The sequence below is a fragment of the Dermacentor silvarum genome, chromosome 9 (assembly GCF_013339745.2).
Source record: "Dermacentor silvarum isolate Dsil-2018 chromosome 9, BIME_Dsil_1.4, whole genome shotgun sequence".
NCBI classification, from domain to species: domain Eukaryota; kingdom Metazoa; phylum Arthropoda; class Arachnida; order Ixodida; family Ixodidae; genus Dermacentor; species Dermacentor silvarum.
In genome coordinates this window covers 124,906,452-125,050,630 of record NC_051162.1, presented here as the reverse complement: position 1 = coordinate 125,050,630, position 144,179 = coordinate 124,906,452, and the positions used below count along the sequence as shown (strand labels likewise).

General features: G+C 45.0%; 1 protein-coding gene across 3 annotated transcripts; it reads left to right on the top strand.

The window, feature by feature from the left end:
* The first annotated feature begins 31,627 nt into the window (after positions 1–31,627).
* On the top strand, positions 31,628–143,526 carry LOC119464247 (U8-agatoxin-Ao1a). 3 transcript variants are annotated; one of them, XM_037725154.2, is made up of 5 exons: positions 31,628–31,908; positions 89,158–89,208; positions 137,950–138,086; positions 138,767–138,827; positions 141,289–143,526. In XM_037725154.2, the coding sequence occupies exons 3-5, from the start codon at positions 138,005–138,007 to the stop codon at positions 141,428–141,430; spliced, it is 285 nt and encodes a 94-aa protein (XP_037581082.1). In that variant the 5' UTR covers positions 31,628–31,908; positions 89,158–89,208; positions 137,950–138,004; the 3' UTR covers positions 141,431–143,526. The 3 variants fall into 3 exon arrangements, with proteins under 3 accessions (XP_037581082.1, XP_037581083.1, XP_049511593.1); XM_037725155.2 differs by lacking the exon at positions 89,158–89,208; XM_049655636.1 differs by lacking the exons at positions 31,628–31,908; positions 89,158–89,208 and adding an exon at positions 121,889–121,907.
* The last annotated feature ends 653 nt before the right edge of the window (positions 143,527–144,179 follow it).

Below are 144,179 nucleotides of genomic sequence, written 5' to 3'. Positions count from 1 at the left end.
CTCTGTTTTGCAGACAACCTGCAAAACAGAGTGACAAGCATGCTAAGCTGCGGTACAAGGCAGCTGGATTTGAAAACGTTAATAGCGACTGTGTTTCTAAGGTCTTCCTTGCGTGTCCTGCTCTTACTCAAACAAGAATCGATAATCTGACAGCCTAGATACACTCATCTACTCTCCTACTCTTTGCGGGGCAATTCTTGCGAACTGCAGCTTATGTGGTAACGAACGCTTGGTATTTGCACCAAAGCTCCTGCCAGACACCGGCAAACTGACCTTGAGGCGTGCCTTTCGTGACCCTTACTTTCGGTTTCTACCTCAAAGTGGTTGCTAGGGGTTTGGTTTCCAATGTGCCCTGGTTGAAAATAGCTTGAAGAGTTGGTACAGGGCATTGGTATGATCACGCGCGTTCGTTTGACACAAAGACGTCGAAAGAATAACGATGACTGGGTGATGACGAAGACGTGAAGAGGATCAGAAGACGATGAGATGACGACAACGCAATGAAGATGACCGGATGACCACGATGGCTAAACGATCATTCAATGGATGATGGATGATCTCACGCCCTCGGCTGAGTCATCTGTTCCCCCTTCTATTCGTGATGCAGTCTTGCAAACTGCAGCCGAATTGCTGCTTATGTTTGGTATTAGCAGCAAATCGACGGTAAGACATCAGCAGAAAGATCTTGGGGAGTATATTTGCTCTTTCGCTTTGATGCATATTTGGTATGAATTGGGTTCGCTTTGTGTTCCGGTTAAGAACATTTTGAGGAGCTGGTAGAGGCCACAGATTACGCATGTTCTTTCGGCAAGGAATATAACACGCACATGTGGCAGCATCATCATCAGCCTATATTTATATACACTGCAGGACGACGGCCTCTCCCTGCGATCTCCAATTACCTCTGTCTTGCGCTAGCTGTTTCCAACCTTGCACCTGCAAATTTCCTAACTTCATCACCCCACCTAGTTGTCTGCCATCCACGACTGCACTTCCCTTCTTTTGGTATCCATTCTGTAACCCTAATGGTCCACCGGTTATCTAATCTACGCATTACATGGCCTGCCTAGCTCCATTGTTTCCTCTTAATGTCAATTAGAATATTGGCTATCCCCGTTTGCTCTCTGATCCACACCGCTGTCTTCCTGTCCTTTAACGTTAGCCCTAACATTTTTTCGTTCCATCGCTCTTTGTGCGGTCCTTAACTTGTTCTCAAGGTTCTTTGTGACAGCATACTGAGACATAAATGACATTAAGAAGTTATCATTATCGCACCTTATGTGCACCGCACAACTTAGGCCTCTCTCATCATTTTTCACTTTCCCTTATCTTGCGTCAGCAGTGTGTATCCTATATCTGGAAGAAAGATAGAAAGAGAGTAAAGACTGGGAGGTTAACGAGATGATCCTTTGAGGTCTGCTACTCTGCACTGAGGTGGGGGAAAATAGATTGCAATGAGGGCAAAAATTCATAAATCATTCAATCAACCAATCTTAATGAACATCATTTTACAAAGACAATTAAATACAGAACTTCAAAATAGAGAGATGGAAAGAAAGAGAGGGACAACAAGAAGGGCGTATTATTTGTAAACTTTATAACGGGCCGTTGGATCGCAAGAAGTGCAGTAATGCTTGCACGGCCTTCTGATGTGTTGCTAAGTTCCATCGATGCTGTAAATTTATTTCTTCTGATGGAGGCCAGTCGTGCGACTGCTTGAGTCGCACGAGTGATTGGCTCTGCACTCTGCACGGCGGGCAATGACGCACAATATTACATATTGCTTTTTTCTCCCCGAGGTGGGCGCACGCTGCTGTGTAGGGCATCCATATGCGGAAGACGCAGGCATTGGTAAACGCCACGCACAACCATAGCCGTTATGCCTGCAAATCTAATCGCATCTTACTGTCTTATCCTCTGCGCTCCTGGACTTCGTTTTTTTTTCTTGACAGCCATTCTGTCAATCCAACAAACTACCAGTTGTGTTTTCTATGTATTGCAAGCCCTGCCCATCTCCATTTTATTCTCATAACCTGCAATAGTATAAATCTACATTACCTTGCTCTCTGATCGAGAGCGTTGTTATCGTTAGCAAGGATAAGTGACAGGGAGTTGTTTTAGAGTACCGTTGCTTAATGCGAAATGAATTGGAGAAAGGCCTATAACATTGCAGGGTCTATGTGCACCGCGTCAAAATTTTGGAATTGAGGCTGGCATTTTACTTTTTATGCTGCTTTTGGGAGAAAGGTTGTTGCATTTTCGTACACCTTCATCTCTATTTTTCCTAATACCATATTTTCTTATAGTCTGCAGCACATGTATAGTCCACAGGGGCAAACAAGGTCTTACGAAGTTTTTCTTACATAATCCACCCCGCGGTATAGTCTACAGCCATGCACACCGACAGAAAATAAGTGTTTTAGCTTGTCTGCATCCGCTGTACAGTTGTACATTATACAAGCAAAAATGTATCTTCTTTGAACGCATACATAAGTTAATTATATAGCTTTCAAGATCACGCTTCTCGGGGCTGTCAAAACAAAAGAAGTCAAACATATTGGATTTTACGAACGGTTCTCTAATGTTTTCATTGCCTTCGGAATCATTAGTGCCATTGTATATTCGACGACAATAAGCTTGAACAATGCCCTGAAGGCTCTTCGTGTTTTCGGTGTCCTCACCCTCACAATTATTCTTGTTTTGTGTGCATAGAATGAATGATACGTCGCACATTTTGCAACGATGACTGCAAATTCTCCGACGATGTTTAGCGCATATACGTTGGTTCGCGCAAATTAGCAGGTCCAGCCTGGTGTCATTTTCTTCAAGCTTGCTTTCAATTTTCAGAAATAAAATCACATTTAGTCCCCATCCATAGATAGTCCACCCCCGACTAAATTTCAACTGTTTAAGTTTTGTAGTTCGCGTACTGTAGTCCGGAAAGTACGGTACCTCTTTACTTAAATCAAAGGCGCATGTTACTTTATCTATGCTTTCTAGGCTTCGTTGTTTCTTTTCTTCATATAATTATAACTAACAGAAAATATAACCTATCCGATTCTTCAATACATGTCGCCAAAAAATTGCTTGATCGTAAGAAGAAAAGGGATGTTCTATTAAAAAAAAATCTAATTTAGAGCAATGACAGCCGTAAATGTTAAAACAACTGCCTCACTATACATGTTCCGATGCATCGTCTCCAAGCAGCTAGCTCTGAGTTTGGTATCACTTAAAGCACAACTGACAAAATTTTTGCTATGATAAATACCATTAATTACAATTTATTTTGCACTCATAAATGTGGACACTGCGCTGAAATTCTCTGATATAATTCAGATACGAAAACAGAAACTGATTGCTTCACAACTGCGGTTCCTAGAAAAGGGCCCAGCGATTTGAGAGGTTTCCTGTTCTTGAACGTGGCTGATGATACACCACGGATCAGATTTGAAGTATTGGGTGGAGGCAATCACAACTTCGTTCTGGTTCACTTTTTCTTTCTGCCGATTCAAGCATGATTCTACGAACGGAATGGGACGCCAGAGATGTTGGAATAAGTACTCAACCATTTTTGCGGTATAAATCATAAACACGCTGCGCTGGTTTGTTCGACATGATCACGTGCGTTATACAGCTGCTACACACAAGTGATCAAAGACGTGTTCTTCTGGCTCTTAAGGTGGATTGGTTGAAAAAGCAGACAATACTTACCGTAAATCTCGATGTCCCTAGTAGCCAATATCAATGATTCGCTGAGTAACTTTAATTAATAATCAATTCTAGGTATGGTACTGCAATTAAGTCGTATCCGAGCAGCATAACTGTGCTTAGAGGAATTCACTGACTAGCAACAATTTCGAAACACCCACACCTAAAAGCTGCAAACAAATGACTTGACATTAAAAAAATAATATTATTTGGAACTCACAAAGGGACGTTTTGGAAAACGACTAACTGGGATGGCAATAGCTAGTAGAATATTTGAAGAAACAATATCTCGGAAATGATGACAGTCTTACAAAAAATTGTAGTTGGGTTTTGCGTGCCCAAACCAATATCTGATTATGAGGCACACCGTATAGTGGGGTGGGCTATACTCGTTTTTATCAACTGTGGGTCTTAAACGTGCTCCTAAATCTCAGTACATGAGCGTTTTTGCATTTAACCCAACTAGAGATGCGGCAGCTGCGGCCAGAATTCAAACAGTGATCGCATGCTTCGCAGTGCAACGCCATAATTACTAAGCTATCGCAACGGGTAGTGAGAATCTTAGCATTTCTGCTTAGCAGATATGACCTCAATACACCTATGCTTCTCCTTTGCAGTTTAAACATTGGCGTTAAAGTGAATTATAAACGTTAATTAGTCAGACATTTGAACTTTCTAACCGCACATTGCGATTTCTCATGCCGATAACTTCCGGTTCTTACAAAAGTCCTCGTGAAATGGCGGAGCAGCGCTGGCCGTCGGAGTTCAATTCTTAAAAATATGTTCACACCAAAGAATGAACACACAGAAACAAATGCTATAACGCGGGCGATCTTATCGTTGTAAAATCTTCATTTGGTAGAACATTTTTTGTCTGTGTTTTAAAGCGAACCCCCAGTTTCTCGCCGAACAGCTCAACTCAGGACCGCCCAAGTTTAATGCAATTCAGGTGCGGGCCATGGTCATTGCATGGGTGAAAAACTTGGGTGATGTTGTGAGAAGGCGTTGCGAAGATTTGGGTGAGAGAAATACAGGCCCACAATTGTCGTTTTCGTAGCAACACGGTGGCGAGACGGGCTAGTTGGTTAAACTTCATGCTGAACAGATCTTGAAGAACAGTGGAACACGGACAAAGGGTTCCAGAAACGTTGACAAAACAGCAGTTCCCTCACAACTGCATTTTTTTTATTAAACACGAAGACTATATAGGTGGTTATAAAATCGTTTTGGCAGGCTGTAACGCGGAAGGGGTGGTCGAGCGAAGTATAATAATAGAGATTCATAGCCCGTGTTTGTGCGACACGCAGTACGCCTTATAGTTCTACCCCTACAAAACCTTGTGTCTAAAGTTGCTTCAATAAATGGCCAACACAGATCGACCCTAACCTGAAACTCCCAGATAAATATTTGAAAACGTGCAAATAAAAATTACATTGAGCAGTAACAAGAGAGTCGGTTTGATTCACAAGATAATGCATTCTATTCTCGAAAGACCTGCATATCACCTGCGGTCAGACCTAGGGCTAACCTTGATATCAGACACAGATATAACTTTTGTTTCCACACTCATTATCGCACCCCCTCCCCCTCCATACACACACACACACAATCAGATTCGCATAACACGAATTAAATAAAAAGTGTCTGGATCTGTATCACATTTTGCCACTTTTCCTTCGTCTTCACCAGGTCACGCTGGTCAAGTTGATTTTATAATGCACGTTATTACCCGTATAACTTCCGTGTTATTGCGAAATCGGCAAACTGTAAAGAGTCTCGACTTAGCCAAGGCTAGAGAACCTGTACTGCCGCCGGCGCCGACGGATAAGCTAGAAGCAAACAGGCGATGAGGGCTGCCGGATCTCCCGTATACCATATAGCGACCGCTCTGCCAATCCCTCTCATAAAAAGAGAACGAGACAGAGAAAGAGGGTGGGAGCTTCGGGACCCGTGGTCAACGTGATCTCTACATTGTGACCTTGCATAGCTTCCGTTCGCAGCTTGCGCCCGCAGCTTCCGCCCGCAGCTTCCGTAGGCCCGTGAGAGAGAGAGAAAAGTTTAAAGTCGAAACTGCGGGCCGACGCTGTAGCTTCCCTGCGGAAGTGCTTTAAGCTGGCAATCCACCTTGAACTGCAAATTAAAGGCAAAATAAATATTTTCAATGGTTTATGTTTTTGTTTTTCAGAAGCTTGCTCACAAAATAAAGGATTATTTAAGGGAAGAATCAGCAAGCAAGCTTCACCTGAGTGTGGCTTTTAATTCGTATCTATTGCTTCGAGAGAATAACCCGGCTATATGCGGGATTATTTGCTAGTGCAGAAAATAAGGTAAGAGGTGCCCGTCGTTTCGATGAACTTCCATTTTTTATAGGGATTCGCACAATGTAGTTTCAAAAAGCGTGTATTTGGGCAATGTAACTTTATTATGCTTTTAGAGCATCGTCATCTTTTAAGACTATGCAATTATCTAGTTATTTTGTTTAATGTATTGCGCGCATCTGGCGAAAAAAACTTAAAAATGAAATTGAAAAAAAAAGTTGCGAGGCCCGGTAACAACGGCACGCAGACTGATAGCGAACGGTGAACGAACTATTAAACCGCCGTATTTATAGCCATGGTATGTGCCCCACCACGCTGAATGTTTTCAGGTGAATGTGCCATTGTAGCCGTCTGAGCTTAGATGGGCTCGATGCATCTTCCCTTCATTCGAACATAAAAGAGGATCGACTTGTTTGACGTGCTCTTCGTAAGCTAGCCTGTTAGGCGGTCTTTATTGCGTGGTCCATCTTTTTGGGACTGCCTGAGGTGGCGAGAGCGCTGCCAGTGCGGACGCTGCAGTCATGCCAGTGTCTCGAGGGCTTGCTTGTAGCTGTTTTGTAGGCGCCGGTTGGCGCCTATGGCATCCCGCTTTCAAATTCGTCGATGCTGTCGCTTGGGCCTGTCGCGTTGTTCCAAGCTTCACTGGTGGGTAACAGGCGCCTCTTCTGCTTGAGGAGACGGTGCCTGGTATTGGTTATAACGTAGCCAGAAGGCGTTGACTACTGCTCTAGCCCTCTTTCTTTTGGCTCCCAGCGGGTGTCGCCTTTAAGCTTGGCAGTGTAACCTTCTTTCGAAAAGTCGCGCTAGATGATAACCAGAGTTTCTTCACTCAATAACCTCTATAGCAGTGAAATCAGACACTCTCGTTATCGTCCTTCTTCCCACGAGTAATTCATCAGTCTACCAGGGAGGTAGCACGATAACTGAGTATGGCTAGTAAATGATTTTCCGCGGCTGTAGCAGTGTTCGGTTGTACGCGCTTCGTAATTTGTGCCCCCTTTCCGGCAAGGACATTCGACTGAGCGTAACGCAGACTCTACAGTGTAAGAGTGAAGTCGTGGACAGTAGCAAATGGCTTAAATTCTCGAGAAGTAAACTGCGACGTATTATCCGAGAGGACTTCGATAGGAATGCCATGGCGCGAACCTTGACTAAACATAGTAGGTAGGTTTTGATCGGACATTTTGTAAAGTTTAGGCTGTTGTGAAAATGTACGGCTAGAATGATCACTAGTATTTTCCCCGAGGCATTAAAGTGCTCTCTACCTGCTATGCAGACGACTCGCTCCATATTGCTTGGCGTTTTTGCATATACTTGGTACATTACTGTGGAAAGAACCCCGAGCTGATTTGCTATATTTAACCATTGCTTGGCGTTGGCACATCCTGTTCGCAAATTTATAATTTATGCATGCCTAAGTGCCTGCTGTGTGCTCTCGAGGACCTCTACGGCAGACATTACTAAATCCTGACTGGAAGCCTAGCACTGTCGTTGAAAAAAAAGTGTACAATCATTCCATTCTACAGGAGTTAACACATGGGACAGAAACTTGGAGGTTAACAAAGAAGCTCGAGAACAAGTTAAGGACCTCGCAAAGAGCGATGGGACGAAAAATGTTCGGCGTAACATTAAGAGACAGGAAGAGAGCGGTGTGGATCTGAGAGCAGACGAGGATATCCGATATTCAAGTTGTCTTTAAGAGCACAAAATGCAGCCCAGCAGGCCATCTAATGCATGGGGTAGATATTCGGTGGGCCATTAGAGTTACAGAATGGGTGCCAAGGGGAGGGAAGCGCAGTCGAGGATGGCAGAAAACTAGGTGGGGTGATGAAGTTAGGAAACTTGTGGGCGCAAGTTCGAATCAGCCAGCGCGACAAAAGTAATTGGAGATCGCAGAGGGAGGCCATCGTCTTGCCAGTGGACACAAAATAAGCTGATGATAATGAATATGATGAGGATGATGATGATGATGATGATGATGAATTTCTTGACAGCTCAGACTGACAACTTGAGACTGACCAATGCACTGCGATGTTTGCAAATTCATACAAAGTGTAATCTACAGTTTTCAGCCTCAGGTTACATTCGAAGACATTGATGAAATAAGTTTATATTTTCCTTTGCAAACCTCTGGTCCACATGCTTTGGATCACTGGGGTACGCTATGAGCATAAAGAAGGTTAGTTGTCAAGTTACCATAGCAGGTAAATTAGTCGAATTCTTGCAAAATGATGAAAATCTTCGCTGCTACGTAACCCGTATATTATTTATACAGAGTTTATTCTAACGGCTTGATGATCCCCTCAATCACCTCAAACGCCTAGCTGATCGAATCATCAACATACGCTAATGATATGTGTTTTTCCAGCATCCCCGACTTCAATGCCTGGCCTCTACGTTAAGCCTTCTGTTACCACCAAGACTTCCCCGTAGAGACGTGATAATTTCATGCAGGCAACACGGTAGCAAGTGGCGTTCACATTCTTTTACCACGTGGGGATGGACGACACCGTAGTCTATAAGCACTGCAGTGAAAAGGAAGCAATCAGTCGTAATTTGCGCTAGTGCCCTAGGCACGGCCCTGAAGACAATTATTCTGCACTGTTCTTAACGAGTTGGACTACGGCTGTCTATCAGTAGGGATAATCCCACAGCACATATGTAACTCACCATGACATTAAAACACCTTAAAAGCACTATTCTGCTTCTTGCTGTTCCCCGGACTCAGTGGTCGCTTATAGTGACACAAGAGTAATAGGATGTACTTTCTTTCTTTGCAGATGACATTGTCCTATTCAGCAACAAAGGGGACGAATTGTAGCGAATGATTGAGGACCTTAACCGAGAAAGTGTAAAAGTGGGGTTGAAGATTAATATGCAGAAGAAGAAACAATGTTCAATAGCCTGGCAAGGCAACAAGAATTCAGGATCGCCAGTCAACATCTAGAGTCTGTGAAGGAGTACGTTTATCTAGCTCAATTACTCACGGGGGACCCTGATCATGAGAAAGAAATTTATAGACGAATAAAATTGGGCTGGAGTGCATACGGCAGGCATTACCAAATCCTGACTGGGAGATTACTACTGTCGCTGAAAAGAAAAGTGTACAATCATTGCCTTCTACCGGTGCTAACATAATATGGGGCAGAAACTTGGAGGTTCACAAAGAAGCTCGAGAACAAATTAAGGACCGTACAAAAAGCCATGGAACGAAAAAATGTTAGACCTAACGTTAAGAGACAGGAAGAGAGCGGTGTGGATCAGAGAACAAACGGGGATAGCCGATATTCTAGTTGACATTAAGCGGAAGAAATGGAGCTGGGCAGGCCATGTAATGCGTAGGATGGATAATCCGGTGGACCATTAGAGTTATAGAATGGATACCAAGAGAAGGGAAGTGCAGTCGAGGATGGCGGAAAACTAGGTGGGGTGATGAAGTTAGGAAATTTGCAGGCGCAAGTTGGAATCAGCTAGCGCATGACAGGGGTAATTGGAGATTACAGGGAGAGGCCTTCTTCTGCAGTGGACTATAAATATAGGCTGATGGTGATGTATGTATATGTATGTATGTATGTATGTATGTATGTATGTATGTATGTATGTATGTATGTATGTATGTATGTATGTATGTATGTATGTATGTATGTATGTATGTATGTATGTATGTATGTATGTATGTATGTATGTATGTATGTATGTATGTATGTATGTATGTATGTATGTATGTATGTATGTATGTATGTATGTATGTATGTATGTATGTATGTATGTATGTATGTATGTATGTATGTATGTATGTATGTATGTATGTATGTATGTATGTATGTATGTATTATGTATGTATGTATGTATGTATGTATGTATGTATGTATGTAATAATCCGAGAGATCCGAGACCATAATCCGCGAGAAGTTGTTCCGTTATATCATTAGCTATGACCTCTAAGGAACACCGGGACCTTTGCCACTCCTGCTGCATCTTCTTACACGATGGAGTGCATGATGTGCGGAACAAGTCTTGTTTAGTTGTATGGTTTGCGATGGCACGTCTGTGATGTGTGTGCGTACGATAAGCGCACTGTGACGCCGCCGTAGTACCTGCGCATTTCAGGCACCCCGAAGGCATAAGCTGGCATGTAGAAAGCTTGCGCTAGGTGCCTTCTTCGGCGCGCAGAAATTACGGCGTGATTAACGTGGAGACGTCCTGGCCAAATATTCAGGAGTTTCCACTTCCGCGTCCTCCGCACTCCTGTATACGGATTTCTTCCGCGGACTTTCCTTCGCGCTGGCTCTAATCACGCAGGGATGCCACAGCGTGCCACTGGACACTTTGAGGCATATATGCATGAAGGAATGTTTAGACCAGACGCTGTGGTAACGCATTTAACGTAGACGCAGAACACTTATGCGTTATTCCCGTTTGAACACGTCCTTGATTGCAAGCTCTGATTTTGGTAAAGTCGTTAGCGTTGGCACACTCTCGCGCTGGAAATTGCGCACGCATGAACCAGGAGTTAGGTTACGTCCTGTCGGATGTTGTGCTTTCTGTTGTTTAATTCGCTACTAAGACGAACCTGTTGTTGGGCTAGTCGGATGAGGCTTCTGAAAGCCATTGTAGTCAAAATAGGGCACACAAATACGCGAGTAATTGAAACGCGTCATCCATGAGGCGTGCGCTGTAACCGGGCTCGACTCACGCGCTTCGAGATGCACGCGTTGCACCGTCTAGCGTCGCCGTCGCGTTGTCCTTTACGTGGCCTCAGGGATCGCCAGGCCTTCGAGGTTGCACCGGTAACGCCCCGTTGCGTGCGAGCCGTGTACTGCAGCCGAGCTTCTTTCTCCCGCTTCATAGAGTTTCACACTACAAAACCTAGAGGAAAATGTGGCGCTGCTGCGCCGTGGTACGCAAGGGAATGCCGGTATATTGTGGATTCGGATTGGCATCGTTCTTGGAGAGCCAGAACGCCTTGAAGACGCGCCTGGCTAGCACCGTTCCGTCTGTCAAAATGATTCTTTTCCTGATAAAACAGGACGTAAAACACTACTTTAGCTTTATTATTACACAGAAAACATGTTTTGTTTAATTTTGAGGACATGCTATTGGATGCACAATTCTATGAAACGTAAAAAGTATTAGCTGGCCGCTAAAGTTGGAGGGCAGACGACAAGATTATCGCTCGCTTTGGAACAACTTGTCATCTGTTCTTGCTTTTCTTCGCTTGATGCTGCATTGTATGCGAGTAAACTTTATTGAGAGATGTAATATGGGTGAATGAAAGCCTTTTATGTAGATTTTATTTTAAGAACGCGTTATTTGTGTAGCCACATCCACGTTTTAGACGAAGCCTCGTACAACACCAGCCAACACAAGCCTCGCAGACATATCCCGTCATTCCCATGAGGGCACGGCAGCCCTTTAAGAAACTCGCATAGACGGTGGCGCCAGTTTACCCTCTAGGTGTTATAGTGAGAAACTCTATGTCCCGCTTGGATCGATGGATAGATGGATGCTATGAGCGTCCCCTTTGAAACGGAGCAATGGGTTGCGCCAACAAGCTCTTTTCCTGTTTTGCCTAATGTCTTACGTACCCCGCTTTTTTTTTTTGCGACAGGCAAAAAACTAGCAGCATCAAACTTTCTGAACCGACCGTTATTCCTAACTTTTTGAGCTTTCATTTTCATATGCTGCGTCATCTAGCGACGAAGCCCGGTTGTGGCCTCCAAGATGCGTGGTGCGGCGGTGCATGTGAACACTGAGAATTCCTCCCACCTTCCCCATGGGTATTCGTAGCGCAGCATGCTGAAGTGTCGGGCTGTTGTGCTCGAGGAAGCCACGTGGCGCAGATTGGATTCCGCCAAGAACGAGAGAAATTTTCAAAGACTTTATGCTGGCGATATACCTTCGAAATTGACGCAGATTTTTAGGCAGCACTATCTTCGGGATCGGCCCACGAAAACCGCCAGACAGGTTACATAGCCGGGAAGAATGCCAACAATGCTATTCGAATAAGAACAACAGATGGTGCAGCCCTATATTCTTGGTCGTTTTCTGCCACCGTTGTTTCTTGGCTTGTGTGTTATTCCGTCTGCGTTATTTGCACTACAACCGCTTTCTCATATTCGCTGTGCTTTAGCCCTGCAGCTGAGATGAAACGACAAGCGATCAACGAAAGTCCATTAGGATACCAGCAGTCAATGCCGCTGTAGGCGCCAAAACAAAATTTATTTTTAGGCGCTTCAATTCGACTGTTTGTAAGGTCTGCGTCTCTGTTTGAAAAGTAACTCAACACCCTTGGAATTATTGTTATTCCAAGTGTGTTATAGTTTTGGGAACTACGGTAATGCTGAGAGCGTGTAAACGAACGTAGTAAAGGGATGCGTTGCTTGTCATATGTACTGCTCTGATTGTGTTAGCGTTAAACGTGCGAGTCACTCCATTTAAAAAGCGCAGTTTACGCGCTTGCACTGAGCGAACCCCGAAGCGTTAGCGCGCGGATGGGTGTGTCAGCGTAGCTGCACGGTTCAACCTCTATTCAGTGTAAAGCTGGTTGGGTAAGGTTGAACATGGCTGTAGGCGCAAATTGTGCCAGTGACAGAGACGACTGTCCGTATGGCTGTCAAGTGATAAGCTGTTTGAGGCAATGACGTAACTTAGCAGTGATTGTTGGCTTCTACGCGGCACCGTGAACGTCACCGAGTGGGTTGCGAGAAATCCGCCTGTTCTTTCAGCGACATAGGTACCTGATTAATACAAATGGCAGGAGAAAAATTCAAAAGTAATAGCTCTCGAGATGCTCGTACTGCGCCATTCATACAGCCTTCGACAAAAGATTGGGGCTGACTTTGTCAGACAAAATATCAGTCTAACATCTTTTAGCACTGATGAAATAAAACTATAAGGGCGCGCAAAACTCCAGGAATATTTTTAGCAAGTAGTTCATTATGAATGCGTGATAGTTTTTAGAGTGCGATGACGTGCTATGGCCAGCCGCTCTTTTTCTCTACAACGAGAATTAATTCGTTGAAGAATAAAAAATAAAGTTGGCGTCGTGATGCTCATATAACATGCTGAATATGGCAAAGAAAGCTTCACATTAAAATTATGAACATCCAGTGCACGTTTAGGAGATCATTTGAAACGCAGCGTAAGTAAACCGTTTTTTTTTTATGTGCTGTGCAACAAAATGGGGTCGTTACGATGTAACGGTCTCGCAAACCTTTCTGTTGTCTGAGCACACGTTGCAATGATTATTAAAGAGCTGGGCCTATACTCACGAAAAGCTCTTACCCTATATTTGTTCGTTAGAGAAAATTCCAGCTAATCCTGACGTCGGACATATTAGCGAAGACGGCGAGCCTCTGGCAAAGATCACTTATTAACGAAAAGCTTTGCGAATATTGGCGGCCATCTTGAGAAAGAACGTTGCATAGATTAAGGCTGCTTCTGTCCAGTACTGCGATAATGTAAACGTTCGCTAAAAGCTCGAAACACTTCTACACGCTTTAAAGTTTAATTCTACATATAAGAACCGTTGCAAGTTGCAGTGCGAAGCTTTAAATAATAGCCGTTGGGAAGCAAGTACGAAAAGCAATGTTCATGCTCCTGAAATGGTCCCCCTGGGAATTTCGTGCCACCATAAAGAGCTATTTAATTTTTGCACTCACTCCTACCTTCAGTTACGAGCGGAATGCGACTGCAAATGTATTTTTCTTGATTACTGTGCTTGGCTTGCAACGCTTTTTCTTCTCCTCGCTATGACCAGAAAGCCTCAAGCAACTAACTATAAGTAACGAGTTCACGAACAATTCCTTTATAACGCAAAGCTTGCGTGTATCACCGTACCGCAAGTTCCGCGTAGGCTTTAGAAACTTGCGACATAAAAGCTTCTGCATTAGTTTGTATTTGTTTTCTTGGTTCTATTTTATTTTCTCTGTCTGGAATGAAACTAAAATGAAAGTTTTCAAGCCCCCTACTGCTGATGAAAGCAACTCTGTCATGCCACTGCTGCATAAGAAAAAAAGTTGCACGCGCGAGAACAAATGAACGAAACAGACGTTCCCAGCCTTCAATATTCAAGGAAGATAAAAAGATGCAATTGTCCTGAAAATTTCCATTGTGTTTGCGTAGTCCAAATGTCCGCATTGCTGAGCACAGAAAAAGGAACAAACACAGTGAAGCCACTGGTCATGTGACCACCGAGTGTTATTACGATGCCGGTGATTCATACGCTTCTTCCGTGCAGGGTATGACGTAGCTTTGGAATCAAAAAGAAAGAAACAAAAAGAAGACACAAAGGAAGTGAAAGAAATAAAAAAGTAAGAAGGAAACATGGCACGATGGTAGAAGCAACGAGGCAATGATCTTGCGACATATAAATTCGTACTGGCGAGCATACTCTGCCAGAACAGTGTTTATGCCACGTACCACGTGACGCGAACCGTTGTTTTGTTCCAAACACCACAAAGAGTACGAAGAATAATGCGGCGACAGAAACGCAAGGACCAACCAACACTGGCGCCTTTCGAGGAAAAAGGAACCCTTTGAAGGCGTCTTTTCAAAGGATACCGCAGGCCTTGGAAGTAAAATAATACTAAAAAGAAGGAGAAGATCAAGAAATGCGATGTGTGAAAGTGAGGCCGCATAATGCTGGTTGCGCATCTAGTTTCCCAAGATGAGGCGTAGCCGCATACATGTTTTGAGGTGATGGAAGGTCCTAGTGGGAGGCATATGCCGCAAGTGCTTGCAAGGGCCAAAGATGGGTTCTATCTGAGGATTTCACAGTGGAGGCCTACATAAACTGACAGGAGCGCGTTCATCCCAGGGTTGTGTGATGTAATGCACAGTCAAGGGAGTGCTGAGAACCCGACAGGGTCGGCGATAGCTGCGCCTTACGCGTCTTGTATACTGCGGCTACTTGAGAAGCATGAGCAGCGAGACGCACTTTCTGCATTTTCAACTAATGCACCGTGGCATAAATGTAGAATTCCTGAGATTGCTTGGTGCGCAATTGCGACATGCACGTCACGTATATCAGGTTGCTGACACGTGGAAGTCGAAACGGAAATCTATTTTGTAGTTTTCGATGACGTAACTCCTCGCTATGCAATCTGCAAATGGTGTCGGCTAAATTTAGATCCGTCTACTTCTCAGATTTTCGACGGATGTGCGCAAAAAAATACTTGCACTAGAAACGTTCTTAAATGCAAATGCCATGCAATCCTGATTTTTTCCTGAAGCACATATTTTTAGCGATGATGACCAGCCAATGGCGAACAGCCTTTACGAACGAAATACGTTGTGAATTTGGGCCCACTTTCTTCTTTTTAAATATGCGCATGGTTTAGGAGTCACAAATGTACTGAAGACCTAGTTCTATTGCATTTTTTCTATAAAGAACTGCCGCCTGAAATTGAAAGACCACATCATGCATATTTTTTATTGGATTCGAAGTAGAGAAGTGTACCAGCTACGCCCAAGATCATCCGAAATGGCTTCGTCTTCATTGATTTAGACACTCCAAACTAGGCAGCTCACGAAGACAGCTTGGCACTGCTGTCTTCCACCGATGACATTATTTTTGTTAAAGAGATGCGAAGGAAAGTTGCTGGCAAAGGTATCGGGAAAAGCCTTCTCTGTCATAACTACAGTTGATGAACGAGAACTATCGAGATCTTGCAGCCTGTCGTATTCTGATCGTGGTTACTTATTTCATGCTGGCATGCAGGAGTTTACCAGAGAATACATTCATGCTGGCATGCCGGAGTTTACCAGAGAATACCTTCGACGTGTCCGGCTTGTACCAGCAAGGTTACCTTAGTCTCTAGTAATATTACCTTTTGCTATGTATAACAGCGTCAGAGGAACGAGGAAATATAATTTTCGATTGCTTATAGAGATTAAGACTTTGTGATTACCACGTTTGGACCAATTTGAACCACATTTGTGCCACAGTTGGGCCTGTATGAAACGAAAAAATGTTTTGAATGACGGCATTCTGACGACTGGCAAGGACTCGGAATTAACAACAGATACTCACGACAGAAGAAAGGTAGTGTGGCTTACAACGTGACTATTTACAGGATTCAGTGATTGATATGGCGGCAGTGTTGAAGAGGAAGAGTTACCTCGGGTTGAACTATGATTTTACCATTAAAATACATGTAAAACAACGAAATGCTGTAATTGAAGTACTGATGACCTGATTTGAAAGAAATTTGTCTCACTTAAAGAAGAAAGAAGGCCAACTTCTACACACCATATCAGGCAGAATTTTGATTAAGAGTCTGAATGTAGTTTATAAATTGCTGAAAATCAGTAAAGTAACAAAAAAAACTGATTCACGAAGTTTACAAATCGGTAACTGAGCACAAAAAGAGATATCGCATTTCTGTAAAGTGAACCAATTACACGTAGATTATCTCAGATAGTTCCAGTTGCAAATTACATCAGATATTTACAATGTTTATGATAGTTTTGAAAATGTTCTATGCACAAATCAGTGATATAGTAGACACTGATTATTATCAGTAGTATATTATAACAGTGCAAATACTGCCAGCCAAACTTCTACGTCTGAACTTACACATTAGGAGCAGTATTTTTGAAGTGCGAATATATGTTCATTGTTACCTTAGAACACAGCACAATTGTGCTGCTTCTCTTGGTATAATCGAAAGGTTCAACGTCACTTGCGTAATAAGCCATGCTATGTTTATGTCGCCGAAATGAACTCTGTGACAGTTTTTAACCAGCCTGCCTGTGGCGACCCCTTTCACGAAGCATTGTCGCCCACAAATTCAAGCGTTGCTAGAGTTACAAACTCTGCTTCAGCTTCATCATAGCGCCTTGGGAGGGGACGTGATGGATTGTCATTACCCCAAAGTGCATCGGTTTTACTAATGAGCATTATTAATAGGCTTGGCTCATTACACTGCCTTGCAGAAACTGCTGGTTCTGACACGCTAGCTGTAACAAAAAACGTTACTTAACCCTGCCTTACGTGACGATGAGGTATTTCATGACTCCTCTCGTTTCGCAAGCTTCCATCGTGATTGCATTAAAAGTCAAGGGGGACGCGTTCCACTCTCCATATCTTAACACATTAAAATTTCCAGTTACCGCCGAGGCTGACTTAGAAGCTGTCTGGGCATGCGTTGTATTTGGGCACCAGACAATCATACTTGGCGTCTGTTATCTTGCTTCGAATAACCCTTTTAACTTTGTTTATGAATTACACGATGTACCCAGTTCTAGTGTTTCTGATCTCGAATGCGCCGATGTACTAACTGACGCTTTCTATAGCAGCTCTATCGGATCCTACTACGTGATACCTACTTATACGCCAGACTGCGATTACCCACCTATGGATCCTATCCTCACTGTACCTTCTGGTATTTCTAAGCAACCACTGGAATCACTAGAAACCTATTGAAGCCCGGTTCCTGACTTATCTATTCCTAGTAACGGTATTTCTTCGTTGTTCCTTCGCAAAATTTTTCAGCAGTCCATTGATGGTGGTGCACTCCCTCATGACTGGCAAGTGCGCAAATGAGGTTGCTAAAGTTCACAAGGAGGAGGAAGGAGGAAATAAGAGAAAGGCAGAAGGCAGGGAGGTTAACCAGGATAACGTCCGGTTGGCTACCCTACACCGGGGGAATGGGAAGAGGGAACACAAAGATGACAGGGAGAGAGAGGAGGGAAGGAAAGAAGAGAAATGAGCGGTTAGTTCGCTGACGCGTGTGTTAGTGCACTCATAGTAACAGACGTTGACACAAGCCCGTCGTCCTCAAGAAGCACAAAAGTGCCTTCACCGCTTTATGGGCCGACGAGCGATGGGGGCGGTGTTCCAGCAGCACCTGCACGGAAAGCGTCCGATCGTCCAGTTTTTTTAGCGCGTTAGCAAGATCTTGTCTTTCTTGAGCATATCGTGGACAGTGGCACAGCAGGTGGTCAATAGTTTCGTCGGTGCCGCAGACCTCGCATGCTGCAAAAAATCAGCTCTAAACTATCGCCCTATATCCTTGACCAGTATTCCTTGTAAAAGCATCGAGTACATTATGTACCCTAGCATTGCCAAAATTTTAGAAACACATTCCTTATTTTCTGATGCACAACATGGATTCCGCAAGAACCTCTCTTGTGAGACATAGCTAGCACGCTTTCTTCACCAGCATCATATTAATTTAGGCTATCAATCGCTAGCTCACTGTGCTTTTCTTGACTTTGCCAAAGCCTCCGAGAAAGTAAGTTCAAAGATCAAAGGTCAAAGAACTTAACCTTGTTTATAGCCTCATTAGATGGATCGAATGTTTTCTGTTTAACCGCACACATTTTGTAACCGCTAGTGGATGTAACCCTTCACCACAAGCTGTTCACCCTTGTGTACCGCGAGGGTGCCGTTTTGGGTTCACTTTTGTTTCTAATGTACGTTAATGACTGACCTCTCTAAGTTTCTTTTAATGTAAAGCTGTACACGGAAGACTGTTGAATTCCGCGAAATTAACAACCTAAATGACATTACCACTTTTTAGAATGACATCTACTCTACCTAAACTAGGGAATAACTTGGCAAATGATATTAAATACTACCAAGTGTAAGGTTTTACGTGTTTCCCGAATATCATCTTGCCCTACTATTTACTTACTTAACAACATTCACATCGAGTTCGTAACCTCTTACTCTTACCTATGAGTAAACATTACGGCTTCTCTAACTTGGTCTCTCCACATCACTTCCGTAATTATAATAACGCCACTCGCATGCTTGGGTATAGATCCACCGTAACCTTTCCTCCGTACCTGTCTGGCTAAAACTATTCAAGCACCAGACGTTGATTCGTAACAAGCTAGAATAAGCTGATGCGGCATGGGATCCCAGCTCCCAGAATGTATTTCATGCCGTTGAATTATACCAAAATAATTCTGTTCGTTTCATTCTACATAACTTCAGCCGCCAAGCAAGCATAAGCGACGTGGAAGACTCACTCAAATGGCCGCCTCTTGCTTCTCGATGTAACCTATTCCGCCTGTGTTTATTCCATTAAGTCTCCTGTCATATTGCTACAGTTCGTGACACGCTTATTACTCCCCCTTCACACGTATTGGCGAGGACAAACCATCCTTAAAAAGTTGTTGTTCTGCCATGTTTAAGCAAACCCCACGCGGCGATTCTTCATTCCCAGAATACCACTTGACTGGAACCACCTGGCCGGATATGTAGTGGTGATCACCGATCATCAGCGCTTTCGTTCCGCACTAGCTAACGTTGTACAATGTAGTTATAGAACATACTGCTAAATAAATAAATAAATAAGAAAGTTCTTATATTTATTACAAAATTTTTCACGGCCTGATTTTTCAGTGGCATGTTCCCTGCCGAAGCTGCAAATGACCCATTAAAGGGCCCCTAAGCCACATCCGATCTTTTTAAAGATTTCAAGTGAACACGCCCAACGAGTTCTGAATGCCATCACGATCAGCGATGCCAAACGCTGTAGCGCTAGGTGCCGCGGGCGCGCCACAAAATCAAAAAAAAAAAGGCACAGGCCTGCGTGGCCTACGCAGCACACTCACAGCGTAAGCTGGTGGAGCGGCTCAAGAGTAGCTCCAATTTGGACACCACGCACAGCAGGGTCTTCGCAGCAGTCTGTTCGCCTCGTTTTCACGAGAACGATCTGAACTGTCCGCCCGGCGTCGACGACGAGCTGCGGCTTGTAATGCTCTCTGCACAGCAGTCTGCTGAGCGTGATCAAGCCTTACAACTGCAACTTACATGTCGGGAACGCTGCGTTTGCAGGCACCTTAACTAGATGGCACCACCATACTGGCGGAGGCTCGGCACCTCGGGCAGCTCGGGATCGCTTTGATTGCGCACCTCGCGTGAATCGCATCTCGTCATCTGCGCCTGCGTGCGCTGCGTTTGCAGGCGCCTTACCTAGATGGCGCCACCATACTGGTGGAGGTTCTGGTCGTCTGCCCCAGCGCGCATGGGTGCGTTTTAGGGCATTTTTCCGCTACCCGACATCAAGCGCTTGTCTGGCTCAGTGGTAGCTCAGTGGATCCCGGTGGGAAATGGGTGCTTTTTTCGCATTTCCGGCGATAGCAGTTACGGTGGCGTGCACCACCGGCGGCGGCACCATCGCGAACCGAAACCGCTATTGGAATGAGCCCATAACAGCTTACGCTGTAAATACAATGCCACGCTCCTCTCCGAGCCTTTCCGGTATACCCAGTGGTCGTCGTGATGTCACCAGGGTGCATCTGGTGATGTCGACAGCGGCGACGATGTCGATTGGTCGAGAACCTACGAATTCCGGTTAGTCAGCTAGCAGGTACGCGCGCTCCCTCAGCTCTTCCTCGTCGGATTGCTCTCTTGTGCGCACTTGCGCCTCGGTAATTACAGCCCGCAACGCAACTGCCAAATCGGTCACGTTCCAACACAGTCGTGCTTAGAGGTCTGATTAGCTGCGCGAACAGAGTCCGACAGTGTTGGCCTTTCTAGACGTGTGCGCAACACAGGGTCCATAGCGGCACGCTTGGCATGAGCACGGGCCGGCACGGCAGCAACAGCGGGTAGCCGAGAAGCGCTGAGTCAAGGCTCAGACTCGTCTACGTTAACGGCACGGTAACCCGCCGCATGCCGTTTGCCATTCGCGGGCCGCCGTTCGATGGCGGTTTTGCTCACGAACGGCGAGATTTCCTTGTCGTAGAAAGGATGAGACCGGGACCCATGTGTACGGCGGCCTCACCACCGCTGATCGCTCGACGGCGCCGATATCATCGCTAGGCCTTCTCCGGTTCACTTGAAAGCTAAGGCGGATGGCGCTTCGGAATGAATCGCCGACGCTCACAAGCCCACAATATTTTCTTACCGTTGTTGTCGCTCCTTGCAATAACTGTGCACAAAGAAGAAAATACGCTGATATTAGCGGTGCCGTCGGCGGCGATGCGAGCACAACCGAGCCGCTCGTCTGCCGTCGGTAGCCGTGCACTGCTGCTGAGCTCGCCAAGTATCGGAGCTTTCGTTCATATTTACCGTTTGACCGTGGATACCGTTTTTCATAAAATGTACAATTTACGCGTGACTTTATCTAGCGCAAATTATTTTGCTTGGAACACAAGCTGCAGCCGATGTTTGCGTCGCCGGTGGCGGATTCGCACAGCTTCGTGGTCGTCGATTGGCCCGTCCGTCGTACGGCGGGTGGTGCGCCAGCCGAACTTCGTCTACTTTGGACACATCTCGCGCGGCAGACGTTCTACGGATTCTACAGCATTGGAGGCCGGTTCGCGGTCGGTTTGTTTGCCGCTAGCTGGAACGTGCCTTAACAGGAAGTGGGCAGTGTTTTGAGAAGCACGTTGGTGATGACATATGTCACGTGGAGGCGCACTCGGCGAGGAGGGGAGACCAGCCGACGAGGAGAGTAGCGAAGGAAAGAGCGAAACGAGCGAGGGCCGTGTTTCGATCATCAAAAGCCTGTAAGTTCGCTATTACAGCACCATTTCGAAAAATTCTCGTGGCTACGTGTTCGTTGTAGACTCGTGCACAGCTGCAACACCAAAACTAAATTTCGACCTCTGGGTGGTTTAGGAGCCCTTGAAAGCTGGGTGGTATATTGAAGTCGTAGTAATTGGTCATAACAGTAGGGAGGTTACGGTTGCGTGATGACTGTCGTAAACACGCAGTCCTGGCACTATTGCAATAGATATCGCCCTGCTGAAATATGTGTACATTCATTCCTTGTTTCCAATTCAGTGAGAGAGGCATTTTGGGAAAGCGTGCTGTTCAACGTTATACGTTTATTGTCAATTTTCTGTACTTTTTGAACTGATATTTATAAGATATGCTTTCTCTCAATATATTTGCTTAGTTTACTAGAATTCAGATTGTGCGCTCCCAGTTCAGCAATAGCTGAATGCGGCCTCAGACGAATAATAAATGTATACTTTGTGAGACGTTCCAAATGAACTATTTGACCGTGCATGTAATACCCCTATCTTGAAGCACCACTTGAAATATCAAAGTTTGGGCTTTATCCCATGGGCTGTACTTGTAAGAATACACACAAAATAAATTTAAAGGCGAAACTGTAACAATAACAAAACTTCGTCTATGAGACATTTCTTTGACATGGATAACTTAACAAGCCGCCTTTGTCGGATCCTGTAGTGCCCTCCCCGATACCATACAATCAAGGGTTTTCTTCAGCAATTTTTAATACTCTGTCATGAAATTCTAACTACGCTCGAGGTCAAACGCCAAATAGTTACGGTGAGTGCCTGGAAAGTCTAGGCTTGGCTTTTTTAAATTATTTCATTGGCTTTCTTAGAGAACGCGTTCTTCGGATCTTTCTGTTTCGCACGAACACTTTGTCTAATCATGGTGGACCTAATTCTCAAGAAATCCTCGTGCCCGGGCTGCGCGAGAGCCGGAGAAGCGTGCCGTAATAACCCAGCAACGTGAAACTGTTTCGTTCTTATTGATGATAGCACACGTTGTACGAGGCTGATGACTGCCAGCGAGCACTTCATTAAAGGACACTCCCTGCGAATTTTTACTGCCTAATCCCCCAAACTTTTCAGATATACACCAATTTGAAATGAATGATTTAGGACCGTAAAGCCTATGGATACTTGGAAAAAAAAAGAGAACGTACATGAAGGGCGCTCACTTTCGACTGATTATTCTCCCAACAATAACCGCCAATATATAGAAACATTCACTGCGCAACATGCTTAAAAACTTCAAGCGCTAATCACTGCACTCGGATCCGGCTCCCAATAAACCGCCTCTCCGAAGGAAAAACGGCAACTGACGAGTCACTGATACACGACGTACCTCGCCTCTTAATGCAGCTGCATCCCTATTTCTACTCAGAATCCTACGTGCGTAAGATGTGTCTATAATTTTGGCCGTCCTTGTAAGCAGAAGAAAGAGTTGAAAATTAGCATTCCCTTTGTCCAATTTTCTTTCGTTTCCATTTTGTGTTTAGCGGTCTTATATCTTATGGTCTGAACTTTCGCAGTATGAACCGAACAGCCCAGCCTCAAGTACTACTAATTTGTAAGGGCTCTCAACAAGCCAGGAGCCTCCCGGGATTTTCTTCTTGCGGCGGAAATTCCTCCCATGTCTCAGTTTATTTTTACTAGCCGATGCAAGAATTACCGTGCCTATAGAAATTACGAGACAGTGAGCATGCGAGTGTTTGAACTACGGCACACAAGTATGGTGGCGGATGGGAGTGCTTCGCAATCAGGCATCGCGCGAAGCGCGTATCCGGAGTTTGTAGATTCGTGCACAAGCGCTTTGTCGTAACAAAATTAGTCCAGGCCGGATGAGGACTGGGGTTTGCCCCAGCGTTGCGTCAAACGACGCACTAATCTTATCTGCCCACGCGCTTTTCATCGACCACTTGCACATCTCCAGCGCAGGCAACGCCGTTGCAGGGTGAGCTGCTACACCGTAAAGTGGCAACGCTCTTTCAATTAGGACCCCTTGTGGCGAGGAACGTTATTAATAGGAGCACACACTAACCCGCCGGCTTGTGCAGGTGACATGCATTGGAACCCACGCAATTCAGGCAAGTGGGTAGGGCACCTGGCCGAATTACACGCGGGTGACGTGAAACTTAATTTCGCGTCGTACATGTTAAATAATTTTGTGCTTGCCTGGTTCGTGTTTGGTCTGCCTGGTGCTTGGCCCTTGCACGCCACTGCCGAAGAAAGCAAGTACAGACTTACTGCAGTGCCTAAAGTCGACCGGTCTCTGCACCGTTTTATAAGCCGCATTTACTTCAACGCGACAGTGGCGCATCGCATTTGTAGTGCATCGCGTCCATGTAAACGGCCGGTGATGCTCAAGGAAGACGAATCGAATCATTGCGCCATGGAGGAGAGGGCAGATTGAAACGGGTAGGCCGACTCACATGGCGTATGTAAGCGCTGGCGTACCGCATCGAGGGAGAGAGGAAACACGAGTCGGCTGCCGGCGTGTGGCTCTCGCCCATTCACCGACGATACTCAATCTCTGGAAACAGGTTACGGCTTGTTTCGGACGGAGGAAAAACGGCACCACTCATAAACGCTGGCGCATACTATTACCGCGACGTGCTAACAAAGGTGATTCGCTGCTATCGCATTAATGTAAACGCGGCCATGAATGTGCACATTCACGTGTGCGCGCAACAATTGCTCTTTCTCTCGCATTCTTTCCGCTCTTTTCGCCCATGTGTACCCTTCCCCTAATGCAGGGTAGATAACTGTGCGTACGCCCGGTTAACCTCCCTGCCCCCCCCCCCCCCCCCCTTTACTTTTTTCTCTCTTTTTCTTCGCAAGCCCACATTTATTTCATTTATGTGAGTAATTCATGGCACGGAAGCGTTGGGTAATAAATTACGTCAATTGCTTGAATCAAAATGCTAAGCAGTAAGCAATTGACGTAATTTATTATCCAAACGCTTCCGTGCCATGAATTACTCACATAAATGAAATAAATTACGTCAATTGCTTGAACCAAAATGCTAAGCAGTAAAAACCCCGCCGGGGTGGCTCAGTAAGCTAAGGCGTTGCGCTGCTGAGCACGAGGTCGCGGGATCGAATCCCGGCCCCGGCGGCCGCATTTCGATGGAGGCGAAATGCAAAAACGCCCGTGTGCTTGCGTTGTAGTGCACGTTAAAGAACCCCAGGTGGTCAAAATTAATCCGGAGCCCTCCACTACGGCGTTCCTCATAATCAGAACTGGTTTTGGCACGTAAAACCCCAGAAAGAAGAACTAAGCAGTAAAAGTGAAAGCAGCAAAGTATAATATCAGGGTGTTCTATTATTCGTCTTGGATGTCAGTTGCACTGAAAAGTTTCAGGTCTGTTCGCTCTATTGTGTTCTTCGGAATGCAATTAGCCTTGACTTTTTATTCTGTAAGGATTCTTTATATCCGATTCTACTTCTTTGTTACCATTCGTCCCATCGAGTGGCCGATCTGCCAATGACGACGGGTGAGAAATAATGGAAGATGAAATTAATTGTTACGAAACATAGCCTCTGCCATGGAAAGGGAATCTATGACAATGCGAGTAGTGTCCCACGCCGTTACGTAATGCTAGCATGAACCTGCTATGGTGCCTACAGATATGAAAGAGGCAGCGACCTCTTAGTAATGACGTCAGGGACGGAGGTAGAGATCTCACGCAATTTAATGAGGGAATTGGGGAGACGCTTGGCGCAACATTTTTCAAAGCCTTGTTTGCTTAGTGATGTTTGATTTGAGATTGAACTCATAGTTCAGTCCACCCAGGCATCGCGTGGCATGACATAGAAAGAAAGGAAATGGGGGGGGGGGGGGGGGGGTTGCCACGTAAGAATGAAATTGTAGAGTTGAATGTCCCGATTCTGTTCACTTGGCAACATGCGGGAGGGTTGGCAAATTGGAAGGGTATATGTAATAATGTTTGTCCGCATGGGGTTGTTTAATATGCACCCGAAGCACTCTGAACGACCATTCTTGCATTTAAATAGCACTGTAATGTGGCTGCTACAACAAAACTAGAACCGGTGACCTAGTGCTAAACACTATCATTCAATAGCTCGTGAGTCACCGTGCCGGGTGAGGGTGTCGCCAATAGTGGACGGAGGCGTCAATCCCTAGTGGTGGTTGACTTCTTACGTGCCGAATGTGACGTGATTGAATTTTCACAATGCTGCACCTGAATTCTGTGGGAGCAATGTGAAATATACCTGGAGCAAAGGCGAAACACCACCTTGTTCCGCGTATGCTATCTGGCCATTTATTTATGCCAACACAATTACTCCAAAACATCGAGAACTGTACAGGACTATACCGGTGGACGTTCTGAAATGCGGGACCACCTACAGTTATGCGGGCAATGCTCACGCATTGCTGTAATTGTAGCCAACAGTATTAGACACTGTGGTGTCGCATTTCATTTTCATTCGATTTATGACTATATTCGAATGGCTATACCTCCTTTCTGTCTTTCTTTTGTATTCTTTGCCTAGTTATCCCATGGAAGCGCAGGGAATTCCACAGTGACTAAGTTGATTGTGCGGCAGGGTTTGTAAATGCGCACACAGCTGAGACCTTTTATCAGGCGAAAATGATCGATTATTGTCTAAAACAAGTGAAAAAATGTCTAACGGATTTGGTGAGGGTCGAGTCGGTGCATTCTCGGCCTCGCAAACGACCTCAAACACACGCACAAAGAACAAACAAAACGGACAAGGGACAAGGGCTTGTCTACCGTCCATTTCTTTTCTTTTGTGGAGGGTGGGTGTTTGTGCTTAGGTTCTGCAGCAGATAAGACAACCATCCGAGCGCACTTTTATCCACACGAAGCCCTAACTGCGCGAATCGGGTACTCGGCAGATAAGAAGTCTGCCCCCTGTTTTGGTTTGAGATAAAGCAGGTTTATAAATGCTGCTGCAGGCTGATCTTTATAATTATATTAATTCTTGTTTCCACTTCATTAGGTTCACATAAATTTTGTTCGTCTGGTGCTCTTTCAGTGTACTATAATGGCCAGGCAAAAAGATTATTATTATTATTATTATTATTATTATTATTATTATTATTATTATTATTATTATTATTATTGCATGCGCGACATATTGTTCTCAATCATCGCCTCACAACAATCAAATTTTCAATTACGTTTCACAAGTTCCGGTGCTTATAGATGCGCCTGAAGCTATTCTAATGAATATATTATTGATGAGCTAGCTACTAATCAGATTAGTAACAGTATTGATAGTGGACCAGCTCCAGAAACAAAAAAAAAAGCTGGTACACTGCTCCCAAGCCCAAAATAAAGATCTGCACTGCTAACGTAAGCAATGCAATCAAATTAAAGAAAGGCCAGAATAAAATTTAGGGGTGATTGGTGCCGAAAAAAAAAGAAACAGATACTAAGATTAGATCATATGTGTCAGGATCGACCAACACAGGAATGCAACTGCACCTAGTAAGCAAGAAAAAGATACACTAAAAAGACGTGCTCTGATTCGAAATTGCGACACCAAGCTCTCGGGGCTCGGAAATGAAAGACATCAGGACAGCCCCTTTACTCGATCGCTTATTGCTGTCACCACGACGACCATCTGTAACGGCGATTGTCGTCTTGATTGATAAATGCCTGTTCCGATCTATTCTTTTAACTACAGCGATAACCTAACCTCGACGAAAGGCTTACCATCGATGACGGTTATTAGCGCCACGTTCTTTTTTTATATATATATTTCTGTTAGCGGTATACTTTGCGCACTCGCAATATCTCATCCGCAGTAAGTAATCGAGAAAACGTGGTGAACTGATCTAGTTACCAAGTACTAGAAAAAGCACGGGATAGCGAGAGAAAGGAACTCGCAAGCATAAGGTTTAGTGAAGTACTAAGCGTGAATAAATTACAGAAAAACACATGGAACAGACGAAAACAAGCGCTACTATCAACTGTTTATTCCTATCTACATATTAAAGATTTACAACAGCGTACGCATGCGTTCGAAAGAGCGTAAAAGTAAGCAAGTGCTACACGTTTGTAAAGCATGAAGGCGAATTCCTGCCCGCTGTGAAAGAGGACGACGATTAACGTGCGGGCAGTGGCACGAGCGCGTCTCTGTGACCACGTGACGTGTGCAATCAGGCAGGCACTAGGCACACCTTTAGTAAGCCACAAGCGTGGAGCAACCGTGGCTTCAGCCATGCAATAAAGAAAAAAAAAAAAAAGCAGCCGTGGCTTCAGGGAAGCGCGCTCGCTCGCACCGCGCAGACCCGGGTTCGATTCCCACCCATACCGAAATTTGCCATATTTTCTTTTGACAACCACTAATTTACTTTGTTTACAGGAACCTCCCTTAGAAAGGTGACGTCAATCCGACCATATTTAGACGTGTTTTTACTCTTTGCGGCGTCGACCATTTGGCCACACAGTTTGGCCAAAGTCAGGGAAAGGTCACCGCCAACATAGACACCTAAGGGTTTCGCCTAAAAAATGAAAATGTTACATAGTTTTCCACTTAACAGGTCAGTCCAACTAGCCCTATAGTATGTTCTCCTGAAACTTAAGGTTGAGCTGTGCTGTTGCTTTCCCTCCTGATTCAACAAAATAGCTAGCTAGGCAAGTTCGGGATACATGACTATGAGCCTTGTACTCCGATACATCTTCTTGAAAAGTATATTTCTCAGTGTATTATCTGTAACACGTTTTGTACTAGGGTTTATAAGACGTGAAAGAATGCAGCCTTCTTTATTACTTTCACTTAGTGCCCTCCGTATCATCCACATGTTCATTTTGGGGGCACATTGAAGGTTGAAGTTGATTAAGAGAGCATAGTAGTGGTGTTCATTGAATAAGTGCTACATTGTATAATCTTCCATTTGCATGTTTTTGTCACCTCCGCCGTTATGAAGAGTTAGCAGGCACTTTTTCCTTGCCGGTGGCAGTTGCCAGCCTGTTTCACGCTTTCCTTTTGCTCTCCGGTGTAGACATATCTTAAAACACATCAATCAATCAATCAATCAATCAATCAATCAACCAATCAATATATCAATCAATCAGTTATTTACCGCGCTCAACAACAGCCATAAGATCGGAGTGCTGGCGTACTCATACACTAAAAAACAAACAAAGAAAAAAATACTGCAGAGCAATATAAAAAAAAGTTGCAGTGGCTTAGCTCGGCTATGCCAGGATATACGTAGCGTTAGCAAAGGTTCAGCTGATTATTCTTAGCTTTCCTGGTTGTCTCCTACGCTCAACCGCTAATTGCCAGGCAACTACTTCGGGATCCGATGAGTCAAGCTTCTCCGTCCTTCTGCGCTGTTGAGCAGCATTTGCGCTCTCCTTCTCCATGGCTATGCCACACTGGCAAACGCCAGTCAGAAGCGCAGCGGCTCCAGCGCAGTGTCAGACGGCGACTGCACAGCGAGCGCGCGCCGGCGCCAGTGCGTCTACCACGGCTACGACGTCACTCCTCTAGAATGCGCAGACCGGCGGCGGTGAGTCGCGCGCGGCGGCGGCGGAGTGCGCGAGAGGTGCCGGCTCCGGTGGCTCCGGTGCGCAAGCCGTGTGACATCACTGATCCTTGCGCATGCGCAGCACGGCTCTTGATGTGCCGCGCGAAACGGGCTTGGCTAGGCCAGTGTAGCTAACGCTACAAAAGTCACTTAATAAAAACAACAATTTTGAAAAGAACAGTGCACATACAACAAAGCGAAAGGTGAATACCAAAAAAATAATTGGAGGAGAAAGGTAGTTGAACGACGTGCGAAACTATGACACAACAATACAAGGCTCGGAAAAGAAACATGACAACGAGTTACGAAAAATATCGAGATCATGAAAATAAGCGTTAAAGAGATTCAGTATTTTGTGCATGGTTGAGTGTTTGTGATCACACGCAGGAACATAAAAAGGCATGTGTTCTCTATTCTCTGTTGAGCGGAATACGAAGCATGATACAACTGAGGAGTTCGGGGCAGGTGAGGATACCGTGAAGGAGTTTGAAAAGAAACAGGTCAGAGCGATTATGTCGGCTGCGAAGTAAGGGCAATGACAATAATCCAACAGTGTTAGAACAAGTTCCAGTGTCCGTGTTAGCAAAGCGGTGATGATATATGCTTGGAAACGTTTTGTGGACCCGATGTTTAATGTCACTGTTGGATTTAGAATTGCCATTGCAGACGTCCGGCGCGTATTCGAATTGAGGAAGACACAGTTTTGTGTACAATTTGCGGAACGGTGTAAGAGAATTGAATTCTCTTGATAGTCTACAAACAGCGCCAAGAGAGCGCATACCCCGCATGGCAACGCGTTTAGTGTGAGCTTAAAGCTGTACCATTGTATCAAAAAGCACACCGAGATCATTGATCTCATGGATCTTGCACAATCGTACAGAATCTACCAAATAAGAAAATAAATTATTGCTGTTTTGCGTGTTGTGCAAGCCATGACATTGGTCTTAGCAGCATTCAAGGTGAGTTGATTATCTTTGATCCTTTTGGAAAAAAGAAAACAGTTAAGACTGCAGGATGCAACAGTCATCAACAGTATCATTTCCTTAAATATCTTGATGTCATCCGTATATAGAAGGAATGGAGAATAGCGGGAATAATAATAAATAATACGTCAATAATAAAGATTATTATATATCGCTCTTATATTGACCTTTGAGGGAATACTAATAATAATAATAATGTAAGAAAGTTGAGTCTGAATTAGTAAATACGTGTTCGAAGGTTTAAGAAGAAATAACGGAAAACAAGCAACATAAACAAATGTAATTCAAATACCCACACCGATGTCATATATAGAGAGATAATTTATTAGAAAGGCAGAGAGGTCGACCTGAGCGAGCATGCACTGGCCTGCACTTCTGTACTATATTATATTACAAAGACTTCCAGAAGCTGTGATCACCTTCTTCGTAATATTGTCTTTCACAATACAAGCGCCTGTTATGCGAACTAATTTCACCGTTATCAGGTACGATTGTGCAATGTCACTTGCTCGGCCTTTTCTCATCATCGCAAATAATGTTCTGCAACTTTCTACGTATCTTATTTTTTTTTCACAACTTCACGCTGTTTGCAATTTCTTTAAATTCATCATTCCCACCTGTCCTTCGTTAGATTCATCGTGCCATTCACTCTAAAATGTCATTGTACTGGCACGTGGCATGATTACTTGAATATTCAAGCCGCCATTGCCTACCTGAAGTTTTGGCAAAGGAATTGATTATTTTGAAAATTGTCGAATAATTGCTTGACAATTGATTTCGAGTTTTGTGGACCTTTAAGCAGCCTGGTTAACGATTTGCTTCTTGGAGACGCTACCTTACGAATGACATAATCGCAAGATAAAAGATTAAGACAAAGCTCAAGTTACGCGGTCTCCGGACCTTGAGACTAAGACTCCATGCTAACTGAACAGGACCTTGTTATTTTCCTTACAGATGCGAGTGTAATATGACGACTAACGTCTGGCTTCCCTGCGTCAGCAGTGTCCTTGCTATACCTAGTGACATCTCTTGGTATTTGCGACGGCGAACAAACAAGAAGCTATTTCCCCATCCGCCCATCGCATACAGATATTGAAGTGGGAGTTCTGCTCGCCATCCGAGCCATATGTCATTTCTGCCCAATGCGTTGGGAGCGGATTCCTCGGTCTTAGGAATCTTCTCCAAGCATCCCACTGACGAGCAAAGGGGGGGGGACGACCGGTACTTCAAACCACCGTCAGACTGACAGCAAAATCCGGCAAAACAGTAGCAAAAACGAGAAACCGGAAGACGGCGTCCCGCCCGTTCCTAAAGGGCACACGGCGACCAACGACAGACAGGAACACTCCGTACGGGCGAGAGCGCGGACAACCGGCGACTGTTAAAAGAGGCCAACGCTTGTTGCATCGATCGCGCCAATCGGCGCTTCGCGTTCCCGTTCCGCTCCAGCGCATGCGCAGTTCCTTTTCCCCCCGCGTCCCACCGGAAAACGCCTGGGAGGGCGTCTGGGGAGCGAAGGGAGAGGGAGAGAGATGAGAGGAAAGAGGGGCAGTTGAGAGAAAGGGATAGGGCCGCTCGGTATAAATAGCTCGTCTGGGCGACTCCGAGGTCCGCCCCACGCGAAAACTAGAGCGCTTCGAAGGACGAGAGGCATCAGAAGCCAGCGGCCAAGACAGTTGCAGCCAACTTTGCTCATCCTGACCTCCCCTTCGGGAAAGGACGTCCCGTAGTTGTCAACGCCTGACGTGTTGAGCCCCCTCGTCGGAGCCTGCAGCTGTATCAACGTCGAGAAAAGAAAGGTCCACGGGACTCTATTCAACGTCGAGCGTTCCCAAACCGGCCGGCCCGCCCTTCTCGGCATCCAAGCTTCAAAACTTTGGTGAGTACCGCGGCGCACTTTTCGGATACGTCTAGCTTTATCGTTTGCTTCCTGGTTGTTACTGTAAAGCGTTTGGTGTGAGGTGAATAGTTTTCCGACTCACTAAGGCAATGAAAGTGACTCACCATATGTTCGAGTAACAAATGCTCTCCGTGTATGTAACCACGTTTAGGACCGCATTCATTTCGGGAATGCACTTGAAGCTTTTAGGATGCATCTATAGCGAAATTGTTTCCTTGTACCTATACTGGACGTACCTATACTGTACTATACAAGATGAAGTTATTCGCGCAAAAGTAGGGAATCGGCTCAAACAGGGTAAATCATAGGGCTGAAAACCTCCAGTAGTGCCTTCGAATTTTCCAATTATACATTTTCGCTTGTGGCAGAAGGCGCTGTTGATTGTTCAGTAACGCTGCATGCAAATACTCTATATTTAAGTTAAAGTTGCACTATTGTTTTGTGCACTGTTGCAGACCCGATAATTCAGCGTTGCACGATGTAAGTGTGATGCAGTTTACTCTTACAACCGCGGTCGTATTCCGAAAGGCAAGTAGAGAAAGCGTTAGTTTGGTTGTATAAAGTGGTTATTTGTGTTTGTGTATATGCCTTATTTGAACTCGAAAAAACATGTTTCGTGGCTTTCAAGCTACGTTCATTTTGCTCAATGACGCATGGCGCTTTGTTGTTGCGAGCGATGATCCATAAGTGAGAACAAACGCATATTTCTACACAAGTACGCCAGAACATGACAGTTGAAAACAAATTGCCACGGCGGAAGACAGCTATATTTCTAATTTACTTTTAAACTTTTCATCTACAGTAGTCCAAATAGATATTGTAAGACTTCCACCGTGTTCTTCTATACAAACGACTTCGTCGAAGAACCGTTCAGACAGCAGCGTTTAGCCATTTTGTCATTTTATTCAAATATCAAAATGGGGGCAATAATAATTTGATCATTTCTTACCTTTTGTGTGATGTCAATCAACGTGTTCCTTTGATAAGTAGTGCTATTTGTCTTTTATAAATGCACGTTGATGGAACAGCAATGCTTATATACAATTTTAGCTGTTTCAGCCTTCTTAAAACTCATTTTGTAGACACATAATTAACTGCGTTGAGGGCGAAATTACTTGCCGCGGTGGGGTGTAACGCATTTCCTAAAGAATTAGGGTGATAAGTGAAGTGCTTAGAAATGTTCAAAAGAAGGGTCTTGTAAATTGTAAGATGTTTATATTTCTATTTTATAAATGTAGCATCTTTTCAAAATAATATCAGAATATGAAATACATAACTTAATACTGAATCATGACGCTTTTATTAATTGCTCCTTGCGACTTCGTTCAACTCACGAATCAGTATAGGCAAGGTTCTACGTAAGTTACTTCAAGTTATCTATCAATCTGGAGTACATAAAAATCACACACGTATTCACTTATCTGATTACCTGGAGCCTCCAGGGAGTCAATCTTTAGCTTCGTATTTTTCAAAACGCAAAAAAGGTTCCCGAAACAATATCCTTCTTTATCTTGGATATTAAGGTGCATATCGACTGTAATTGACACAGCACCACTTTTAGTAAATATTTTATATTTTAGTTTCAGAGAGAGCAATTTCTCTATGCAGACACTTCCCCTGTGTTAAACTTCGTATTTTCGAAAGATATCACCCAATCTATGCAACTTGTAGAGTTAAGTATCAGTTAACAAATTCAACTTCCGTAGTTTATTAACCTGTACTAAAGCAAAATTGCTTTGTTCAATAAAACAAAGACCGACAGCCTCCTCTCTCATTGCCTTTACGCCGATTAATTTGTATGACGTGTTCTTAACAAACGTCATGGCTTCAAATGGGGTTTGACAAAATAACAGTACAGAGCTTAGTATAGACGCCGTTGAAAATACCACAGCGGTGATGGCTACAGTCAGAATGTACACCCATGAGCAAAAGTATACGGACCAGGGATTGCGCGAGAAGGCTTATTTTCTCCTCTGCCTGGGAATGTAACTTCAAATTAAAGACTGCAGTTCAAACTTAGCATTGCGAACTTTCCAGTGCTCTCGTCCATTTCAGTTTATGCATGTTAATGACCAAGAAATTCAGTTTTTACAGTGACCCTATGGTCCGTATAGTTTTTCTCACGGGTGTACCTGTTAATACCAGTGCATTGAAAGGAAAATTGACAAGAATAGACGAACAGCACTGGCCGATCACTGGACTCCCAACGGTTCAGGCCCAAACCACCAATGAACCACCTCTACCTTAACGCTTGCGCTTGCAAGGGAACTGAAGGGCTAAAGTGCTAAACTGAAGAAAACTGAAGGGCTAAAATGCGGTTCAGAATTTTCTCCGGGTACCTTTGAAACACTCGAGAGGTACTCAGCGGAAATATTCTGCTCCTTGAATTGGAACTTCAGCTTGCCATTTCGAAAGTCTTGTTTATGCAAATTTTACTCGTATGGTTCTTTAGAGCGATGGTAGAGACAGTGCAATTGTTTTGAAGTTAAAACTGAAAATAAATAGTACTGCGTAACGAGACACTTGGGGGCAGTTCAACCGCCGTGAGTGAATCGTAGCCGTCAAAGCGCGCAGAACCGAGGCGAATCTTTTAAATACGAACCACCGGGAGTCACATCTTACAGACAGAAATAAGATACCGTGTTTTAAAGCTGCGATTTGTGTTTTACTATTTAACTGCGCATGTTTTACGGAGGTTGACAATGCTGATACTTCAGAGCCCACGTCGCGAAGCATAAGCACTAAGCAGCAGTACAAAAGCGATCAATGCATATTGTTAAGATAAAGCTGAAGGGCTAAAATGCGGTTCAGGATTTTCTAAGGACACCTTTGAAACACCCGAGATTGACTCAGTGAAAATATTCTGTTAGTTAAGAAAAGAAAAAGAACACATTACCAGTACTGCGCGATTACGCAATCATCACTTAGCTAACTAGTATATATTTGTAAAGTGTGACTCTACAGAGATGTGTGCGCAATGTAACTCTAGTTAAGAAGGAGGAGGTTGTTACTGATGAGCACTGTGTGGGTTTAAGTGAGTTGGCATTACACGATTTCGCGGTGCAGTGCTTTGTGCGTCCAATATATTTCATTGTCCCAGTCGGGTGCAATGCTTTACTGTGAAATCCTATTTCTGTTATATGCATTGTCAAATGGAGGACAGAGTACTGTGACACTGTTTAAATTGGTAAGATGATTCAGGCAATCCACGATTGACGGCTGTCTCTCGTTTAGCAGCCCTCCTAATCTAAAAACCATGTTTAATTTGCAATGACCAAAAAAAAAAAAAGACTAGACAGCCTGGGTTTAAGAACAATATACTTAGCTATTTCTGAGAAGAATTCGGTAAGTTCCAGTACGAATGCGAAGTTATTGAGCATACCATGTTCACATATGGACGGAATAATAGCCGATATCACAGATCTTTTCGTTCGTAACCACTTACTGCTATTGGCCGGCCGCATTCACTAGTAATATATCATCCATCACATTAGAGTTGCATGATTTATACGAACAGATTTACCTTAATAACTTTATTAGTGAATACGGACCCAGTGTTATTTTATTCCCGAAGAGAATACACGTCAGTCCCCCCGAATTACACGTTTCAGCAGCTTTATCGCTAAGCTAGCAATAAAATGAGCCGGAGTCCAGATTCAAGAAACATCTGAATAATATTTATTTTTTCTTAGCCTAGTGTGTCTACAATACGTCGCTGACTTTCCCGAATGAGTTTTCGCGAATACCAACTGTTCTCGTACCTATATAAATAATTTCAAACATCCATGTAGAGACCCGTAAGCGTACAGAAACGCTCTAGATTTTAAACATGCTCGCAATCATCGGTGTAACGAACCAATGCAGTGGACAAGAGAACAATAACTATATAACTTGTTCCGCTTTTCAGGGAAAAACACAAGAGAGGTTATTCGCTACGGCTGTCGAAAGTCTCTCACAGAAGCAACAGTATGTATTCGACAAAGATCATCTCGTAGCTGATTGGATTCCATATGAACAGTACCGCGCCAAATGTGACAGCGAAATTAATATAGCCGAAGGTCGCCTTCCAATCAGACAGAGGCCTTTAAGAACGGAAAACGTAATGACTTCTACCACAGGGTCTAAGTTCCACAGGCAAGGCGTTTGTACGAACTCGGCAAAAGCGGTGTCGAGTCGGCTTGTCGGCCTCAGATTCGCCTGTCGTGCTGAATGCTACTCGGTCTGTCTCAGCGAGCGCATAGCCGAGCATTGTCAACTCGACGGCGTAGCGTAGGTTGACTCGCTCCCACACACTTGCAGTGCGGATTTAAATGCAGATGCGTCGTGCCGAGACATCGCTTACGCACCAGTGACGACAAACCGTGTTCCCACGCTGTTATCTCGTCTTGACACGTACTTCAGCACCCACGAACGAACCCACCCCGGTATGGGTTCGTGCAAATAATATTGAGTCGGGATGTCTCAACTCGTGTTCTGATTCGACCCACTCATGTCGGGCTCGTGTGAGCAAAGGGTGTGACACTTCGCTAGTAAGAACTGTTGGTCTGTGGCCCAATCGACTTCCACTATCTTTTCACTATATCTCAGTGAGTTAACACCGCGAAGGTGGTTAAGTCGATTAAAAGGACAAAAGCGAGTGCTATTTACTTCCAACAGAGTAATAGGAGATGCTCCGAATATTCACAATTCTGGGAATCGTTTGCTGACGATTGCGCTTTGTTGCCGAGCGATAAAGCTTGTCTAATCAGATGCCCAATAATGCTCGCCTTACTTGGGTAGCGGTTGTTTCAGGACCGCTTTAGTAATTAGAATATTTATGACGACGGGTCTTATTCATTTGGTATACGTGTTCACAGCGTAAACCTCAAGAGGAGTACATTTCTTGTGCATATTAGTCATGAGTCCAGTTAAAATGACCGCAAATTCGCAAAGTGGTGATGTATGGGTGTTAAATGCAGAAACGCCTGTCTGCAGGGCATAGGGTGCACGTTAAAGAACCCTAGGTGGCAAAAACTAACCCGGGGTCTCCCACTATACGGCGTGCTTCATAATAAAATACGAGTTTCGGCACGTAAAACCCCAGAATGAAATTATTAGACGCTTATGAAGTCGAGAAGGAATGATGTCGCAACACAGGTGGGGTGATGACGTTAGGAAATTTGCAGGCGCAAGTTGGAATCAGCTAGCGCAAGACAGGGGTAATTGGAGATCACAGGGAGAGGCCTTCGTCCTGTAGTGGACATAAATAGGCTGATGATGATGATGATGATGATGATGATTTCGCTCTTTCTCTTTGATTATTCGCTCCTGGCAGGCTTGCTGTTTTTCATTCTCAACTTATGTAAAAGTCACTGCCAACGTCACAGCGAGCTTTTCTGTTTATGTAAGGACTCGTTTATGTCAAAACACGTGCTGGTAGCTTGAAGGGTTGTCCTGCCATCCATCGCAGAAATTGGCTTATCTAACGCGTGATAAAGCGTTCGCTGAACAAACACTGCTTTGCTTCATTATCGCCTTCAGATGGGAATAGTTTTTAAATCTCTTTTCTTACGCTTTAATCACCTATACATTTATGGAATCGCGTGGCGTAATCAGATTTTGACAACGGTGTCCCGAAGGCCTTCAGGGAAACGAGAAGTGAAATTGACAGAACCGGGTGTTTGCTTTCTTTTCTTTTGCTTGCACTGTTTTAATTCTTCCTTCCTCTTCTTTTATAATAATAAACGTGCTCCGTATAACCTCGCACCCTGATATAAGCTCGTTAAGGCAAAGTTTCGTAGCGATGCGAGAAGGGATGCAAGAACACCCGAGTGTCTCCAAGACCGTCAGTCGCCAGCCGGCTTGTCTTGGCTTCGTAATTGGCTGCTCCCGATAACCCAATCATGCAGCTCGTACTCGATGTCGTCGTCTGCTGCTCGAGGCGTTGTCGTCTGTTTCGTTCCACGTCTCTCTCTCCCCCCCCCCCTTCCCCTCTAATGTCGTTGCCCCCGAGGAATGCAGGCTAATGCGAGAAAGCGAGCTTGCGTTGCCAACGAGAGTGCTATAATCTCGCTCCCGGGGGAGCCAGCCGCTTTCATTGGCTGCCTCTCTGTCACAATGTTTTTCCATAAAGTCACGCGTATCGCCCTTTCCTGGTGTGATCGCGTTCTTTCCTGCTTGTTGTCCAAGCCGTAATCGACTTTGGCTTCGGCATAACCTGAGTTGTTTTCAGCTCCACAGATAAGGGGGGGGGGGGGGGGGGGGGGGGGGGCTACCGTGCGGCATGTAGGGGAGCTTATTTTTTCGGCACGTGTCGACGGCTATTTGCCTCCGTCGTGGCAGGTAACGAAGCTTGGCTACGAGAATTCCAGCGAACTATGCGAAAGTGAACATAATGAAGGCGACTGTGTAAACACATTGAAGATGGCGTTGACGTGCACCACGCAATAGAGTCGGGCACTGTTTTTCGTAGTGATGAAACGCCAACGTATGAGAAAGTATTCGTTCTTTCGCCGAAAATGAGAGTAACGTGCCGGTTGGCATCCGTTTGTTCATCACTTTTTGTGGAGGTGCCTTATCATGAGTGCTAGCTAATGGGCTACTTGACGCCAATGATCTGTAGTTAATATTAAATTTTGCCAAAAATGAGTCTCCGAGAACTTATTCTCATGGAAGAGATTACAGCTTAGTGGTGTAACATTACCGCCGTTAGCAAAGTAACACGCCATATTTTTGTAGATAATGTTGTGGGTACTTGCTTGTGTTTATAAAGGAAGGGTTATAGATAGAGAAGCCGTACTATAAAAAAATCGATGTCAAACGTAAGTAAGGATTCTTGCTAACTCTACAGTACGATTCAATCTTGATATTCAAGGCAGCATGCTTGAATTTTTCATCTACCCCACAATGTATAACTGGACGACATCTCACGTAGTCTCGAAGTAAACCACCGTCGGCGTTCTGTCTTTGCTTTCCTTAACATGAAATGAGAGCTTGACGTGACTATTACCGCAGCCATTAAAATGCTAACCAAACCCAACGCACGTGCTGGAATCTATGTCAAGCGAACCTTTCGCGAACTTGTTAATTAATTGTTACGCAACCATTTACATTGAGCACCATGCCCTGTAGCAAAGCGATTGCGTGCCTCCCAGGCGAGACATCAAGGCTCTCAAACCCCAACCGCGTGACTCACGTGACCCAAGAAACCGCGATTTACACTGTTTCCGGATTCAGCCCAGGTTACTTTTGCATTGACACGGAAGCCGACGAGGAACCAACCGAGCTGACGCACCAAACACCGTGAAAGAAGGCACAAAAGGCATTGTCTTAATAAAGGAATTGTCTTAATAAAGGAATTTAGACATCGTTTGCAACTTCATTACGCAATTCCGCAGAGAGCAAGATCCGTCGCAGTAGCCCAGTGGCTATTATGTTACGCTGCTGAGCTCGAGGACACGGGTTCGATACTGACCGCGGCGGCCTCATTTTGATGAGAACGAAATGTCAAAACGCTCGTGTGCTTACAGTTATCTGCACGTAAATGAACCCCTGGTGGGCCAAAGTTGTTCGGGAGTCCCCCACTAAGGCAGGTTTCTTAACCTCAATTTCTTAATAGGTTATGGGAAGTAAAATCCAAAAATGTAACAACGTGTTCATGGAGGACCGAGCCGGCCACCGGTACCTCTGTATGGGGTCGCACCGAGGTCACAATATATATATATATATATATTATATATATATATATATATATATATATATAATATATAGTGAGACGAGTGACTAAGCTTTGTAGTTATTATGTTCAGGCGCATATAATCCATATTAAACTTGGCATCGCGCTCAGCAAGGCGGGCCTGGGATATACGAACTAGGCAGAGAATGAACATCCGTCGCAAAACACCCGGTAGGAACCACATACGAAGGCAACAACAACAACGGGCGCTGTCTCTGTCTCCTCTACAATGGCGCAGTTTACAATGAACCTGCCTTAAGGAGTTCCAGCCTTGAGTGTTTCCCCGCACGGTTCTTCGGCGTGCCAGATCCCTCTTACCCAGGAACGCCATACAGGCTTCCTCAGGTATGGAGCTCGCCACCCTACCACCATCGTAAGTACCCACTGCACTGTCAGGGGACGGCGTCGAAGCCTCCTCGGCGGCTCTAGGATAGCACTGTACCGATAACCTCGTCGACGCCATCGCCAAGCTGACACAACAGCTCCAGGGTATGACGAGCGCCTTCGCATGCGTCAGCCGTTGCGTCCTGCCTGGGAACGCCGTCCCCGCTTCCCTGCAGCCGGCGTTCGTGTAAATACCGACGTTTCGCGGCGTTCAAGACGACGTCATCCTTTGCGTTCGCAGCATCAATGCCTTGGGCATTCGTCATGTTTGGCCAGACCAGATAAGATGGCTGGTTGCAGCGAAACGACTTTGCGGTGCCGTCAAGGCATGGGACAACTACGCAGGCATCAAACAGGGCACATGGCCTGAATGGAGTGCAGCTCTGATGGCTGTTTTCGGCCCGCTTTCTTATGCTTTGCGGTGAGTCCAATCAGCGTAGTTCTTCGCACGACGATCCGGAGAGCTACGGCTTTGATCCTACGGCAGGTGTGCCCTGAAACGCCTTGACGGCGGGGGCCGCAGGCTGCCCCGCCGTAGACGCCGGCTCAGCGGGTGTCGCCGTCAACCCAGACGGTGGGTAGCGACCACCGCTCTCGCGTTGCCCCGCCACCGGGCGGCTAATCCCCAACCAAACCTATCACCACAACCTCTAAACACGCAGCAGGTCACCGCTGCTACTTTCACACGGCAGACCACGTCAACAGCGCTGCTGCGACAACCGGGAGACGCTCAGAAGCAGCACCATCTCGCCGCTGCTGGTTCATCCGGCAAAGTTTCAGTAGATGGGCTCGCAGCCTGCTCCGTGGTAGACCGCGGATGCGAACCAATTTTTCAACCGCGAGTTTCGGTTTCTGCGTCAGCGTCCGACGCTACACCATCACATTTAGAGACCGTGACCGCTTTTCGTTCACAGCAGTCGGTGAAGCGGCTCCCGAATTCATCAATGCCGGAGCACATGGAGGCACCGGCTCCTGTTGTACTTAAGCAGGTAGCCCTCCAGGAACCCGATATGTCCACGGATGGCAGCAGGCAGAACCGTCTGGAACCGCCAGATGCTCGAATTTCAACGCAATCATTGGCCGAATGCGTGGCTGTTGGCCCCGCGCTGAGTGAGGCCTCGTTGAAGGGACCGAAGGCGCGTAACACGGCTGTCGTCCACCTCATCGAAGACCTGCCCGTACGCGAAAGACACGAAAGACGCACACGACGCGCAAGACGCCTTAAGACGCTCAAGATACCATTGCAAGGTACCATTGCAAGAGACCGCAAGGGACACGCGAGGAAGCAGATGCGCAAGCAACCATCGGCTTCACAGCGGACTACCCTTATACCACCTTCGAACAAGGGCGAATCAGCAGCAGTTGGTATTTCGTCGAGCTCATCGTATTCGAGCAGATCGGTGAGACGATCAGCTCGCGGCAACAGTGCAAAGACGCACGCAACAGCTGAGCAGAGCAGCTGTGCATTGTACAGAATATCCTGCGATACGTGCCCATCTGCGACGGGATAATCGTTGGTGCGGCAGTGAATAGAATAGCCCGCCCAAGAACGGGTGCTGTCTCTGCCTCCTTTCACATATATATAGCTCTCGTTCTTGTATGAGTGATGTCTAGGACGTGAGCCATTCCGCCCAGCAGCAACTGCAGCCGTGGTCAACAAATTTTGAAAGGGATCGCAGAAAAAATACTGAGCGAAGCAAAAAGGTGGTTGCTGAAGGCCAACAATCAGCTTTACACACCTCGTAATTTCCATCACAGCACTGTTTTCTGCAAAATTGTACAAAATAAGGAAGCATTACTTCGTCAACGTTAAACACCCTACTGCTCTAATGGAATGCAATGTCAGCTAGCACGGTGCAATAAGGGACGCTGTAGTTTGCTTTCTTAACGGAGTCATGCCAAACGGTAGACTTTACTTACAACCCATGATTCATATTGTGGCTGAGCAATATTCGTGGCTTACTCTATAGATTCAAGTGATTGTAGACATGCGAAGGCTGCCCTGTAATACTGTGCACAATGTCAGCAGTGGAGTAAGGTTTCTAAGGTGTTCAAGAAAGAGGATCCAAAAACTTCGAACTGGAATAAACAGCGGAGGCTAAAAATACTGACAGAATTGTCTGCCTCGTGGGGTTAATTGAATATGTAGTTAGGGAGAGCTCCTACGCGGACAAGTTCAATTCGTTAAACCGCACGTTGTGAGACAAACTTCGTTCCTTGATCACGACCGCCGTCCTTCGGTAACCTTAATGAAGGAGGTGATGTAGATATGACTTCACTACTGAAAGGAAGAAATGGCTATCCACTCCAATGTAGCGTGAAGCCACCCAAATCGCGAAGCCTGAAGCTCTGCGGAATCCTTTACGGGATTTCGCAGCACTGATTTACCATATATTGGGACTTCATTGCTCATCATCTAATATTATACATTACAGACATTTTCCATAACGTAAATTACTACGAAGCTAATTAATGAAAGTTTGTTCTCTCCAACGTTACACCTGTGACTTCCTTAGTTATGTTCAACTCTCCTAGCAATCCAGGCTACGTGACCCAGCTGTGCTATCTGCCGCGGAAGATTTTTAGTAAGAATGTTCCCATTAAAGAAGAGACTACATGGTATATTCAAGATGATTCTTAAGGGCTGTTAATCGGAATACTGCTCCACAAAAAAGCGCGACGTTCGAACACACTCATATTTAGCGTGGTTTGCCATGTCGCGATTCGCGCTAATAAGGTTCACTCGGCCGACGCGCCTGTCATGACTCATACGCACATGGTTCCTCAAAATCGCACAATGCGATGTACTACAAAGTTCTAATCAGAACGCTAGAACTGACCCGAGCTTGTGTTACGCAGACAGAACATTACCGGCACGGATCGCCACGGTAAATGTATCGCAATGTGGTGCACGAAAATTTCGTAGTGAAACCGTTTTGCGAAAGAAATGTCGGACGCAAAGCAACGCATGCTTTTCTAAAATTTCTGAAACCGACTGGCCTCAGGGACGGGTTATGAACTTGATGGGCAGGGATGCTTGTGTGTATTGCTCTGGCAGTACCCTGCCTCTACCACTCACTTTTCTATGCCTAATTCTCTTGCCCCTGTGTAGGGTAGTAAACCGACAAGCCATCAGGTTGCTCTCCCCACATTTCATTTCTCTCTAGCATGTACTCCATGATGTCACTAATAGACAGCACTGCTGCGTTTTATAAAAGTACCACCATTACAAGTCCGAAACATTGGCACCTGGCTTAAGAAGCAAATGCAATCTTTATCTGATGCTCACGGACACAAGTACTCCATTATACGGCCACACAGGGGTCAAAGTCCCTCTCACACAACATTTCTATTAACTGCTATATAAGCTTATGGTGGGTCCTTTCAAAGAGTGTTGCTTCTGCGTACGTCAACGATATTACAGTTTGCAGCCCTTATCAGCGAAAATTGCCATTGAATACCTAGGCTCATAAGTACTCAACTGTACGGAGTCACATATGAGAGAAAGACCCTCTAACTCAAATGCTCTCCTGCGAAACATAGTAGCTACGTGCGCGAAGCCTTAGGGAGTGTTGCGGCCACTTTCGTCGAGCGATCTTACCGTAGTCGTCCGTCTGCCACGCTGAACTTGAAAGAGATCGTGTTGAGTGGAAACGACAGTTGATAAACAGGGCACGTTTCTTCGTCTCGTAAACGGATAAAGACACGGATGAGGTAGGCGGCGGAGGGTTGTTCGAAATCATTCGGGCAACCGTCAGTCAACCGCCATCTTATATTAGAATCACCGATTTCTTGCACGTACCGTCGCCTAACCCGATTTTGTGAGTTCTGTTGAGGACAACCACAATGCATTCCTTCCCGACGCTGTGTATACCAGCCGCAGCTGGCGGTCAGCAAAAAACGGAGAGGAACGGACGGCACAGAGCGAAAAGGAGGGAAAGGCAGCCTTCCTGCAATATTCACACGCGTTACTGGCAGCGTCAACCAAATAAAACAGACACGCAGGAAGCGAAGCGCTCGAATGGCAGGATCTCCTCGTGTCTCTGTGTTCCCTTCATCATATCGTCGTGAACAGCACGGTGGACGGGAGTGGGTAGGGAAGAAAAAGGTGGGAGGGGGTTGCACGTTTCTTTTTTGTTCGGTCTCCCGGGCAACGGTGAATTGCGTGCCTCGCGACCCTTACCGTCGCTACAGCGTTGAATGAGCATCGGCGGACCTGTGGGCGGTACGGCCGTCTTGTCAGTGGATGCAGGAGGAGGTGGTGAGGATTGGGGGGGGGCGGGGGGGGGGGGGCACAACGAGAGAATGGGTCGACTGCTCTTGTATGGCACAGAGAGCATGATGAAATCGTCTTTGCACGTCATACGGCGCCGTGGCGATGCTCACAAAGACAGGAAACCGCTTCAGAGTTGGATTGCCCGAGGCCAGATAAAAAAGGGAAACGAGAGGCTAGATAAGAGGAAACGGTTCTGACGAGTGTTCGGGAAGGAGCGGTTGCCAAGTCGACGGCTATAGGAGAAAGGAGTGAGTAAGAAAAGGGACAGACATTCCCGGAGTGTCCGGACGCGCCCGCAGCACAGCCAGCAAAGATCAGAAGGTCCGTAATTCCTTGTTTCTTCCCCTTCCTCGCTTTCTCCATCTTCTGGTTTCGCGTCCTTTGAGAGTAGTCGTGTCCTGCGGAACCAGCGGCAAAATCTCGCCCAAGATTAGAGCACGAAGGCATCTAGTATTCTTCACTGTTTCGTCCCCCCCCCCCCCCCCCCCCGCTTTTTTTCGTTATTCCTTTGTTTCCTTAGGTCTTCCGGTCCTCCCAGGGTCCCAGAGATGAACGCAACGCGCCACCAACAGTGTGCTCTTGCATTTCACGTGCTGTGTTTTTCTTTCGGCTCTCTTCATTTCGGAACGCGAGCACACTCAGAAAAAGAGTTTTTTTTCTCCTGGAGCCCACCGGACCACGGCTCGCAAGAGTAGGGGGGGTCTTCGTTCGAGTCGCGTATACTTCTACCAGCAAGCGCTTGTGTCAACAGGATTCCATTTTCTCTTGGAAGTATAGCCACGAGGAGCTGTTGGCAAGTCGGGAGGAGTCTGGAAGGGAGGGGACGGGCTGGGTGGATGGTCTTGTGGGAGGAGGAAGCGAGGGAGAATGGGAGTAAAATAAGGAGCGATGACAAAAGAAAAAGAACAAAAAAGGCAACCCCTCAGATGATGCCAGAGAGACGCGAAGTACGCGCAATGCGAGTCCCATGTAGACGGACAGGGCCAGAGCTTCGAAGGGTCCAAAAGATAAACAAGCCCTAACCCGGGCCAGCAGGCATCGGATTTCGAAGCGGGCCGTAACTGTAGACCTCCTCGTTAACGAGTCTTGGGACATGACATGGCCTGGGCAACGAAGGGCTCCTTTCACCCTCTCCTCTATTACTTTGGATATCCTCCATTCCTATTTGCTTTGTGTTTGGTTTTAGCTCATTTTGCACAAAAGCCGTCGGCGGAAGCTAGATAATTTCTTCTGGGAGAAAACGAGCGGTCCAGTCCAGTGCCTTGTTTCGTAACGCCCGTCTCCCTCTCCCTCTCTCCAAAGGTTTAAGAGCTTGAGAGTTGTTGATTTTGCAGAGTTGATTACTTCCAGTCCCGGGTCACCGAGGCTGCCGATAGTCGAGATCTGATGTAATTGTTGCTGTCGACTGGGATTGATAGAAACTGTTCAAATACGGGATTGCCCACCTGCGACCGCTACGGCTCGTGTTTCAAGTGTCATTCTCCAGCCTTGAAGGCCGTTGACAGATTGGTTTAGGAACGTGCAATAATGACGTCCATGTCACACAAACGCGGAGCTAAAAAAATGTTTATCGAAGTAGCTTCACCGCGCTTAGACAGTGCGCATGTCTGCGTCTTCCGACCTAAAGAATCATGTTACACCGATTACTCATTTCGTAACATCCTTATGAAGATCTTAGCTGCATATGTCTGTAGCGCTGAGGCTGATTGGGCTGTGGGGCTGTGTGGCGGGCAGGAACAGACTACTATAGGGAAGCACACGCGGGAACTCGAAGTTTAAATAAAGAGAGCTTTTGAACGGTAACCTGTACCTGTAACTGATTCTGCAGAAGTTATTTACCCCGCAACATCAATTAATTCAGCCCATTTGCTGCTTTCTTGTAAGTTGGTGTTGCTGTTGCTTATCACATCAGCACTAGTCAACTAACAACCCAGCATTCAAGTGAACATAATCTTATGAATTATTTGTCTTCAAATTATGGTGCACACATGAAACTCATCATTGTGTTTTTGGGGGCATCATTGGTCTCTGCCCATGACTACATTTCAGTTTCCTGTGGTTGTTGTAATTAATTTGGCTTTCTTCAAAATTTTCTCAGCTCACCTAAATTATCGAATCCATTCGAGGTGATAAGTTTTTCTTCATGCAGGACGTCCTGGAGACATTCCTCAGATCAAGGAAGACGAACCTAACCCTGGATTCTTTCTGCTTAAATAGCATGGCATTCTGCGGAATTCGGTGTAATGGAAGTCTGATGGGGGGCCAATGGAGACGCCGAAAATAGGTTCGTTGCGAGCATGAAATAAAATGAATTGTTAATTTCTCTCAGAATTACGTAGTAGCCTAGGGGAAAGGGGACGTAAGGCGAAACGCTGCCAAATGCAGCTTGCAGAATGCCCCGTGCCGGCTGATCACACGACTGGAGCTGGTGAACAGACGGTCCCGACGCATTTGTGAGATTGCTATTCCCTCGAACATGATACATTTTCACGTATTTCACTGTAACCCAAACACAATGGCACTGATAAAAAAAACTAGGAAGGAGAATTTACCGCTTCATACGTAATGTTTCAATTATCTGAAATAGCTGCCCTAACACGTCCTTTCCCGAATTTCTCAGCGGTATTACAAATGTCGTGGAGAACAAGAAATTATATAAATTAATAACAGCGATTCTATACCGAGATACTGATGAACATATATATTATTGTTTTATCTATACCTTGGCATTAACGTGAGCATTACTCTAATGTGCCGATGCGACATGCTCTTACGCAAGCGCATAAATTTTATAGCATTTAATAGGTCTTTTTAATAGCTGGTAATTGCCTTTGCCAGCTGTTTTCGAGCCACTACATGGTTTGGAGACACCGCAGTGAATATGTGCAGTATAATCACACAATCTCCATTTTTCAGGTGACATCCGTGCCGCCGTACAGTTGTTCTAATCACATATTCTACAATCTTCAAGCGACTTCCGTGTAACCCGCGTTGATAAGTCCCATGACGAAGACCACTTTGGCCTGAATTGAGTCTTATATAGATTGGTCACAAGCTCTCGGAATACGTGACGGCCTATGTTCCGAGACTCATTTCCACGAATTATGAATATTTGTCCGTTAACGGGCACAGCGCTTTCTCGGTTTTCTAAGCAAATATCTTGCATGAAGACATCTCCCGTATTGCCTTCATCTGAAGAGGCAGAAAAAAAACACAAAGAGCTCAATTGCAGGCGATGACCAGCGCAAGAAACCAGTGCCTTTCTGTCTGAAATCATCGATCCCAGAGGCAAAGGTTAAACATGGAACTTATTTGTTGAACTGACAGCGTTTCTCCTTCGTTGGCGGCAAAGCGTTCCCGCAGCAAACACTCAAGCATTCTAACAGAGTAAGTACGTCGAGTACAGTGTATATGACTCCTTGATGCGCCTCGTCACCCAGCAAAATCCAATCTCACCCCTGTCTTCACGCGTTATATCCAAAGGTCACGATCTGGTACTCGATAATACGTGGAAGGCTGCGTGTGGATTCTCGACTGAGTGTATAGCGATGCTTCGCCGAACTGATTGCCACAGAGTTTCCGCGAATTATAATTGCGCCGACAGATCCGATGAAGGGAGACGTCTCGCTGGTATAAGACGCGTGAAATGGGCTTCTTTTATGATGCCATTGTAGTTTCTTTATGACTGGCGTCTCTTTCGTGGCATATGGAGGAGGTCACCAGCTTCTGTGCTAAGAACACTCTGAAGCCTGCTGACACGTAAATGGGACCAAAACAAAGAAATTTCTTCGAGTAAGTGTCTGCTCATTGGAGTAGTTTTTTTTTCCAAGAATGTGAAAGGGAGCAGGCACTTGCCAGCCTCCCTCTAGGATATTCCAGCTTCTGCATTTAAAGTTCTTTTGATTTTCGTTAGCGCACGTCGAAGCAAACTGGTAAAATGAAGGTGCTTGTAGTGGAGAGGGCAAATGTATGGTGCCTTAGCATGCTGCGAGTAACATGAGGCTCCAGTTCACAGTTAGATCCAAGGCAACGTGTTTCGCTTGCCGGTGCCAGCTAGTTTAGGTGCGTGCAAGTCTTTATTATTGAGCTCACAAAACTCAAGAACATCTTCGTACGTGCACTAAGTCTAGGATATACGTAGATTGAAAGAGAATGAACGAATACCAATTTCTTTCTCAAAGAAATTACGTCTAGAAGTGCAAAATAGGTCTGTGGTAACCTCCAAAGCGCAGAACTTTTCCGCCGAGAAAAATGGCGGTGATACATATTTGAGCCATACACAATTATCAATGCCCGTAGTGCGTGCTTTTGTGCAGAGCACCGAGACGGTTTGGGGTTACGGCGAGGTGGCACTGCACTTTATTATACAACGGCACAGAAATCAGAAAAAGGCTTGCTAATTGTTTTTTATGTCATTGTTGTCATTTGTCTTGTTCTCAGAATTTAATTCTGAGATCTGTATTGGTCTGAACATAGTTGCACATAAAGGAAAACTAGGGTACAAATTGTTCACATTTTTTATGGCCATAGAGATTACATTTCTAGAAAAAAAATAGTTTTCTTTTTTTCAGTTACAACCTGATCACTACGCTAAAAATATAGGTATATACTGGTAGGTTAAACAATGCGCAACTAAAACTTCCCCTCAACACATTCATAACGCAACTATCGACTTTGCTTTAAGTTTCCCGCGCTTAAGTCGGAATTTTGAGGAATCAAACTCAGCGTAGCGTATATAATACTTTGGGCATTACACGGTTATCTGGGTAAACTGTGCGCAGACATGAAATGAAAAATAACTTGAAAGTACATGTCTTGTTGCTGTCCTTTTATGTTTGCTCAGATGGCACATAATCACAATCCGTGCAAAAATCGTTATTTCACCCTCCATAAGAATTTACTTCATCTGACAGGTACAACAAACCACAGAGGTATCTGTGCAAGAAAATGCTCAAGGTGCCTCGCTACTATACAACATTTCCCAGCTGACCTTAGCCAAGCTGTTCAACAAAAAAGAAATATGAAAAGTAGAAAAAACATGGGGAAAGATACATATAAGACCTATGGTTTTCGGTAGCCAGAGTTCTGACAACTGAACAGCGTAGGTCTTAAAATCGTATGTGGCACCATGTTTTTTATCTCTTTTTTTTTCATTGAACAGCTTGTCTAACGTAGCTGGGACGCCCCTATGTATGCAAAATTTCCGTTACTTTAGCACGCGCAGGCGGGCATCCAGTTGTCAGCCTGGTGATGTCGCGTCTGGCGATCGTCGGCGATGCTGTGCCTGGCACGCGGGCCCACTTGCATGATTGCTCTCATTTTATCGTTAACTTTTTTTTCCGTCGGCGAATATCTGTGCAGACAGCGAGGAGGCAGAGAATCCTGTCTGCTTTCTGCATAAGTGCGCCGAATGCCTGCATAATGTCACACCAGGAATCACATCATACCATCGTTACCACGGCGTCTGGACTGCTAATCGTCCTCAGTTCCTCCTTCCTCGCGAACCTCTTTCGGCAGTGAAGAGGAGAAAAGGATGATGGCACTCGAAAGCATAGTGCAAGAGGCCGACTGCGCAACGTCAAAAAAAATGCTAATTTTGGCGGAACGGTAGGAGCATTCGGCTGCTTATCAAAACCGTTGGAGACTGATGGGAAAGTGCTCGGCGAGGCATGTTTATATGTCATCACAGTGGGCTGAACGAAGTAGTACGAAGTTTTGCAGCTGAATGGTGTGGCGCGCTAGTTACTTCGATGCGCACGCAATTTTTGAAAACACTCTTTAGAGCATTTCAGTGTTGCACAAAAAAAAAAAACGCGAACCGTCTCAACACCGCTGAAGAGTGCAGCTCATTTGCACATTGTTTGTACAGATCGTCAGGGAGAATGCGATATTCCCTTCTGCATTCACACCTACACTCATGCACTGGAAAGTACGACAGAATTCTTGATGTTGGCCCAAATGTACTGCATTCACTCGCCCGATGAAATACAGATTCATTTGGACGGCCTAGAAAGGAAGAAGACTCGATGTTTGGCACTGAAGTGAGCGTCAACTTACACTTAGGCGGTTTTTCGGGGATACCAGTCGGTTGTGCGGAAGTCCGCTTTTTTTTTTATTCACAACACCGGCTTTAGTTTCGTTATTCATATGCATTTGTTCGGACAAACTGGGAATTGCGTAATTGTGCAAAGCAAGAAATGAAATGCTAGGGGTATTGGGCCGTGCTACGCAAAGGTGCGTTTCATTGTTCATTTTTATCGCATTTAATCATTGGTTAGGATGTGTCAGCATCTAGCAATATTGGAGAGTTTTATGTGTCATTTGCAGGAGATATTAGGCACGTAAGTCTTAACATGTTAACTAAGTTAGAAATATTTCGAGAATGAGAGGTATTAGGTTAGATAAAATACAAAATATTTTGAAGTTTCCCGTGCTCTCGAATGAAGTTTTCAGCAGTACGTCGTGTCACAACTGCGAGGTGTATCACGGTAAGGCTTCACAGGAGTTGATTGTATGCGAGCCGAAACAGGCAATGGAGTAGTAGATAAACTGACTGCTGAGGCAGATATTTAAGCACACTCACACATTTTGCCTTCGATCGTCATCAGATGCTAACGATCTTTTTTGTGGCCTGGGGACACAAGTTACAGCTGGCGATGTGGTTCGGCGATCGTTTGGGGAAGCATAGACGCAGCAATGTAAAAAAGAAATGTCAATAAACTAAGCAATAACAAAGAAATGCTTAGTTTTGTTGCAGAATATTTATTTCAATGGACGTCACAGAGACTACTTCATTCTGAAAAAGAAAATTAAGCAAGCGTTACACGTTTGTAAAACGTGAAGGTGAAAGCGTGATTGCATCGGAGCGTATGACAGAACTCACAGAAATCGGCGTGCCTATTGGTAGCGAGCCAATGCCGTCAACGCCATCGCAGACGGAGGGGCAGTATGGGAACACCGGCACGGAGCCAGCTGTGGAAGAAGGCGACGACGAACGCGCGAGCAGTGGCAGGAGTGCACCTTTGTGACCACGTGACGTGCGCAGTCAGGACCGCACTTGGCACAGCTTTAGTAAGTCAGAACCGCGGCTTCAGGGAAGCATGCTGGTCTCACACCGCGGAGGCCCGGGCTCGATTCCCGCCCAGACCGAAATGTTCCAAATTTTCTTTTCAAAGCCACTAATTTACTTTGTTCTCAGCAGCCTCCCTGGCAAATGTGACGTCAATCCGAGCATTTTCTGACGTGGCTTTATTACTCTTTGCGGCGTTGGCCATGTTTCGTCGTGACGCAGTTTCGCCAAGGTCACTGAAAGGTCACCGCCAAGGGCACCGTCAACATAGACACCTAAGGCGGTCGCCTTAAAAGTGACTTCTTTCTGTTTAAGGTCAAAAACATACACTTTAAAATTTTAAGATGGGTCCTCTTGAGTGAAGTGGAAAAATTGGCATCAAAACTGGGAGCGAAATGAGATTTATTCGTCTCTTTTGTCAGTCAACATTTGCGTGAAGCTTGACCAACTACGCAGATAGATCACGTATGCGCGAGCCAATTGGTCTTAGTTCCTGATTAACATACAGCAGCCATCAGGGCGTATCATGGTACTGATTGCATGGCTTTATAAACTCGTAGAGTGGATACTTGGATGTGTCGCGTAGTGCCCGGTGTCTTGGTGCCAGATGTCTTGTCAGGGGAGTGGTCACATCTCAGATATTCTACGTATATACGAGTATAGCGGGTTCATCTGTACAGTCGCAATGAAAAGTTTGGGGACCAAAGGCGCAGCAGTGATTAAATTTTTTTTTTTCGCAGACTGGGCTTTCCGGCTGAAATCAAGTGCGCAAGCGTACGCGCGCGTGTTTGGCCAATACAATGTATTAAACCAATTCCAGACCGCGGAGCTGCACTTGAATATGAGTACTTTAATTTGTTTGCCGGTGCCGTGGTCCCCAAACTTTTGATCGCGACTGTACGCGTATAATCTGTTACAACCACATCTCAGCATTTGACTCTTACGCTCTGAATGAAAACTGCAGTAACAAGAGGAGTAAAAGTTACTCCCTTAATGAAATAAAGTACTTAAAATATTTTCTTCAGTAAAATAAAAAAACAGCAATAAACACTTTATTATCGTGAAGTCACAGAAAAGCAAGCTAACAGAAAAGATACGTTACAAAAGTTGCCTTAGTTTTTCAGGTTCTTCTTTTCCACGAAAAATTGTTAACAAAGTGTGGTTGCTCGTAGGTGTGCCCAAAGTCGTTCTCTAATTTCTACGCTGTTATTATTATTATCATTATTAATACCATTATTGGTATTCAATCACTTCTATTATTAGTAGTACGTACCCTTGGAAGTGCAGCCTAGCAACTACCGGCTTTTATTTATAAGATTGATACACGTGTTCGTACAATCCACAGCCACCACCACCTCGTCTCGGTGTGTTTACAATGAAACCTTGAACGAACGTCTTGAAATCTAGAAGCTTTGCCTTGAGAACTTCAGTTGTGCGTGAACTCTCGTTAAAGACCAATAGCGTGAGCCCGACAGCAGCGCTGCAGCGCACATAGGCGAATGCGGAGTGCGTAGGACGGCTAAAAAATCCGTTTCACAAGAACCGCGAACAGGCGTTCGGGCGCAAAACCTTGGGAGGCGTGAACAAAGGTCACACCGGGCGCTGTGGTCTCTTTGTCTGAGAACACTCCGCTTCGCCAAAACAAAGGACCACTCTGCGTTTTTTTTTGTTTTGTTTTTAAAAAGGTTCTTGCTTTACGTCCTCGTTATGTCTGGTGGTCGTAACTTATGTGTTTTCTTACGGACTTAAATAAGAAAGAACAGTCTCGCGGGACACCTTACTGTGCAGAGAATCAACTACCGTAAGCCACTTTCCCCGCGAAGCTTCCAACCAACATAACCAGCCCCCCCCCCCCCCCCCCCAAAAAAAAAATACAAAATAAAAAAAATAAAAACAAAAAACAAAAAACAACGCACTCCTTTCTCCGTTCCTGCAGCGGTGTCTCCAGAGACGGCTTATTTCTTTCTCTCCAAGCCGAAGGCTTGGAATGACAAGTGGCATACGCTTGACCCAAGGAAAAGCGGTGAGGGATTCCAAGCATGTCTGAAACGTCGGCAGGGCTCCTCACGAAAGGCCGTAAAGGGTTTCGTATATCCCTTGGAAGGCGCGACGCTATGCGCCAACGGCAGCGACCCCCTGCCTCGAACCGCTCATAAACGCCGAGTCACGCAAAAGGCGTTATAGCTGTGGCCTTCGAGAGAAAGGAAACAGAAAAAAAAAAAAAAACAGGTGGTGTCCCGTAGCGGGGCAGCGTCAAGTTCTCCGCCCAACACGAGAACAAACGTCAGTGCGTGAACACTCCGCAAACGGTTCTTGTTGTACAGGGAGGCTAACAGCGAACACGTGACTGCTTGTTCCACTTGATATCCCTGCCACGGCGCAGAAGCCGATGTTATTTCCTACGGGAGCGACTTGCGCGTGCTTTGAAAGAGTAATGGCTGCTTGAACGCGGACAATGTGGTCAGTGAGGTTCAGTGGCTGCCGATTCAGTGGGTGGCGCCGGGAACTTTTTTTTTGAGCTTCTCTTCTGAGATCACTGCCTCGCTCTTCCGCAAGGCGGAATGTTTACGTAGCATTGCTTTTTCACGGGTCAATAAACATGAACAAACTTGAAGTTCTTTGGTGTTGGCTTTCTTGTGGCAGGTCTTTCGAGGCCGAAAGACCTGAAAAACGGTGAAAAGGGGGTGGCTATGACTTTCTGGTGATTAGCACCTGGCTGAATGCCGACTTGGGCAGCCGCATTGCAATGACCGCGGAATAGGGGCTCGTCGAACGTGCTTTTGGGACACCCTACAAACAAAGATTGTTGAAGCTAATCTGCAGGCCCCAGTAACGACAGCTCACTCTAGTAAATTGTCTGTCCATAGAAAATTTTAGTCCTTAGCGGGAATTCTGTAATCAAGTCGATAATTGAAAGCGAGCTTTCAATGCATTGAAAGATCTGAACCATGCAGTGTGAACATTTTAGGTGTATCATATTTTTTGAGCAACTTTCTCTATTGTGGATATTACTTCTATGCAAGTTTTTCTTGTACTACGCGATTGTTGCGAATTGCATGAAATGCATCCACGCTGCAATGGTACAATGCAACAAGGCGTCGAGACCTCGGTCAAGCCGTAGCATTGATTTTAGCCTCAGCCTAGGCTTTCTCTGATAAAAAATAAACTTTTAAAGGATTGATTGATTGATTGATTGATAACAGTCTTAATGATCGCCTTTGGACGTTAAAGTGCCTCTAGTATATACCCCCATATTGCCCGAGTTGTGGGGTGGATTGGTCGCTCTTTTATAGAGGGACAGACAATGGTATCTAAATTTGGCTGCGAGGGCTTAGAAGGTTCACAGGGAGTCACCGTATGAGAAACGCACGTGATCAAGGTTACAGCAGTTTTCAGCTGACCGAGCTTTTAGTAATTTTGTTTTTAGTTGTAGAAAGAAGTGGTTGTCCGAAATTGCGCGGGTTTTCTTGAACGTTCCACGTGATGACGCACGGAAAACTTTTCAAGATGCCACTTTTATCCAATATGTCCCAGCGTCAAAATAGTTGCAGAATTTCCACCCCCATTGCACAATTTCCATTCATTTCAATTAAAAAAGAGAACGTTAGCCAGCGTGGCCGAATTGTTACGTGTAAATGATTTTTGGCTTTCCTATACAATCTGTAAGAAAATGCAAAACACATTTGCGATTATGCCTTTACAGTAGTAGAAAATAAACAAGAAGGAAATAAATATGATCTCTAATAGAATAAGTTGCTAGTTGTCCAGTTTGTCATGGGCTTGCTCTTCTAAGAAGTTCCTGGATAAGTTGCATCACTTCCTTCATTTCGAAGAAACGTGGGTTCTTTTACTTTTCACCTGCTTGGTCTTAACTGCGATAGAATTGATCGATGGAACACTAGCCTCTGGAACGTTTTACTATGCCTGTCACGTAAGAAGAGCTTGGGTTCCTCACATTTAACTAGAAGTGGGACGTACCGAAACGCCATCGGGCATACAAACGTACACACACTAAACGTACTTTTACTTTATATGCTGGAACACTGGGAGTACTGCGCAGCTCATTTCCGTGCCAACAGAGTCCTCGTTCAACATTTCTTCTGTTTTCAGTGAGCTTGATCTCAAATATAACTTCGTTAGCATTCCTGCCCAGTCACAGTCAAATGTTCAGTTCGCACCGAGCTTGAGAGGTGGCCTTTGTTCTGCAACGCTGCCTTAGTTGTATTTTCTATTTCAAAATCTTTCCTTAGAAACAGTCATAGATGAACATAGCAAAAAGGTTATATTTGGCCCACTGCCATCTGCGTGCTCTTCTTCCTTTATCGCTGAAGTCCCGATAAGCTTTTCTTGAAGTCTTACGTGCTTCTATACAAAACCATGAACTTCGAGAGAATGCTTTGTTTGTTCTAGGGTTAGCCGAGTCTCAGGGTCTCTTTTTTCAAGAAGAAGGTCGTCTCGGGGAAAAAAAAACGAGTGCAGAAAAAGCAATGGGTTCAGTAAGGAATTCAGAGTTGTACTGCGATGGGGGCAGCGTAGCAATCCCCTTTTAGTTTGCTTCGAGGATGTACTGCCGAACCGGCAGCAATGGAAGAACTTAAGACCTTGCAGCTTAGAGGGAATCCATTGCGTTGAAGTTCGGTGACTTTCCAACTTGGCGGCAAAAAGCAATACCCAGAGGAGTTCGTTGGTCTTTGTAAAGGGCCTATGAGGAAAGGACACGCCACTATATAGGCTCGCTTCAAAGTTGCACAATTTGTCTTTCAAACTAGCTGCTCTCTTCTGCCGTCGTTCTATTGTAACTCGAGTGAACGATTGATTGATTGATTGATTGATTGATTCATTTATTCATTCATTCATTGTGGTTGTGTGTTGTGAAACTTTGCAATTGCGGAGCGTTGATCCCAAAGTCATTATTAACATGTGCCAGGTTTGGAATAGAAAATATTGGGGCAGCCGTGGCGGACGTTTTTAGAAATTCACCGACGATTAGCATCCTCCCTAATGCAAAATCTGAGCGCAGCTGTATACGTGTTTTCATTGTGGCGATATATTTGCTGGCGCGGACAATCTGTCTCGTGCGGCAGGTTGCAGACGGAGCGAATTGTGGCGCGACTGCCTCGCTACTCTGGAGATCGCGAGAGGCAGCGCGTGGGTGATGCGTGGGCGCGATTCACAGCAGCCACTATATACAGACAGACCCGCCAGACGACGCGCGCCACTCAGGAGCCATCGGCGCCGCACTACGCTTTTCCTTCTTATGCCTTCGCCATACCCTCCTCCTCCGCTTTCCGCCTCATGGTTCCGCTTCGCCCTCTTCCTACGCTTTCTCTCCTCGCGTTTTCCCTCCCCCGCTGCGCTCCGCGTTCGCTTTCATCCTTCGCTGCGTTCGTTCGCTCGGTTACGAGTGACAACGCCGACGCCGATGGTCGCTGCGGGAGCGGGTGCCTAAGAGCGGCGCTCTAAAACTTTCCCTTGTAATCTTTCGTTAAGGACGGGTGGGTTGAGAGGCATGCACACAAGCTAGCGTGTAGGCTTCAAAAATTTCGAATGCATGTTTGGTTTCCAGTTTAAAGAAAATTTATGAATTTCAGTATGCAGTCTAATGGGAAACCGAATACATGAGCCAGAAAAATAAGAAAAAGATAACCAGAAGACAATTTTCGTTTTCCCATTGCGTGTTTATAAATTTTGGATTCAACGCAGCGCCAAATTATTCATTTTTCTCGTCCATATGCAGGCAAAACATCAAGTAAAAATTATTACCTGATGTCAACGAAACAACCTGACGCATTCGTGAAATTCGCCATGCATAGCCATTGTATAGTTGCAGAGTGGCCTTTGGCAATGTATTTTTTCCACAATATATAAAAAAACATTTGTGCAGCCTTTCTCTGCGTTCTTAATGCATATATCGGCTCTGGCTTCAACGTAGTAAATGCTTTTTGTTATCTCAATTGCAGAATTAAAAATTGTAATCGCTCTCGCTTTTTTAAACTGATTCTATATACATACTTAAGAGTTACTCAGCTCGAATGGTCACCGAGTTTTCAATCTCAACACTCTGCAACCTCATTAGCAACCATTCTGTCACCAGAAAGTCGATGCAGTAGCGTTCCTTTTGCAAGTACAGTTACCTTATTTATTTATCATACCCTCAGGGCCAGAGGCTTTATAGAGGGGAGTGGTACAAAAGAAAAAGTGGTACATCGGAAGTAAACAAAACACAATGCTAGAAAATAAGAGGTATATTTCAGTGTTAACTGAAACACAGTGTTAGCTGCTGTGTCACAAAAAATAAATTCATGGTTATTATGAGAGAAGAAGAACAAAAACAAAAGAAACTAAACAACGCTGAAAGTAAGTGCACACGGAAGTGGAAGACGCGTTTTGAATACACCTTAATGAAGCTGGCCAAGACTCCCTATAATTTCTTTCCAACTCGCTCTCTGCTGAAGAACTCTGCCATTACGTTTTAGCTTTCACTGACGTTTACAGCTTTTTCTCCCCTGGCAGGGCGCACTTAGGCATTTGGGTGTATTTTAGCGTACACGTAAGCCCGTGCTTGTTCGCTGTGGGAGCTGGAAATGTAGCGATATTATAAATGAGCGCTCTTCCGTGTGTTCGTTACTGTCAGATGGGCGTGCACGCCGCTAGCCTAGCTATGCACAGTGAGAGTGGAGGGGTAAGATGTTGGGGGGGGGGGGGGGGAGAAGTGACTCTACATTGCAGAAAGGTCAGAGGTCTGTGTACGCCAACTCTGCCGCGACAACGCAAACCCCACTCCGAAGCCTAAGCGAACGACGAACAAAACAACGCCGCCTGCAGTAATTAGGACGCTGCTGATAAGATGCTGCAGCGTCGTAGGCAGATCTGTGCGCGGGTGTGTGTATGTACGTGCCTGTGTGTCCATGTCCCCGGTATTTTGGCTCACGCGCCTCGCGAAAGACACGTGCAAAGGGTCGATATGGTTTAATGGCGTTCTCGAAATGGCAGGCTCTCGGCTGCACAACGCACTGGAACCACCTCGCCGGACTTGCGCGACAAGGGTCTCGCATTTACTTTGGGCACGTATCGCAAACACAACTTGATGACTTAGCCGGTGAAGCACGGCTTAATATTTATGAGTGTGCTCCTCTTTCCCTCTCTGTTTGAGTGTGCTGTGAGTGAGTCCGGGCCTCCTGACACAGTCTGACAAAGTTTTACGGGTTATAGATTCTGCCAGAGCCGGTGAGTTGTTTTGGAACTTGAGAAATGTCCGAGACTGCAAGAAAGACCAGGATCCCCTGGCTTAACTACCTAAGTTAAGAACATGGGCCACCAAATGGAGTAGTTGTGTACCGCCGAGCCATGCTCTCTGATTCAGCGACATTGACAAGGTAGTGGATTAAAAGAGGGCGTAGACCGAGCGCCAGGGTTTATGTATACTTCAATAGCGGATAAAGGTCAAAATGGCGTGCACTGATTTGGGGAGAATTACATAACAAAAGAGTTAAAAGTAGAAGTATAGTCTTTTATACGTCTGAAGACGATCGTAATTTTACGATCGTTAGTGCACACTTCGGGGGGTGTCAGTGACAAGTTAAATATTTTGCTACCTGCAAAATAATTGCTGCTGTTATGAATAGCGTACGCAATGGCAGGCAGTTAATGGGAATTCGTGTTTGCTTACTACACCTGTTCCATAGGATTAATCGTCGGGGCGTCATTGTTTTCACTATCAGTATTGTTTATTATTGACACATATAACAATTGATTCTTCTCCCAAAGCTTCAAGGCATGCCGCCGGTCCTGGCCGAGCCCAAGCAGGATAGTATAAGCAAAAAAAAAAAAAAAACATCGCTTTTTTTAGAAATACTGCTTATGTCCCGAGATTATAGCAGCGAAGAAACAAAATTTGGTTTTATACACGGCAATTGTACGTAATGGATGGATGGATGGAAAACTTTAATGAACGTCCTGAGGTACGCGACTCAGCGCGCAGCGGGCCGCTCCCACGTTGGGACAGTCAGGCCATGCCCGACCGCCGCATCATGGGCCCTCTGGACAGCCCATAGTTGCGCCCCGGCATCGGGGCTCTTGATAGCGGAGAGCCACTTGTCCTCATTTATTTGTTCCGTGCCTCGTAACGAGGGGCAACGCCAGAGCATATGGTCTAAGCTAGCGAAGTCATTGCAGTGCCTGCAAGAACTACTGGCATAAGTGTCGGGATAAAGCTTGTGTAATAAAGCCGGGCTGGGATACGAGCCTGTTTGCAATAATCTGAGGGTCAATGCCTGCGCTCTATTTAACTTCTTGTGAGGAAGGGGAAAGTCTCTCCTGCCGAGATAAAAGTACTGCGTAATTTCATTGTATGTTGTCGGTTGATCTCTGTTCTCCACCACTCCTGGCTGGCCGGGGAGTTCTCCATGGTCGCGGAAAGCGAGACCTCGCGCCTTGGAGTGGGCCAGCTCGTTGAGGTTTGTGGGGCCTCCCATGATGGATCCCATGTGAGCGGGGAACCACGTGAGAGTGTGGGTGGCAATGCTTTTACCGTCGAGGATGCGACAGGCTTCTTTACACACGGCGCCAACGCTGAAGGCGCGGATGGCTGCCCTGGAGTCGCTGAAGATGTTGGCATGTTTCTCGTCCAGGAGGGCCAAGGCAATGGCCACTTGCTCGGCCGCACATGACGACGTGCCTCGTACCGAAGCTGCGTTAACGGTCGAACCCTTGTGGTTGATGGACACTACTGCGAAATTTTTGCTGTTGCCATATTGGGCCGCGTCAACGAAGCAGCTGCCGCCAGGGAGTTCTGTCGCCCGGCGTAGGAGCGCCACGGCCCTGGCCTTCCTTCTTTCCACGTTGCGCTGGGGATGCATATTGCGTGGGGCGGGGGATGCATATTGCGTGGGGCGGGGGATATGATGATGTGGTCTTTCTGCTCTTTCGGAAGGCCCTGGTAGGAGTCTTTGACTTTAGCCGGGGGGACGCCCATCTCTATTAGGAGTCGTCTGCCCGCCGTGGTGCCGGAGAGTCTGAGAATCTGTGCCCTTTCTTGTGCTTCTGCAATTTCTTCTAGTGTATTATGAATACCCAACTGCAGAAGTCGGTCGGTGCGTGTGTAGTTTGGTAGTCCGAGCGCGCTCTTGATCCCTCTCCTTATCATGGCATTTAGTTTGTCTCGCTCGGCCCTCTTCCAGACGTGCATGGCCGCTACGTACGTGAAATGGCATAACAAGAAAGCGTGGACTAGCCTTATCAGATTCTCTTCACTCAGGCCTCTCCTTCTGTTAGCTACCCGCTTGATTAGACCGATGACGCTATCCGTCTTCTTTGCTAGTTTGTGAATGGTGATGCTATTTGTGCCCGCCCCTTCGAGTGTCATTCCCAAGATTCTAATGGACGCGACTTTGGGAATCGGATCTCCGCACTTGATGTAGAGATTAATGTCAATTTCGGTGGGGGTTTCCAGTTCTGTGGCTTGCGGCCCTTTCTAGTGGGGCTGTAGAGAAGGAGTTCCGATTTCTTTGGGGAGCACCGGAGTCCCGTGTCTGTTAGAAAGCGCTCTGTAGTGTCGACAGCTTCCTGGAGAGCGGCTTCGACTTGTCCGTCACTGCCTCCCGCGCACCAGACAGTGATGTCGTCCGCGTAGATCGTGTGACCGATGCCCTGGATCTTGCCTAAGTATCTCGAGAGGTCGACCATTGCGATGTTGAAGAGGAGCGGTGAGATGACTGACCCCTGGGGGGTGCCTCTTCCACTCAGCTCCATTTTCTCTGATTCCAAATCTCCAGCCTTGAGGATGGCGCATCGTTTGCTCAAGAAAGACTTGACGAAGGCATGGAAGGAAGAGCCCAGGTCGAGTTTGGAGATGGCGTCGAGAAGGAACTCGTGTCGGATGTTATCAAAGGCCTTCTCCAGGTCCAAACCAAGGATGGCTCTCGTGTCCCGAGTGCAGCGTTCCAGGATTTGGACCTTGATAAGCTTCATGGCGTCCTGGGTGGAGAGGCCTGGCCTGAAACCTATCATGTTGTGAGGGAAAAGGTCGTTGGTCTCGATATACTCGGCAATTCTGTTATGGATGGCGTGTTCGGCCACCTTCCCTACACATGATGTCAGTGAGATGGGGCGGAGGTTGTCCAAGCTCGGCGGTTTACCGGGCTTTGGGATGAGTATGACCTTCGCCACTTTCCATTGTTCCGGTACAATTCCCTCCTCCCAAATGCGATTTATCTCATTTGTGAGAAACTCGACTGATTCGTCCTCTAGGTTTCTGAGAGCCTTGTTGTTAATGTGATCAGGGCCGGGTGCCGACCTACCATTGAGGTCATGTAGGGCGCGGCGGATTTCACTGACTTGGAAAGGCTCGTCCAGCACGGAGTTCGGCTTCCCTTTGTATACTGGGTATGGCGCCTCATCGGCCACAGTTTTGAGTGGCAGGTACTTCTTAGCTAGCGTCTCCAGCACTTCTGCTTCCGAAGACGACTTCTTGGCTTCGTGTAGCGCTTTAGCGAGGACACTTCTCTGGTTTGATTTGGTGCCCGAGTCGTCGAGCAAATGTTTCAGAAGATTCCACTTCCCTCCCGTGCGCATCTGCCCGTCGATCGAATTGCAAATTTCGTCCCATTGCTGCCTAGACAAGGCTTGGCAGTGCTCCTCTATCTGTTTGTTGATCTCGGCTATCTTTTTCCTGAGCTTGCGATTCAAGCGTTGGCTTTTCCACCTCTCGAGGATTGATTGCTTGGCCTCGAGTAGGTGTGCTAGCCTGCTATCCATTTTGTCTGTCTGCAGATCCGTTTCTATGATTTTGGTGGCGGAGCAGACGTCTTGCAGAATTAGTTCGGACCACTGGGCGAGGCTCTCGGGCTTTTCTCCACGGGCGGCGCGGGCCTTGCGAACCTCACGGAATTTGTCCCAGTCAGGGACCGAGAAGGCCTTTTTTCTCTTCTGCTCCACTTGTAGGCTGGTGGCCGTGATGTAATGATCGCTACCGAGGTCTATGAGCAGATTCGACCACACGGCTGAGCCAGCGTTTTAACAAATGCGAGATCCGGGACAGAGTCCCTGGTCGAGGAGGTGCCGCGTCTGGTGGGAAAGGCTGGGTCCGTCATTAGAAAAAGTCCCGCATCTCCCGCCTCCTGCCACAGGCTTCTGCCCTTGACCGTATCGTGCGGGTAGTTCCAAGCGTGAAAGGGTGCGTTGAAATCGCCGGCCACAACCAGTGGAGAGTTTCCGGCGAGTTTCGTTGCCCTAGTGATGATGGTTTTGAAACGTTGTCTGTGATCGCTCGGGCTGCTGTATACGTTAAGTATAAAAATGCTGGAGATGTTGGATTGACTTGGGATGACTTCGACTAGGGATGTCTCCGTCTTGCTAGGCCGGACCCCTAGATCGTGTGCGACGAAAGTGAACTTGCTGCTGACTAATGTACAGATTCCTCTGCCGTCCCCACGGAGAGCAAGAGCTTTGTATCCCTGTAGTGAAACTTGATCAGTCATCGTTTCTTGCAATAATATAACATGTGGCTTTTCTTTGTGAGTGCGAACAAACTGCTGCAGGGTGCATCTTTTATGGTGGAGTCCCCTGCAGTTCCACTGCCAAATCCTAAATTGAGTGTGTGGCCCCATCCTTGCTGTATAGAGCGCCTTCCGGCGTTGCTACTACGGTCTCGGAGGAGGGAGGTCCGGGGACGTGCAGTGGTGGCGGCGTAGGTACCGACGCGCCATCCGGCATGAAAACGGGACGTACGCGGGTCGACGACCTGATGTCCATTTCCTGCACCTTGGGCACTATTTCTGGCATTCTGTTTTCCAAGCATCGAATTTTGACGTTTTGCGCGTCTATCTTCTTATCCACTACCAAAAGTCGCTGATCCACTGCAGAGAGTCGTTCGTTAATCTTCTGGATCTCGAAGCAGATGGAATTCAACATTTCTCTGATTTCCGACTTGGCTTTAGCCTGTACATTTCGGGCATGCTGGGAACGGCCTTTCTTTTGGCTGGGTTTCCCGGGTGGCTCGCCTCCACGACCATGGGAACGTCTGCAAGTTGGGGAGACGGGGTCCCCGAGGGGGTTGAACTAGGGTCTGGAATGGAGTGAGGTTGATTGGCCATGGGAACTTCTGCGGGTTGGGGAGACGGGGTCCCCGAGGGGGTTGAAATAGGGACTGGAACGGAGTGAGGTTGATTAGCCTTTCTGAGCTCTGCTATTTCGGCTCGCATTGACTCGATTATGCTGCGCATCTCGGCATTTTCTTTCCTAAGCTGAGCTATTTCAGACGAACCATGCTCTGGCGCCGCGCCCCCCGTTACCTTTTCGGCAGGGCTCCCTCCGCTCCGCACTCTGTCCGCCCAGGTGGCGCCTTGTTTGTAATGAAAAATAACAATATACCGTCGTACTAAAACAAATAAATATAGCAACACTTATAAATAAAAACAATGATGAAACTATCTATCACTGTATATTAAAAATTAAATTATAGGGTTTTACGTGCCAAAACCAGTTCTGATTATGAGGCACGCCGTAGTGGGGGACTCCGGAAATTTGGACCACCTGGGGTTCTTTAACGTGCACCTAAATCTAAGTACACGGGTGTTTCACTGTATATTCAATACGAAAAGGAGAAACAACAACGACAACAAAAAGAAACTATGCAGTTCTAACAGTAGAATAGGCGAAAAACTCAGTAAAACGAACTTTAAAAGAAAATCAAAGTATAAAAGATGCAAGAGAGGTCTTTTTTCAAAGCGAGACGAGAAAGTAAAAGAAAAAAAGGTATAATAATGAGGATGCAATACACCCGTGGCACTAACAAATAGAAACATTGTGCGTTATGCGCTAAAAACAAAACTTCATGCCTTTATAACGAGAGTCAGGCTACTTGTGAAAAGACCACTTAATTTTGAACCATTGTAGTAAATTTTTTAATGATAATTCATTGGCAACAATAGAATTCGGTGGGTTCGAGCATCTAATTGGGAGAGAAGAAAATGAACATTTGAAACGTTTTCTTGAAGTTTATTCGCTCAGTGTAGAAGACTGATTATGACGTGTTGGTCTTGCATGCACGTTGGATACAAATATGGAGGTGTCGATTTTTATAATGTTTTGAAGTAGCTGGAGCGTAAGTTTTAGTCGTGCTAGTTTGGCTCGGTTTTGTAGTGTAAGGATGCAGGGGGTGTGATTAAGTAGATCTGATGGTGAGTCTAAGTCTAGACTAATTGGAAGTAAACCTTACTGATTTTCTTTGGATGGCTTCTATTTTAATCACCTGCTGCTGGTTATAATATATCTCTTATTAGCTTACAAGATAAAATTATCACAGAAAAGCTGGCTGTGATAAATTACGAGTGACACTACAAAAAATGTATAGCAATGTCTTCGACTGTAAGCAAGTTACACACCGACGTTAATGTTGGGCCTAACAATATTTCAACAATAATTCAACTGAATCTGAGTTAGGGGCTACTTCCGGTAGTTTGTTCCAGGAGGCTATTGCGACTGGAAACAAGCAATACTCGTGAGATTATTCGTTGTTTCTTTGACTATAATATTCTGAACTTGGTGAAGTTAATGCTTCGCAGTTTCCTGTAGGTAAGCACCGCTAAAGAGTTTTAAATCACCACGTCATTGCGTCATACATAAATTTCAATGCACAGAGAACCTTACGGTAAGCTGGTGAGTGAAGCTCGCCTCTCGTAATTCACTGGCTTATGCTGACTCATCTTGAAAGCTCTGCGAAGACACAGTGGACTGTTAATTGCTGTATTCGCTCAAGTTTATCAGATAACTATTTCTTATACGGGCTCCAAACTATGTCAGTCTATTGTAAAAGTGACTGCCTCAGAGTGTAGAGTATATAACTCAGAGTTCAGAAATGTGGGAGTTTGTTTATTGTCATTTTGTGGAATTACATCTTTCTCAGTGCTTATGGAACTTCCATTATATGTTTACGTGTGCCAACATAAGAAAATGTACTTCACGCTGCCCTCAAAATATATCTGTGCTGTTAAGTAAATTTTACCGGGCACGAATTCTTACCCAGCCGCATTAACCAATTGTGAAGCACTTGAACATTTTTTTTGAGAAGCAGTCCGTGCTTACAAACTTTCTGTGAAACTAATCTCCCTGAAATCAAAGTTACCATGTATAAAAAGCAAAGATTGCTGTTTCTGCATTTTTTCCTTATTTTTGTTGTTGAACATCACACTGAAGGAACAGAAAAAAACGTAAAAGAACACACGCAAACAAACACACACAGAAAAAAAGGTACAAAGTAAAGCATTCTACAAAAGTCGCCATCTCACAGCCAATGCTTCGTCTCACGCAGCCCCCAGATTACTCTTAAACTTCCAACTTTAACACTTTCCAAGAAACTCACTCCACCATTTGCCAAATTGAATATCGCACCACTTGCTTCCTACGAGAACATCATTCGAGTATTTAGTCTTCTTTTCTACTTGATATTGGGAGTTTCCGCAGTAACCAGATTTGTCAGAAGAAACCTCTGTTGACTTAAACTTATCCCTCTCACGGCTCACTCAAGACGTCTCTCACACAACACCGCGCAAAGAAGGCAAAGAAAATGGCAGTTCAGGAGGACTACACTACATCCGTGTTTTCTTTGTGGTGTTTTTTTGTCCCCTTGATCATTCCTTAAGCTAGCCCGATAGCGGAAACGGAAGCCAATGTTCTGCGATGAATTGTTAACGAAGGACGCGACCACTTCGCGACGTTTCTGTACCACCCCCTTCCCAGTCACACCCTCACCTCCTTCGCTTCAATCTCCCGGGCGTCAGCAAAGAGCACGAGAAGCGAAGCGTCGAAATAATTGAGGCTGCGTGTCACGCTTGCGACCTCAGAATGGCCCTCACCATTTTCCTGGGTCTTCGCCGCATCGCGTGCGGAAATTGTCCGCTGTTTTTTTTCTCACTGGAAGTAAGTTCCGAGTTTCCCCGCCGAGTCGGCTGGCGTTTGCTAATCAAGAAACAACCCCAACTTTTTGTCCTTGAGGGTAAAGAAGAAGTTTCGTGGAACTATCGTGTATGCTTTGTGATTCGCGAAGTGGAGTCGTTGTTTCCTTTAGACTCTTAAACTTTTCGAAAACAAACACGAAGTGTTGGATACGAGACACCAAGGAACGACTTGAATGAGACTCACAGCATGATTGTGCGTCGACAGTTCGTCGTTTTTGTCTTCAACATTTCTTTTCTCTGCCTTTTTTGCTAGTACAAAGGAGCACAGAAGGAGGAATTGGGCTCTGCTTCTTCGGTGAGAGAAAATGCTAAATGAGATCACGCGAGATGTTGTACATTGTATAGATGAGTATATGAATGCCCTTTCCGCAGAGGAGGAGCAATTCTGTTGTAATTTGTTTGAGAAAAAAAGTATGTAAAATAAGGTCATTCTTTGGTCTCACTTGTAGTTTCAGAAAAAAAAAAGCAAAATGCACTGTTTTCAACAATTGGTAGCGTGAAACAAATTTTTTGTGCCACCGAGAAATTCAGCAAGGGTTCGAAAAGGAAACAAACATATTATTGCAATGAATCTCTTCAAACAAAAATATATAGTCTGTTATCCAAAGAAATTGATAACACAATATCAAGCAAATGCAAGTGACAGCCGAGTATTTGTAGGGAAGAGAGCTTTGCGTTATAATAACGTTTCTTACGACGAGGCATTTCGTTTAAGAAGGGCACGCAGGGACATTTGCGTACACTTGAGGGATGTCATGCGAAGTTCGCATGATAAAAGTGCCCCATCTAGGAAACGGCTTTCATATAGCTCCCTTTGTAGATCACCACATAAAACGAAGAATCATTCTTAACTTACTAGGTTTGACTGGAACCATGAAAGATTTAAATTTCATGCGTTTGAAGTGCTTCTTCCTTGATCTACCTTATATGTATTTTTCAATAACGGGTGGAGGTTCTTTAATATATCAATTACTGAGAGGTCATGGCAGTAACGAGTGACTCTCAATCTCTGATTATCAGTGAGTTCGTCGTCAAAGGGTCAACGAACTACCGGTGCTTATCTACGGAACGAGAAGAGATACATCAGCTGGTTTTTTTTTTGTCAGATGTCCCTGATACTGCATTTTTTGTGAAAATTTGCATTTAATGTCAAGGTTATGACAGAGAAGAAAGGGAACCGAGGGACCCGGTGTCGTTGTTTGTTGGCTTCTTATGATAAGGTTCTGATAAGTAATTTCATAAGGTTAATTTTCACGTTCTCTTTCTCATACGTTGTGAAGAACAATTCGTTTTTGATAAGTTAGGAAAACGTTTCTAAGCTATTCGCCGTTACCCCCAAGCTACGATACAATGCATTCAACTAATTTGACGCAGCCTTCTTGAGTTTTTTTTTTTCATAACTCCGATAAATGCTTCCAGAATAAAACAGTAATTAAGTACGCTCTACGGGTATATGCAGGAAATTTTTCATCGCCTATCATCTCAAATGTTCTTGAATTGTCAAAATATTGATTTAAGTGATTGGTTCTTCTTTTGTTAAAATTACCGCTTCTCAAACTTCACGGTCTTGTACTTTCCGGCAATAGAATTCTGTAATATATTACTAGTCCTATTGAGCGCTCAACTATATAAATATAATTGATTTGGTCTAAAAATTCAGCCGGTTTCGGTGATAAAGAGAAAATATGCGGAGATAAGGACTTAAGGTTTATCTTGGAAAATCCCAATTCATTGACCCCCCCCACCCGCCTTGTAGAGGAAAAGCAGCTGTTTTGCTAAACTGAATTGCTTTATTTCTGTGCATGCTAGTATCACCTCAAGGAGCGTAATTACTTGTATCTTGATACGCCAGAGTTGTTACAGCATAGCGCGTGTATATTTGTTATCAAGCAATGTGATGTTTAAATATTGTTTTCATCAGGCTAATATGAATCACTTTGTTCCAAAATAATACATAGTGATACATTGCTTTATTACCAAGCAACAGCATGCTCCGTGAAATCACTTACATTTTGCCACTGAGATATTATATTTTATCAAAGATAAAGGCTTGCTCTTTCTCATTTATTTATAAGTCGGAGTGATGCAAAAGATCATTAGCGCTGACATTATTAACGAATGACGACAGAAATGAGAAGACAGATTCTTTGCCCTGCAATGTTGACTGTCGCGGATGTTCGTGTGAAGTTGGTCAATGATTTTTCACTCATGTGTTACTGAGATAATTCGTGTACAAGATCACACGGTAATTAGGCTTTATTACGTTCTTAGAGTTATCTGTTGTGTTTTAACTGATATTGTTGATGTAACTTGATACCCAAGTCTTGTATCTTATTATGTAATGTTGTATTTAGTGCGCTGCTCTAGATCTGTTCTTCCTCCCCTTACTTATTGCTTACCCGCCATTACAAGAAAAATATATTTACGGAAACAGCCTTGGTAAACTATATATTACCTTGATTTGACGGATGGAAATATTTGTATTGAAGAATGACAATTTTTTTGCATGACAAAGTATATGAGTGTGCTGAGAGAGAGAGATAAAACAAGGAAAGAACAGCCAGCAAGGTCAACCCGATGAGTACTTTGTGGTGCAGATTGTAACGGGAACAAATACCTTCTAACAAACTACGCGCTGGCCGCGCATGCGCCGTCTATATGCGACGACAGCACGACGGCGGTGACGGCGCAAAGACGCCTCGAGTGTGCGTATAATTTATCTCGCAATAAAGAAGTTCCACAGCTCAAAACGTATGCTGGGAAGCATGATTGAAGCATTCCAAAAAAAAAACAGCACTTGAGCTTGTAAAGCGTCTGCAAAATAAGATCGCGTTGTCCAAATCCTCGTGAACGCTGCATGTGGAACACAAGGTCACACAAGGTAAGGTTATTGGTGTGCGAGAGCAGCGCTGCCTACTTCTGGAATGTAAGCAGAAGATAAAGAGCGCCGTGTCCTAGGCAGTCATTGATTAAGGCACAAACGGACAGAGCACACGTAGCAGAGGGAAAGACCGTGAGCGCGCTCAATAAGCCCGCTACCCTTCATGCCCAACAAGGCTACGCTATTCAAGGGTCCTCTGAGAGCGAAATAAAGATGCGCTCCTTTTCAGAGGGGCATGCATTGCTTCGTGATGGATCGAATCCCTTTGTTGTCACAGGATCGCTGGGAAAGAGCACACGCGCGCTCGCGGTGGAGGGAAAGCACGCCGTGCTCTGCTAAGTGGAAGATGGAGGCGGACACGCCAAAGGGCGAACAGCACTGCCCGCGAATGACTGATGCGAAACCGGCAGCAAGAATTCGCGTGATTCTCCATCACCATTCTCCCGAGAGACGTCTTAACGCTTTGCGGACTTCTTTGTCCTTGCCTAGAGATTTCGGGCTGAGTATTCTTGCGAAACAGTGGCGCGGGAAGTTCAAGGCTGTCCTCGTTACTGTTGCATTGCCGTTCATGAAAAAAAAATGCCTCACTACAGTTTGCCTCTCATTGGTGGTTTCTCTGGGGGGCCTGTGTGGTTGCCCTCCCAAATTTGAGCTGAAAAACTATGGCTGACGCCACTCGTTCTCCATGAGCGTGGAGGGAGGGGAACGTATCGTTAAGCTCAATAACTCATGGCACCTATAATTATTTCGAACGAAGGCGTCCGGAATTACCTTTCACTGATGGGTTGATGCAGCAGGTGATATAACTGACTGATTGACAGACTGACCGACCGACTAATGAGGTTTGATGCCTAGAGAGAGAGAGAGAAAAAAATGATTTAATGAGAGGCAGGGAGGTTAACTAGGACTGAGCACGGTTGGCTACCCTACACTGGAGGAAAGAAAAAGGGGAGAGAGAGATTAAGAGAAGAATAGAAAGTCCACTGTTGATATCGCCGACGTAGCAACAGATCATGCCTAAAAGCAGCACATGTACAGGAGCTATAGATACACCGTAGTCGACAGCTACGGATTTGTAGCGGCCCCCTGGTTTTCAATATTCTGCACCTAAATCTAATCACACGCGCATTTCGCTTTTTGCCCTTGTAGCAATGCGCCAGATGCGACCGCGATTGAACCCACGATCTCAAGCTCAGTTGCAGAACGCTGCATTCGGTATGCCACGGTGGAGGGGCTATAGTCTTGTAGGCTTGTTTCTCTCAAGCTGTCGCACAAGGAAACTACAGCGGCAACAAACAAATTTCTAGCCTCAGTAGTCTCCATAATAGATTGAAATTAAAATTGAAGAGTGCGGTTACTGACTACACTGTAATGCTATTGCTAGTTTGTATGCCTTTCTTGTTCTTCTGCGGTAACATTCTTTCTCTATTAGTTGTCTTTAGCATTTTTTTCCACTCTAAGCATTGTGCCATGCCAGAGAGAAAACAAATAAGGGAATAATGTTGCTGCGAGATGCTGGTATGAATGATAAGCTGAAGGTGCTTGCATGATTTACGGCCTGGTCAGCGACTTTCACCGTCCGTAGAGCTGAGTTACACCTTTCTGCGACATGAGGCCGCAGCGAACAACTTGAACTCGTAACCAAAACATAGTACGCCACGCACTAGGAGCACAAAGGGGCACGAATTGTGGCGTAGCTCTAGTTCCGCAAGTTGTAGTCGTGATATGTGAAGTAGTTTTCTTTTCTTAGTTTTTTTTTTCGTATGAAGTGCCGCTGATCAAAATAGCTACACTGCAACACGCGCTGAATGAAAATTTTCTACACTGTCAAATAACTTACACCCTTATTCACTTTGGTGTAATGGTGTAAAATATTTTACAGTGTGACCGCAATACATGCGTAGCTGCTGCAGCATTGCCTCCTAAGTATGAAACGGTCTATAGCCCGCACAGACACTCGAATAGAGAACAGGAGCGTTTACAATAAAATCGATGCACGTGGGGGGTGTTAGAGAGGTTTATACCTACTTTCGCCATCGCTCAAAAAAATCAAACACGAACTGCGCGTGTGACATCTATCACTGAGCCTTCGACGCGCAGTATTTAGACCTCATTCACTTTGATCATCCTGGCCATTGCAGCTGGCTATCCATATTGTTTTGAATCGATTGCTTTTCACTACCGTGGCAAAATCGATAGAAGCACTCAATCATTTTTAATCCTTCAAATGAAGCTGAAGGAATGGTTTGCGCCGTTATTGGAAGCCAGCCGCTCCTCGACGCCGGGCAAGCGAGAAAAAAAATCAAAGCGCTGAATGCACTGAAAAAGAGTTATTAGTCACAGGTACAAAACTTACGTACAAATGTAAAGAAAAACAACAAAGAGAATAACAGAAGACATTTTAGGTGTCACATTTAAAAGGCAACAACAACAACAGGAACAGCAGGAGCAACAACAACACCAACGACGACTACATCAACAACAACATCAACTTCTTACCGAGCTGATCTCGCGGTGGTGTTGTCATTATGTGTATGTGAATACACTTGTGTAGCCTCCTTCAATCGTGTCTAATGGGTGAACATTGTAGGTTTAGTGACCTGTGCTTTCATTACAGGTGCGCTTGCGTTCCTATGTGTGTATGGTGTTTCTTTATGTACTCTTCTTTCTTTTTTTTTTGCATTTTTCATTGAATAACAAATTTGGAAGTTTGGAATAGCTGGCTCTGACGTAGCCCACTTTTTCATGCTTCTACATCGAAATAAAACAATAACAACCTACCTATTCCTCGCACTGGGTTTTGAGCCATTGTTGAAGGGATCATCATCATCATCATCCCTGTCATCCGATGCTCGACTGTGAGGATGTGAAAACAGTAGGAGTGCGAGATCCTCCACACCTCAGTTATGCAAACGGGATGGCCTGCACATCTACATACAGCTACACATATCCACATAACGATAGCAACAAAATGAAGCAAAGAAAAACCAAAGGGAAAGTCACTGTTTTTTTAGTTTAAATGTGGAAACAGTAGCGAGTAGGAAAATGAAATTGGTAGACAACTTGCCGCTGGTGGCTTTATTGTCCGCTGGCTTCCCTTTTTTTTTTCTTTTTTGATAGTAACCATAAATTGAGGCCCCCGGTACCCCTCATTCTTCTCGTAGATAAAAATAACAAATTTAAACGTTTACGAAAGATATGCGAATAGCGTTGAAAGAGATTGATTGAGTTAGGTAGGGTCGCTGAATTATTGAACGAGCTGACGTAGAAATGGGTAGTGTATAATCGGGCACGTTGCCAGCTTAAGCCTGTTCACACTGCACGGGAACTAGATTTCGTGTTTGAAAAGAATAAAAAGAACACCAGATGATCCCCGACAGTAGTGCTGTGGCTCTACCACATCAGCGGTTATTGAAAAGCGGCCCGTAAGGAAAAGTTAGCATGCGAATAACCACTAAGCTTGATAAGTTGGGACTTTGGTGGGGCAACACTGAAGCCGGTTGCCATGCGGCATTGCGGCCCCGGAGTGAAGCGCCTGCAGAGGAGAATCGGTCCAAGGTCAGGTCACACGCTCGATAGAAAACGTGAAACATTTTTGCTCACTTTAGTTTCTGGACGCCTAAATTGTGGTGATGAGAGTTCCACATTCGGACACCAAGTTGGGTGTCTTGCCATTTTAGCTTCCTGCAAAAGGACAAAACGGGTCGACGCCCATTGGGGACCATGGAAACGGATTAGTAACTCCGTCAGGTAGCCTAAAAAAAAAGGTCGTTGCGTTTACGAGGTCGAGATATGCGGAGTTCGGTATGTCCTAGGGCTTCAGAAGTCCCTCAGTGCGCCGGCCGGTCAGGCACGATACGGCAGGCTTCAATTCAGGCCTGCGTTGCGTTCTGTACCCTCGCCTCGTTCGCTTCAACCCGACGCACCACCTTGACTTGTAACCGCTTTAAGCGTTAGATAGCTGTGACGAGCAAGTTAGGCCTAGCATTACTATACCTGAAGCCTCGCGCTGCCGCCAGAGGGGGCGAGATTTAAGAAGACGCTTTACCACGAGAGCTTCTGCCTGAATGCATGGGAATGGAGAAACCATTTCACTTGGAATCCACTGCACCAAATTTGATTTACTTATTTAGTTATTTACATACTCTCCGGACACGAGGCCATTGTAGAGAGGAGTGGTTATCAAAATATATCATTTATTTCCTTCTTTAAGGTGGCCACTTATGGGTCGCACTGAAAGAGGCAGGCAGGCTCTTCCAGTGGCTTCTTGATTGTGACAGAAAAGTATGAGAGATATTAGTGCGGTCTGACGGAACTTTTATCTTGAATCACTGACCGCTCCGCGGTGTTGAGGTTCATGAGGTTTTTGCCATTTAAATGAACAAAGTTAAAATATGGTGACCGAACGGAGGAGATTTTTCGTTAGGCCGCCAAATATTTCTGAAAAAATTGCTGAATACAGAACAACCCCCAGAAAAAAAGTAAGGGCTACGTTTTTACTTGTGTAACTCAGTAACAAGTAGCGATATCACAATTCTGTAAATTGCGCCTATTGTGGCAACTAAATCGAACAAAATTGATAGATTATACTTTGCAGACCGCTTTCAAATATACCACTCATTCCAGAGGAGAACGAATTCTCAGTACTGACAGAAACAAGCACCGAAGACAAAGTCGAGGAAATGAACACAAGCTTGACGTCGACGTTACTTGCCAACTTGTCTATATTGAAGCATGTACCGCCAATCAAATTGGTCGGATTAAGCACAGACCTGGCGCTGTGGCTCAATGGCTATGACATCCTGGTGTAGACCCCGAGGTCATGGCTTCGATTCCCGGCCACGGCGAGCTCATATTGATAGGGCGAAAATTTAAAAGCGCTGGAGTTTGATTTAGAGCACGTTAGAAAATCACAGGGTGGTCGATATAAATCCAGAACCCTTCACAGCAGTGATTCACATAGCTCCGGGGTTGATTTATTATATTCCATTCTGTGAATCCATAAATCAATAGATCGATCAACCAATGAAAGCATTTGTGCTTTCATTCCTCTCGCTCTTGTCCTGGGGCCCGTGCTCTTAATCACTTTTTTACTCAACGTTTAGTCAGTGTCTCAAAGGCTAACCTAAGGGTGGGGTTTGTTGAGTGCACAGTTTCTACGCATTCTAAAATTGCAAAATTTCATTTTTGGTTATGTTTCTGTGGTGAATAGACACAGAGGAAAATGACGAGGTCCGTGTTGTGTGTAATACCACCAGAGAGTATTATACTGTACCACAGGAGGAGGGCACCGTGTGTAAAAGCATCGGGTGTAAATGGTGCAAGGAATGAAAACGTACGCATGCGTTAACCATGGATATTGCAGACATGGCTGCTGCATATAAATTGAGTGGCACGTCTCGGGGCTTGCGACAGATGGTGTACGATAAGCTAAGTCGTTATCGTGGCCATGGTGCGTTGGATGATGCATTCGCTGTATCCTGTAGCCGCAGTAAATATGGCTCGGCAGAGGTAACAAGGACATTTTGTGTTATCTATATTTGCTTTGAAATTGTAATATGCGTTTTCTTGCCGGGTAAAGTCATGCTTTTCGAGTATTTGCCGCGTATGTCATTGCGTTCTGTATCTTTCTTGCCGTTGTGAACGTCTGTGTCTCATGTTAGATTTTTAAGGATATGTCAGTACATAAAACTCTATAATTACGAACAACCTGTGGATTTCTTCAAACCGGTTTTAAACTATATGATTCACAACTCGTCCTCAGTAATATCTGCTGATCTTTGAGGTATTACAAATAAATATTTATGTATTCTCTCAGTTTACAAGCACCAGTGGGTACAGCCTCTTCGACGTCAAGAACCCTTTATTCAATCACGTTAATAATAATAACCAAAAGAATATTCGTTGCATTGCGTTCATGTTAGGCCATAAGCGCAACCAACACGAAATAGTCGTAAGGCCGCATTCTCAGTGTACATTCAAGCGCCTTGACCCCGCCATCATCATCAATCGCAATGAGATATAGCCACCTATTTCCCACTTACGCTGTGTCAAACATCTATCACATATAAAGTGAAATTTGAATGTGCCTGAAGACATAAAAAAATGGGAGCGGACATTCAATTGCTACGACAGTTAGCATACGCTGTAAGGTGTACGCGAAACACGCTCCACATCGTATTGCCATTTCCTCGCGCTGAGACATTAGCGCACCAGACGGGAATGCATGAAGCGATAGCAAAGCTTCAAATTGCTTGCAATTATTTCGTCGATTTCGCGATTAGAAACAGAGGCCATGGTTTTCCAAATGGCATGTTCTGCCGGCTCCGCCTATTTCGACCTTCAGAGTTTCACTAGCCAGGGAGCCATTGTGAACTTCTTTGTTTCTTTCACTCTTTATTTCGCTCGTTCTTTCATATCTTGGTTCGTCCGTTTCTTTATTTGTTCTTGCTTTCATACCTACTGTCTTTCTTTCACTCTATCCTACCTTCTTCCTTTCTCTTTCTTTCTTCCTTTACTTCTTTCGTCCTTTTTATTCCTTCTTTCTCCCGTTGCTTCCTTCATTCTTCCCTGCTTCCTTCTTTCTTTGTTCCTTTTTTGCCCATAAATTCCTTCTATGCGTCTTTTATTACTTCTTTCCTGAATTCTTTCATTCCTTCGTCCTTACTAGTTTGCCTGCTTTTGGTTTCTTATGTTCCTTCGTTCCTTTTTTTGCTTGCTTTTTTTCCTTTTCTCCTTCATTCGTTTAGTTGTTATTTATATTTTTCTATCATTCCGTGCTTTTCTTTTTTCTTTCATTCTTCTTTTGTTCTTTCGTTCGCTCCTTCCTTCCTCACTTTCTTCCTTCCTTCCTTTTTCTTTTCTGTCCTAAGCACCGGTTCCGTCATTTTACGACGCGCCGTAGTTTAAAAGGTTGCCACGCTCAGACACGCTCGTCTCCGGCACACACACGTAGATGGAGCAATCTTCGTTCATCTCGGTCTGCAGACTAGCCACGCCCGCCCCCCCAAAAAAATAGAAAAGGAAAGGAAACAATAGGTCGTACGCATTTGCGTCGGTACCGTTATCACGCGCAGGCTTTTTTAGAAGGGCGCGCGATGCCCTTAGATTGAATGTTCGTACGGGACGAATACGTTGAAAAGCACAAAACCGCGCGTAACAGTTATACACGGCAATAGAATGCCCAATTCCCGTGGGCCGATTTCAGCCTTTGCCATACGCTCTCCGTAGATGTCTCAGACGAAATGACAACCACCGGAACGACCTCGTAATAAAGCTCTGGGGCTGTTCCGATATTTAGAAGGGAGCCATCTCGCAGATATGGCGAGAGCCTGGCTGTCGGCACTAACCGCGCGTTTTTCCGTTTTTATAAGACCCGTAAGAGACGTGGAAGACATGCTCGCCAAGTGCTGTTTGCTCGGCAGGCCATCGCGGTTTTTATTGCCTCGTGAGCGCCATTCATATCAATTTGCCAGAGATGGCGTTTCATGGCGAAACGCTCTGAAAACAGTTTGATTGGGGCACATACATATCATCGACTAAGAATTATATAGCCTTAACTTTGCGCTCAGCACTAAGTGCAATTTGAATGCGTGTGGCTGCATTTTGCACGGCGGGGGCACGACGCCTTCGAGGACTGGCGTCAAGGTCGTGAACTCTAGTTTAACTAGCCGTTGCGGCGCCAATTACAATGTACCGAAGGTTGCCTATATATAGGCGATAAAAGTAGAGCCATTGCCTCTTTTGTTTCCCGCATTTGTCTGCATGAAATCGTCAGTGGGTCTGTGTTAATTAAATTTTCTAGACTCTTGGTGCGAATTTCGGAGCTTGTTTCTAGCGTGCCGTCTCTCCAAAGCCCCAACACGTACACTGGACAACCCGCAAGGCCGCTGTCATATGGCGCCGAGCGGTAACAAACTGTCTACCTGCCGGATCAACCTCCGCTACATTGCCAGAAAAGAGGGCTCCCCCAAAGGCGTACACTGCCGGGATGTCCCAATACGCACCACAAAATCCAGGATTGCCCAGGAAGTCTACACGCAGTTCAATCTTTCCTTAAGGCACCCAGAAGACCCCGCGCGATATCTCTTAGACGATGATCTCCTAGAGAAGGGTCTTGCCTTGCAAAGAATTTAATTAGGCTGAAGATGATGATGAACTCACAGACGAGGCGAGTGGGAAAGCGGCTTTTCAGAAGTTTCATTTTCATTCAAGATCTCTATCACGACTTCCGCTATTTGCACTGATCAATACACGAAGGACACCCACGCGAAGGAGCACTATATTCTTGGAAGTTGAGGAGTATTCGTTGTATGCTGCTGCGCCAGTGAACTAGGAAGCTGAAATCGACTGCAATGGTGCAATATCTCGAAAGAGTGGCCCTTTTCAGTGGGGACAAAGCCCGACCTTCGTATCTTTTTCGTCTCAATTTTTTTTTGTTTCCCATGAAATCTAAATCACGCTCTCTCTTCTGTCTGCTATCAAAATTAAGGTATCGTATTTTTGTAATAGAAAATTATGTTATATTTCAATTAACAATTGTGAGCACATTGCTGCCAGAGTTTAAACTTATCCCACAATTTCGGGTGGGGCACGCGATATTCGTCGTCATATTCTTGTCCGCGTTTTTATGCTTTAGCAAATACAAATCATATCAACTAACAAATTCCGTTGGCACCCTTGACATTAGCCCTGTGATTGCTTAGGAAACGAAATAATTTCAAACGGTCCCCTTTCACTTGTAGGTATTACAGTGAGACGGCTCGCCTCCAATGTTATTAATCACTTGGTGATATTCTATGATTTTAGCTAGTAGGCACTGTCAAACTTACACTAAAACCTTTTTTTCTTTTTGTCTAGCTGCTCGGTACTAAGGTGGATAGAAGCAAAGTAGGGAACGAAACTTCAACGACAAACAAGACATTCAATTGAAGTTCAATAGAATGTATCTCGGATGCAACAAGACGACCTATACGCAACGTAATTTTTGTGACGACTTTTGTAACGGGGTAAATTGTAGTACAGGAGGTTAAGAGGAATATAGTGATTTGGTCCGCTACCCTACGCCGAGAGAGGGGTAAGTAGAGAAAAGAAAGAGCGCTCCCTCTGGCGATGCTTTCACGGCGTAGTGGTTCAAGGCACGCTGAAATTTCTTTTGTCACTCTACACCCCAGCGCACGCGCGCCTCAGGAAAGTGAGATTTCCCTGCCGTCGTAAAAGTGCGTATAGCCCGGGGTGTAAAATGGTGCGCGCGTAATACCACTCCTTCGTTTTATCTCCTCTGTCCTGCATTCACATCTTTGCATTCGGAGGCTGGATTTGCCTTATCGAGTTTACGCCCCGGCAAATGTCGGATGCCACTCCCGCCGTCGTAAAATCCGTGCACAATTTGTCTCCTTCGCGTTCTTTCCTTGCAACCACCGTAGCCTTGCTCCGGGGTATATGCATGAAGAGAGGCTAATAAAAAAAAAACTTCAAGAAACGGAAAAGATTATACTACTCCCATTTAGCTTTTCTCATCTCCGGTGCTGTATTAACGCGCTTCCTTTTGTGTATATGGGAACCATTCTTTCAACCCCACCGCGAGCGGTTGACGGTGTTGTTAAGTTGATGAGTGAGATGTCCCTGTGACCCACCGCGTTAGCTTAGTAGCTTGGGTGTTCTTCTGCTCTGCACAAGTCAAGATATATATATATACACATAATTTTTCATTCAAGAAAGTGCAAATATGATGACTTGATCCAGCGCGCTCCAGCCTGCTACTGTTCACAGGGAAAAAAGAGAAAGTGGAAGAGGGAATGAGCTATAATGAGGAGAGATTAGAGGAACGCTTGATTCGCAGTCATGTAGTACTTCTAATGACACGGGCCAACTTCGATGTTATGGAAATGTTTAACAACATCTCGCTATGCAGGAGAAAACTGCAGGTGTTAAGCACAGCCGTGGCGGTTGTACGCTCATGGGAGTAGAACTTCAAACACATTGGTTACTGACCCTCAGGTGCTCATAACCTCTGACGTATGTATAAGCAACGACATGCACCACAGCACGCTGTTTGTTTATATTGTAGCTGCGTTCGCCTTCGAAACATGGTCGCTGAGAAACCTGATCTAACTTTCCTTAAGCTTAGAAACGCAGTAGAAATTCCGCAGAAGTTCACTGTTTACGCCGACCTTAATACAATGTATGATGAGTTCGGGTCATTTACACAATGCGTCTTTCGAAACAAGGCTTTCCCTAGGCGGGCTTGAACCCATGGCCTCGCGTTCAGCCGTGAAACACCTTATTCACTAAACTGCCGCTGCTATTTTATCTGTGGTTGAAGCGTATCCTCGACTTCGGCCGTAACGTGAAATCGATGGGCTGACGACCGGAGAGCGTACACACCCACTCGCTTATATTAGATGTCTTGAAGATCAGCTCCTGTAGATTTTACTGCGAAAGCAGCTGAACCATGTCCCCCGTTTCCTTTCGTCCGTTAAGCCGACGGTAGTCGTTGTCGTGTCGCTCATTATGCTCGAATTAGCCCTCGTCATATGACCACGAAAACGCAAAACATTCAGTACCATCCACCACTTGGATTAGAACTCGCGTTCCTGAGGCTCTTTCCAGCTGGGAGCTGAATGCGCTAACTGGGCTGTCGCTCGACTTAATCGCTCGGAAATTTGTGCGTATCTCTTAGTGCCGCAGAGACTCGGAGGCTTGTGACCAATGCCGAACGTACGAAGGCGACGTCGTGCGCATCGTAAAAAAAAAAAAAGAGTTGTTCGTGGGGATATGGCGCACCCCGCCATGACAGTCTGCCTGAGTCCCAGCGAATAAGTTCAGAGCTGGAGGAATCGCTGAAGTCTGTGGATTCGCTTTCTGTTTGTTCTTGCTTTCTTCTAAAGTCCCTCCGCCGCACTTGGGAAGGTATTTGCATACGTAGATGTTCGCGAGTCACAAGAATTTACTTCTGAAGGTCTTCCGACAGCAGCATGTACGAAGTGCTTGAACGCTGCGGAGTTCGTTTTCTTTTTTTTTTCCTTAGATTTCTGGTTTGTTCCTGCGCTCGTGGTACTACACCCGTGTATGTTGCGGCAAGACTCGGGGACTGCAACCCGGGCGAATGTTATCGCCGTCTCTGCTTGTGACACGCGGCCCGCATTGAAAAGAACGTCTTCGCCACCCGCTGACGTCAGCACGCCGGGCGGTCGATAGAGCGAACTTTCGCGCCACGAGACCCCCGCTTCGCCGGCCTCGAATGCGCAGCTCTTCGGGAATGCAATATTGTCGCGGGAACTTTCGGCAAGCTGATGGAAGAGTAAATCTCGCCAGTTTGGTTGGAGACCTGTCCCTTTCTTCCCCATTTTCGCGTTTTTCATTGTAATTATTAAACAAAGAGAGAAGAAAACAATAAAGGAATGGACTCAGTACGGAGTCCAAAATGGTGCCCGCGTTTTCATATCGAGCCCGATGTAATGGAAGATAGGCAAATATGCGCAAGGGCAGGTGCCAACGTCGAACCGGTGTTTTCGGTTATAAATGACCCAGCATTTTCCACGAATGCCTGTAGCGTATGTAGCAATCATGTTGGAACGAGGTAGAAAGAGTAGAACATTTTCTGTGGAAACTTGCGCAGTGCTAGTTTGCGTCAGCGAACAGCTCGTGTTCGGATTGTCATTTTCGTTTCATACTCGGCTTTTTTTTTGGCATTTTCGATAGTTCTTGTTTTTTTTTCTATTGTGTGCCTGCAGTACTCAATATTATGGAGATGGCGTTGGTGACGATTTGCATTCTCCCGTCTAAACCGTCATGACGATTTAATAACGCAAATGCATAAGCAGGTATCAGCAGGGCTTTGATATGAGTGCCTGGGAATTCGAATTCGCATACGTGCCTTTTTTCTTTTTTTGTGTGAACACGAGGCTGCTGCATAAAAGTACGAAGGCTCAAGTAATATTGCCTGTGCTGGGCGAAATTCGCTTTAGTAAAGCCTGGTTTTGCTTTGATCTCTCAGTACATTCACTACGGGTCTCGGTAGTTTGGGCTTATTGCAGGAGCCAGACATATAGTTACCCTGCCAAATAGGCAGAACAATATTGCAGAAGAACCTTATGAGAATGATTAGCTGATCTCTGTCGTAATTGGCATACTCCCAGATTTCATCATCGGAGAGGGGTTCTGACTGCAACTACATTTCGTTGATAAAAGAAAGGAGAGCACTGTTAGGCCTGATTGACCAGTTCAGAAAAAAAGATGCACAAGAACGGAGATATGTCTGATGTATTCCCATGATGATCTGCATGCTGTTAGATCTGCTTTCAATGTAACGGTGAAAATCTGATTCTGGCCAAATTGCATAAAGCATTTCGTCTTGTTTTGGCCTTACTCGAGTGAAATAACGTTGTTTTAAATGGTGTTTGACGTAGTACCTTTTCAAATTTTGTTCGGGTGATGACAAGGCTCTTCTAATTCAGAATTTCTTCTGATGATTGAAGAAATCGCAGCTACTTCTAATAATATTAGCTGAAAACTTCTGAAAAACTTTGAATAAGACGACCAATTGCTAAAGCTTGTTGCTGGTGGCTTTAAGGTCACTTATTTTATTAGGCACTACTACCACAGGAACTTTCATGGCAACGTCATTTTCTCGGTTGACTTGACTTGGCTACTAAATTTTTTTCCTTTGTTGTATAAACACCCTCCATGGCTACCATCAATAAACCTAGGATCTCGTCTTAAAACACGTACATTCGCTACATCCATTTTTATGCCGTAGCAGAGCATTCCTTTCTCGCATACCCTTGTTCTAAACTGACTTGTACAAAGGATCTAAATTCATTCGCGTAGTCTTGTTTCGATTGAAAGTGTCTTACCCCAGCAATAAATTACTGCACCGCAAATAGGGGTCCTGCAATATATATTTTTTGTGTTTAAGTGGCCAATAACATTGAATAACGTCAAGTTAATATGACGGTTACCGAGAGGGTCCAGTTATCCCCTTATACGAACTAGCTCAGACGACGTCAAAGCCATGTCGTTGTTTCCATTGGGCCATGTGGGGAGTATATATAGCGTAGATTTGTGAGTGTGATATTTGTCGCACAGGAAAATATGTTCTCTTGCAAAGTCCAAACTAGTCAGAAGCAAACGGACGCGTAGCATAAAAAGGTGCACGAGTCTAGTATATCCAGGACAGGCTCAGAGCGAGTGTTACACTGACAGGTCCAACTAGCGATGATGAAATTACCTTTAGCTATTGAGTTTGGGGAAAAAGCTTGCGAAACAAAATAGTTCCTGAACACCACGATCCGAAGCAGTTAGTTTTGTGTTTTATAATAGAACTCTTTGTGCCCCAGCATCAATGGTGTTTATGACTTAACCTATTACTAACAAAGACCTCTTGTTTACAAGGGCATTCAGATTAACGAAAGTTAAGTAAGACGACACTGCCATTATCATCCTTTACTTTTCTTGTTCTTTGTTTACCAGTTCTTGGGCGCCCGTATCTTAAGACAGTTACGATAGGACGTGGGCTTGCCAAGACGGGCAGATAATTCGGTGGTGTGCACGCCTTGTTACATAAACAAAGAAAACCTGCTTTCTTACACTCCTAAATACACTAAAAAAGAGCATTTGGTCGTTAATTCCTAAATTTCCCGCGCTCATTGTCTAATGAAATCTTTCCCTTCTACCGCGAGCATTTGAACTGCGATGGATCTCGTCAAAGATTTTTACGCATTGCATTTTAGATACCAACTAACAGTTCACGAGTGTCAACCTCTGATGTCTCCCATTGTTTCGAAGCTGCTTTCTCAGCTTGCCAAACTAGCGCCATGATTCACAGTAATGATAATGACATGACATAGCAGACAACACAGAAAAATGAATGACAGAACAAAAATTATTTCAGCTGTACTAGTAAGTTGCCAATTACACCTCCAGAATCATAATACCTATTAGAACACGAAAATAAAAAAAAGCTGGCTCTCCCGTAATCGAGAGTAGATGTAAGCATGAAATGACTACCATATGGCGTCTTTTGCTGCCTGTGGTATCGCCGCCTTCAAACGTTTTTCTGCTTTTAACATTGCAGTGCGCTGAGCGTCTGTCGCTACTTTTTCTTTTTGTCGCGGACCACTCACGACTCACGCACCGCTGGCGTCCAAAAGAGCACAGGCAACCTCTCTATCTGCCTTTTGAACGTCGCTATTGGAAATGAAAAATAAAACTTCACCGTTCTAGAAGTTACAGTGATATTGGGAACAAACATTACGAAGAAGTCGGAAGCAATATTTTTTTGCAACTTGTTTGGAAAGTAGTATGTTATGCGGTCCTGTACAGAGGGTTGGAGGCCAGAGCCCGCGTTTTCTGAACTTTTGACGGCTTGCCCGAGTGATGCCGTTTTGTTCTCGCAATGATGCGCGGATGTTGTCGTTAGAGTGGCCGGATAACGGCTTTGGCTTTTGGCTCAAGGTCACTTGAAGATCGCCGGCAACGGGAGTTAAAAGCATTTCATGCTTGAAAAAACGTCGTTTGAAGAGGATCGGTATGCTAGAAATGAAGTAAAAACGAAATAAATGCGCCATCTTCAAGTTACCGCTCCAGCTCGTTGTGACGTCATGGATTCTCACGGCATCTGCTAGCGCATATTCAAGTTCTCATCGTTAATACGAACTACGTGTATCTTAAAAGAGCGAAATTCTGAAATTTCCGTGTGTCAAAATTGTTTACTGAACCACCGCGGCCTAAAATGCGGACGACATTGGTGCATTGAAATCAACGATGTCAAGCTGACGTATCAACGTTGATATAATTTGGCGCGAGATCTAAAAATTTAGGTTTGACCTTTCGTTTCTTTAACAATATTCAGCCTATTACCACAAAATTTGCAAAGACGTAATTTTAAAAGAATATTTCGTCTGTTTAAACTAATCACGTGTTTCTTTCCTGTGCTTGTTTAAAAAAAAGTAGTGACACACTTGCTCATGGGAATTGTCCATGTATCGGGTGGCTTTCAGAAATGATTGACGTTCAAACCTTACTCTTGCTGACTGGTAAATACTTACTGATTTTATCGCAGCAAAGTGACACTAACTTCCGGCTTCCAAGGCTGTACCTCCAAGAAAATATTTTCAGACAAAGAAAAATGAACGACTAGACGACGCGAGCATGGAGTAACATTAGATAAATTACATTTCACGAGTGCACGCACAAGCGCATAATTTATAGCGTATGCTGACGTCAGTGTAAGGAAATACTCTAATCGAGTTATCGCAAGTTTAGCTAAAGCCATGAAGTCACATTATTTCCGTGTGTTTAGTATGTGCTTGTCATCACGTCACTGGTCCTCTCGGCGATCTTCGACGTACTGAATTAATAATTTAAGCTTCACATAGAGCAACATTATATGAGGCCCTGTTATATGAAACAGGAGAGAAATACGACAGTGAATGCCCGCACGGAAGCCGTGAAGAGGCGACGGTGCAAGCCTCATTCGAAGACCGCCATAAGTTTTAGGGTGAAGTTTATCTATGGAATATCCAGACTTACGATAAACATTGATTCCAAAGTCAACATTTGTCCTTGGCATTATGTAGCTTATAGTAGCTTAGAATGACGACAGCTCTTGCACTGCGCCGATGAGCAGTAACAGCTCTTGAAGTTTGCGCGCGGCGGTCCTATCAAATTAGCCATGCCATTCTACGCCTATTCAGTAGAGTGGGTGTAAGCTCCATGTTGTTATGGATAACAACAATGTCAAAAATTGGCTGTGGTTTAGCTGTGGTTTAACCTAGTCGAGTACCGAAAGCTACAGACCCCCGGCTGCGCTTAGGCTTCGCTTGTAGTTAGAGATGTTGTTATTAAACGTAGTGGTTTTCCACTAGACTAAGAGAGGAGAGACGTTGTGGTCAACGAACAGGTAAAGCGGGGAGAGCTGCAAGGCGGGCTGCAAGGCAGGCCGCCTTCAGAGACGCAGAAGTCGAGCCGCATTCATCATCAGAGGTCGGCGCAGTAGATTCATCGTTAGAGGCTAAGCGAGCCCGTCTAGCGACATCGCTCTCAGGGCGTTTGGCCAACCGTTCGGCACGCTCCTCTTGAGTCTCTTCAGCGCGCTTTCTTCTCTTCATTTCTACGGCGATTCCTGGCCTCCTTCAGGCTGGCTGACTTTTCAGCATCCGTACTGCGGCCTCAACTATGGCGACGCGAGCTCTCCCCTTCTATACTCCCGGTTAACACAGTTGCGGAGCGCGAGGTATCACGTCATACAGAGGGCGCAGCGAGCGCCCAATGGCAGGAGCGGTGGCCGCGCGGTGACCGCGACGAGCCGAGTGGCTGGAGAATCGAGGGCCGTGGTGTGACGTCACAGTGCGGCCACGGCTCAAAGTGCGGCGACGGCGAAGAGGCGAAAATCTGGCGTAATGTAGTTATCGCTACAAAAAAAAGAACTGACTGAACGATGCGATACTCACGGTGAGGTCCTTTCGACAACGGAGAGTATGCCATATAGCCTTTCGCGCTGCGAAGCAACACAGTTTTACCGCATATGGATGGGAGTGGCGCTTACTAATGGTTACTCCTACCGCATTTGAATGGCCGATAGCCCGACATTCGACTCCTCTGGATGCGAGGAAACCAATTGAAGACCCGTTGTGTATCTGTCCTCGCTATGACGTCCAACGCCTCTTTCTCCAGACAACTGCAAACCCGAAGGACAAGGGACCATATTCCTAGTTAAAGATACTCGGACCTGTCTACATTCATTGTTGGCGCAAAAGGCTACCTCTGCAATGCTGCAATTTTTTTTCAAGCGCATGGTTTGAAGTGACCGTTTATAGTAGTGTGCATCCTCCCGCGTGCCTGCAGTCCTCTTCCTCTTTCAATGTCCCCTTTCCCTTACTCCGGGTGTAGGGTAGCAAACCGGATGCTTGTCCAGCTGACCTTCTGGCCTTTCATCTCCTTGCTTTCTCTCTCTCTCTTTTAGCTAGTCCGTAAACTTGATACCCTTTCTCGAGAGGGAAACAGCGCAAAAAAACACGACAAGAAGACAAGAAGGGAGACACACACCAGCGCTGTTTTGCGCTGTTTCCCTTTCGAGTATGTACCTACTAGCCCAAGCTTCTACGGTCTTGTTACCCTTTACGCGGTGTCGTGTTACTGAAGCCGTGGACGGCAGCCGCAAAGGTGTTAAAGGCACCTTCTGACGCGATTTTTGGCTATAATGTGCTTGAAACATTTTTTCTGTCATGCGAGTGTCGCGCGATCAAGAGAAATCAAGAAATAACTATGTTAACGATTATGTCGCTACCGATGCCTCACACCAGCAGTTAAGTAGAATATTGTACGTCACTGCAGTACTAGCGTTCTGTGATTTCTTGTGCAACTGTGTGTCGCAATATGTCGCTACCAGTGTTGTTGCTGCAGCTGCTCACCTCTCCGATAACGTGGTATACCGCAAACGATAGCTTGGCGACGACTCTGAAACATGTTCCTCTGGCAATATACTGTGGCGTCTCAAGAATACGGTGCAAATCTATATGGTACCATAAAACAAGGCAAAAATAGCGAACACAAAAAAACATGTGAAATGTCAAGGTTACTACGAAAGACGACAGGGTCATATTGTACGAGATAATGTCGTTGCGAGTTTAGTTATAATATCACAACTAAAATGTCGTCCATCAGTGCGAATAGGGTGAAATATGGAATTATTTGTTTTGATGCGCGGGAATAACTGAGAGCTTCCCTAAGATGGATTTGTGAGCAAAGCGAGGAAGGTACGACAGGGCTTTTGTCGAATGAGACCCCGTCATGTATCTACATATAAATTAGCAGCCACACTGCCTTTTCCACGAGAAAAAATATCTCTGAGAGCAAAGTGACGTCCCCTACGTGCATTGTCGATCTGCATATCAGCAAGAGTAAAAATTCTATGTTGGAGTAACCCATGAGAGCGACTTTAGTACTCCCGGCCAGTTGCACTTCGTCTCCTTTGTTCGTTTTGTTTTGTTTTGGCGCATCTTTCTTTTTTCTCCGCAAATTCTTTCGGGTTACTTTATCCCTTACTCCTCCCTCAGTGTAGTATAGCAAAGCAGAAGCCGCTCTTCCAGTTAATATTCCGGCTTTTCCCGTGTTATTTCTCTTTGTCGACATCTCGCCCTTTTTAAGATTGAATAACATTCCGAACGATGATTCTGAACTAACTCTACTCTGAGTGATTCTAAGAAGCTTGCTCTCACGGCTAAGTGCAGCGCACGCCAGTCAAAGGTGAGCAAGCGTGTTGCAACGGGAACCTGAGCAAAAGGAGCGAGAAGAGTCAGAGAAAGTAGGCGCAGAAAGAGAAGTGTGGTGCAGCCACACGAAAGCGTAGGGTTGTAGCTCCAGCCTGTGCCCCGCCGTGCAGAAACCCATGGTCCGCGGGGCTCGTGGAAGGGCAGACAAGAACACTGGGACGCGAACCATGTTATGCGTAAGCTTTACGCTCCAACGCAGGAAACACGGGGAGAACAAACAATATAGGCATATGTAGTTGCGCCGAAGTTGTAGGCCTAGCGAAGCGTAAGGCACGCCGGCGCCCTCGCGTCATGAGAATTTCGGGTCTACTTCCGACTATTGAAGGCTAGAGAGCGCTGCCTACGAAGCATATGCAGGGATTCGCAGGTCGCGTTACGTTCGTGTGACTGACGACGGCAGGCGAAAGTTACTGTGCTGTTTATGTCCTACAAAGCAGCTTCTGCTCCGCTTATGTGATGTTTCACAGAGCAAAAATAAAGAAAAAAGATTGGTCGGTCCTTCCACTCCGCGAAGGTTTGATAATAAACGAAACTTGCCCCTTTTTATACCTAACCGCCCCCTTTGCCATCAACTTTATGTTTACTGGAATGTGTCCTTGTTCTGCATCCTGCCTTAGCATCTCTTCATTCATTTATACTTGTGTCGCTGTTTGTCGGAGCGGATGACACTGATGAGGTACAAGTTGTTGTCGACCCACAAACGCTTGCGTTCGATGTCTCGAGTTCGCTCGGCGGTGTACTAGCAGCATTCGCCCGTCACTGCCGCTTGTTATTCTTCAAAATTAAATTGCTTCAAAATTAAACATATCCGTCACGTAAGACAATGAATGGTTCATACCCCCTTAAGCAATGGCTCATACACCGGTAAACACGGCCTCCCCATTACGACGACAGAAGAGAAGTTAACTTCTACGCGGGAATGGTGAGTGGCAACGGAGCCAGCAGTGGAAGACGACGACGACGAACGCGGGAGCAATGGTACAAGCGCGTTCGCGCGGTTGCGCCGCGGGAGCGCCAACGTGCGAGCTGTGGAAGAGGGCGATGAGGCTCGAGCCATTGCTGATGATGATAGTTTTCTGCGTACATCGACGCCACCGAAATCTGTGCCTTATAACAATCATCGCTTGGAAATGACACAAGATGAAATAAGGCACGAAGGTCGCCTAAATTGTACACCGTTGTGCCTTGACCAGCTGCTTTGTCTTATTGTCCCAGGACGATGTTGCTGTGTTGTAGATGTCATGTAAACAAACTTCTTACAAATTCTCGAAAGAACCTTGCTCTTATATAACGTGTGCGTAAAGTTGGTGCTCGTATGGTGTTGGTCGTACACGACGAACGCTGCACTGTAGCATACGTGGCCATGACTGTTGCATAGACGTTCTTGTATATTGAAAAGGCTGTGCATTATGACCGCAGAAATCACGTGTGCCTTAAAATCACAGTGTATAGTAAGTATATCGTGCAGCTTTTTGTGTGTGTGCACATCGCAGAGAGGTAAGCTGCAGCCGGACGCATTTAATGATAGACCTCCGTCGATGAAAAGTGCCAGACATACAGTAGTGCATGTGTTATCACTGTGCTGACGGAATTATGAATTAGCCATACTGCACTTAACAAGCGCGTGTCATGAGTTCGTAATTCTCCATCTAACAAAACATTTGTTTACATGCAGCTCACGACTCACAGCCTATACAGTCACCCTTCCATCACCCCTAGGACAAACGTAAGTGTGCTATTTATTCTTTCACCATTCGTCTAAGTTGTACGATCAATTTGGGGTGTTTTAAGTGTGTTACCAAACGCAAAAAAATTGAAAAAACTCTGTGTACACCTTTAATGTGCCCAAAAGTCTCATGTGTACGGTGGTGAAAGCGCATTGAATAATTTAATGCCCCCCCCCCCCCCCCTTTTAATAAAACAAGAAAAGAATGTTTTGAAATCTCACAATTGCTTTGCCTTCCGGACATGCAGAAGATCCCATGGTCACCTATGGGTTATAGGTACAGTAAAGTTAGTGTGATTGTAGGTTACACGCGAGTCATGTTACAGTCGCCTGTAGTCACGTACACCGCTCGTGTTTGTCTATCGCCGTCCTGTACCCTCATTTTGTGCTGAACAACTCCGCAACAATGCAATTACCAATAAGGTGCATCTTTCATAATTTCCTTCAAATTTCAACAGAAGGAACTATACTGCTTGGATAATTCCGATACCATGAGATTAATTGGTACCGCAAAGGCTTCTCTTCGTATTCGTGGCTTCAGATGCTCTTGTGGCGTTATTTTTTGTGCTCTATCTTTCTACGTTTCCGAGAACTAGTAGCTTCATAAATACGCCAAAGCGAGAAGTCTCCGTGCGTATGTATAATCATTGCGAAACGTCGCGTATGCCTGCAATGCCCAGCGTAAATATATGCTGCGCTGAGTTTGATACCTCAAAATGCTGATTTACGCTCGCGAAATTTCATGCAAGGCGAATTGTTGCATGGTTGCGTTGTGGACACACCAGAGTGAAGTTCTAGCCGCAGATAGTTCAACAAACTAATTGGTAATATTTATTTCTCCACTAATAAACTTTCACTTGAAATACCATTTCAATGTTGTTTTTTGTACAAGTGGGCTCACCGTGATCAGTAATGAATGTGAACAAGCGTTTCCAGTTCTTGTTGATGAGGAACAGTTTTTAAGACCTTACAGAGATATTATGACGCCGTTATTTGTTGAAAATTATCAGGTTGGACGAGTCACACAAAATCCGTTTGAAGCCAAGAGGACGGAGCCGTAGTGGAATGCGCGTATAATACCCAGCATTTCTATGCTGACTTCAGTGCCATACTTGCCACTGCCGTAGACAACTAGGTTCAGAGTTCCCTCTAGTACCCGCCGTGGTTGCTCAGTTGCTATGGTGTTGGGCTGCTGAGCACGAGGTCGCGGGATCGAATCCCGGCCACGGCGGCCGCATTTCTATGAGGGCGAAATGCGAAAACACCCGTGTACTTAGATTTAGGTGCACGTTAAGAAACCCCAGGTGGTCCAAATTTCCGGAGTCCCCCACTACGGCGTGCTTCATATTCAGCACTGGTTTTGGCACGTAAAACCCCATAATTTAATTTTAGTTCCCTCTAGTAATTTTTGTAGGAAACTCTGCGCAATATGCCACGCTTCCAACTAGCATACAACGCCATGCAGAGGCGTGACCACCAGCGTCATTACGCAAGTAATTTTCCTCCAGCGAGGCCGTCCCATAACTTCGCAGGCCGCAATGCAGATTCAAACTGCGCAGCACCACCATCCTGCTGGAGGGTGGCTTCCGCCGTGTAACGCGCAACACGCGCATTTCAACAGAAATCTAGTAGATGCCGCAGGCCTCGGTGCGCGCCCGTGATTACGATCGTTATTCGTCTTCCCGGCCGTCCTTCGTCGCAGCATGCCTGCTTACGCAGAAAGGCGAGCTCGCTTGCGGGAACAGAAATGGAGAGAGAGAGAGAAGAAAGAAGGGGGAGGAAAGGCGTGACAGAGTGACGCGCGTGGCCCGTATACGTAAACACTCGGCCGCGCAGAGGAGAGATGAGAAAGCGAGACGTGTTTTCTGATATGCGACGACGACGCCTACCCCTTGCGTAGCTGCTCGGAAACGTTATAGCGCGCATGGTCCCCGGCCGCGAGCCGTCGACTTGCATTAGGAGTTACGGGCGAGGCTTAGCGACGGCGCGCGGCCGTTAAACCCGACGCCAGTCTGGAATTAGAGAGAGCGATAGAGAGAAAGCGTGAGAGAGAGTGTGTATGAGAGAGAGAGAGTGACAGTAAGAATGGGAAGGACCTACAGCGGATGTATCGGGGAAGGGAAGCGGGAACGGGAGGAAGGATGCAGAGAAAGTCGGAGAGAGTGAGCGATAGTGAGAGAGACCTAGAGAGATTGAGCATGTTAGTATGAGGGGAAGTGAGACTGAAAGTGAGAGCGCGAGAGATGCGACTGAGGGATCGGGAAAGGGAAGAGGGGAATTGGGAAAGCACGCGAAAACTGTAGCACCGGGAAAGAACGGGCATATCTCGCGACGCCGCGTATACGCCGTTATTGCGTCCGTGGGTTTTCGGGAGAGCGGCTTTGAGGATGTGCAGGATATGGGGCTGCGCAGTGTTCGCTAGCCTCGCGGTGAAGCCACAGGATGAGACACAGGGCATGACCGGAAGAACCCGACTCGCGTCGGCGGCTGGATTGGACCCCGTGCCGGAGATGACAAAGAGTCGTGTGCGGACACAGCCTTGCTGGGGACGTTATATACGCATTTACTTGGCATGCGTGGCTAGTCACGGCTACGTTGAGGTCACAAAGCGCCCGTACAAGAAATAATTTAGGCGTAGTGCTTATTACTTGCAGGGCTATTGAGAGGCGCTCAGAGCTTGCTGGTCCGTGACCCCAGCGAGTTTGTTAGTATCGCCTGCTGAACCTAGTGGCGATTGTCTCTCCGCGCGCGCTTTGATGATGCTGTGAGCTCGACGTGTTGCTTAAGTCGTCCTTTATGAGTTTCAAGCAGTGCAAGGCGCCCCTCGCGAGTTTGAATGTGACACTAACGCACACTTGCTCTATTGCTGCAAAACGATATCGCTACGTGAGGCGCCTTGTAACCACAGGGGGTGGGGCGTTATTATTTCGCATTATTTGATGTACGTTAATGAAGTATAGACATAAAATTGAAGAAGAACGCTATAGTTGCCTTGATTGTAAGATATGGCGTGTCTTGTACAGGGCTATGACGTTTAATGCGTACCTTCTGTGCATAACTTTAGGCTTCTTGAAAACTTAAGCTTGCGGTAATAAGTCACACCTTGCACATTATATGGCAACATTCAGAAGGACAATGTAAGCTTGGTGAAAAAGCCAACAATCACATTTTTTTCGGTGAGCACCACGCGCCCTTTCAAATCATCATCAGCAGCAACTGCAGATACCTAGCATACGTAGATGTTAATTGTATATATAACAAGTAAAAGGGTGTATATAAAAACAAGCCAATCAAGTGCAGATGTTACTTTGCAAATATATCTATACGTTACGTGAATCCCGTGAAATGATGAAAAATACGCTGTCATATAATGAAGGCGAACGACAAGATAAACATACAAGCACCAATACCATCTATACGCATATACCAAACACAAGAAAAATAAAATAAAAAGGAAGCAATATACAATACAGTGAAGTCGTGGGTCTGACGAAATCTCGTCTGGTGGGAAAGAATCATGGCGAAAACAGGAAACAGCACCGAGCAAGGTGAAAATATTTCTTGTTCTTCAGGGACGTTTTCAGTATCTGGTGCCTGTTTTCGGCATACTGTAGCATGCAGACTGGTTGGTTCTTGATTAGGATGCAAAATTGTTATGCATTGCTGTCACAGGACAAAGGCGAACTAAATGCAATTGCGCCCATATGAGGATACTAAAACTTGCAAACGTATTTTTCACATTCTTTTGGGATATATATATATATATATATATATATATATATATATATATATATATATATACCGTGTCTTTTCAGCATGAACAAATGAGCTGTCTGTGCCTTATCTTGTGTGATCGACCTTTCTTTTCTTCATGCGTTGGTTGTCAGAGCTGAGCAGCGACATTTCTCACAAATGGGCAATTATAGCTTGAGATGAGCATTTCTCAATAAAAGCGCGCAAGCATTTCTTTATCGAGCGACGAAGACGCAATGGGCAAAGCAAATGCATGTGAATCTAGGCCGCAATGAGAAGTTGCGCCATGGCGAATCCAACATGTAAAGATGAAGAGATTTTCTTGATGAACCTAATCACTGCAGTGCTATTGATTTTGGTCAGGATGTGCCATGAAAATAGCAGCACTCCTAAGGGCCAGGCAGTACTGGAAAGTGTGGAAGCCCCTTCCACCCCGACGCTACCACATTATTTTGGGTCAAGTAATCAGCACCTTAGCTCATTCACACGATAGAATTCTAAGTCCCAAAGGGGACACCGTGGTAAGGTGTCGCCTTTGCTGGAAAAAACGGAAATACATATATTTTGCCTTGAATAAAGTTTGCCACTAAAGAGCGTTCATTTACTAAGCATCCGCAAATTGCCTCGTCCTCATTAAACAACGGTCTCATTGATGTTTTTATGCTGCCGTTTTTCCTTTTTCATGTTCTGAAGATTAAGGCACTAGTGGGAGACTGCTTTTTATCAAAGAAAAAAAAAAACGTATAAGGATCCGGAAATGCAGGTTTCTAGTTATTTTCTTGTGCGAACTAAGATTCTAGCATGAGTGTTGTGTTCTCAGAGGAATAATTGCTGTGCGAGCGGAGTTAGAATGTTCACTTGCGAATGCATTACCATATTTGTTGATTTGCTTTCACTGCTGGAAGGATCAAATATCTGGAGCACTTCAGCATTGTCTTCAGGTTTAAGTACACAAACTCAACGTACTAGCTGGAATCCGATGAGGGGAATTACGTGCAGAAGACAAATTGAACTTCATAAAACGAGCAGCTCGCACTGGTAATCCTGAAATTTCTTCCGCTGTTAACAACGCTGCTTACCTTAACAAAGATCAAACGGTTACTAACTGTAATCACGAACAGATATGAGAAGGCGATATTATAGGTGGGCACTTGCTCGTTCCTTCGGAAGTGTGGTGACCTAATTGGAAGTTTTTAGCGAAGAGATGTTGAAACCAATGATAAACGGAGGTTTGCAGTGGCCACCATCTTACTTCACTTGGCCAGTCCATTTAGGATGGCTTTAAGGGCTGTAGTTAAGGTTTCTCAAAGCATGCTTACACCAGCCTAGGCACTGTCGATGTTACAAATTCTCACAAATACAAAGTGCAGGTTTGGATCGCATGTGTTTCCCAAGGTACGTACAACCGCACACATTGAGCAAACGGTGATCTCACTCGTTATGAGGTCTCAGGTTGTGGTTGTTAGATGCGCTTGCAATAATTGCGATGTGTTCAAAATGCGACCAGGTAGTCTCCTTTATATGAAAAACCAATGCATTATCCTGCAAGTAAATCTTGGCAGTTCAAGAAGTCACATTGGATGTTTCATGCAGACAGACCTTTGGCTGGTTATTTCTTTTTCAATAGCAGCTTTTCCAGAATGCGTCGGTTACTGTTAACATTATTACACAAAAAAGTGTGGGTGCTAATAAACTTTCATTAAAATTTGAAGCTTTCGCGTGCTAAAACCCATATCTGATTGCAAAGTACGTCGCAATGGGAGACTTTGAATTATTTTCATGGCTTGGGGTTCTTACCGTTGCTCCTAAATACAAGTACACAAGCCGTTCGGCTGCGTTTTCATGGAGATGATATCGAACCCGTGTCCTCTAGTTTAACAGAACAACGTCATTGCCACTAAGTTACCACGGTGAGTTGTGGCTAACAAAAACGCGTATTTATTCTTTACTATTTTGAGGTGGGTGAATTGTTTCTTCGGAAAGGCAGTGTCATCACCATTTGTCTTGTTGTCGGCAGGAGAAAATCGTACGAATTACACTGCTAGTGAAATTCTCAAAAGCCAAGATATACACAATTTCTTCCTTCAATGTTGCAATGGTATGTATAACTGTAGGATATTGCTTGGTTAGGCTGTCCATTCTGACAGAGAAAACGCTTCTTTCAAATAATAAGAAACAGAGGGCGAACAAGGGAAGCGTCTTGGCGGTATCAATGTTTCTACAAGGAGACACAGGGTGAGAGAAGTCAGGACGTGGGGGCCCTGATATCTTGTCTTTTTAGGAGCGAAGCTCCTTAGGCTCCCACGATATCCGTTGTCGCCGTCGTAGTCGTAGCTCCCCGTCGCGCACGCAGCGCGCATACCGACCGCGCACAGGTGTTGCGCAATGCCGGCGCCACGCCGAAACCCCTCTCCGAGCAAGCGCACGACGTCATGCGCGGAACCGTTCGCGGAGCGCACGGAGCGCGCATACCGACCGTGCGCAGCTGTTGCGCCGGCGCCGCGCCGCTGTCGCTACACTTCGCACTGCAGTATGAAGGAGCGCGAACGTAAGCGCAAACGTCGTGACTCTGATCCTAAACTTCGAGAACGAGACGTGGCAGCCCAACGGCAGTGCCGCGAAGCTAACCCCGAGCTACGATCACGAGAAGCAGCAGCACGCCGGCAAAGGCAGCAAGACCCCCAAGCGAAAGCTCGACCAGCAGCCGTAATCGTCTACGCAGCTTCGCTCCATCATCAGCATTCACTTCGTGGATCGGCTGCCGATTATTCAGAGCCCTAACGTCTTGTCCTGGTAAGGATGCTGAAGAAGATACCTGAGGACTCCGGCGAATACTGCGTCAGAGCCCTTTCGTCTCGTCTTCTTCAGCGCCTGGGGACTTGTCGTCAGGATATGGAAGACAAGGTGTCAAGATTGACGGAGACTGCGTCTGGGCCCTTACGTCTTGACCAGTTGAGATGATCATGACTACTTGAGGTGACGATCACCTCAAGTGTCCATCTTAAAGAAATTGCCCGGTGCTTAACGTCCTAAAACTTCAGAGTGAATTATGTAGGACACCTCAGTAGAGGGATGTGGGTTAAGTTTAACCACCTGAAGTTCTTTATCGTACAACGACAGCATAGTACACCAGCGTTCTTGCATTCCACTGCCTTGCAAATGTGGCCGCGAGCTCGTCCTCAGCAGCTCTTCGCTATAGCCACTGAAGTCTTGATCTTTTTGTGAACTCTTCGACTTGTTAGGATTTGCCGTGGAAAAACGTGTGCTTTTGAAGTTATCGAGGCACGTGAATGCAAAACTACTCGGTCGCACTGAGGCATCCCTGTATGCAAATACAGTCACCAGAAATCTCTGTAAACATCGCTTGACTGGCCAAAACTGAATAAACAATTTCACTTTCATTTTCAGGCATTGATGAATTTACGTCCAACGACGCTTAGGAAGCCTGTGCTCGTGCCAATAAAAGATGGCCTCCTGAACGTTAGTTGTCTCTACTCTTGTTTTCTTCAACGAAGGTTCTCCAAAATTTCGAAAGGAACAGAAAAACCGATTACTTTCAACAGCCGCACGACGAAGTGACAAACCTTATTTCCCGACACAATCACAGACTCGAAGACGCGCCGACGAGCGCCAGCATTACGCACACTCATCGGAGCGTCAAATTTGAAAATAAACTCGTTCCTGCACCGTTCTTCCAGAGGCAACCATCTCCGCTCAAGCATCTCGGTTCACAGAGAATGGCGTTACAGGAGATGACAATCTATTAGCAAGGCGCGCGCTTAGGAACTAGCAGGCAGACGCCAAAAACAAGAAAAGAAACTTTCGCCCTCAGGGGTCGCCTCGTTCACTCAGCCAAGCGCAGCTCTAGGCGGCAATCGAGTTAAGCAACCCGGCGCGCTTCATCAGAGAGCCGAGAGCGGGTCGACGAGCTGGGACTATAGTATATTGCTTCCAAGTTCGATCCTATAGAGCGACCATGCGCCTTAACTGTTTTGTGCACGAACGACGGCGCCTATAGGGCTGGCCTGATCCGCGTGGCTTGGCCTTGTTTGGCTGCGTATCGAATTTTTCGTAGTATAGTCCGCACCGGGTGTATAGTCCGCTGAGGCATATTGGGACTTAACCCCCAAAAGTATAGTATTAAGGCCTGAAGATAGGTCGTATATCTAAAAGGCGTGTCGTAGGTGAGGCTCACGCATTGCGGGCCGCTGATTTGTTCGCGAGAGCGCGTAGCTCGAAAAACATGCGCATGGCGCAGAAGCGCGTTCAAGTTTACCCAAAGGACAAGGAAGACCACGCTGCCACAACATCCAGTCCATGATTTCTGAAACCCTAAATTTGCTATTTTGAAATTTTGTCTTAAGCACGGGAAGCATAAACCAAATTACATAGTCGCATTTTAAAATGCTTTAACGATCTTACTGAAGCAAGCAGTTCACAAAAGCAATAAATAGTTGCTATATAAATTACTTGATATTTTTTTGTACGAGCGTACCCTCTATTACCAGAAATAGAGGCAAAAAATTTGATTTTCTGTGATGTGGAACGGCGTTAGGGATTTCTGGGGTTAAAATAAAGAAATCTACTTCTGAAACAGTCCGCAGCCGTTGCTCTCACGTAAATCTCTTCACCGCTTTCGAAATTCTACATCTCTGTTTCAGCAGTATTGAGTTCGCTGAAAACTTGACATGTGTTCGCAGGCCAAGAATGAACGACCAAGTTGTAAGCACTAAAGTTTCAAAAATTAAATTCCCATCTATTCCGCCTCGCGTAGGGTGTCCGCTGCACACGGAATTTCTACATTTAGACATGTATGGTCAGCTGATTATCTTCAGGAAAATACGCAGTTTGCTTTTTGTGATTTTGCCGTGGCGTATAGAATACGCGCCCGGACGCGCGTCGGAGAAGGCGTGCTATAGAGCGAGTTCACTGTAAGCCTCGTTAGCTCGCCTAGCTAGGAGGAACCAAGTTAACTTCGCAGTTGGGAGTTTGCTTTAGAAGGTTTAGTGGCATGCTGCAGTGAGCACCCAATTAAGGATGGCTGGATAGCTTAAGTCACCCAGTGATCCTGGACACTCGAGAAGAGATTCAAGGAGGGCAGTGGATGGCGCATATGGTAAACAAACGGACAGAGGGTGCGGAGAGCTGCGTTATATGTGTGGGAGTGCGGCTAGAGGCGGTGAAGCAGAATGTTGCCCGCGCTCTTAGCGTGCACTATCCTTCATGCGCTTGAGCTCTCGCTTAAGTTTTTCAGCGTATGAAAAATGTCGGCAGAGTCAACTTAATTTGAAATCTACGAAGCATTACGTCAGTGTTACTACGTAGCGGTTGTTTTGCTGTTGTTGGCATACCCTGTGACCAAAGTTGGTGTCAAAGTTCATTGAAGAGTGGCACAAACGCAGTCACCCATGAAAACAAGAACAGCCCTCATTTTTACACTGCAGTGCCTTCGAAATCGGCACGTGTTTTTAGAATACACCGTCTTCTTCGGGATCGGCTCACAAAAGCGGTCACAAACGCATTGCAGAAAACTGGGCTGAAATCGGGAAAAATGCTTTGCATTAAAACAGAAAGAAGTTATTCAGGATGGCAGGAGAAAGGAGGAAACGGTGGGGAAAGAAAAGCACCCTTGTATGATTTCTTTGCGAAGCAGAAGCTTTGAGATGGGAGCGTCTGATGTATTAGGCCGCAAACTCGCCGAGAGACGGCCTGGCATCCCAGGACGCATGTAAGATTTGCTGATCAGAAACATACTTGCGCGCACTTGAGCTATTTGCAGCAGCTTGAGAGTACCTTAGTATTCCAGTTCCATTCCCGTTCCACATAAACCCATCTTTTCACGTATTCTTAGTGGTGGCAGAAAAATTGAAATGCATCAGCATCTGTGCTGCGCTAAGGAGGCTTCCCATGCTGTACTTCTGCGTGATTTATAGGAAACACACCGGCTTTGAGGGGATACACCTATCGTGTCATTTAAATACTTGCGCTTGCTTTAATTTTGTTTGATATAAAATTCATGCTGACTTGGATTGCTTTTGGCAAATAAGGCCCCCAGAAATAAGAAGCATGTGAGAGGCATTCTTGATAAGTGTTTGATCGGCCATCATTTATGGTTTTCCTAGTTTACCGCAGAGAACTTTAAGAGGATCGTCATCTTTTCCGCGCAACTAAGGCTTCGATTCGTTTTGTTTGACGTTAGTTGCGTAGAACAACGGGGAGTTAAATGTATGTGCCACTTCTTCCGTTTAAATCGCCGTGCATTGTTTTTCTATATATTACATTTACATATTCTTTTGTCAAACAATACTACTAACGAACTGCAAGTTAAATGTATGTTTAACAATGCTTGACGAGCTATCTACCAGCACATATATTCACCTTGTATAGAACTCAGAGGGAAAAGTTATTAACTGCAGCGTACTTTTCAGAATAACAAGAGATTTTGATGTTGAACGTGTAATGAAGAAAAAGAAGCCGACTTCAGTTCACCTATGGTGACTATGGAAGCAATAATGGAAGGGTCTGGATGCAGAGACGTGGGCAGTGAATCATGATGCAAACAATGCACCAAGAAGACAACTAACAAGTTGTTCATCTATTTGTAGCATCAGGTAAAATTTAGTTCACACTAAGTACCTCCTATAGCAAGCCAAAACTTAAATTCAGGTGACATGATAAACATCTCGCAGTTGCATATTCAAATCAGAAACTTGTAATAAATATAAACAATGTTATCCACGCACTTCGAATTGCATTGTCCCTGCAAATATGAACTTTTGTCCTAAAATGTGGACAGAAAATCACTCCCGAGTGCCACGTGATCTGCTTCTCAAAACTTCATTTGTCCTGAAGGAGCTCCAAAAAAGCTCCAATCTGAGCGAAGTACTCCATCCCATCATGACTTGCAAAAACAAAGAAAAGAATGCATGGTTGTTTGGGGCTCCTAATGTAAAAGTAAGCAGCGAAGAGGCGTACAAACTGCCAGCTATGTGGAGAATAGCTAATGAGCGTCAAGTGCATGAACTTCAGGAGCAGGAGCGAGTTATTTCCATCGAGTTTCTTTTTTACCTTCAGCTTACACGAGAGGACTTTAGCTAGCACCAACGAGGGACAAACTTGTCAGTCAGGGAAAGCTTCCGGCCCTTCAGATCCCTCGTGATGCTGCAGACTTTGTCCTTTGAAAGCTTGCAGTATAAGAGATGGTTCAGGCTAAATGAGTATATGCGGTATCCCAGCTAACGTTAGTCACGCTGTTCCACAACAACATTAAAAAAAAAACACGATTGAAGACACAATCACAAGACCTGCGGTCTTCGGTTGTCAGACCGTCGACGACCCAGTAGCGTATCTCTCGTAATTACTTCTTCCATCGTGTTTCCTTAATCTTTTTTTTTTCTTTCGTTGTACAGCTTGTCTAAAGTTAGCAGAGACACGCGGTATAAGCAAAATCAAAGAAAATGCACCCGAGTAAACTTGATAATGAATTATACTTGCATATCGGTGCCTCGTCTGGGCACATGAACCACGTTTTTTTATGAAATTTGGGCCAATGTGGACCTTGCCTCCTGCTTCACCGAGACTCTTGCAGCGTACATAAGCTTACGCTGTATTCGTCTGCTGACACCACCTGACCATTGCGCCAGTTACCACCAGGAAGAGTATGCGTACAGATAGTCTTATGCAGCGCGTAGTGACGAAAAACGTGTTTTATGGCATTCACTTCTGTGAATAAAAATATGCTGTTAAAATCAAGTCATAACACGAAAAACTTTCGCTGAATTCACAAATACTTTCCTTTCGTAAGACCTTTTTGCCGTTAGTCCACTCCCTTCGCTCATAGTTCAACATACGACGCCACGACTAGGTGGCCCGCTTTCTTGGGAACACCTGTAGCGTAAGAGCATTTTTGTGAATACGGGCTCTATTCCTCAGTGTTACACTGACTGCTCAAAGCAGCTATTCGTACGCTGCGCCCTTTTAATCAGAAAGGGTATAATTGCCTGAGCTGCCGCAGGGCATGATCAGCACGAGTTTGGTGGACTTGCCATCCGTCTATTAGCGGGAAGCAGGGGGCTGATGTGTCTGGCCCATTATACGAGATTAAGTGCATGCGACGCGAAGAGTAATTATCACAGACCAATGAGGAAAGTAGGATCACAATGCTTTTTAACATCATTCCTTGGGCAAAATAATATTCTGTTTATATATATATATATATATATATATATATATATATATATATACTCGTGAGCAATGCATGGTAAATTTTTTGAGGGACTTGCTCTTTGTATCAAGTATTCCGTAAACTTTTCAAACCCGTAACTCAAAAGTACAATTCAATTCACTTGACTTGCAATGCACGCAGTGGTCGGCTGAAAATATCATACTACAGAACTACGGTAAGTTGGGAAAGTCGGAATGCATTCATTATAACAAATGCGCATAGGGGTCGGGGACACAAGTAGATAAAGAGTGACAAGGATACAGCGCCTGAGTGTCCCAGCACTGTGACCTTGTGGTTATTTCTCTGATTGTGTCGTCTCCTTTGCGCATCAATCACAATGAATTCATTCCGACTTTCCGAACTTGCAGTAATTCTGTATTATGATACTTTCAGTGGACCAAACGCACCCAGTTGCATATTATTCAAGTCTCCTGTTTAAGGTTCACGACACTGAAGAACCAAATTTGGACTAACAATATCAAGTCAATCAAGAGTGCAGCCCTTGAAGTGTATTGAGCAAGCATAAAATATGTTTCTTCCAAAGTGTAATGAATTGCTTCTCACAAATAATTTCGCTGGTCGTATTGTTTCTTTTTTTATCACGAGCCATTTGCACCTACATCACTAATACACGAACAACCACGTTGGAGTACAATATACAGTACCTTCGGGAGGAATATCTACAAATCACACTCCGGCATTGAAGCAGATGATATGAATGAAACTGCGGAAGCCAATATTTTGGGCCGAGCATTTGTATTACTTCTGTGCAAGATACTAAGGAAAGTGAACTTTATGAACATCATAACAGTGCCTGATAAAAATTGAGATGCGATTAGCCATTCTATTTGTTTTCGGAGAGCTGAAACTTTCTCTGAAGCTTTTTCCTCGATTGTAGCTTTGGCTAAACTTGGAACACCTTCCTAATACCTAATGCACGCAATTTCTTATTTCGATGTCAAAATAAAAACCACAACAGCAATTTGAAAGTGCCCTTCTTTGAGACTTGTCCCGGAAGACTATTAATGTATTATGAGCAGGTTTTCATCAATTGGCGCACGCTAATAAAAACGGCTTATGCCAAACTAGGCAAAAAAGTTCACCTGTTTTTCCCCGCTTAGCTCACGAAAAACCAATGAATAATTTTTCTATCCATGCCGTCTTAGTTTGACTTGGTTTCCGGAACTCGGCCAGCGACTTGTTCATAATTCATAACCGACACCGGATGAAGTTTCATCCACGACACTGTTATGCTTGAGGCAACCACGTCTTCGTGATAGTGCCAAAGGGAGTTATTTTTTCAGAGTATACGTACGCTTAATCCAGAGTTGCCTATCGCGTCCTCTCTAATGGTTCTACACACACACAGGTGAGTGCATATGCATGCCTTGAATGAAGGCTTAATATGGAACGCAGTGACATGAAGACTTCTTAGTCAAAACAGCCCATTTCCGAATATTTTATTAATCTTGTTAAAAAGGTTCTGTTTCAGAGCGAAGCGCATAGAGGTTCACTTGCAGCAGTACTATAAACGTTTGTACATTTTGTTTTACAAAAAGAACACCGCATGGTGACGCTGAAAGCACGTCGCCGCTGAAGTTGCACGTCGCCGGTGATGCGGGAATTTAATTCATTGCTTCAGGAATTGTATTTGGCCTAAACAATAACAAAGTAATTTTCAAACATTCTGTGTGGTGAGAATGATTGAAAGTTGAATGAAAACAGTGCAGCAAAATTATTTCTGTCTGCCTTTTACCAACTTATGAGAATTAGGCGATGGAAGCTAAGCAGTCACATCGCGTTAATTGACTATATCGTAGTGGTAACAGAGCTCTTAATACGCTCTTGCAGTTCTTGGGTTGAAGAGTTTATTCATTTAATCGGTATTGCAGGGCTGATTTCATCATTCACACTAGTCTGTTCTAAAAAATGCAGAGATGTTCTTAACAAACTGTGACCTTTTGTCATTCTGAACATGCTGGTACGGGGCACCTCATTTGAGCCATAGACACTTAAGTTTACCACTGGAAGCACTGCCCTAACTTGTTGCCGATAAATGACAGTTACGTAACCTCATCGAAAGTATTCGGAGGCCCTTTCAACGCAACTTTATCCAAAATATCGCGTTTCCCAGCTAAATATCCTGCGAAGTCCTTCTGTCGTCTTACAATTGAACATTAATTTTTTGTAAGCCACTCAAACCTGCTCTAACACTGCAGATCACACACTGCGATATCCATGTTCATTTGGGGAATAATAGTCTAACCTAATTATGTAATTTTACGTGCTAAAATCACGATCTGGTTATGAGGCACCGCGTAGTGGGGGGACTCCGGAATAATTTGGATGACCTGGAGTTCTTTAACGTGCACCTAACTCTAAGTACACGGGTGTTTTCGCATTTTGCTCCCATCGAAAGGCGGCCGCCGTGGCCGGGATTTGATCCCGAGACCTCGTGCTTAGCAGCCTAACACCATAGCCACTAAGCAACCACGGCGGGTCATTTGGAGAGTGGGTTTACTAAAATAATAAGGGCGCTAATGTTGTTTGACTACTTTGGGGACTGCTTATGACAAATATCTTGAAGTATAAGGGTTATGAACAGAATATTCTAAGGAATTAAATTAATTACAAGGTTTTACGTGTCGGAACGACGATCTGGTTATGAGGCACGCCGTAGTGGGAGACTCCGGAATAATTTGGACCACCAGGGGGCCTTTAACGTGCACCTAAATCTAAGTACATGGGTGTTTTCACATTCCGCCCCCACCGCTATGCGGCCACCGTGACCGGGATGATATTCTAAGGAAGCCTGGTATGATCAATAAAAGGAAACGATCTAATTCAAATCCTCTTATCGCTTCTCGAATCAACCTGACACTCAGCTGTTGCTGAGAGCAGACAATTGATGCATAAACTTATACGATCTTGAATAGCTCTATAAATTTGGAGATGGACGCACTACTTTATTGCCGGCCCGAGGGCTGATATTGCCCACACATCTCTCGCATCTCGTATTAGCCTTTTGTTGTTTTTATTTTCTGTCACGATAAAATTGAATTATGACTTATAAGGCTCTGTTCGTCTCTATCGTTGCAGTAAAGAGATCAAGAGCAGCCAGCGGTGCAGTAGGGGCTCTCCAACACAGTACGCAGAAATTTTCAGAAAGAAAAAACGCTTCTCGCGTGTCGCCAGAAAGACTTTTTTCCTTTATAATCTCTGAAACCTAATTCGGTGGGAAGGATAGGGGAAGTAAATTTACGGTGCCTTAGTGAGTTCGCGCTCCTTGAATTATGAAAAGTGGCTCGTATTTTTCCAAAAAGGCGAGATTATTTTTTTAGACACCGAATGGAAAGGACTTGGCTTCCTTTGGCCCCCTTTTGGTTTTTGGGCCTGCTCTCCTTCAAATCTGATTTGAAGTTAGCCGTAAGATTTAAGGGTAGAAATGGAGATAAGAAATGCTTACGAAAGGCACGTGGATAAGACGCAATAATAAAGAAAAAGAAGAGATAAAAGAAAGCACTGTCAAGGTTCGTGAAGCATGAAAGCACCTGCAAACCAGATTGACCGGCGAAAAGTGTTCAGGCATTCATTATCCCGCGGGCGCTAGTGCAAAATCGGCTTAGTTTTATTTGCTATTGAAGGGATCGGCTAGCCAAGTTTGCTCAGCAGCATGATACATATCCGTGAATTGAAAATATTTTTGCTCCTTATTTTTACACATGCACAAAAGCTTACCTCTGATGCTGCTGAGGTCCTAACTTTAGTTCATAAAAGGTTCCTCTAATAGAAAACTCTCTTGGATGGACTCATGGAGGTTAGTCTGGCACGTCTTGAGTTTGGAAGATTAGCAGTTGGTAGATTTTAAAAAGTTGAATATTTAAGTCTGTTGTTAAGAGCACTAATTTTGCAAGAGGCACGATGTTATCAGAGTCTTGTTCTGAAAACCTACAACAGCTCTGAAATAGAGAGCTGCTGATGACAAGTGATATTTTAGAAGATTTAGCTTGACAACAGCTTAAACTGTGGTACTACGAGGTAGTCATTGTTAGTGACATCACAAAGTGTCTCTGGTTGGGCGGAATTATCGACAACTGTCCCATTTAGATCAATCTTAGATCAGTTTGTCTGATGGATACATTTATAGCTAAAGCAAACATGCACGCATGCTTACATGAAAGGAAACAATTACGCACACATGGGATAGTCTGGCACGAGCATGGGCCTAAAACTATTTCACAGCAGTTTTAGGCTCATGTCACTATCCCTGCAATGGTGAAATACCTGTGAATGTACGAAAGTCCATGCATTTATTTAATATATTAGTGTTAGCCTATCTTTAACTATATCGCAGTTTATGGGACGCCGAAAGAAGCGAAAGATAGACATGAAAGTGAAGCCCTTGTACCGCTATCTTCCGATGCTTACTTAAATTACAGCAGACAGAACTGTATCTACAATGACCATGTAGGATACCTGCTACAAGTAACCCAGTGTCAAGAACAGTCATAAAAATATGGTGGATCTTTCAAATTATTTTTGCCCTCCTGCAGAACAGTGGCGGAACACAGCAATGTCGCTACTCGTTGCGTGTGACGAAAGAGTCACAAAATAACGCTACCAGTTCTGCTCATGCTATGAATTTCCTTGTTTCAACCCCTATTCCGTAAACAATAATACATATGAGGAGGAGCGACACCTCTTATTGTAAATGGGAAGGTTTACTCGAGTGACCGCTTGAAGCATACAGAAGCAGTTTTTGGGAAGCGCCACCGTCACTACATTGAAAACCGTGTGAATCATGGGTAACTTTCTTGTATGGATGCTCATAGCCAGCTTTACTATACGGAGGTAATCCAGAGACCCTGTGACGTAAAGCTATTCCTATCTGTTTTATTCCCATCGTTAAATTTTGGTAACCGTTGACGCAAGCATCAGCTGGTGACCCACATCCTTGTTTGAATGGAGTCAATGAAACGCTCTCCTCATAGGAGGCCACTTTTCATTGCTTTCAAAGCGAATAGCATTCCCTACCTTGACAGGCTTCGTATCTAATTTCTGACCAGAGGTGAGGAACACCCAGAACTGGAGGGTGTTTTTGAAGGGTCGGGTTAGCGCAGTGTTAAGTTCATAACCAGATGAGGAGGGCAGTGCTATACGTCGGCGATTGACCCACTTCTTCTTGCTTAGCTGTCGGTGTGGGGTGGGAAATCGTGGCGACGTGGAACGGAAGCGCAAAAATACCGCTAAAACGGGCCCTCGGCGAAGAAAAGCTGGCAGAGCGATGTCGTGTACGTACCGAAACGGCTCAATAGAATCATTTATCACGGAAGTTTTTTTATTACACACAAATAAATCAATACTTCATGGCATCTCTGAGCAATGACTGCCAAAGCGATCGGCGGGCAGGCATCTTTCGATTTTGGAAAGGGGAAGTCAGTGGCTATTCCAAAAAAAAAAATTAGTTCTGTTCGGCATGTCAGTACATACATGTCACTTTGACGTGGTGAGTTTTCGCGGTTTTGTGACGTCACACGTCCGACAAGTGAAGTGGGAGCTGCCCGAAAACTTTTCACCAATAGCGAAGGGCTGATTGTGGAAAAGGCTTGGAATCGGAAATATTATTTTTCTTTTTGTTCGGTGTCATCGTGCATAATCAGAGCTACACGCAATATCGTATGAAGGGTTTTCGCGGATTTCCTGACGTCGCGTGACAGACAAGCGAAGTGGGGGTGGGCCGAAAACATTCTGACCAATCGTGGAGTGCCGACTGCAAAAATGGAATAGAAAAGTTTTGGAATAGTTTTCCGCTACAACACCCTAGTTCAATTGCACGTACCGTCACTACTCAATATTTGGTGTCTTCCCGCCTTGTTACCTGCGCTCTCGACATTGAATTGTGGGACCGACCACAATAGCGTGTCGTGCCTTCATTTACATAAGAATGTTAATTGGCATGGTAATTACCAGTCACTATAGGCTGCACCGTGAACTGGAGAGAGCAGCGTCTGGTGTTCTGACAACTTCGCTGGTATCGATTATAGTTCTGCACGAAATTCACTGTATGCAAATGAAGCTGCGTGGGCCGAAATCTGCAAACGTTGCTCATCCGCCAACTCGCGCACTTACATGTGCAAAATATAGTAGGCTGTGCGCAGCTTAACCGAGACTTCGTGTATATATGTACTTACGTATAGTTTGAGAGAGCTTCGCTGAGTGGCGAATATTTTTGTAGCAGACTTAAAGCCCCAAAAGGACGGGAAGGCCTAAATTGTCATAGAGTTTCCTACAAATATTACTATGACTCTAGTGTCGATGGGAACTGATAGCATGGCGCGTCAGCCCGTGTGAATTCGGTGTACAGTACATGTAAGAATTTGCATAAACCTACTTTGTCTTCAAACGGTTTTGTGATCCCGCAAAAAAAAATTCATTTTCAGTAGAATATTGGGTATACATATATTGCGTAAGTTCGCCATCATTGGACATTTGCACATAGGCTTACAACTTTCATACGTTCGGAGAAATATTAGTGCTTGAAAATTTAGAAAGGCAAAGCGCAATAAATGAAACCTGAAAGAACGCTTGAAACCAGGATCATAAATATTCTCCTCTCTCTAACGCCGTAATGATGCTTAGGGTATCTCAAATAAATTTTAAATAAATAGTCATATCCAATGTACGTCATTCCCACGGCAGATTGGCGATCGCGATTCCAGCGTGCTCGCTCATAATTTTTTGGGTGAAAGTTTATGCAAATTGGGTATTTTTACCACAGATTAAACAAAACTCCATCACCCTTGGGTGAGTATTCGTATACGCCGTCAGTTACATACTTATAAATAATCAAGCAGCGAGCACTCCGGGAAACGTCCGATAGTGTTCTTTCAGTCAGACGTGTAACAGACCACAAGACGTACGCAGACGCATACGGGAAATTGTGAGTCCATGGCAGCAATTAGAACAGGGTGTGCAATATTCACTATCTATACGACCTTTTAACCTTGACACGTTTTGATGAATGACACGCCCGCGCTGCATGCCAAAACCTACGTGTTCCTCGGCGAAGCCCGCCACCCGCTGCTAATGATGTGCGCATCTAATGAGACGCCAGCTTGACGGCTGCCGGAGGCTGGTGCGGCATGGCGTGTGTCACTGGGCTGTCGAGGATATCCCAGCCATGAAAGCCAATCAACGTTGCTGCGTACTGAATCAGGAATGTGCTACGCGAAACTCGCTGTTTAATGATATGCTTGTTCTATATATACGTCGCCTTATCCTACAAGGTGTAGTTCCTAGTCAGATAGCAATTATTAGCCATTTGTAATAAAGCTACCGGTATATGTCGGACAGATACATCGTTACTTTCAGATATAGCGCAAATAAGTAACATACACACGAATAAGATATGACAGACGCGGATGAGCGCTGTCGTGTCTACATCGCTACATAGCTACGTAACTACATCGGACATCGAAGCTACGGGACGCTAAATTCAACAATTTAATTAAAATTCAGTCTTGCTTTATGCAACAAGGTGTACAAAGGACAAGAGGAGGTGATTTCATGTCACTGCAAGATGACGCAAAATTGAGTATAGTGGCTCGGACTGCCCACACTCTTTCGTATACAGACAACGTACGGCTCGACCTTTCGGAAGTACTAGTACGCAGGTTTGTTAAAAATAGCCAGTTTCAATGGCACAGTCGAGTCATACGCAGCAGATCCCCGCAGAAGATAAGTTGCTGATGAAGTAACAGCTGCAGGTGACAAGGTGATTTGCAAAGGTGCGGAAGTTTGTAATCAGTGGCACGTTTAGTGTGTAGCGGACACTGTGGGTGGTGGTGTAAAAGTTAAGGCTGCTACTGCGAAAAGATTTACGACGCCCGAGTTCAATAACGCTTACATACGCTGAAAGGTTCGCTCGGTCGCGTTAAAACTACAAAAGTCGAAACAGCTACCTGCACGCACATGAATATGAACCGCGCGTGGGCTGTTCCTTTACTCAAGTGGCGACAGGTGCGACCCCGTGATTACATTTCGTTGTTTCATGTGCCCTTAATATAGATTTTCGTCTTACAGTTAACTCTGAATACCTGGCGGTTCTATTGCTGTTTTTTGGCACTTTAAACTGACGAGGTTGAGAGGATACCTGACAATACTAGTACGTTCACAATTCTCATGGTGTAGAAAACGCAACGTGACTATTTTTATGCGACGTGTCTGAAACAGTATTACTAGTGCGTCCATACACTCCGGCATTCTAGTCTCCTGCCTACTGATACTGCTGCGGCGGCGAGATGTGATAAAGTGTGGTGCGGCAACACTGACGCGATGCGAAACAAACTGCTTCCGTATAGTAGCTGCCGGCGCTTCACCTTTACTTCTACCGGCGCGACCTCGAGAGCACGGTAAAATTATTCTCGGACGAGCTAGGTAATAAGGCGTACGGAAGCTTCCCAGTACGTGTAGAAGGCCAGACGCAAGCGTCTCCGGCCAACCCCTCCACTTTTTCTTTCATTCAACTTTCTTTCACTTCTACTTTTTCTACTTCTCTCTCTCCTAATACGTGTGTGTACGTAATATGCAATAGGGAAAAGCAACAACTAAACGTTCACAGGTGGCTTTAAAAACAGGCAGTTTTTTTTTTTTCAGCCTGTAATGGGAGAGTGCAAGGAGCTTCAAAAAGCAGTCGCATGCCCGAGACATTTTGGCTTAAGCGTGCTGTTTTCTAGTTGCTTTTGTTTTCTGCAGATTCTCGCGCCTGTCACTACAAGCCGCACGCTTCTTTCGCCAAGGGGAACTGCGACCTTAAAGACGAATTTTCAGTTCCCTCCCGCGTAAACATGCGCTTGGAGATACTCGAGGTGTTTTCGCAAGAAGGAAGGTGAAAATACGAATGATCTTAACAATACATGCTAAGCACATATTGCCTGTCTTGATGGGTCTTATATTTGTCGTTGTGGAGTTGCTGTTGTGACTTACAATATATATTCTAAATTCTAAGAGAGCCAGAGGGAAAGTCCTGTTGAATTTGGTAGAGCCAGGCACTTATAGCATGACGACGCACGTACGAAAAACGATGTACATATCGTTCCGGATCCACCTAAGAAGCCTTAGAGCAAACACTTAATAAAAACGTTATTATCATCATCATGATCTTTGCGGAGGGGTTGCGGAAGAAGGCCTAACGGCCACAATGACGACAACCTTTTTGTCCGTACTTCTCCTGGTATAAGTGCGCATATATATATATATATATATATATATATATATATATATATATATATATATATATATATATGGCTTTGAAAGCACTCCCTGCGAGAGAAGCCTATGCCCCTATCAGCCGCACGCTCGTCTTAAGAACGTTTTTTACAATGCAATACCTGCATCACTGCCGGCTGTGGCCTCCAAAACTCGTGTATTCACGGCTCCGCTCTCGAAGTCCGTGTGGGACACAAATACACATACTATATGCCGAGCTCCCAAGGTGAATAATAGTTCCGAGGTTAGCACGTTTAAGAACGATGTTGAGTTTGGTATTAATTGCTAGTATGGTACGCGTCACGCTAGCGCACTTTCGCAAAAAAAGAAATAACATAGCACTTAGTAACCTTGTAACCATAACTTTGGGATATAAAGCATAATGTTGTAGGCATAGCCACGTTGACTAAGAGATCATTCCTTCTTTCAGACGGCTCGGCCTAAAGAATTGATAAGTCATTTAGAGCAGGGAACAAAAAGATATGGTACTTGGCAGTTTTGAGTCTTCTGAGCTGTACTCCTCATAAAGTTGATGCTGCCTTAAGCCGACTGGTAGCTTCGGCCGATAGACTCTTCAAAACTCACTGGCATATTTCGCACATTGTAGGCCACCCATCGTAAACAAAGCTTGCGTATTCGAAGAATCTATCTCGAGAAATTGTATACGTCTACTGTTGCGTCCAAATACACTTGCCTGTTAGTGGGACAAAGTTTATTGGTAACTGTAGAGGTTAGCCGAGTGAAAGGTTTGGGGCACTACTGCGCGTTTATTATATACTAAAGGATGAAAAAAGCAAATAAAAAGAAAAGAAGCCTTCAAGGACACATGCGTGTGCCCAGAAATTCGGAAACCTAGACAACAATGAGCACTATGATATGAAACAAGTGAAAAGGAGAACTACGTATGGCACTGGAAATAAAGAAACATTTTATCCATCTTTGTCCCCCATGCGGCGACACTGAACATCCTGCTTGATAGTATGGAAAAAAATTCCCAACTAATACCGGAGCCACACGCCCACTTCAAGAATGGTTGATGCAGCACAGTCCAACGATCAGGATCGAGTGATTACATATCGTCTGCTTATCTTCGGCAACTCTCAGAATTGCATAATGCCTTGGATAGAAATTCATATTTGCAAAATATGGTTAAGTTTGGACAATATTTTAATTTTACAGCTTACGATTGCTGATAAAAAGGATTTAAAACTTTTTTTTTTTTTTGCTCAGCAGCATTCACTGTGTTTTAGCGTTTTCCGAATACTGCGCTAGAGGGCGCAGGCGTCAGCCGGGGATCGCGATTGTCCGGATCCGGATCCCGTACGATCGCGCTCGCAAATAACCGTGTAGCAACACTCGATACGGATGAAACTCAATCGGGATCTGCCCCAATCGCGATCCTAAGTGTACGTGTGACACCGGTATTAGAGCTAAGAAACGTAGGTAACGAATTTTTCACAGAAAACGAGGATATACCATTATTTTGGTTCGCTACTGCATATCTATACTTCTTAGTAGTAGTCTTGGGATCTAAATTATCTCCCGCTTCCGCATGTTTTTATCGGCATCACACTTGCGCTACTTGCTTTGGACGTTCGCATGTTTGCTGTCCTTGGCTATGCGCTTTTTCTTTTTTTTTTCTGAGAAAGATGAAGGTGTACCACTGAGAAAAACTGGTCGTTGCTCAATTACACAATAAGTCATCTTAGCTTGAACACACTTCCTATCAAGCGTTCCTCTGAGCTCTATCAACGCAAATTGACGCACTTTCACGGATCGCATGAGCCTGCTTTGCACTTCCAGCAGATCCTGCTTGAGGCACGACAGCGCGTTGCATGCACTTACTCTAATGAATCCGTATTGGCCGGACGCCTTAAAATCATCACGTAATTAGTGGGATGTGAACGTACGGCATTACTTAGCGATATTGCGACACTTAACACTGGGGCCACGTCTCACACTTTTTTTTCTACGTATCACGTTATACGCGGGTGGTCTCTTTAGTCTTTCATTTCACTTAAGACTCCACCTAAACCTTAATGGAAAAAAAGAAGGAACGTTCATTGCGATACACGTCTGTGTGGGCGAAGGGTGACGTGCTGTTGTAAAGAGAAAGAAAGAAAGAGAAATAAGTAATCAGGGAAAGGCAGGGAGTTTAGCCAGGCTGAGATGGTTGCACAGTTACCTCATCTGATAACTTCTAATCTCACTGTAAATCCCACTCCTAAGCTTTCACCCCTCTTCACTTGCACTGGGAGGGGGGAATGAAAGATTAGAAGGAGTGAGATATAGAGTATGCACACACACGCACGCATCGAAGCACTCATCGTTCAGTTCGTCGCAAGCGATCACGTAGGATGACGCAACCCATGAAGCGCCACCGCGCTTACGTGGCTTCTGCACATCGGAGAAACACTACTCTGTCGAAGGCCTGTTTCCTAAGTACCTTAAATCTGTCTGAACGGCAAGCCTCTCATCTTCATTTGACGATAAGTCCCAAAGGAGGTGATATAAGGTATCTTCTGTGCCACGTGTGTTGCAGTTAGCACTGTCAGCCATTATACAATTAGGAATGAATAGGCGTGTGTGCTTATTTTGCACATTATTGTATGTCGTGTTTTATGTTATCAATATTTGCTGTTGCTTTCTTGTTCCCCATCACTTCGTGGAGGACGATATCGTAGAAATGAAGCGGGATTACTAAAGGCACGAAAGACGTGGCCGCGAAGGATTTTTGCTTTGCGTAGCTCCCGCTTTGTCAGCTGTACATTTTTTTGCAATTATGTTCTACTTAGCGCAACTTATGTGGAATTAAATTAAAATGTAAACTTGAAATGACGACCACGATAGTAGTATCTGGATCGAAATTTCTTTAATATTTACCAATAGTGCAGTTACACCTTGTTATTACAGAGCAGATTTCTTTGCCTGGGAAGAAATGTTAGTTTCACCGTCCAAGAAAGAAGTGGCTGTCGTGAGGAAAATGCATTCGTATGAATGCAAAAGCTGCCGGACTACGTAACGGTTCGTCATTCTCGGTGAAAGTAGTGTGAATTAAGTCAGGGACTCTCGCTAGCGACGTTGGCAAGTGGTTCCATATGTTCTTGATAGCAGGTGGAAATTTATCTGGCGTAAGCTGCTCGTGGCGCCACGCCGTTTTTTTCGTTGCGTTTTTTTTTCTGATACGCACGGCTGATCGCCACTCTTCGTGGCACCAAACTTGCTGAGGTTCCTGTGATTATCTGACGCCATTGGCAGCATCTGCAAAAGAATAAACTATACTGAGCAGCGAATTAAAAATAAAGCTATAATGCTCGCATGCTACGCCAGAGGTGAACTTCGAAAAAATGTTCCCAGTTTAGAGCATTGTTTTTTTTTTGTTAATTTTATCCGCTGGAGAAGAATAAAGCGTAAAGAGGCATTGAGTACTACTTATGATAGTGCACGTATCTGCTAATCCAGTTTATTACATGGACTTTCGTCCTCTTAACTATTTTCTTGTTTGCCTTTCCAAAGAGCCCTGTCGTCCTAAGCCAATGTGCTTGTAATTTGTCTTCACATTAGCAGCTTGTATTACCTACTAGAATTAAGTGCACTGTAACCTATTTCTGTGGCAGGCTTTGAAATTAGTCAAAATATCAAGCAGCCTCACGAACATAATAGTAAATATTGTCTTTTTTTTTCCTCTCACGTTTACGTATACTGCTAGGCTTTCCTTAGGAACCTTTTTAACTCGTTTAATGGTTCACTTGCAATTTCGCCACATTTTAGTGGATACCAGCTCACTTCTGTGCCCATTTTTCTAGCTTCGAAGAACGCATCTAGTTCGCTTTTTGAAGAAACCTGTCACAAGTTCTCATCGAGCAGTGTTGGAGAATGGTTGGCCAGGCCTATAACGATAACGCTGGCTACTTATTTCCGGCTTCAAGTAACACCCATCAAATGCACTCGGCATGCACAACTCCAAACACCATCAATCTTGCAGTCCAATAACACCGAGTCTGGTCGCCCACTCGAATAGCATCGCTCAATGTCCCCACGGCGTTCCTGCTAGTAAAACTGGTAGCGCCATCACTGCGACATTGCAAATGTTAGGTTCTAGCCGCCCCCTTTTCTTTCTTTTTTGACACGCCAATATTGGCACATAACGGATGTATCTGAGAGGCAGAATGCGACTCCTGTAGTAAAGGTATATCAGCACTCATATAGAGGAGTTTTGGTTGCAGAGCTTATGTGGAAGGGAGTTACGAACAGTTTTGGAAAGAAGTCGGCTGGTGCACTGAGATAGTCATTACATACGTATGTATTTGATATTTTAGGTTTTCCTTTATTACTCTGTAAATCTTGTTACACTTAGGTCAAAAGCATCAGCGGAAAATATTTGCACGTATTTTCTACTTCACTAAATGTAACGGCGTCCCATATAAATTGTCAAAGTACTAGGAACACCTTTATTTATACTTTGTGATTTTATATAGAACGCCTTTCCAGTGGAAAATGTTAGCAAAAGTTTTCCACATTAGGTGTAACATCAGTGGAACGAGATTAAGAGTGTTCAAATGAATGCACAAAAAAATGTGGCGAATTTGCTACCAAGAAAGTTGATATCGAATTACACCGTTACAAAATCAGGAGGCAAAGACGCCATGCGTGGAAAAAGGTTCGAATGGGCGGACACGACTACGGATACACTATGCTCTCATTTTGCTTGCAAAGCACAGGTGCACGACATGTACGAAGCATATAGAATACATATACCACACATATACGACGCAGTAATTCCTGCGGTGTTAAAAGCAAAATTAATGTCAACAAACTCCCCCAGCTGACCGCATTCCAGCACTATGCTCTGAACGAGTGATGCAGACATGATTACAGTAAACATGACAGGAAAGTGTCGCGTGCACCGAAGAAAAGTTACACATCTGCATGGAGTTGCTGTTTCAGAAGTGAGCGTGCTTTCAAAACACATTTTTCTTTCACTTAACAATAGCTTTTCTTAGAAGCATCTAAAGCCCTTGATTGGTGCTATGCGCCGATGGTATCGTGCAACGTTGGTGTTAAGTGTCGCTGATAATGCTTCCTCTTTCTGGGGTTTTACGTGACAAAACCAGTTGTGATTATGAGGGGCATGCCGTAGTGGAGGGCTCCGGATTAATTTTGACCAACTGGGGTTCTTAGCAGTAATAACTTCGCAGTTACTGTAATTCCACGCTTCAGAACGATAAAAGCACCACAAGTTTACCCAGTAAAAATTTTAACAGATTTAGCATGTGCGACTATGTAGTTTCGTTCACAACCTTTTAGCGAAAGAATGTGTGAAAAATGTTAAACTAATAGTGCTAGTACCGCGAGGTTGAAGTCAAGCTTCGCGAAGAAAGCGAACTCGGAGAACACTCAATTTTACTTTTTGCTCCGCAAGAAAATTGCTATTGCACTTCTTGGGGACTATACATGAAGTTGCCATAAACATTGGCCGTGCGTGCAGTTGGACCACGAGCAATAAAAGAATGTAAACACTTGCGTATAAATTGCAATCATCAGGAAACGAAAAGTTCGGATATGTAAGATGGAAAAGTGTATTGGAAGGCGGAGAAGGAGACTGTTGTGCAAAGTTTGGACACACAATGAGAAGCGCCAGCTCAGGCCACAGAACAGCCTTAATGTCTAGGGGGTAAGCAATAAATAAATAAACTAAACAAACGGCACTCACTCGAATCACACAGAGGGATGTTGAGGCCAAAGAACAGCCCCGCCGATCACCAATTAGGCCAAGGAACCAGAACGGCAGCAACAAGTGAGAAACGGCTGCTTCCATACAGAAGCAGCGCCGCGTGATACTAAAGCACTCAGCACCAGCGAAACCTCGAGGGAGAACAGAACGAAATGAAGAGCAACACTAGCGGCGGAAGCTGCAGGCCTTCCTGCACGGCCCTTTCCAGGAACAGGGCGAAGAAGCGCAAGAACCGGTGCCTAGTCGGGGCGGGAATTACAATGGCAAGTACAAAATCGTCGGCGAAAAAGTAGCGAGCCACGGCTGGTCGGAGTAAACCCTTGTGAGCGCAATGCCGAACCATGGCGGGGACCCCAAAACCCTCGAGGGAGAAGTTGCCAAACGAGGAAAAACGATCGTTTTGGCGCCCAACTGCAACGTCCAAATGGCCCGTATATCGCGCCCGACCACTATAACACACCGGGCTGGCCCGTAAAACTGTTGCTGGCTTTCTTTTGTTTCACGCTTTTATTTTGTTTCCCCTTCTACAGCAAATGACAGCTATGAGGGTTTCAAGCAGGAGTAATGGCTTCCAGCTTGCTCCTGGTTGGCAGGCTGTCAATCAGAAGAGTCGTGCCTTTGTTTACATGTTTTATCTTCGCATTCGTAATCTCTTTCGCGGCCGGAGCTGTCTGCGGTTTGGGCAGTGTTTCTATTTCAGGCGGGTTCTCTTGTTCGTATAGCCATCAAAAATTAATTAAAAAAAGGAAAGAAAAGTCATCTCTGCAGCGTTAAACAAGAACTTGTTCAGAGAAGTTTTCTCGAATGCCAGGACTCTCGCCTTGTCAAGACGACTTGACGTCTCTCGCCCAATATGATGTCATAGCGTCTCCCTTTCTCTCTACCTCGGACCTTTCTTTCCCTTTTCTTACTCTTATCATTTGCTTGCTCAACTGTTATCCCTCTTGCTGATGAATACAGCTTGTTCTTTCGCTGGCAAATCTAGCTGATGTCACACTAATGACCAGCTGAACTTACGTCACGCCTTTCGTTTTTTATGCCCCCCCCCCCCGTCATGGGAGCTCTCTTTTTCTCTATATCTTGTGTGCTTATTTCTTGCCCCTCTTGCTTCTGGATGTAGCTTATATTTACACGAATAATGGCGTAGTTAGTTCATAGGCGTCAGTTAATAACGACTTAGCCACGCAGATCAGCATCGTGGGTCTGACAATGCAAGAAATATTATGGAGCATATGGTAACTTTTCGAACCCACCGAACAAAGCCCCATAAAGCTACTTAATTTTTCAGCTAGAATTCCTAGAAAAAAGCCTAGTGCGTCAACATATATTATATGCAACGTACCGGTACATAGAGGATGGTGCCCGCTGCTTCTAAATAATTTCTTTAATAAGGACAGTGCGAATTTATTTGTTTACAGGGTTCACAAATTTCCACAAAGATGGACCTACTTCGGGACAGTATAATTTGAAGACAAAGTAGAACAGTCATGGAACAGCAAGTCTAGGGTGCTAGAGACTAGTGTGGCCACTGATCGTCCTGCTCTGTTAGCCAAAGCATTGAAGCGAAGCATGCATGGAATCAATTTTACAGCACGGGGAGGAGACATGCAGTGGGCAGAAATGTTTCTAAATTCCCCACCAAAAAATTCGCTGAGGAACGCTTTCCAATCGCTTTCTGTGCTTTGACTGAGACGAGGTGGTGTTCTTTGTTCGATGCAGTCGGGGAACGTGTCTTTGTGGTTAGTTTTGAATATGGCAGCGTATGTGCGTAGTTTAGACAACGTAGGTATCTGAGATATCATGCGCCCATGAGGTTTCGTGATATAAATGATAGTTTGCACTAGAATTTTTGCCTCTACGATATTTTTGTCATTATCTAGCACTAAGTTTTCTAGGCGTTTTCTTAATCACACGCGCTATAATGCCATTCTCGGACATAGTTCTTTCTTATCAAACCGGGAGGGCGCGAAAAGAAGGAGGCTCGTTTGTCAAGCCGGTGGGCAAATAAAAAAACGACTAGGCGCGCGCTCCCGTAATTAGGCGCACTGCGTATTTCGGCTTAATTTTCTTGTATGTATCCCGGTTGTAACATCAGTAGTGCGGGAAAAAAAAAACGTGCAGATATGTGCTCCAGGCAAGGCGGAAGACTGCCAGCATTATTCGCATGGATGAAAGCCGCGGCCATTTATAACGCACCCGTCTGAGGCTTCGCAGACTACGTCATCAACAGCGGCGCCACCACTATACCGTTCATTCAAATTCATCATCATCACTCTCACGACGTTTCGTGGCCGGAGATTACTGCCGTTTTCCGAGTGCCTGGTTCATATCTTTGCATGGCCACACGCGCCTAGCACATACACACAGACGAGCCATCGTCCATCACTCCCGGACTCTACAGCACCACCATCTCTGCCCAACACGGACAAGGATATAGTGGGAACGCTCAAAGGAACGCCCGGTATGCACACCGGGCTACTCTCAGGACTCCCTTATCGCTTCAGTGTCAGGCATATAAAGGCTGCCTAGCTGCTTCACTCAATTTTGCGCCTTCTCCAAGAGTTGGCTAGAACTGCTTGAGCAAGAATGCCAGGTATGGTCGAGATTTCGCTGTTACAAAGTACACCTCTGCGCAAAACGAGCGGGCGTGAAATGCATTCCGCTTGTTTTGATGCCCGTTCTACGCTTTTTTTTTTTTTTTGTTCCTTAGACTTCTTCTGGACGAAGACGGCGGGCGGTTTGTTTCTCGGGGTAAGATAGTGCACATTCCCCCAGTGGTGAAAAATATCTAACATTCTTCACTGCGTCGGGCAAAGTAGCGGAAATTACACATAGGGTTGGAACGCATCAGATTACTGGCTTTCAGACGAGGCAGACAAAAAAAAAAAAAAGGCGAACTCCAGTCAAATTTTAACATAGGCCCAACCAAAAAGAAAAAAAAGAACATATGGCCCGCAACCGATCTATTCTAGAACTCACTGTGAACATATGGGATCTTATAGAAAAGCCAGTATGTTCATACGAGTAAGAAGATCTGGAGAATCAAGAGGCTTAGCTGTTTTGATGGTAACCATCTGACGCCAACATGAAATCAAACATCACACAGTAGACCAACAGGCCAATGTTCTTCGTTGTCTGTTGGCTTCATGGGTATGTTCTGACATACATAATGGGATTACTGGATATGGATAGTACGATACATGTAAGTTTCTTTTAAAGGAAGTTGTGCCCAAGTCTCCCACTTATCCTCTTTTCCAGCTGTCTTTCTATAAGATATGCTGTTCTTCCCACGCCGGGCTTTTTGTAGAAGCGTCATTACCGCGGCCCATGCGCTATTATCAGAAATAGTTTAAACACGTGTCGCCAATAAGGATGCCCACCAATGGCGCGACGCCATAGATTACCGCCTTAGCCGTAACGGCCCTGCCCCACCTTACCGCGTTGGCGTTATTTCGTTCCGCAGGGCCTTGGCCTCTCGACCAAATGTTCACAACACAAGAAAGATTTTAGAATAGGCCGAGGCTTGGTTCCTAGTCCTATTCCCGTGATTTGAGGCGGACGCGAAATCTAGGTCAGGCTTTTTCCCTTCTGCGTCGAGGATTTGAGGAACACGGCAATGAGTGACGGCAATGCTGTTCTTGTTGCCGCCGCGAAGCGTATACGTGCTTTGAGTACGACCTGGGTGTCGACACGTGCGGGAAATGGAATTCGGACCTCTATTTATGCCGCCCAGCCTGTTTCGCTGTTGGGAAAACTGAAAGGGTAAAAAAAATGTCATGCAGGAAGGAAGACATTGTAGGGGGATTAAATCTTCGTGGCGCTGCACGTGAGCACCATGCGGTAGAGTAAGACTCGCTCTACCTTGGAGTGTCTGGATTATTTTTTCGCATCGCCGAATGCGTCTTGCTAGCTGCACCAGGCGGCATCGAAGAGGGAAGTATTTTTTCGATATCTACCAGGAGTGTAAGCAGCATATGTTTTCCGTGCGCTGACGTAGCACATATAACAGTGAGAGTATTTGAGGCGCCCTAGCCTTGCGCCTAACCCAGGACTGTTCTCACAAATCATTCGCATCACGTGGTTTTCGCGTCTGAAACTGGCTCCGAAGTTGGGATTTGGCAGCAGCCGTGATGATGTCGCTCATTTGGATGACTTACAATGGTGTGGAAGCCGATAGCACAGCAGTAGCGCACCCAGGATCTCTGCGAGGGGGGGGGGGGGGGGGCACTTTGCATAATATGCAATTTTTGCGCTTTAGCCAGAGGAATCCAACCGCAAATAAAATGCCTAATAAGTAAAATAATAATGACACCAAAGATGATGCCGACAGTTATTTCTTCAGCGTTTTCGCTGCCCTATTTAATTCATCCATCCTGTGGTGGATGAATTAAATGGGGGCCGGGTGTGGGTAATATTCGGCCACCTGAACCACCTCTGAATGCAGGATATAGTCACATTACACGGAATTTCTTATTATACGTGCTTTGCTGGACGCTGCGGTCATGGATTCAGCCTGGGTGACTGCGAGATCATGAGTAGAACGCCATTTACACCCATTGCGACAGAGACATTTCAGTCCAAACCTAACCTGAAAGTTACTAGAACAAGATAAGCAATGATAGGAAAGAAAAAAAAAGCGATTTTTCTCTATGCCTTTGGGCCATTTTATCTTTCGTACTAAAGCTTCCAGGCTCCCTTCCGGACCATTTCGCGCCAAGCCAAGCCAAACAAAAGGGACTTTCGCCGCCCGAAGGTTGTCGTGTCTTTTTCGGCGCGAACTGGTCGCGATAAGGGTCCGAACAACGTTAGCCTATATCAACTAACGCTAGGGAAACGCGCCGTCAGCAGATGGTGGTTTGCCGCTGTGAATCGGAAAGCTTCCGTCTCCCAAAAATATGCCGATATAAAAGTAAAAATGAATGAAACTCGTGAGACTGGGTCGACGTCAGCGAAAAAGGAAAGGCTATTAGGACCCCGCGCCATACAGCGCATCTGCACTCCTGTCATCACCACTACCGCTTTCATAGGACCGGCAGCGTCACCTACACAACGCTCACTGTAACGCAAACACGACCAGCTTCTTTGAAAACCGAGGTAGGTGGCGGTGTTGTCGCGCTGTCGCCTGTTCGTCCAGAATCCCTCCTCGAGTTCTAGCGATAACATTCTGTTTTCCTTTCCATTTTTTTTTGTCAGGTAAATAACTTCCTTTTCCTCCCACTCTTGTGTGTGCGTGTGTATGTGCGTGCATGCATGTTTACGCATTCAGCCGCCCCGACTGCAGGTCGCTGATAGCAGCCACAGTTATTTTATTTTTTTTACTTCTCTATTAGGCTTCGGCAGGCAGCCACGCTCTACATCACGGGGTCCTTATATCTCCGCGTGCTTCAGCATGCACTATTTGTTTTCATTTTTTGCGGGCTGTTCCTTTCAATTTGCTTCTATCTCATTTCCTTCCTAAACGAAGAGGGATCTCATGGCCACACCACTTTGGTTGTGGTTTGCGAACGTTGTTTCTTGATACGCGCAGGAAAGGGTTCCTTCCCGAGGGGTCCTTACACTGCGTACACAGCCGGTAAATAAACGAGCAGCGATAAGAGAGTATAGATAACCATGTGTGACCGAAGCCACCTTATTCTCTCCCCTCGTCACCTTTTCCACACCACTCCGGCGGACGTTAGCCCATGCGCAAGTAAGCGATGCCCTTTCGAAACTCTGCGTCTGGTATGTACCTGCGAGCTTGCGTCAACACTAAAAGTTTGTCCGTGATCGCGACTGTATTTTCGGAGCCATTTAGTTTCGGAACGTCCATTGCGTGTCGTATGGCGCGATGTCGGTATGAAAAATGACATCGTCCCACGCCCGACGGTGCCTTCTGTTCATTTATCTTGGGAGATTGTATTTACCGCGCAAATCGATTAATGCGTACGGGCGTGCGTGCTCGTTTGATGGTAAGTCCACTACTTGCTTATGACGGCCACGTTCGCCGCCTACCTCCACGCCATCTCGCGTTACGGCGTGAACTTGATGACTGAAATGTGTTGAAACCAAGTTTTGTATGTGTGCGCGTGTCGACACGCGCATAAGCCCGTTGTGTACTCGCTACCTATTTTTAGCAGACATGGCCTTTTGGTGTCGTTGCGACGTCAGGGGAATCGAAGAGCCTGCAATAACTGAGTACGTCTGGAAACGTTTAAAATCAATTTCGTGCTCCCCGAGGGCTCGTAACGAGACACGCCGGAAAGGAGTTGGCGAAACACGTCTCTGCCTGATAGAGAATGGGACGGCCTACTTCTCCTCACTACTTCGATGCAGTACAGAAAAAAGCCACTATGTGCGTCAGGTCTATATATAGGTAAGCTGAACCCCAAGAAGGCGTCCTCCATTGCCCGCCGGTGATCACTCTCCGCGAGATGCCGGCTGAAAGGTAGCTTCACAGAAAGAATCAGTAAGGACCAATGGGCGAGCCTTTCTCCTCCACTGTTCGAAACGCGCAGCAGTGTGATTGGTTGACGTGAGCTGCTAGCCTGTGCTGCACTGTACGGATTTGTTCAGGCAGCCTATAGAAGCCCCCCGTTGTCTTTCGTGACCGCTAAAATGAATTTCGCAGGCTGGCTTTCAGAACTCGTTGTCTGCGGTCTTGTCACGCGAGAGAAGAGTTCAAATTAAATTATCGGCTCCACGCTCGAAGGTGGACCGGGTATTAGTATTTGTGTCCGGAACTTCAACGCGAAAAAAAAACAAACGCATAAATGTTCTCAACCTTTTTCTCGAACAACGTGATTACGTTGCAGAAGTCGTGTCTTGATTGGGTTTTTACATGTTTTCATTTTCAATGATGGCAGCATTACTACGATAACGTTCAGCTAGTGTCCTTTTTTCTTCTTGAAATAGGTGCGAAGAATTATAGAATATAAATTTTAGTTTCTGCTTCTTCAGGATTTTGACTGATATTTTCAGAACACCCTCACAGTCAAATGAAATCATAATAAATCTTTTGACAGAAAAGTTCAACATTATTACATTTTTTCCGATAAGTAAAACGTCTGCTGGTGATCATTTGTGAAAGAAAATGATTTTGTCAAGACGCTACGTGATCTGCGGCTGTTCTCCCAGGCTGTTAGGGCACCTTCGGCAAAGATGACGCTCCAGTGATTTATTAATAGAGTAACGCAGAGCTAGCTGGCTGCGAGTGATATTGGATATAAATATAACGCCACATTTTACAACGAGGCTTTTTCAGATCTTCGCAATATTATGGCGGCGATTTGAGGCACACAGATTGCGAAAGGCTGACAGAACATCGAAATTTCTGACTGGTAGTTTTAAGCGGCGTCTAGATTGTCATACTATCTGAGCAACGGAATTCATCTGTCGTCACCGGTTAAGATAATCTTCTACGAAGTGCTACTGAGAACGACGCGCAAGCTGCAAGTTTCGTACGAGTGACGCCACTCACCCGGCTAACCGAAAATTGGGTTTTGGAAACGAAATTGAAAACTTGTAACGGGAAAGTGACAAGAAAACGTCCACATCGGTTAACGCATATATCTCAGGGGAAGTGCGGCAATTTCTCGAGCCCGTTTTATGCAAATGACTCTAGAGATGACGGACCTGCTGCAGCGCCTCACACATATACCTACACATACTGCGACAACGAAAAGATACACTTGGTAGCAATTTTTCGAGAAGATAAAGTGAAACGGAATTGTGTTAGGCACTTTCAACAGTTTCGAAACGCCCACAATATTGCACACACACACAATCCCATAGATATATCTATATATACATACCGCATTTTCGTGTAGCACATAATGCTGCAATTTAGTTTTTATGATCAGAGGCACGTTGGCAAAAACGCGACGCCCGACCACAAATTCAGCATTACAGTGTCTTAAATCACATCAAGGAGCCAGCAAATAAGGTTTATAATACACCAGTATAATAAAGTACAGATGATCTTCCTGCATATCAGTATACACTTTACGTTTTAAAAATCTATACCTATTCTCGACCAAGATTCGTCCCTCCAAATTACACACCGGCTTCTGACTATTGTTCGCAAAAAAAAAACAAACAGAATGATTGTGAACGCGATTTGCGAAATTTTAGCTACGTACGAGCGTTATCTGCCAACGAACTCTGGTAACACACAAGGTGAATATGATAACCTGAATACCAAGAGCGCTTGCGGCTCCGTCGAACGTCTTCCCCGAGGCGAAAGAGGCAATGATCGTTTTGGAAGTGCCGTGGCGTGGTACAAAGGCCTCCCCGCGTCTTGGCAGCCGACTTCATGAAAGCAGCCAGACCCCACATTATGCTAGCATTGGCCGCAGGCTACAATTATCGTTAGGTACAAGAGGGTTACACCATCCCATCTCCTCATACTTATGCTGACGTTCCAGCCATCTTTACCAGGCGTAGCCTTCTTGATGAGCCAGGTCTGCTTCCTTTCTGGCTTGCGTGGCATGCCACGACAAGCCATAAGCGAGCACTGAAGATTTGCTAAAGAAAACAGGGAACATCTGCCGGAGTTCTGTGAGACGTTTTGGGTGCACCCCGGTTTTTTTTTTCTCTCTCTTTTTTTTTTGGTTGGGGGTTCACTTGTATTCTTCGTTTCTTGTGGCGAATACTCCGATAATTACTGGGTAAGAGATACGAATTTTCCGAGAATTTTGTTTTTTTTTCTGTTCGATGCATTGTGCTTGAATTGAATGCATCGAAATAGAATAAAACAACGCGCACTTCCTTGTAGGTGAAATTACGCTTCTGTCATGAATGGATACAGAGAATAAGTATGATAGATATATCGGGAAACGATCCCTACAGGCTGTAGCTTGAATTTAGAGCGAGCAATGTCGAGCAGGGATGTGATGAAACTGAAAAAGCAAATATCAAGATGCGGCTTGTTGGACGGCCTCATATGTTTTGTTAACGTTACACATGCTTTATTTCGGTCAGCATCGGGGGGTCGCTTACTAAAACCGCCATGGAATGTTACATACATATAAGAAAATCAAGTAATACTGATTTCGCTTACATCTTCGCAACTGTAACTACCAATGCGCATTACTTCGGCACCATTGTGTACAGTAAAAAAAAACGAAAAAACATTACTCGAACATAAATGCGTCACGTGCACAAAGTGGGCTGTTGCACACAGCATGACGTATTTGTAGATAAATTGTCCATCTTGCTCGGCGTTCAGAGAAGCATAGCAAGCCAGCACATTGTTCGATCAAAGCAGGAGTGATCGCAATTCAGTGAGCTCAGCCTGGCCCATAGTAGGTGTAATTGATCAAACTCCAACCTGTGCTCCTTGAGCAGTTATAAGGCCTACAAGTATGCAACTTGTAGCAAAAATTTTACGATTGCCCGACGATGAGGTTTCTTCGTTCGACACCCAGAAGATATCTACCCAGCTGTCGGTTTAGGCTCCGCTTTCGAACAATTCTAGCATAAGAGCTGTTTGTGCATATAGGCCATGTGTTTTCAAGCCGTGAAATCAGTTCAATTCCAACAGGCGAGGCTTGAACCAACCGTAATCCGCCTTTAGCTTTTCCCGGACCATAACGCTTGACTGCAATTGGCAAGAAAGAACGTCAGACGGCATCGAATAGTATGGAGTCCAACAAGCGAGAAAACAGAACTAAGTTTATAGTGGCATGTTTGCAAAAGAAACATAATAAATCTGACATGGACGGGAACGTGTTGGCTCTGTTTGTAATCATACAACTGCATTTTCGTTTTAGCGTACGGATAAAAAAAAGGGCAGCTACCGTTTTGCTCAATCGCCCGGTTCCTTGAACACCGAAATTGAAAGTAAACACGATGGGCGAAGAAGTAGGAACGAGTGCCTCCGACTTTGCTTGAGCTTTCGTTAAATGCTACGACACACGTTGAAGTGAAGCGCATCAGAACGGAAACGGCTCTCGAATTCTGCAGAAGCGAGGCAAAGCTGAAAAGACGATGAAGAAAGAAAAAAAGTTTTCCAACCTTCACAATTTTGTCTCTCTCCACTACATTTCGCTCAAACATTGTAGCGCGTGAAAAACATCTCCCGAGGACGTCGCTGACGAGGCATTTGCATGTTATTAAAAAAATTTCGTCGGGTGCTCTCATGGGAAGTCAACACTGTTCATGTAGGAGCGATGCTGTGAAGCACAGTTCTTTTCTTTGCTGTTTGCGCAGGTTGTTTTGTTGATCTTCGCTCGTTCGCCGAGGATGAAAAGAAGGAATGTAGATCTGGCTGGGTGTAGTTGACTGTAGTGTCCTCGAAATTTACTTTCGTTGGAAGGCAATCGCAGTTCTTGTTTACAGCTCCCGAAGGCTTCTAGCTTACAGAGACGCAAATTAAATAGATACAAGTTCATGCCTGGGGCCAAACAATCAACGCGTAGCGATAAATAGAGCAAGCATCAGGTGGCGCCAAGTGACCATCTCCTCGACATATATAAAGTCGACAAATACAGAGAACAAAATGGTAGCTAACTTACTTTTCTGACGACATTTGACACTGCTGGCAACTTTTGTCGTCGGCTTTTACAGAGCATTTTACGCCAAATGAATATGTAGAGAAATGTCACGAGCAAATGATCAAAGAAAAATTTACACACGTATAAAGCGGCAGCTTTGTTACGTTCAATATTTTTCAAGAAATCACAGTCTCCTGGCGCTGCAAATCTACAAATGGCGCCGGGACCGTATTGACCGTTATATGTTCAATTCGCCGTTCGAAACGCGACGTAGAACGAGACGCAATAACTGCCTATTTGAAAAGATTTTATATTCGGACGAGTTGAAACAGCCGAACGCTGTCTCATGACAGAAAGTCGATATGATGTATTCGCGCAGGCCTACAATGCGTTTGCATTGTGTTAGTTTTCGCTGAAGTCCTCCAGTGCCAGGGCAATTCAAGTCCCTGCCTCCACCCACCCGCCAAATTTGATAAATTGCATGAAATTGTAGGAAGAAGCTCAAAGCACTGCCTCATTTCGTTTTAAGCACAAAAACATTTTTATACACGTACTTCTTTGCGTTGTAGTTTAGGGACAATCATGCTATGCTGGCTAGCTAAAAGTGAGCCTCAATATATCTGCCAACATAAGCGTCGCGTCATTACACGCGCTGGCTCGTGTGACCGAAGCGCCTCTTCAAACGTTGTTTCCGTGGCCAGAATACAGTTCGCGCTGCTTGAAACAGACTGCTAAAACTAGCGACAAGAAACGACGAAAAAAGTTAACTGTTGATCTAAGAAAGCACAACACGGCAATTGAATGGGTTGTTAGTAAATTTCTTCGTGAACTTACCGCCCGCTGCAGAGAAAGGAGCATGATTTGCGGGTCGACGACCGTGTTGCTTGGCACGCGGCGTCCTGCTGCCGAGTCGCATCGGCGAAGGCCCCGAGCATTTTGGTTCGGCTCCGTAGTGTCTTAGGCATCCAGTTGAGTGGCGATGCGCTCAACATCAGGAATGCCAGTGGCGGAGTTCGTAGCGTGCGCTGCGAACGCACGAAGGCGTTCTGCTTCGCGCTGGGGTGTCTCACGCCGGACCAATGCGAGATTCGCCCGTCGACGTCGTCGCCTTTCTGCGCCGCTTAATGCAGCCGTTTTCTTAGTTGGCGCCACAGCAAGCGAAGCAGTAGGCGGCGCGTAATCACTGCTGATGGATGTTGAGGCTGCACTCCGTACGCGACGAGGCGTCACAGGCTAATCCGACGCGAAAGACAAACCATGTGCGGAAACTGCGTCGTCACCTAAGCAGAATCCCGTGTTGGAGCCATAGTGTTGGAGCCTCCGCTGTGCTGAGACCGCCGAAGCGCTCACTGTCGGCGCTCGTTAGTTTCATGCTACAATACTTCGCTTCATCGCTCATAGATGGCGGCACCATCCCTGTCAAGAATTCATATTTTACGCGTTCGCAGCGCACGTCACATTCGTTACAGGAAGCTGATCGTGGACCCCGGCATAAAACACTTTGATGCTAAAAGAAATGGTGGCGACAGCAGTCTTTCGAGCAGCGACATCATAGAGCTTGTTTCGTGTCCTTCATGCAAGCATAGTGACCGAGTCTAGTGTGAGCTGGTGAAGTGTTTGCCGTGGTTAATTCGCTGCTGAATTTATTAGGTGCAGGTAGGACAGGGAACAAGCTTGAGGAGGCTTCCTAGGGCACATGTAAGGAAGCTGCGGTCAGCAGGCATGCGCGGTGTCAGCAGTCATTTGAACATGTGCGCCCGATGCGCTTGGCTTTATGAAGCACGGTACAGTGCTGGCGAAAAGGAAAAGAAAATGCTGCTGATTCATTCTTCTCTAGACTATGAGAGAAAAGATTGAGTCAGTTTTCGGTATGGGTATGGCTTGAGGTTGCTGTAAGAACTATTCGCGGGAATGAATAGCACCTGGCGTACGCTGCTGGGTCACGTGCCCTCTTCTGACTTCAAACAAAGGTGGTTGTCAGGTGATTATAGCGTGGGCCAAGTAGGCAGAAGGAAGTGAGACAATACTTAAGTGTACGCCTAAAGCAGTTCATCGTCACGTCTTTCGGTCATCTACGCACTCGGGCAACTCCAACCTACTCAGTAGAACATTCTACCCTATTTGGGGTTTATCTTGTGCTCAATTGATAAAATACATCTACATTGAGTGCGTTTTGTTAACACAATTCGATCGCAAATTTTATTTACCCTTAATAGGCCGATGAGCCATCCCTATCTCGATAAAGCTTTACCATACCAATTGAAAAATCCTATGTTATGCTGATAGGCACACACCCCTCATGACCTGAAAAGACAAGGAATGCAGCGTTGAAAAATGCACTTGATATAGATGACCTGTGTTTACTCGGGAACAAATTAAGCCCCAAATGTGTTTCTTGGAGTTCATAACGTGCAAATTGATTATTGAGATGCCATATTTTATAATGATCATTATTGTTTTTATAATTATCCACTCCAATTCTCTATTTCCTACGTCACTGAGTCACCAAAAGCCGCACCCCCGCTATCATCGTGATTGAGACCAATTGGAACGGATAATAAAAAGGAAATAAATAGAACCGCAGAAAAATTATCCTACCAAAAGAAGTCCCCCTTATCACTCCACATAACCCTGTGTCATGTTCGACTGAGTTTACATTGCTTGGGCAAGGCCCATACTGTTATCGCAACAGAACGGACCGGTTTTCGCTTCTAACAAGTTATCTGTGAAACTTCAATCTTTCATCTCTGTATTTACTGAAATGTCACGTGATCGGATTTGCGCTATGCCCCTAAAAAATGCAAGGAACAGCGCCATCAACGTGGGAGCAGAAACATGTACGACACAAACGTATGACTAGAAACAATCCCTGGCGTCTTACTGACGTATAGTGGTTTGTGTTGAGGCTCGAAATTGAAAAAAAAAAGAAAAGAATTAAACCTAGCCTCCACGTTCTCTTCTAATATTCAACGTATAGCAATATTAACAACAAAAAAGTTCTGAAGCAATAATTTATCAGTTCTACCTAATTTAGCGTCTATCCTTAGTGTATCTTAATACTTTCCGGTACTTTTCCTTATTTCATTGGCTCATTACTTCTTACGGTTGTAATTAAATATCGAACGCCTCGTTTCGCCTTATTTCCTCCCTCCACATGAACAGAAGTCATGTACAACGCGTAGAATGTCTGCGAAACTTGGCGAACTAGTGTGGTTAATCGCGCTTTTTATTCGGAACGCATCTGGGTTTCGAATATATCTCCCCGATAAAAAGTGCCTTTCAGAGCACGCTGCAAACAACAGGAATATTGCAACAGACAAATTTCTGGCTGAATTGCGATACACGTTAGTAATGGCAGTAATCGTCATTTTAACGGCTGCTGAAGCACGTTTATGCTAGTAGTAACTCTACAATTGTCCTTAACGAGATTCGCAGCATTTAGAGGAGCAAACCTAGACGAATCAAATGGGCCAAATGTAACCCGTCAGAACGCACAAATGATTAGGAGAAGTTCGAACGAGTTATAATCTTCAAGCTATTGTTGTGGGAAGAAGCCATGCACTGTGTTCGCAAAAAAAATGAAATCCAGCCTGTTTACTTTATGACGACTTTCTCAAACCTTGCAGGGAAGTGTTAGGATATAAAGACAAAGCAAGAATGCGGAAGGCGCAATTTCGAGCTGAAACTCCTAATGGGGGAGTTGTGCAGGGCTGCTAAATTACCAAACGTGGGCAAAAAGAAATGATTGCATAAAGGTGAAATTTACTGGGAGCCTCAATTACAGAGCGTACAATTTACGTGTGTATTAATTTCGTTACAAAACTATATGAATTGGAATTAAGACAGCAGACTCTATTGGGTGTAAATGGTGGAACGGAGGCTGCCAGAACCTAATAATATAGTTTATTCGCATGACCCCGAAGCAGTTATGAGATATCTGGCGAAATATAATTCACAGTAAGCCTTGTACTGGTTTGTGCGATGTTTGTTGGAGTGGACATTGGCAGCAGCGATCGAGAAATCTTCCTTTCATTACATGTAGAAGAGGAAAACCTAAATAGAGCCGCCTCTTTCACTGGTAAGGTGACGGGCCAGAACACGAAGAAGGCGCAGATCTTTCTAATGCGCAGATGTTAGGCTGGCGTTAGCCAATCATCGCAACTGCTGCCGCGATCGCCATCTCCAGGATCAGCGCTCTCTACTGCTGCAGCATCGGCCGAGCAGTTGAGATGTAAAATCGCGGACTGCCAGTCTGTTGGTCGTAAGCTGGAATCCTCGCGACGCAATGAAAATTTCGCTATATTTTAAATTTAAGCATTCTAGCTCCGACAACCACGGAAATCAAGAAGACAAAGGGAGGGAGCCCATAACAACTATCGCTGACAACGGTTTGGTCAAACGAAATGTTGATATAGAAGTAATACACTCTGAAGAAAAGCATTTCAGACTAAGAGTTTGTTAAAATGCCATAAAACACACACCGGCAGCTTGCTATAAGAGCTAAACGTAAGAACATACTCCATTCTACAAGCCACCACGAATTGTCGTCGCAAACATGGTGCTACAGGGCGTTTAAGACATTGCTTTTGGGACATCGAGGAACGATTATCATAAAGCGGGCATTTATACAATGCTTAACCTTGCAGAAGCCTAGCCGCGAGGCAACACTAACTCAGGCGCACAATGTCTCTGCGACAACAACGCAATAGAAAATTCCTGACGTGTCTGTAGCGCGAAATGTAGCAACAACGTATTATTTACAATCCCTGAAATTATTGCTGCCATAGAATGGTACAACCGATTAAGTGGCTTAGTGGTTATGCCATTCCTTCTGCTGTGCGCGAGGGATTGGGTTCGATTACCAGAGGGTGCGGTGGCATGTTCATGAGAGCGGACGGCTACAACGTTCATATACCATGCTTTTTGTGCACGCCAAAGAACCTGAACTGACCAAAGTTTATCCGGTGCTCTCCACTAGGATGTGACTCGCAGTCGCCTGGGCAGCAACGGGACGTCAACTTCCCACGATGTATCATTAGGATTGCATCTTCTGCTCTAATCGAACTGCTAAAAAAGAATGAACTACAGATTGTTTGACACCGCAGTATAGCATCATACTGGAAGTGCCAAAAAAAGCCCTGTTTTGCATTATCATTACGCGTTGCTTCCCGAAATGTATTTTCGACGCGCTGTACAAAAGGGTCCGGGTGTCTGGAAACTAGGTTTAGCGGGCCACAATGGTTTTCGCGGAACGCGCCGAGCCAAGAAATCAGGCCCTTCAAAAGGAAAGAAAAAAAGAAACAAAATAGCATACGGGGTAATCAGAAAGACGAACTCAGAATGCCTAATTCGAAGGCGTTCGCCACGCGACGAATTTCCTCGCTGGAAACGAATAAAATCAGCAGAGACGAATGTTCAGTCGCGGTACCCGGAAGAGCAAACTCAGCAGGGAATCCAATAAGTGACTCCGCTGTGGGCTGGGCAAGAATTAAAATGAATCGGCGCGGTGACGCGAGGGAAGCGAGGGAAGACAAAAGCATTAGTGTCGGCGGCTAGCCTCTAATTACGCGCGCAATTTGCATTCTTTCGCTTGCCAGGCGTGCCGCAAGATGTCGATTTGCCTTTGTGGGACAGTGGCACATTTGTGGCCGGTTAATGGCGCTTCGCTCGCTGCTGAAGGAAAGCTATAGCATTGAAACCGACGAAACACTGAAAGCTTCGTTCCTCCCATCCTATTGTCGCTCAGCTGTCGAGGCACGGACGTTGAAGGTTCAAGATTCTAATTTTCTATATAAACTGTGGTTATCCAGTTAATGCACGCTTTACGCTAGACCCTCCATCTGCAGTGGTTTCACGAAAGCATAGTGTTGATGCGTTCCGAAAAGCTATTTGTCGATGGCACGAATTAGCATTTTCGCACGAGCTTTTAAGTACAGAGCGATGTGTAAGAGCGCAAATATAACGTGAATTTCTGTCTTTGCTAGCTTTGAATTGCTAGTGACAGGAAAACGACGACTTTCTCTTTTCCTCGTGAGGAAAAGAGAAAGTGCAGAAGCGGATCATTAAATGCTATACAACTAATGGCGATGCATGCGATTGTGTTTACTCTCATTTCATTCTACGCGTTTCCTACGGTAAAGTTTAGGTTTAGCCCCACAAAGGTCACAACTTTAACGCATTTTGTTATGGTTTGTTCAGTTCACTGCTGAGAAGCTATGCCTAAATGCAAGTACAAAATCAGTCAGACGCACAGTGTGAGGCGTATGCCACAAGGACGAAGCAATGTATTATGCTTGTCGATGGAATAGTACCGATGACAGGCGTATGCACAAAGTAGAGCACAAACCTAGCTACATTTATTGATCCTGCTCCGCTTGTGTTATAGTGGAACATACCTATTCTCAACAATTGGCCCAGTTTAAGAACATACTCAGTGGCACGTACCAAATGCCTAGATCAAAGAAAAACAAGTAAGCGAAAGAATTCGTTCAATATATTGGGTTACTAAATCAAGACGTAAGCCTGCTTTGAATATACTAATGAGGTAGATCCACGTACTAAGGTTTTATGTATAAACTCATTTTTTCATTACGATGAACAGAAGGTGCACTTTTTATCACTATTTCATCGGTCAGCATGCAGGAGTTATGTGACTTCATTTGCTGATGACGCATTAGGCGCACATATCATCTTCGCATGTGTGTTTATAAATATATTAGCAGAGTTACCCCAACTCGGCAACACACAGCAGCCAGCTGCATCAGCCTCATCACACTCGAAAGGATAGACAAAAAAGCTTCGCATAAAAAAAAAACAAGGAAGTAATGGGGCTGGTGTCGTTAGATGCATGAGTGACATTAAAAAATATATAGATAGACAATATGGTAGACTACAACAGACGAAGTAAAACTAGTATGGCAGAGGCAGTCCAGGGGTCTCTTTACGCCACCCCGTTTCAGAGGGAATGCCAATAGAATTGATCATCATCATCATCATCATTATCATCATCATCATCTTCATCATCATCATCAGGACCATTGCATCAACTGGGGCCCCTGTAATTTACCTGAAGTACTCGGTAAAAAAGTGGTTCGGCGCTCAAATATGCGTTCCTATCTAATGTGACTGAGCACAGCGGCTGCTTTCTTGATCATTTTCGTGTGAGGCCATAATAATTACGGTGTGCCAGTGTAAAGAATCAGGGCGGTCAACTTTATTACGGCGCATAGCGGATGTTCGAGAGTGCGGACAAAAGCATAGGGCCGCAGAAAAACAAATGTAGAGAGATGACGGCGCTAGAAGCTGGCAAAACCTTCCTTCGTTCCACAGCTAAATGTGTTCAGAATTTGGTAAAATGACAAAGGGAGCTTCTGATAAGGCTTGACTCTTCGAACTTTAGCGTTTCAGCCAAAGCGTGCGGCAGCTCTGACGCAAGTTAAGTTATTCATTTACGATGGGAAGCTCGTCGGAGACCCTCCCAAAGGAAGCTGCTCCATTAAAGAACCAGGATAACATGCAAAAACAACATCACAACCTCTTCCTATTCAGTTCAAGCCGCACGCGTTGCGCCCCTTGAAAGGTTGCCTTGTGTGGCGGCACTTTTCCTCTTTTGCATACAATTAAACAACTCGAGCAACTAAATTCATTCTTGACGCTGAATTTGCAAAGTCTGTGTTGTCTTTTGTGCGCACTCGAAGAAATGAGGTCCTTGAATAGTCCCCATGGTTCAAGAGTTCTGAAAGAGATTCGCACGCGTGTTCACGAAGAGTCTGCTCGCCCGTCGTGAACGCATTACCAGCTGTCGCGGAAACAGCCTGGAGTGCTTTAAAAAATGTTTGTGAGTTTTATCGCAGGTCGCTGGAACCTTTGAAGCAACTAACGACAGCTTGATGAAATATTCACACCCTAAAAATATAAAACATTTGGCTCTTAAAGAAAGCGTTGTGCTCAGTCGGGCCGAATCTATGCAATAATTTTTGCTGTATGAGTTTGCTTACTCGAACGTAGAAATTTAGCTATGATGGTGGTGGTTTACTTTTTTTCTTTCATTAGGCGTTAAGCTTTCGCAACTTTCGGTTGCGAAAGCTTAACGATGAGTTGTTTTTTTTCCTTGCTGTGCAACGATATGACTAAGACTTCTAATCAGGCCTTTGTATCAATATCATTTACTGCTTCTCACTGCTATCTTGATTTATTTGGCTTAATTACTAGGCCTACTTTTAAGTTTCCTTGACAGTTGCCCTGTGATCACGTTCACTGTATCATTTCTTCACTCTAGTGTCAATATCATACTGTTCAGATGGCGGCCTCATGACTAGACAAAAATAGCGATCAGACGAGAGCCAACGTGACGCAAGAGCTAGTAAATGTGTTCATCTTGAATCCAAGAGCGTGCTATAGCATGAGGCACTGCAAACGTACGATGTCGGTAACTTGATGGGAAAACAATTACGTTTTCTGTGGGATTACCGCTGTTGTGATACTCTCGCTTCAAAACTATGACTTCTAAAACCTCGTTTTATGTCTAAAGACTACGCGTGTATGGTCTAGTAACGGCCGCCGTAATAAACGTTCGCGCGTAGGCGAATTTGGTCTTGGCCATGAATTCGAATTTGCATTGCGTAGAGTCCTAACACGACACAAGATAAGATTCTACGTTAAGCTAAACTATCGTGCACGAGAAGATGCTCATCATCTTACGTGTGTGACCATGTTTTCTTTGCGTGTGTCTCGTTACAACTATTCTGCGCAATTCGCATCCCTCGTGGTCGATGTGAGTGGCAGGATGGAAGGAAATGTAGTTGGCTTCAAATCAACCGAATTTCGCAGTGACTCTTACCCAAAGTGAGAACGTGTAACAGCAACATGAGTCGAGCACTAAACCACCTCTGGTGCGGGCAGCTACTACGGCAGCTACTGCGGGTGCACCTGAAAACAGATGATTTGGAGAGTACTGCTGTATTATTTCACGTGGCGCTCATTAGAGGTTGCCTGTACTTTCGGCCACGTGTTTCGTTCAGCGTTCATTGGGTGTTGGTGGTACCGCTGTGGGTGAGGTCCCCTTTCTGCTTCATCCAGCACAATGCTCGTCTGACAGTGCTGCAGTAAGGAATGCACAGAGAAACGTAACATCCTCGAATATAGAATATGTCTATACCATAAAAGTCTGCTTATGATCTCTAGTAGTTGCGTGCAATGTTGTGCACATAGTTTAAACACTGTGCACGGAGAGCGTTTCTGCTGATGTCTCTGTCCAGGGACTAATGAACTGCACAGTAGTACATGGCAATACAAGCAGCACAGCGCTGAAGACGGGGACGCAGAAAGAAGGAGCAAGATGCACGGCACTTTCTGTATTCTTCCTATGTCCCTGTTTCCCACGGAGTGATTGTTTGCCAACTCGCCCGTGCGTCTAAGTCTTGCACAACACAATAGTTAATGTCATTCAATAAACAGCTTTTTTTCTTTGTCGTTACTAAACAATATCTCGAACTGATCATCAGTTCAAAGCAGATATTCAATCTTGCCGTACAAATGCACATGAGGACCCTTTTATTCCGAGAACTGCTAGTGAATGGAACCACTTTCGCATCTCTGCTAGGATCAAAATGCCGTCACAAACTTAAGAAATGTTGGGCAGAGACTAGTGCGCACGCACAAATTATGCTCGTCTGTGTGATGTACCGCAGACGTGTAAAAATAATTTTTAGTTTCCCTGAGCGCGATGTATTGAAAGTCATAGCGAGATTTAGCGTTGCGCTGAAGGTGTTTGAGAACACTAGCGTGATGAGGACCGTGCGAGTGATGTTTCAGACGTGGGTCCTAGAGGTCGCATGAAACGAGACCGAAAGAAAGCCGTCGGTGTTTCTCAGCGCACAAAGAAAGGAATACAAGAGCTTAGCTTGACGATTACTGTACCGTCCGCTCAGACCATTGTATGCACCATGATATGGTGTACACAAAGCTACTCACCAGGAACGCTAGTTTGTGTGCGCACAATGCTCATACCATCAGCAGAACGTAACGGTGCGTTCACTTGGCTTCGTCGCTATTGGAGCCAAGCACACTATGCATCTCTACTGGAGCCTTTCAAACCCTTCTCACGCGCGCCGCACATGCGCCGTCAATAGTAGGACGGCATGACGTCGCCAACGGCAATGGTGCAAATGGGACGTTACTACTGAGGATCCTTTAGAATTCACGTAAACCTGAGTGCACGATTACTTTTTTTACAGCGAAGCTGTTTCAGCGGACACTGTGCCGTCGTTCGTTCGCTTAAACCCACGTGAACTAGCGGGAGAGGGGAGGAAAAGAAGAGCTCAATCCTGTGAGAATGCTGTGAGAGGGTGCAGATGGAAAGGAGGAAGGGTAGTGGTTTGCCGTAAGTCGCGCTGTCCAGTACTCGCGTTGGACGGGCAGAGCGTGAGGCGCACCAACGAATGGGGGTGTACGAAAAAAAATAGTTCAACGGAGGAGTGGGGTGCGAGAGGAGTTCGCGTTAGCGTTGGTTGTATATAGGGAGCTTTGGTCAAGGACTCTTGTCTGGGAACGTCGTAGAAAAGCGTGAGTCACGCGCTAGGAACGCCGTCGCCCGTGGGCGGCGACGTGTCTCATCCCCGGCAACGCGTTAGGAACGCCGTAGACCGTGGATGCCGACGCGTCCCATTCCCCGCAATTAGCCCCTTTCACAGCTTCGCTGTTCCACCATCTTCACGAAGTGGAAGGAGTTTCGATTTTTTTTTCTGACGGAGGAAAATGTGTGCTGGGTTGGCCCTTACACTTCAGACACCTGGGCCTTGGGTTCAAGACCTGGAGACCCAGTGAACAGTCCAATGTATGCTGCTCCCGCTACTACAGCGGACATTCAGCACCCGCTGGGCCTCGGCCCAGCGATGAGGGATACTTCAGAAGATATACTAAGAGCTGCCAAGCTACGAGCGGATTGGACAGACTGTGATAGGCGTTTACTCATGGACAATGAATACTCTAATCCATTACTGCAGTTTATGCATGAAGAACGCCTCCACGCTTTCATTTAACTACGCATCTATGCAGCAGTTCAAGTTGCACGTAAAAAAAGAAACGACTCGCGCATCCTAATATGGCTGCTGTAGACAGCGATCAGTCCTGCAAGTTTGTGCTCTGCAGCACCCTTGTGGGAGCTTACAGCAACAGTGTGCTCTGTTCAGGCGATGCTCATATATTTCTATTTCTTTCATTTACAGGTCAGCAACAGTCTGCTGCGTTCAGGTGTGATGCTCATATATTTCTATTTCTTTCCGTTTCTACAGGTCAGCCGCTGACCCCCGGTGCACTCTCTGCGCTCTACACTTTTCCAGTAGCAGAATGCAGTCGCAGCTGGTCGCCCTCACTTTAGTAGTCATTTTCCTTGTGGGAACAGTGCTGTCTGTGCCCTACAACAACTACGGTGAGAACACTTGATCTTCCACGGAGTAGCTTCTGAATGTTCACAAACTATGTGACCGAAGCGCTGACTAGCAAATTCAGCTGCAGGATCTGCTTTGCTTTTCAGCAATTTCTTTGAAGCTCCTTCACATCTCTTCCTACTTTACTGAGTAATATCGAGTTTATAGTCAGAGTGGCATCGCATGACAGACAATGTGTTGGAAGTTCAAAAGTTTTATGCCAGGTCAATGACCGCTGGTTATAAGATTAGGCAGCGAACTTCGACGCTTACACATACATGTGGTGAGGTTTTGCGGGCTAAACACGTTTCATATTAAAGGGGGCCCTGCAACAAAGCTATAGACATACAACAGCATTTTCAGTGTCATCAGACATACAAGGGATAAGAATCTCCTACAAGTAACTTGCCAAGCATTTCCATTCCTTCTAAGTAAAGCAGTACATGCAGTGCTATTTTTACAAATGACTGCTCAGAAGAGTGAAGCGAAGAATATTTTGATAGAAAAAAAGCAGTGACGTCATCCGGAGCAGCTATTTCTCCGGCCTTCTACTGTGCATAAGGGAAGAGGGAAATAGGAAGGAGAGGAAAATGATATGTTAAACAATAGTAGGGAACTGATCTTATTTTTCACGTGGCCCCCATACACTGACTTTGTATTTTGTGTGTTCTTTTGTCCACAGATGACACCCTCTTAGATGAATACAAGCAGCGACTCGAGAACTACTTGATGTCTGCTGATAAGTAAGTGCCTTTGTTGTTTATTTATTTCAGAGACAATAACAATATAATATTGTCTCCTGACAGCATGCAGGCGTTCACATCGTTGCGTTATGTGTTTTTCATAGGTGCTATTATCTTCAATTCGTATATTTAGTGATACTTCAGATAATGCAGAATTCTGAGATAACGCCCCCTCTTAGCTAAAAGAAGCCACCTGCGTCAGTCCTGTAAAACCAATTTCTTACGAAGTTCTTGGAAATAATCGAGTTTGTTATGTCAGCATGAAATAAATAAAAATGTGCAGAAATTTCACTGTAGTCGCTGGTTGCTGAAGTAAGAAATTATGAGGACGAAAGCTATTAAACTTCACTGGAACTGATGATGAAAGGAATTTCAGGAAGCTTCTCAAACATACATTTTAAGATAAAACTCGGGGTTGATCATGTACCTTCATTCCGTATTGGGTACATTTTCTATAACCTGGCTCGAGCAAGTAATGAAGCAAATATTTCCGAATAATAACTCAGATGCTGTAAAAAACAAGAGCTTGACATGGACCTCCAATCAACACACCAAAAAAATTAGATGAAGCGCCCCCTGACATTCAAGGTTTTTTTTTGTGCTCGGTAAACAACATCGCTTTTTTGGGGGGGAACTTGAATGGGTGGCAAAAAAAAAAGTGTGGCGTAGGTCTGGGCTCAATCAACCTCCTTTGATCACCTAAGTTCAAAAAAGGCGAGCAAAGGAGGGCATAAAACGCCGCTGTTCTTCAATTTCCGGGGTAATTCCAGACTGAAAATGCAATATCGAAACCTCCTACTTCTGGCGCTTGATGATACTTGGTGGTACGGGTTACGTGTGTTGAGCACTGAGTTGAAAATACTGCGCTACATGGCGATCAAAAAGGAAATCAAGAACTTTCTTTTCAAAATTTTAGACGTTAAAATAGAACAACACCACAATGTTGTTGGAAGTGGAAAAAGAATGCAAGCAAAGTGACATTTTCGTCTTTTGTAGACAAATATAACATTTCTATACGCACTAAGGAACAGATGAAACTGAATCATTTCTGACAATAGTTGCACTTGTTTGGAAAGTAATATTATTCTTTGTGATCGTATATTCGGGAGTATTTCGCGTGAAGCGCCATGAAAGTGGTATTTACTTGCTTACGATGAACACAACAGCATAAAGATATTGCTCTCCTGAAAAACGGCAGCCCCAATATAAAGAAAATGAGAATTCCCTCATCATTACGACTTCTTTGAATAGAATTTAGAAAACCTCACTCGCGGCAAAATTGCTGAACCCAATTTTTATATGATTTCATTGATGGTTGTGCGCGAAAATGCGTCAAAGGTACTTTCCGCTTCCTGAATATAATTTATAAATGCGCACATTACTGATTTTCTTCCAAGCTTAAGGATGTCTCAAAACGTACTATTTCTTTGCATTCATGCAGAGAACTTCTGCAAGGATATTGCATTTTGCATAGTGGTGAATTGGAGCGCAGATATACATAATGACCGCAAAGACGAGACGACAAGCGAGCGCTCGTCTGTCATCTTATCTTTACTATAAATTAGTATATCCGTTCATTAATTTACCACTATACCATGCCAAAAAGCCCAAACAGCCACATTACTGCATTTTTCCAGATAGGAAATGCAGCTTGCACTTTGAAGAGTGCGAAGACATTACCGTGGCCTCAGAGAATGGTGACAGAGTTTGAAGTGAAGTAAACTTGAAGGCTTTAGCCAATATTGGTGGAAATCGTGGTCAAATAACGTCTGTGCAACGAATGCTGTGACAAAACGTCGGCAACAGCAATAACCAAAAAGAACGTTTAGAAAGAAAGGCGCATCACGCACTGGGGACAGTTCCATGATTTATGCGCGAATAATGAACATAATGTTACGGGAAGGAAGAAACGTTTCATTCATTTTTTCATTGAATTGATTTTTACAAATGAATTAAAGAACCTCACCAGGATTTGTGATAAGTGCTCCTCCGTAATCAGCATTCGCGTCACTGTCCCATTTCACTCACGATAAGTTGTCATTTAAAAGATGCGCTTTCCGCGGCTCCTTTTTTCAAGGAGCTGGGTTAGTCATAGTGAAATACCATAATGTCATGCAGAACGTGTGAGTCTCTAATATCTTATGACAGTGATCTCGTATTATTGTGGAACACATTGGATATGCCAAGAAATGCGCAAGAGAATTCTGCCTAGATGCTGCAGGTGTTTGGCTGGCCATATCTTGAACATGCCAGTCCAGGTGATACAGGTGATTCACAAAATGACCTAGCACATAGGCAAGCGACAAACACAAGGCACACGAAGAACAAGCGCAGGATGGTAATAGACAAAGCTACAACTTATGTGCAACGACCCACACGATTGTTCTGCCACAATGGCTGCATCCACTTTAAAGCAAAGCGACAGCGAAGAGTTTCTCGAAGAGCGCCATTTTCTCTGCAGACGCAGCTGCATCCGACGGGGTGCAACCTGTGATGGCCGACCCAACGACTGCTGCAACCAGTCGGCTTGCCGCTGCAACCTCTGGGGCACCAACTGTCGTTGCCAGAGGGCCGGCCTCTTCCAGTCGCTGGGCAAGAAGTGAGCAGGCCAACCCGGCTAACAGCGGTCCACGTCGGTCCGGCAAAAACAACAACAACGCCGTCGTCTCTGTTCTCCGGTGTGGATGTAAAAAAAAAAGAGCTTTGTGTTGTCTTCACAAATGTCGTTCGCTGTCGTACATTGTTGAGTGCGCAACTGGCAGTCTAGTTTGTGTACCGGACGAACAAATCATGTGGGGTTGAAAGCGGGACAACCCAAAATGCGGGGAAAGTCCTTATTTAATGCTGGTTTCGTGAACTTAGTTTTCCTTCTTTGGTAGTCAACCAAAGCATCAGATTTTGATGCTAGTAATGACAACAGAAACGCTTTGCTTTGTTCACTTTAAGATTCTGTCATTGAAGCCGATGGTGACATAGCTGTTTATATATTTTCTCCATTGTACAAGCAAACTGCTGTTTATTCCAGAAACAACACATCGTTCTGCATGTTTGTAGAGCCACTGACACAGTGTCATGGCGCCCAGAAACGCGTTTGCCGGTTTAGACGCAGAAGATTTGAAACATTGTCGTTCATGCCCAGGCTGACACAGGACGGAAAAAAGGCATGCGTGTGAATAAAACATGACGTATTATATTTGTTGTTTATCATGTCAAAAGTGAAAGGCTGTAAACTTTATGTATGTATCATCTATATCGTAAGCGATGTGTTCACCTGTGTTCGGGAAACTATAGAGATTATATGAATGTCACTCAAAGATTTCAACCAAGGGTGTATTGTTGGCTTTACTACCTAACAACGTTGTTGTCAGTTAGTGATTCACTGTGATCTCGATGTCGTTGATTGTTGTTCGTGGGAAGGAAATGGTATCCTCATGCTGATGTGACTGTTGCGAGACAGCTGCCTGGCATCCTTCTTCTTGAAGTTGTTGGTATCAATTCGAATGGTCGTTGCTCGCATTTCAAATATGTGAATTAACTGTTATTTTGCTTGGATGCGTAACACGCCCTGTAAGTATCTTCTAAATGACCATCACACCCGTTGAATTATTGGGAGTGATACTGAAAATGGGAGTCACCCCGTAGAGATACGTCCTTGACGCCGTTCAATACGAATATTACTGTCACTTAAGGTCTCATGAAATATGAAAATTCTCGAATACTTTGGCTATCCAGGCTTCTGCGGAATGACATCTTGGAAGCTCCATGGACATCGCTTTGCTGAACCGTAGATTTACGTGACGATAGCAGCAACCTAGCACATGGCATAAATTCTCACGACATTGCAGTTTTTTCCGTGCTAAGTGTTTGCACCTACCTCTGTCAAAATATGCCCAAATGGTTCGGCAAATTCCTTCTTTTCCTGCATGTGTGTTATTTCCGCGCTTTACCGGCATTGTTCGACTGGCGTATAGAAAGAACTGGAGTGTATCTTTCTCCTTGAAACATGTCTGTAAAGAACCAACGACAACGCCAAGTAACTCTTTGGTGTCGCCCTTTCAATGCAATTCGCAGAACACCTTCAGAAAATATTGTGGTTTGCAAAGAAATTGTATAGTTCTTCTCCACGACCCAACTTTTGTACAGTTTTATCTCCCGTCCTGGCAAAAGAATCAGTTTGAACGTGATCTACACATAGGAACAAAAGAATCCTCTGTTCCCTTACAGAATGTGAAAAGAAAAAAGATTCGGGTATTGAGGAGGTAATTAGGTCTACTGTGGCTGGCAGTGAATGAGCGTTTCTCGCATATAGGTTGTTCGTGCAATAGGGCTTCCTGGGCCACGATCGTCTGTGGCTTCCTTAGAAAACAAAAACAAAAAAGGGTGACAAACGACTCCCCGGGTTCGAGCAGCTTGAACGTTGCTTCGAAACGACACGACTTAAGCAAAGGCTCTCGACCTGAATGTGTGATACTTAGATGTACCTCTATCCCATTCCTCCAGCACATATTGCCGTCTCCATCCCCTATGCGTGATTCACAACAGCGCCGTGTTGTTAAACCGTACTGCATGTGCAGCTCGTGGGTTTCAAACCGACACAATAGTGTTCCCCTTGTATACGTTACTTTTCTCTCTGTTCATCTCTTTTTTGTAGTGATGAGTTGTGCGTGAATAAAGTGGGAATATATTTTCGAGTCCTTTATGTGGCCCGAAGAAGAATGATTTCACAGGTGTCTCAAGGTGGCTTTCCCCACGATAAAACGAGCCGTATGTTTTGGCTTTTCCACAAGACGTCACGCTCCAGTGAAAGAGCGTGTATGAACTTGACAGGTGACTGAAAATCACTTATCGCTTCGCGTGACTGTCCACTTCAAGAATGCAAATAGCACTTTGCATACAAGACATGCTTGTCCAAAAATACGCCGAGAGATTGTAGTAGGGCCCAATTTTCAATCACTTTTACTGATGGTTTGAATGCATTTAGACGTAAAGTTGAGCTCCACGCCTTACTGAAGAGACAGGCATTGCGAGTGTATCTTTGGTAGACATGGTAGAATTGCTCAAACGTTGTTGAACACGTGATGTCACTGCAGCGAAGGTTTTGACAAGGAAAATTGTTTTCTCCATGACGAAGGCAGGACTCCTTTTCGAAACGTTGGCTCCTGCGACATTTCTTGTTTGGCCACTAAGTTCAAGCCTTCTTCCTGTGAACGTCTCTTTTAACTGTTGAACTTTGAGGAGTGAAACGAGCGCTAATAGTAGTGCCAATGCTTGGGCAAGTTGGTGTATGTTGATGGCTGCAACAGTCCTAATAGGACAATAACCAAGAAAAAGTAGGGGACTGGTTTGAAAGAG

Coding starts and splice junctions, on each gene's coding strand:
- LOC119464247 (XM_037725155.2), top strand. CDS start 138,005: ATGCAGTCGCAGCTGGTCGCCCTCACTTTAGTAGTCATTTTCCTTGTG. Junction 138,087..138,766: donor TGTGCCCTACAACAACTACG/GTGAGAACACTT, acceptor TTTTGTCCACAG/ATGACACCCTCTTAGATGAA. Junction 138,828..141,288: donor TACTTGATGTCTGCTGATAA/GTAAGTGCCTTT, acceptor TTTTCTCTGCAG/ACGCAGCTGCATCCGACGGG.